We start from the raw sequence: 121,896 nt of genomic DNA, 5'->3' as shown, positions 1-121,896 counted from the left end.
CCCAAGGTCATCAAAGACAGAAAGAGCCAGAGACTAGGGACACAGGGCCTCCCAAGCCCAGCTGACACCGTCTCGGGGCCAGGGCCATCTCTGAGGGACTCCACTGGGATTTGAGACATCCCATAGGAAGCAGAAGTCCTCCCCCAGGTCCAGGGTGTTTGACCCCAGCCCCTGAGTGCCAGCCAGAGCACTTTGGCCAAGGCCAAGGGTCCACCACCAGCTGTACTATCATATCTTCATCATCCAGTGAATTTTTTGCATAGGGAGGCCGTGGCCAAATCGCCTCTTTGTGACAGGGCATACACACAGCCAAAAGGAAGAAGGTGGCATACACAGGGACGTCCTGGCTCTGAGGAACACGGGGGCAACTCGAGCGGAAAGCTAGCTCCGCCCTAGTTCCACAGGGGACCGTGGGACCCGGGACATGGCTGGAACTAAGTGCATGTGCCCTGGAACTGGGGAGCCCTCCTTCAAGACAGAATTTCCCCTTTCACTGACCCAAACTCTGCCTTCCTCGCCCTGGCTGAGCCCCTCGGGTGCCCAGCGAAGCCGCCATCTCCCCCTTTTCCTGCCCTCCCCTTCCCCAGACGCTCCCCTTCCACACTCCGTGCACTGTAAACATGAGAAAAACAAAAGCAAAGGAAAAAACAAAACCAAAAACAAAACAAGAACCACCCCCCTCCCGCCTCCCAACCCGGGTGAAAAAAAAAAAAAAAATCATCCTTTTTCACCAGAAACAGGATTTGGCTTTTTTTTTTTTTTTTTTTTTTTCACCTTTGATTCCTTTTTCCTTTTTTCTCATAAAGACGGGAAGATTTGGGCTGTCGTTGGTTGGTTCAGTCAGGCACCAAAACAAGGAACTCAATGAGAAATATTTGGTGCGAATTCGTAATAGCGACATGTCCACCACAAGATGACTAGAGCACCACACACAACATTTTTCTTAAGCTAACATGCTCCGGCTGCCATCCACAGAAATAGCTAGAGACCCCTACATGGTTTCTACGTGGTCGAGAGGTATATACACAATCCTTCAAAGGACAGGATTGAGGGGCCTGTCTATCAGCTAGGACCTTCCAGTTCGCATCCAGATTCTCAGCAGCGTGGGCCCCCCCTTCCCACCCCTGCTCCGGGCACGGCCAGCTCCCTCCCGCGCAGCGAGGTGGATGGGGGCAGTCACCGCTCTGGATGGGGGGGGGGTCGCCCCCCCACCCCTCCTTTCCCTCAGACACTGATACCGCCAACTCCTCTTTCCACAAAATGTGCTTGCAGGCTTTTCCTCTACATCAAATGGCTCAGAAGGCAAAGTTTGGCTGCAAGGGCTATGGCCGTGGGGGGGACCTGGTGAAGGAAAATGGGGTGTCCACTGGCTAATTCCTCCCTCAGCTGTCGGCTCCCAGTTGTGTCTCAATGTCCACTCGGCAGATGGGACATTTCTTGCTCATGGCGAGCCACTGGTCCACACACAGTTGGTGGAAGAGGTGCATACAGGGGAGGCGCCTGGAAGAGAAGGGAGGGTCAGAGGACTGGTGGAAAGAGAGGGGCCCGGGGCGGGGCCAGAGGCGGAGCAACACCGGCTCTCACTGGACTGGGGACCACACCAACACCACGGGGGATGGGCCAAAGAGGGTGTGGGGAGCCCTGTTCCAGAGCGAGGCTGTGGCTGGGATGGGAAGTCATGACAAGGCCCTCCTCCACGAAGCCCTTTCAGACCAGCCAAAAACAAAGCCATGACTTTGTCTTAGACCCATCCAGGCCAAATATCACCCTGGTCTCTCACACTCTGTGTCCACCAGTCCACACCATAGACATCGCATATCTCCGGTGTTCCACACCCACCTGCCGGGAGCAACCACGCGGCACACTGTGGCACGCCCAGCACACACATGCACAAGTGAGCAAGCACCACACCCCTGACATACAGCAGGTGACTGATCGCAAATGCCTGTGCGGGAAGGGAGGGGGAACAGAAGAGTCTGGCCTCCTACCTCACATCTTCTCCATCTTCCAGCATAGACAGGCAAATTGTGCATTTCTCATCTGTGTCTGACTCCTCCCCCTCTTCCTTCTTGCCCTTGCCATCCTGGGGTCTTCGCTGTGAGAAGAGGAGGGGCGTTAGTTACCTGGAGCAGACGCACCTGGTGCCTACTGTCTTTCATCCACAGCCTTCCCTCCCTTACATGTAAGTCAGTGTCTCTCTAAGTTCTTAAGGAAACCCCAGGCTGGTGTGCTGTCGCTAGACCCTTCTCCTGGCCTCCTCTCCAACTCTTCCTCCTTGCCTCAGGATACAGGGGTGGTATGCTGGCCGAGGGCACATAGGGTTTGGACAGCAAGTGGGTGCCTAATGAATCGATCCTTCGCAAAACAATGGTTTGTGCATGAACGGTTTGCTCTATTCCCCTCATACTCTCCATCCTCCTTACATCCTTTCCAACATAGATCCCTGCCTCCAGGCTTTTCCCTCACATTCAGGTCCAGCAAGCTCCACCCATCCATCCACCCATTTAAACCTCCATCCATCCATCTATCCACCTATCCATCCATCCTGTTTCCCTCCCTTCCTTCCTTCCTCCCTCCCTCCCTTCCTTCCTCCCTCCCTCCTTCCCTCCCTTCCTTCCTCTCTTCCACTCAACTAGTGTCTACTCATTTATTCATCTATTACTAGATGAAGGCAAAACTCCTCAACCTGGCATTAACTCCTATATTTTTATATTGTTGGATCTCTTCCTATCCAGAAAGTTCCTTTAGCATAGGCAACAGCTCCAAACGCAAGTCTGGACATCAAACATTCTGTTTATACTTACTGACTTTAGTTGTCCTGTTTTAAATTCTATGCTAATTACTTGAAAATAGTTAACTAGTTTACAGGAAGTTCCAAGCTCTTAGATGCTGTGGACCATGATCCACCCTTCTTTAGGTACTGTTCCACACTTGGCCAAGTAGAAGGCACATCACTGGTGCTTAAAAACATATTCTGGAGAGCAAGGAATCTAATCAGTGAATGAAACCAGCCATGTTTCTTGTCCTCATCTCCATGCTGTGCAGTGAAACAGTCTGAGAATATCCATGGGAAGAAAACTAGCCCTTCTGGCCCCTTTCCAAAGAGAAGCAGGGGTAAAGGCCATTCTTGCCAAGAGAAAAATCTGAAGTCACAAGATTAGAAACATGCACAGAATGACTGTAAGCTTCATGCCAGGCTTGGGGGCCAGGTTTCCCCACTCTGGTCCCTGGTCCAAAGCCCTGGAGATCCCCAGTGTGATATGGCGTCCAGAGTACCGTAGCCTCCCTGGAACACTGAAGAAACTCTAAGCTTCTGCCCTCAGCCTCCCTGTGCCCTGCACACGCTAACTGCAAACCATGCGATGGCCACTGCATAAGTGTGCCCTTATCTAGAATCCAGAAAATCAAAATTACGCCCTTAGTCACATATAACCACCATGGCTTTTGAGTCTGAACGGAGTCATGACAGTCGGTCTGCCTAACAGCCCAGCTGTGTTTCTGGTGGGGAGTGGCTTTCTTTTAGCTGTTCCTTTGAGAAAAGGGATATTCCATAAACGACACTAATAAGAGTCACTATTTGCCTATTTTCTATTGTTTCTCCCGACCATTATTCATGATTTCCTTTTTATAGCTAATGATTTAAACCTAATTGTCTTACCTTGTTTTACCATGTCTAATCTATATTTAATGATGGTCTCTTTTCGAATCTTTTCCTATTTTCTCTTTTGTGTTTGTAATCTTTTAGGTCTTCTGGGTTTTTTCTTCTCTTCTCTTCCATGTAACTTTTATTTTAACAGTAACTTTTCTCAGCATTTATTTCATATTTATTTTACTCCTTCTGTCTGTCCCTCTTTGTCCTCATGCACAATACCTTTTCACGTCAGTGTTATTGGTTTTAATTCTGTATGTTGCTTCCATATCTTTTTTAAAAAGTGTTTATTTTATTTTTGAGAGTGAGTGTGCAAGTGGGGGGGGCAGAGAGAGAGAGAGAGAGAGAGAGAGAGAGAGAATCTCAAGCAGGCTCTGCGCTGTCAGTGGACAGCCTGAGCAGGGCTCAAACTCAGCAACCATGAGATCATGACCTGAGCCTAAATCAGGAGTCAGACCCTTAAACAATGAGCCACCCAGGCACCCCCCTATTGCTTTCATATCTTTGCCTAATTCTTTTTTTTTTTTTTTTAATTTTTTTTTTCAACGTTTATTTATTTTTAGGACAGAGAGAGACAGAGCATGAACGGGCGAGGGGCAGAGAGAGAGGGAGACACAGAATCGGAAACAGGCTCCAGGCTCTGAGCCATCAGCCCAGAGTCCGACATGGGGCTCGAACTCACGGACCGCGAGATCGTGACCTGGTTGAAGTCGGACGCTCAACCGACTGCGCCACCCAGGCGCCCCTCTTTGCCTAATTCTTATTTTTTACATTTTTCTACATGAATAGATTTATTTTATATATTCTATTCTTATATCACCATTGTAAAATATTTTTCATTTTGTTTTGTATTACTTGACTCTCAGTTAAAATTTTTTTAAATGTGTTTATTGATTTCTTTTGAGAGAGACAGCCATCAGCACAGAGCCTGATGTGGGGCTCGAACCCACAAACCATGAGATCGTGACCTGAGCCAAGATAGAGTTGGATGCTTAACCAACTGAGCCACCCAGGCACCCCTCTCAGTTCACATTTTCAAAGTTTTTTTCACAATTTACTTGGGTGGGTCCTAAAGTTTATCATTTCACATTTTTAATTCTTCTGGTGTCTTTTTTATAATATTCTATTCCCCTAATTGTCCCTTTAGTCTCATCATTTTTACCTCAATTCTTTATATCATTGGCTTGGTCCACATTCCCTTCTCATTCTCAGTGTGTGTTCTGTTCCTGTCTCCTCACGGCCTGTTGCCACGAGGGCAGGTGAGGGTGTGGCCCTGGCAGGAGTGAGGACACCCTAATCGGTGATGCGGAAGCTGCTCCGGGCTCCTGAACACATCACTCATTCCTTCCATGTTCTCCTCCAGTAGCCTAAAGCTCTCCCTGCAGAGAATGATCGTTTTCCACTTGGAGCTGACACCTTTAGTTACTGAAACACTGTCATTTCCTCTACGAACACACTACCCATATAGGACACATCGAGGTTAATAAATGTTGATTGAAATCACTTACGGGTGAATCCAATGCCTCTATCTTGGTCTGCAGAGACCAAGATTCATAGTGTTTGACACTGACTGCATGGATACCTGGGCAAGCCTAGAACAAGTGAACCTTGTATCAAGGTGAGAGTGGTTCACCATTCCCGGTCACTCACCAGATACCAGGCACTGTACTAAGCTGTTCTATGCATTGTCCCATTGAATCCCTGGAGCATCCTTTATGGTCGCTACTAACACATCATTCCCGTTTTACATTATAAAGGTCAGAGAAGGGGCCAGAAAAGCCAAGTAAGTTGTCCAGAGTACCTAGCTATCAGCAGTGGTTATGAACTGAATGTCTGTGCCTCCCATCCCCAAATTCACATATTGACGCCCTACGCTCCAATGTGATGGTACCAGGAGATGGGGCCTCTGGGGACTAATTAGGTTTAGATGAGGCCATGAAGACAGAGCCCCTGGGATGGTATTAGTGCCCCTATAAAAAGAGGAAAAGACACCAGAGCTTCCTCTCTCTGCCATGTAAGGTTACAGCAGAAGGCGGCCGTCTGCAAGGCAGGAAGAGAGCCATCACCAAGAACTAAATCTGCCAGCACCTTGATCTTGGACTTCCCAGCCTCCAGAACTGCAAAAAATAAATGGCTGCCGTTTAAGCCCTCCAGCTGGTAGTATTTTGTTATAGCAGCCCAAAGACAGTGGTAACACTGAAATTAAAAGCTGGCCCTGTCCGACTTCAACGCCGGGTGATCACAACCACTGCACCCTAGCACCTCATGAGGAAGTGAGGATGGGCTCTGGCCTGACCACCATGAGCATTTTCCCACTCCAAGTTTCTCAGCACTTGCCAAGCTTTTAATTCTTAAATTTTAAAACTATTTAATACTTGTTTCCATAGAATTTATTTTGTAGGGCGGTTTTAGTTTACATTAAAACTGAGCAGAAAACACAGTGCATTCCCAAATCCCTCCCCCTCTCAACACCACACACACACACACACACACACACACACACACACACGCACACACACACATTTTCCCTATTATTAACATTTTGCATTAATGTGGTATCTCTGTTACAACTGAAGGACCAATAGTGATACACAGTTATTAACTGAAGAACATTCGTTTACGTTAGGGTTCATTCTTTGTGTTGTAGAATTCTATGGGTTTTGACAAATGCACAATGTCATGTGTCCACCATTACAGTACGTATGATACTTTCACTAAAAATACCCAGTCACCCACGTGCTCATTTATTTTCCCTCCCCAAAGCCGTTGGCAACAGGGATCTTTTAACTGTTTAGTTTCACCTTTTCCAGAATGCTATATAGTTGAATCATATAGTATGCCACCTTTTCGGGCTGGCTTCTTTCACTTAGTAATACGCATTTAAGGTGCCCACATGTCTTTCCATGGTTTAATAGCTCATTTTTAAAAATCATGGAATAATATTCCATTGTATGGATGTACCACAGTTTGTTTGTTTATTCATTCACTCATTGCAGGACATCTTGGTTGCTACCAAAAATTTTTTATTTATTTGAATGTTAAAATGTTTTAAAAATCAAATCCCTGGGTTCTAATCCTACTCCACATTCCTGAGCAATAACCCTGGAGAATCTACCTCTACAGGCTTAGGGTAGAGCCTGTAAACGTGTGGCTTTAAAAGCTCCCCAACTGATCCTGCTGGTCAGTGAGGATTGGAAACCCCTGCTCTGAAGGCTTACTTGCCTATTTGTCCACACAGGGGATTGGACTTGGAATTCTCTTCTAAGGCAAATCTCAGCCTTCACTTCAGGTGCTCCCTTGGCTCACCTCATTCAGATACAAACATTCACATACCTGTACCCCTACCTAATACACCTACTCACAAGTCCATGTGTACCACACACCCAGCCCTCCTCTTTTATGATGAGAGGCACCCCCATCTCCTCTCCTGGTCACACCTGACAGAGACAAGGGAGAAGACCCTGGGAAAGCATCACAGCTTCAGAGCATCTAACCACAGCACCTCAACTATGCAGGCTGACCTGCTTGCAGACGCACCTTCTTGTATTTGTGGGGGAAGGTGAACCTCTCGATGGTGTTCTGTACGGCTCCCCGAGTCACATTTCCCAACCTGTCCTCAAGCTGCAGCAGCTCCTGCAAAGAGAAAAATGTGGATTATGTGCACTCTGCATGTACAAGCTTATACACACACACACACACACACACACACACACACACACACACACACAGGATAAGGAGGAAGGGCACTGAAAGATGTTAACAGGAACCATTCACATAGCCATCAGGAAGAACTTGCCTGGTACTGAAAGACCCCACATCTCTACTCACTCTCTCTTTTTCTCTCTCTTACTCTCAACCTTGAAGCTCCCTGCAACCTCCCATGCCCTACCCACCAGCAGGGGAAAGAGGGAGGGGACAATGAACAAGAATGGTGTCTCCACCAACCCAGCTGGAGCCAGACAGAGAGGCAGGCATACCTCGTAGCTCTCCCGCACTGCAGAGGTGTGTCTGCTGGGGTTCAGTCCCTGGAGAGCAAGGAAGTGAAGCTGAGGGTAAGGGTAGTTTCGGATTTCATGGACCACCTGTTGGGGAGGAAACGCTCAGATGGGATTCCCTGCTGCATGAGCCCGGCATCCAACTCCTCACCACCCTCATAACCACCAATCTGCACACCCTCAAGATTCTTCAGGCAGAAGTTCTATCTTTCCTGCTCCTCTGTCCTCCTCTCCTCATCGAGAACAAAGCCTGTACTAGACCAGCCCCAGAAAAAAAATAACAAAATCAATGAAGTAAATATAAATTAGGGGCACCTGGGGGCACCTGGGTGGCTCAGTCGGCTAAGCGTCTGACTTCAGCTCAGGTCATGATGTTGCAGCGTGTGAGTTTGACTCCCGTGTCGGGTTCTGTGCTGGCAGCTCAGAGGTTGGAGCCTGCTTCGGATTCTGTGTCTCCCTCTCTCTGCCCCTCCCCTGCTCACACTCTGTCTCTCTCTTTCTCTCTCTCTCAAGAAATAAATAAACATCACAAAAAAATTAAATTAGGGGCACCTGGGTAGCTCAGTGGGTTAAGCATCTGATTCCTGATTTTGGCTCAGGTCATAATCTCGCAGTTTGTGGGTTCGAGCTGTGCATCAGGCTCTGCACGGACAGCAAGGAGCCTGCTTGGGATTCTCTCTATCCCTCTCTCCCTGCCCCTCCCCTGCTCACACACACGCATGTTCTCTCTCTCAAAAATAGATGGATAAACATCTAAAATATATATATAAATTAGTAAATATATATACCATATGCTAATATAATTAGAAAAATAACCGAGCTGATTGGGCATGTATTTCGTGGCAGGCACTGTCTAAGCACTTCACATGATTAAGTTAATGATCTCATCTGCTCTAGAATGTGGGTGCAATTACACATTTTCCTGATAGGACAAATAGGAAAATCCCCATTTTCCTGATGGTGCAAATGAGACACAAATAGATAAAGTAGGTGCCCAAGTTATGCAACCAAGTGGCAGAACCACAATTTCAAACCCAGGCAGTTGGGTGGCCATGGCCACTTCCTTCCTCTCCACTCTGCACTGCCTTAGACGGGGAAGAGCTGGGGCCAGGGTCCTTACTGAGAAATGCAGGTGAGAGCACAAAATTTAAACACAAAAGACTCAGTAATCAAGGTAAATAATATCTTCACGCAGTATCTTTTAAATTGAAATCAGTGTGGAAATCCACAGTGAACAAAATATCAAAAGCTTACATAAAGACAAGATCTGACCCTGTGCTGGCAGGGCTCTGCCTCCCTCACCTCGCTCCGGCATCAGCTTTGTGTCAGAGGGGCCAGATCTCCATCACAGCTCCTCGCTGCATGAACCCTGTTAGCTAACCCCCCTATACCTCAGTTTGCCAATCTGTGAAATAGGGACAATGCCCTTTTGGGTAAGGTTGTGGATAATTCACGCAAAGTGCTTAGAACAGGGCCTGCCATGCAGTAAGTGCTCGATAAACGTCAGCTTTTTTCCCCAGGAGATGGTGCTTCATGACACGAACCATCGTGCCTCAGAGCTGACGAGGGCTCCAGGCCTCTCATTTGACAAATACGGAGACTGAGGAACTGAGTGGCTAGTGACACAGGCAAGGGCTGGAAGGGTGGAACTGTGAAGCAGCTGGGTGGAGATAAGATTTTGCCATCTGTCTTTTGCTGCTTTGATGGAATATCCAACTTGGCTCCACTTAGCTCGCAATGCCAGGGACCGACCAGAAGGCCCCCAAACCCAACCTGCCCCCTTCTGCCACCCTGATGCCTGCGGTGACAAAGACCAGCCCCCTGCAGAAAGCAGAAATGAATCAGCAGGCAGGGCCCAAGGGCCACCTGTGGGGTCTCCTCTGTCCCTCACAACAGCCCTGTGAGAAGGACGAGGCAGGCTTCTTCCTCCCATCCCACAGATAAGCAAAATCAAAGCCCAGGGAGGCACTGACTCCAAGAAATTAATTAAGTGAGGCCACGGACCGCCAGGACTGTTCTGTCCTCGGCCTCTTCCCCACAGACCACAGCCTGCCACGCACTCCCTTGGCTCCTCGAGCGCCCCACTCAGTCCTGCCGCCGTACCGACTTTGGCCAGGCAGGTGGGAACAGGAGTGGGGAGGGGAGGGCAGCGTGACAGCAGGACCCACGGGAGCCTCTGGCCTTGGCCCACCCTCGGCACCCAGCCGTCGGCACCCGCCGGCAGCAAGGGGGGGGTCCGTTCCCGGCAGGGCCCTTCCACTCACCATCTGCGTGGAGGAGGAGTTTCTGGGAAAGTGGTGCATTCGAGGAGTCGCTAGGTAATGCTGATAGTGCTGAGGGATGGGCCGCACCTGGAACTGGGCAGGGCTCAAGCCGGCGTCCACGCTGAGATCCCTGCAGGGACGAGGCCACAGGGCGGTGTGACTCAGCCGTCTGAAGGGGGTCTGGAGGACGGACCTCAGACCTCAAGCCCAGGGACAAGAGTCAGAGTCACAAACCACCAAGGCTGCAAGGGGCTTGGCATCACCAGCCCCGTCGCCTCTCTTTAAAAACGGAGACTCAGAGGAGGCAAGGGGTCTGCCAGGCCTGAAGGGGCAGGGATGGTCTATGCCTCACAAAGCTTCTTCAAATTAGTGCACCAAGGCTCCCTCCCAAGATAAAGCCCGGCCCTGGCAGAAATGCTGAAAGAAGAATCCAAATAGAGCTGCTCAGGGAGGGATATGCAGCAAACGGAAGACAAGGGAGGCAGAGACAGAGGTGGGAGCAGAGGCCGTGTTTGGAGAAAACCACAGAAGAGGGACGGACCTCTAGAGCGGTGAGGTTGGAAAATCTATCCTGGACCCCTGCCCCCCACTCCTGCAAGTACAGGAAAACTCATTCCCCTTAAAAATTAACCAGTCAATGGGGTGCCTGGGTGGCTCAGTCAGTTAAGCGTCTGACTTCGGCTCAAGTCATGATCTCACGGCTTGTGAGTTCAAGCCCCGCATCGGGCTCTGTGCTGACAACTCAGAGCTTGGAGCCTGCTTGGGATTCCGTGTCTCCCTTTCTCTCTCTGACCCTCCCCAGCTTGTGCGCTCTCTCTCTCTCTCTCTCTCTCTCTCTCTCAGAAATAATAAGTGAACACACTTTTTAAAAAAATTAAAAACAAATTTAACCAGTCAATGTGACTGAAAAGGAACCAGGTCCTTGGGAAACGGCTAATTTCAGGTCTGGGGCAGAAAACGCACAAAATGTTTTGAAACGTCTTGTCATAACTGCGAGTAAGGAAGTTACCCCAGGTCAGAGGTGAAAAGGATTCAGGAACCATCCTGAAGAGGTTCCCCCTGGCCAGTCTGGACACCTGGCAAGTCAGTGAGCATAATTATGATGGATGGAAACCCATCGCATAGGTTATGTGATGCCAAGGAAAACAGGGCCCTTTGAAGCATGTCAGGGAACCCAGACTTCATTTTGAAAACTAGTAAAGAAAGGGAAAGAACACAACGTTTACCCTGCCTTTCCTCTATTAGCTGTACTTGAGGGTAACCAAATGGCTGAAGAAGGGAAATTTCTCGTCATAAAAGCTTCCTAGGTAATAAATGAGGAAGCAAGAATTGAACTGTCACCTTTTTGCAGCCCCTAAAGGAATAGAGGCTCCTGGCGAAGATCATTTGATGTTACCATCACAGAAGGAAAGGCAACCAGCTCTCTGCTGGAAGAACACACCCCCTGTGAAGGATTTTTGCCAAGAAATAGTAAGAGCTGAACCGGAATCTGCTCAAACCTTGATCTAAGCACCAGAGCACAGGGAACATAGAGAAACTGAGGGAGGTCTTAAGGGATACACCAGAGTACAAGTGCAACTCGCTGAATCCAGAAAAGGAGAAACTCCACAGAAGCAGCCAAATTCTTCAACAAATACGTCAAAAAAAACAAAAACAAACAAGCAAACAGACAACCAATATGAGGGGCATTAGGCATTAAAGGGATTTCTGCTTCTAGCCGTGATATACATATACATTACGATGTACATGTAGTGCTGTATTTCCTGAATATATTAGCCCAAATCCCTGGGATAACTTTTCATGAGTCTATCATTTGGGAAATGAGCTAAATTCTTGGATCCAGTTGGAAGCAAACTTAGAAACCCACTAATCCAGCCCCTGGGCTCCCCAGGTCCTTCTGAGGCCTGAAGAGGGCCGTGCCTGACCCACGGTCCTAGGCGAGGCAGTTTGGGCCACCTGGGTTCTAAACCTTGCCCGGGCCCATTCCATTGACCTGCCTCGGGGAAGGTGTTCCATGGCGCACCCTCATGTGGCCGAAGCTCTGGCTGTCAGTATTTACTTAGCAGCCTCAGGGGTGGGGGTGGGGGGGGCACCAAATTCAAAGCAGCAAAGAGATATTCAGGGAATTCTACCAAGAGCAATGTCCAAAGGAACTTAGAACAGAGTCGACCCAATTGCAAGAATGATAACTGGGGGAGCAACGGCACCTTGACCCTCAATGAGTGGGATAACCTGCCCAGGTTGGCCCTGGGTGGTCTCTGGGATACCCCTCTTATCATCTCACCAGAAAATTCCTTCCTAAACCCATGATCCCTGAAAAGGGGACACTCATTGGGTGCAAAAGAAGCCTGGATTGGGACTTACCCTAGGACACATCAGCCCCTCGAAAAGCAGTGTCTCCCACCTTTCTGCTGTTGCCCCAGACTGTGAGAACCTGGCTGAGGGTTGAACAGGGTCACAGAAATACCTTACAGCCCTAGAGCCACAGGGTTAACCCAGAACGGTGTTCTGGAGATTTCCTGTGGGCATTGTCTCAATGCACAGTTTATGTCAGCTCTGTCTAAACATCAAGCTAAACTTGGAGTGCCTGGGTGGTTCAGTTGGTTGAGCGTCCGACTCTTGATTTTGGCTCAAGTCATGATCCCAGGGTCGTGAGACTGAGCCCCATGTTGGGCTCACTGGGTGTGGAGCCTGTTTGGGATTCTCGCTCTCCCTCTGTCCTTCTCCCCTTCTCACACATGTTCTCTCTCTCTGTCTCTCAAAAAAATTTATATACACACACACACACACACACACACATATACATATACCTAATATAGCTAATATATATATCGCTAATATAACTAATATATACATATAGCTAAACTTTATTTTCCACTATCAATGGCCTTGAAGCATGCCATGGTCCGGTTGCTACACAGACCCTTACGTTCTTCCCTGGGGGAGCATCCGTGCTGGACCGTCTCACAGGGGAATCTGGAGGCTTGGCAGAGGCACAGCTGCCTGCAGGAGAAGGACAGTAGGAGGCTCTTGTTCGCTGCCCTGCCTCACAGGTCCCAGGTGCCCCTGGGGGGCTCCTCCTGGGCAGGGCTAGGGCTGGGGGTAGGTAGTCAGAACAGGGCATCAGAGTTGGAACTCTGAAACCGGGACTGAGTCAGAGAAGGAGCACCATGAGGACAGAGACATTGGAGCTCAAGTTCAGGGTCGCGTTATCAGGCATGGACCCAAAAGGGGGCATATTTGGGATTGATCCCCCAAGGCCTGCTGCTCCCACACACTCTGGGGCCAAGGTGCCCAGCTAAGAGAAGCTGCCTGGGTAGGGTTCATATATCCTAAAGTAAGGGTGACAGGCCAGGCAGAGAAAGCCCGGGGTGGACCCAGGTGTGCCTCGGGGCAGGTGCCTCCCCTCTTCCCCCGCTAAGGCCTCTCAGGGCCTCAGTCTTTATGTTTCTTAGGCAGACAGAGGTCAGGAGGGCAGTGTGATTGAGCTGCCGGAGGACAGAAGGTCTGGCTACAGCAAGCAGCCTGGCAGGGCTCACACCCACACTGCACCTGACACCTCTCCAGGCCACCACTCTCCACTCACCCGTGTCACCTACCCGGTCCCAACCTGCTGCACTGGCCCCGACATGTTTGTTCAAATCACTCGGTGTGTGCTGAATTGAATTCAATCGGATGGGCTTGAGTGCCGAGGGACAGAATTCAATCCAAACTGCAATTAAATCTTCCTGATTTGAATCTGCTAATTAGAAAAAGCCTGGGCTGAAGTTGGCCGCCATGCAGCCTGTCTTTTAAGGAAGTGTTCAATTTAACAGTGTCCCCAAGAACCAGCAGAGGGCTGAGAGACATCGGAATGTGCCAGAACAACAATTTCCTGCCCCTGGAAGCACCCTGCACATGTAACCAACCAGAACTTTCCAGTTTTTGCATCATTCATTCCTGGATGTCCAGTTCGCCCAATGACTGAAGAATGACACAGTGGATGTCTTTTTTTTTTTTTTTTTTTTTAAATAGTCCATCCCTGGGGCCCCCCGGGGGGCTCAGTCGGTTAAGCGTCCAACTCCGGCTCAGGTCGTGATCTCGCGGTTTGTGAATTCGAGCCCCGCGTCGGGCTCTGTGCTGACAGCTCGGAGCCTGGAGCCTGCTTCGGATTCTGTGCCTCCTCCTCTCTCTGCCCCTCCCCTGCTCATGCTCTGTTTCTCTGTCTCTCAATAATAAATAAACATTAAAAAAAAAAATTTTTAAAAAATAGTCCATCCCTTTCCATAGAAGTTTCTTGTTTGCTTTTGCATTCTTTCAAGAAACATTTTTGACCTCAAAGTTGCAAAACCAGCACAAAGAATTCCTGGATACCCTTCACCCAGATTCCCCATGTGTTGATGTTTTACTGTTTACTGCATTCTTATTTCTCTCTCTCTCTCTCTCTCTCTCTCCATGTATACATATACACATCTACACACACACTTCTCCAGGGTTTGTTTTTTTTTTCTGAACTATTTAAAAATAAATTACAAGCATGATGCCCTTTAAGCCTAAGTGCTTCAGTAAACTACACGTCTTTTTCGTGTGTTTGGGTGTTCGGATCTGACTCTAGATTAGGTCAGCCAACTCTTGAGCTAGAACCAGAGAGTCAGGTAGGGCAGAGGACCCAAAGCCAAGCAACGCTGCAAAGACATCTGTCTCAAGTGCAAGAGACAGTGGAAGGCCTCGTAGGGAGCTGGTGCCTAAAAGGCATCAGGCAAAGCTCTTAATCTCTCTCCCCAGCTTCTCTCCCCAGTCCTTACCTCCAACCCTGCTGGCTCTGCCTCTACGAGCCTGTGTTTGGTCTTGCTGACTGGCCCTGGCTCTTCTCTGTGGATCCCTCAAGGCCCACCCCCTCCAGGAAGCCTTCCCTGACTAGCTAGCTCTTGAGACTCTCCTTTCTGCCCGCCTCCCCAAAACCACTGGTTTCCAGCCCTCACTGACCTTGGGAAATGTTTTGTAACTCTGTCCCCTCCTCCCTTGCAGGACCGTGAGCACAGAGCCCCACGCCGGGTACATGATGATATCCAGCCACATAATGAGCTAATTGCTGAAACCAGGCCCACTGGGGGCCATTTGGCCTTGAGGGTGACTGGGGGCACAGGCAAAGGCAAGAGCTTGAGGACTAGGCCTCCTGCCCCATTCAAAGTGAAGGAAACAGGGTCTCCACGGACCAGCAAGACCTTCCTCCGACCCTCCTCCCTCCCTCGCTCAGGGGCCCCAAAGACTCACCAGTCAGTACCCTCAGCCAAATACCTGGGCTGAGGCGTCTGGAGTTGGTGGCCGAAGTCGAAGCTGGGGTGGAGGCGGTGGGGGTGGACAGACACACGCTCCTGACTCCGCCTGCACAGGAAGGGAAGGAGGGCCCGCGGTGTCACGGCTGCCCACGGCCAGCCCAGCTCCCAGGACCACCGAGCAGCCGTCGTCTGCCTGAGCCTGCAGCCTACAGAGCAGTGGGCTCTGCCTCCCTTCCCAAACTCCGAGGACATTCCCCAGCTTGGCAGCAGCCTGACCATTCCTGCTGCCCCGGCTCTGTCCACTTTTCTGAGGCCTCTCCCCGGGTGTGCCTGCAGCAGGCCACCCGTCCCACCCAAACTCTCTCGCCTCCTCTGCTCCTTCTCCTACTTCTTCCTTCTGAATTTGGTAGGCTGTCCCCAAGACACACAGATACGCCTCCTGCAGGCTTCCGCACACCTGTGCACCCCTCTCCTCCACCCTTCTCTACACTCTTCCCAGCTTTCGTAGTGCCGGTCAAAGCCACCGCCTGCAGGAAGGCCTCCTGAACACTCCAAGCATGGTGACCTCTTGTCCCTCCGACCTGCTACAACATTCATCTCTGCCTGCACCTGCACCCCTACAGTCATGGATGAGACTCCACTCAGAGCCTTAGAGACCATCAGATCCAGCAGTCTTCAAAGTGTGTTCCAAGCGCCCCCGGGGGATTCCTGAGGCTCCGTCATGGGGTTCGTGAGGTCAAAACTATTTTCATAATAATACTGGGACGTTATTTGTTTTTTTACTCTCATTCTCTCATAAGTGAATGGTGAGGTTTTCTAGAAACCAAATGTGATTCTGCAACATTGAATATGCAGAAGCAGACATGAGAACACAGCTGTCTTCTATTAAGCCAGGCATTAAAGAGATTTGCAAATATGTAAAAAAAAAAAAAAAAAAAAGCCCCTCTTCTCACTACATTTATATATAGCTCGTTCCCCAAAAAAGATATTATTAGTGTTAGCATGAGTTTGTTATTGTATTTTGAAGTGAATTAATAAATATTTTTAAATTTTCTTAGTTTTAACTTCCATCATGGTAAGTATTAATAGTCATAACCCACACAAACAGAAGCTTGTGTAATCCTTAATAATTTTGAAGTGTGTGAAGGGTCCTGGGACCCCTGGATGGCTCAGTGGGTCAAGCGACCAACTTGGGCTCGGGTCATGATTTCACACGGCTCATGAGTTTGAGCCCCGCGTCGGGCTCTGTGCTGACAGCTCAGAGCCTGGAGTCTGCTTCAGATTCTGTGTCTCCCTCTCTCTCTGACCCTCCCCTGCTCATGCCCTGTCTCTGTCTCCGTCTCTCTCAAAAATAAACATTCTTTTTTTTTTTTAAAGAGTGTAAAGGGTCCTAAGGCAAAAATATTTGGGAAGCACCAGTGTAAGCTCTTTCTCTTGAGAGAGGTGAAGTGACTTCCCCAGGGTCCCACAGCCCTTCAGACCTATCTGATTAGTATTATCTAATTTTACTCTCCATTTGTTTTGGAGCTAGTCACCTCAACCAGACCTCGGGCTCCAGGGCGGAAGCAGCCACGTCCTTTGGTGTCCCTTAGAGAACGGAGGTGTTAGAATCAGGTGACCATGGAGCTCAAGGAGACATAAGGGACCCCATCTCCCCCACTGTGAGCAGAAACCACCAGTCACTCAGTCCCCGTCCCTGCACCCAGGTGGTATGACAAGGACACACACTAGCTACTGAGGGAACCCGTGTGGGGTCCAGGTGGTGTTCCCTGCCTGACACCAACGCCTCTAACGAGCAAAAGCTGTCCCCCCCCCCCCCCCCCACGGCGGGTAAGCCCACTCAGGACTGCCTGCCCAGTCCGCGGGGGGGGGGGGGGGGGGGGGGGGAAGCCAGGCGTCCCGCTCTAGGCCCCGCCCCCGGCCACCCCCGCCCCCTCCTCCCCCCTCCGGCCCCCCCCGCCGCCCCCCCTTCCCCCCCTTCTCCCCCCCCTCCCCCCCCTTCTCCCCCCCCCCCCTCCGCTCCCGGCTGCAGCGCCCACCTCGGGTGCGAGACGAGCCTGCGGTGCTGGGCTTCCAGGAGCTGCTGCTGCAGGAGGTATTGCTGGTGCAGGGCCTGAGGTAGGAAGGAGGGACCTGTGACGTCCTGGAACTGCAGGGTGGGCAGCGGAGTCAGCGACTGGTGCAGGGTGCCGCTGTGCTGGTGGGCCGGGGCCATGTGGGCGCTGAGGCCCGGCTGCGACTGCACGGGGTGCGCCAGGGGGAAGTCGGGGGCCAGCTGCTGCGGCTGCGGGGGGCCCAGGTGGAAGTGGCGGCAGGAGGTAGCGTGAGGATGCTGAGACCTTTGAAAGGGGGCACCTGGAGAGGAAGGACAGAGAAGACGCGGTGAGGACCCGCCCTGCGCCCCTCCCCCACCGAGGGGCCGCGCCGGCAGCTGGTGAAATGCCGGATTTCGCCGGAACGCAGCAGTGTCGTTGCTCTTAGACACACGTGGCTGTCTGTAAGGCTCTGTGCCGTGTGTGTTGGAGGAGAGAGGAGCGTTTCGTTTACTGACCCGATTCGCAAGCGTCCTTTTAAAAATCAACACACTTGTTGGAGGAGGTGTCAGGCCCCTCGCGGCAGTTTGGCCTTCTTGAATTCGACGCCTGCCGTGCACCCTCACTGACCCTCCTGCCCGTGTTCATAGATGCCACCTAGAACACAGGGAGTCCAGCCTAAGGACCCAACCCCGGGGGGAGCCCTAATTTCCAGAGATGAAACAACCAGACATTGTTTTCCATGCAGTTTCGGGAAACAGATTAAGCCACAAAAAGTCATTTTTTTGTTCCATAAAAGTTAAATAACTTGTTACAGTGTTACAATGTATTTAAAAGCAACCATTTCCAAGAACGAGCTGGGCTCAGGGTACGCTTAATCTAGTCTCCACGACTTTTCTAAATAACATTGACCTTGATGACAGGAAAGCCTTACAGATTCTCCATGAGGAAAGAGCCAGCTCTCAGCTTGGAGGCCCTTTATGAAGACAAGGGAGAGAACTTGGCACTTCAGAAACGTTCACCGGGGCTTCCTGCTGAACGTGGCAGGTTCAGCACATGTCTGCTCCTTCCTTAACCCCACTGAAATGAGAGCAAAGTAGTAAAGAGAAGATAAACAGCTAAGGACAGAGAGAACAGTAGAAATGACACCAGCCGACAACAGATGTCAACAGATTTTGGAAGATGGAGAGCAAATGGAGGAATTTGCAGAGCTGAGAAACCGGAAATGAGTGCCCGCCCGAGGGGGCGGGCAACAGGAAGTGGACAGATTTTGCTACCCCTCTGGGTCAGGAATTGGAGGTGGTGGCTACTTTGGAAGGCTGGGGAGAAGGACACTGATGACAAGTCTGTATGAGGACCAGTTCTGCCTGGGGCTTCTCCCCTTACCCACGGAGGCACTGACTACCCCCTCCCTCATCCTGGCATTTTGTAGGGAAACTGGGCCAGAATGCAGCAGCGTGCTCAAACGGGGGGGGGCTTAAGTGAAAGTCTACGCACGAAACTTTGGAAGCCCCTGCCCCCTTCTGCCACTTGGCTCTGAAAGCACGGTCACCCAGCAGCGCACTGGAAACTGGTCCCAGAAAGACATCTGCAGATACTTCTGGTTGGGAGGGCCCAGTTAAATGGCTGGGTCCCCAACTAGCCGCTCTGTAATGAAACCTGTACATTTAAAAGTCCATACAGGCACACACAATCGCTCCCACTTTCTGGATAGCTTTTAGTGACCTAGTCTTCACCATGAACAGATAGCCCAAGGGTAATCAGTCTCTGAGGAAGATTACTGAGTGAAAAGAGAGACAATGTATCAAATTTTTAAAAGAACAAAACAAAAGGAACCCAGAGGAACAGAGGCCATGCAAAGGAAAAACCCTATAATTGACATCCTCCGAGAAATAAAATGTTGGATCTATGAAACAAGAAGTTCTTTTAAAAGGAGCTAAGAGAAAACCAGAGCTCTTGGACATTAAAAACAGAAGGGTCAGAAGACAAAGCTGGGGAAATTTCCCAGGAAGCAGAACGAGAAAACCGAGAGACAGGAAATAGGAGAAAACAGATGTAAACATAGACGGATGGGTCGGAAGGTTACATACGTGACTGGTGAGAGAGAAAAGACAGAGAAAACAAGGGGGAGGAGAATATGAAAAACATTGCAAAAGATAGTTTCCCAAACTGACGGTTTGAGTTTCTAGATAGAAAAGGACCTCTGAGTGCCCAGCAAAATGGATAGGAGAAGAACCCACACTGAGGCATCTGACTGTAAAATATCCAAATTGTAGGAGCCAAGATGATTCTAACACTTTCCAGAGAGAAAGCAAACGGGCCACACAAAGGGTCAGGAAGCAAAATAGCATGGGATTTTTCAAAAGCAACATTGGTAGCATAAAAACAGTAGAGCAATTGCCTTCAGGATACTGAGGGGGAAAAAGATTTCAATCTAGAGCTCTATGCCCAGCCCAACTGTTGATTGATCAAGCATGAGAATAGAATATAGACATTTTCGAACATGCTGGGTCTCAAAAACATCAGCCTTCTCCGCACATTTCTCAGAGAAGGACTGACACAAACCAAGAAAGAGGAGCAGACACTAGGGGGTGCGGCCTGAAAGAGATGGGGTTTCCCAAGCCATGCAGTGGCTCCAGCACTGCACAGGAAAGCAGCAGGAAGGGAGGCGCTCTGAGAGGGTGTCTTGGGGGTGGAGATGGAAACGATAGGACTACCAAGAGATGTAGCCACATAAAAACAGTATTTGAAGGGGGTGCCTGGGTGACTCAGTCGGTTAAACATTAGGCTCTTGACGCTGGCTCAGGTCATGATCTCCTGGTTTGTGAGTTCGAGCCCCACGACGGGCTCTGCGCTGACAGCTCAGAGGCTGCTTGGAATTCTCTCTCTCCCTCTCTCTCTCTTCTCCTACCCCACTCACACATGTACTCTTTCTCTCTCTCAAAATAAATAAATAATTTAAAAAATTTTATAATATTTGACAGAATTTTGCAGTTTGACAGAATTTGGTAAGAATTTGTGCAAATGTCATAAAAAGCAAGGCAACCACAAAAAATAATGCTAAACTACAAAAAGAGGCAGTTAGTACCTCCCAGGAAAGAAAAAGTTATGCAAGAAAGTGTAATTATTATGTACTACTTGGTTCAGCAGCAAAAAATATTTATATTATATATTATATTATATTATATTATATTATATTATATTATATGTATAATAAAGCAAACATTAATAAGCTATATTAGAACAGAAAAAGACATTTCTCTCTTAATAAGAAACTATAAGGGTGCCTGGGTGGCTCAGTCGGTTAGATCTCGGTTCAGGTCATGATCTCATGGTACGTGAGACAGAGCCCCGCGTCACCGGCTCTGTGCTGACAGCACAGAGCCTGCTGGGGATTCTCTCTCTCCCTGTCTCTCTGCCCCTCCCCTTCTCACGCGCTCTCTCTCTCTCTCTCTCTCTCTCTCTCTCTCAAAGATAAATAAACATTTTTAAATTAATTAATTAAATAAAAAGAAAATGTGTAATGTCAAAATTGAAAAATCAACAAATAGCATTATAAGAATTTATTTAGAAATTTACTTAGTAATTTATGTGTTTCAGGAAGTGAACAGCTAAAGACGAGTGGCATGAGTTGGGCTTTGGGCTGTAGGAGAGGGGAAGAGGCGGATACATTGCTACATGTATCTTACATACTGGTGCCTTTTGACTCTGTAAATGATGGGCATGCCCGTTGATAGACGTTTTTAATCTTTTAAAAATAACTCTTTGCAAATCCAAATGAAAACCAAAAGAGTTTCTGACTGCCCTCAAATGAGCCAGGAAAGAATTATCTAGAAGGTTTATTTCTACAAACATTCTGGATAAGTAGGACTTCTCTGCCTGTTGAATTCTGGCTTTGCTGAGTCCAGGGGCGGTGGCCTGAGCAAGTAGGTCCTGGATTCCCCCTTCTCCCTCACTCACGCCTGACCATCAAAAGAGAAGAAAAAGGCCAAGGTGACAGAGGACAGGGGCAAGAAGAAGGAAGGAGGGCTGTTAAGAGATCATGGAAAGAAGTGAAAGGCGGCATGACTGCAGGGAAAGGGAATTGCATAAAAAATACAGACTCCAATCCAGCCCTGTCCAAAAGAATTATGACGTGAGCCACGTGTGTAACTTAAAATTTTCTGGTAGCCACCCTTAAAAGAAGTAAAAAGACATGGGTGAAATTAATTTTAATAATATCTAGGGGCGCCTGTGTGGATCGGTCGGTTCAGCTTCCTGACTCTTGATTTTGGTTCAGGTAGTGATCTTGCGGTTGGCGAGATAGAGCCCCGCGTCGGGCTCTGTGCTGACAGCGTGGAGCCTGCTTGGGATTCTGTGTCTCTCTCTTTTGCTGCCCCTCCCCCCTCTCCAAATAGATAAATAAACATTAAAAATTAAAATAAATAAATAATATATGCTACATAAGCCAATATATCCAAAGTGTTATTATTTCAACAGGTACTCCAGGAAAAAAAAAATGAGATAGTACATTGCTTTTTTTTTTTTAATTTTTTTTAATGTTTATTATTGAGAGACTGAGAGACAGAGAGACAGAGCATGAGTGGGGGAGAGGCAGAGAGAGGGGGAGACACAGAATCAGAAGCAGGCTCCAGGCTCCGAGCTGTCAGCACAGAGCCCAAGGCGGGGCTCGAACCCATCAACTGCAAGATCATGACCCGAGCCAAAGTCGGACGCTCAACCGACTGAGCCACCCAAGAGCCCCTAGTACGTTGTTTTTTTATTGTGCACTAAGTTTTCAGAACCAAGTGTGCATTTTGCACTTATAAAGCATCTGAGTTCCGACTAGCCCCCTCCCAAGCTGCCCCTTGGGGTTAGTGCCTCCCCTATTGGACAGTGAGCTGTGAAGGAAGAAAGCCAACTCCATGCACGGAGCAATGCATTTGAGCCAAGTTTCCTAACTGGTCTGCCTTCAAATGGGGAGCTCCCCATTGCTTACAGGTGAGATGCACACCCCTTTGCCAGAAAGTAAGCCCCATCCTCCTGATCCCTGCTAACTCCACTAAGCTCCCCCCCAGCCGTCTGCACTGGTCAACTCAAAATTCAGACATGCCACACATATTCCCACTGAGGGGCCTTGGCTCACACCTCACCGGCCGCCTTCCCCATCTTTAAAGGTCACCTCTCAGCTCTTCCCAAAACGTCTCCCCTGCCCACCAGCCTCCCCTGAGTTCGTGGAGAACGCCCCGTCTCTATCACTCATTTGGCACCTGGCAGGGGCTACCTTGAGCTGTTTCTTCACACTCGCCACCCCCAGCTGGCTGAGCTTCGTGTCTTACTGTTTCTGGATCCCCACGCACGTCTCTGGGAGCTGCATTCAGTGGAGACCTACTGGCTGATTGTTGGATGGTCTGAGGCAGAAACAGTAGCTCAGGAAACTGGTGCACTGAGACTGGTTGGTGGCAAGCTGGTTTCAAATTGAGAGGGAGAGAGAACGGCAAGAAGGGCCTGGGTGAGCTCCCGGGTTTTAACGCGGCAGCTGGGCGGGGACAGGTCAGGCAGGGCTGGCCAGCGGCCTGCCGCCAGGGTGCCCACCCTGCCAGGGGAGCCTTCAGGTTTCCTTCTTCTTAGAAAGAGGACCAAGCGACTGTCCTAGCCTAGAGAGGCTTTGCTCCCTGCGGCCTGGACCCTCACACTGATGCACTGGGAAGTGAAGACAGGTGCCTTCCCTCCGGGAGGGGCGGCAAGAGAAAGGTGAACCAAAGTGTCTATTTGTCCCATATTTGAGGCAGTTTCTACCTGCAAAAACCCTTTGACTCCCGCTCTGGGACTTTGGGTCCCTCTCCCCATCGCCTCCATGCCCGGGGAGATCTTAGTCTCAACACCCCTGCTCAGGAGGGAATTGAAGCCAGGAGACAGCCATTCAGGGACCCCTGGCTCTCCTCAACCCTATGTCATGTGGGGTCTGTGAGAGTAGCACGTAATAGCGATTCTGTCTGGCCTCTAAGACCAGAGGAGTGAAGTTCTCAGGGTAGAATATCTGGGCCCATGACAAGCCAATGATCAATGACGTCTGAACAGCACTTACATCCCCAAATGGCCCCATCAATAGACAACCCACAATTTTTCCCATTAGAGCCACTCCCTTGGGTTACAACATAATCTCCAGATGTCCCTGATTACACTATCCATTTATCATACTTCCTCGGGGCTGATATGCCATCAATTGCAAGATGGCCATGAGCGAAATAACATTTTTAGGGAGTGAGGAGAACGAAGGAGCTCCCCGAAACAAAGCACCCCACTAAAGAAACACATCAAGTATAAGACACAAATTAGTTTGGGAAATGGAAGAGAAACATGTGCATCTCTGAATTCAGAAAATCAGTGTTCATAGCAACCCTCCACCCCACCCCCTCCGAGAGCTGGCAGGGAGCCATACCTTCAAGGGGGGGCCTGGCACATGCACAAGGTAGGGCAGGGCTGGGGAGGGAGGCCCCGGGCTGGCCCCGCACAGCTGGGGCAGGGGAGGCACATGGTGTGGGGGTCTCCTGATGCCCACCTGACCCACGGGACACAACAGGTACTCCACACAAGCCCGGGGATTAGTGACTGATTTGTGCCTTGTGGGCAGGGAGCCTGAACAGGCTGGCAGCTGGAGAGTGGGTGGACCAGGGGACAGAAGAAACCATACAACCCCACAGCGGAGGGAAAGGTAAGGAGAAGCAGAGGACTGTGGGGCTAAGGATGGTGGGTGAGGTGAGTGGAGACAACGGTGACAGAGGTCCCGAGTCTCTGAAAGGCTCATGGACACTCATCTGGTAAATAACAGAGCAGACACTTGAACCGAGGTCTTTCCTGAAAGCAAATCCTCAATGGGAAGGAGGGCCCAGAGCCCAGGGAACTAGGAGGCTTGATAAATAAAGCAGAGGTGGCAGCGAGGGGACCTACCAAGGAGGAAGGTGGTACAGAAATGGGGCCAGGACACCCAGAGGACACACTGGGCCTGTCTGCGGTTTCTGGCCTGGGGACAGAATCAAGGGGGTTGGGGGAGCCTCAGGGCTGGGCCTAGGTGGGAGCACAGAGGAACCAGGCCCACATGTCAGAATGCCAGGGATGGTGACTGAGACAGCAGAGCCCTGAGGCCTGACAGAGGCTTCTTCAGCGCAGGCAGCCCCCTGAGATGTTGGAAGATTCTAGCTGTATTCGAACCTGATCAACATGGTCACCCGGAGGCAAAGGGGCTTTAATCCCCAAGACTCCAGGGCCCAGGGGCACCGCCTTCAAGCCTTCAGACAAAGAGGCAAGGGGGAAGAACAGACGTGCAGTAGGACAACTGACATCTCCTCAGTCTGGGCTGCTGCCCTCAGCCTGGTGATAGTCCCCTTGTGCTCGTGGGTGCACAGAGTCTACCAGCTGGCCGTGTCTCGCCTGCTCCCCCAGGGGATCCGGGACCCTGGGAGAGGAGGGTGGGAACCAAACCCTCCAGGTCCCCAGGGAAGCCAGCCTGGCGTGTCCCATCCTCCCCAGGCCTGTTCCCAGGGTGTCAGGTTCCTGCTGTCCCTCAGCTCACTGACCCAGCGTCACCCTCCCTCAAAGCTGGGGGCAGAACCGGCAGGGGGAGGGGCGCTAGGCAGGCCCACGGCAGAGTCAGGAGGGAAGGGGCACCACGGAGACTCCCTGCCCTGGGGCCGAGGATGGCTGGGGAGAAAGGGGACAGGAGCAGCTGGAAACCATGTCCCTGCTGAGCCTTTCCCTAGAAGCTAGGGCTGGAGGCAGCATTTACTCCTTTCTGAGAAGCTGGCTCTCAAGCAGCAGAGAAAACCAGTCCTTTGAAAAGCAGATTGCTGGGGTGTCTGGGTGGCTTTGTCCTCGATCAAGCAGCCGATTTCAGCTCAGGTGGTGGTCTCGTGGTCCATGGGTTCGAGCCCCGCATCGGGCTCTGTGCTGACAGCTCAGAGCCTGGAGCCTGCTGCGGATTCTGTGTCTCCCTCTCTCGCTGACCCTCCCTCTCTCACTGCCCCTCCCTCACTCACACTCTGTTTCTGTCTCTCAAAAAATGAATAAACGTTAAAAAAAAATCAAGTAAAGAAAAGAGAAGAAAAGAAAAGCAGATTGCCGCCCACAAGAGGCCAGTGAGGAAGGCCTCTGCTACCAAAGAGGCTTTCAAAGCCAGGCAGAGTGATCCAGTGGAAGCCTCTGTCCTAGAGGCCAGGGCACCTCCCCTTAGCAGTCGGACCTGGCCAGGACGTTGGGCTTCTCCAGGCCTTAGTTTCCTAGACTTGTGACCCACGGTGATGACACCTGATCCTACACACCTGCTAAAAGGTCTGGGCTGCCTGGGGCCATGAACATTTTTCTGCCAGGCCTCTCATTTCGCTCACTGGGAAGCCAAGGAGAAAGCCCTGGAAGATGTTTGTGAACTGACATCTGTGCTCCCCCAGGGGCCCACAGCTGGAAGCCCAGACCCGGCTCTGCTGCCCTGGCCCCTGTTGCGATCTGTGTGATGTCCAGCATCTCAAGTGGGCTAAAAGCAGTGAGGAGCAGAGCAGACCAGCACTGACCTTTGAAACCCACCTTCGGAATGGCTACCACATTATCCTAAAGCCTACCCCTGCGCATTCTATTCCCTGCCCAAATTCCCCTCCTGCCCCCACCCCTCACTGCCCTGTGTGACCTTCCCTCTCACCTCTCCCAGGCCCCCAGGGGCCTCGCCTGCCTCCAGCCCTTGGCCGCCATTCTCTGCTCCCGCACTACTGCCCTGTCTAACCAGACTGTCATGTGTCCTGTGAAGCCCGAACTCTAGGGCGGATGCCAGCCCCCCTCGGAGCACTCCAGCGCCTTCCCAGGCACATGAGGTGCCCTCTCCGCTGCACTTGCGGCCTTCGCCTCATACACTGGCATTTCATTTGTGGGCAGATTTTATCTCCAAAAATAAGCTGTGAAGTGAGTGGTTTCGAAGCAAATGCGATGCAGTAGATGTGTTTTGTTCTCAAGAGGGGCTTAGCAGGGCGCCTGGGTGGCTCAATTGGTTGAGTGGCCGAATCTTGATTTTGGCTCAGGTCATGGGATCAGCATGGAGCCTTCTTAAGATTCTCTCTCTCTCTGTCTCTCTCTCTCTCTCTCTCTCCCTCAGTCCCTCCCCTGTTTGTGCGCCTGCTCTCTCTCTCTCTCTCTCAAAATAAAATAAATAAACATTAAAAAATAAAGGGGGGAGGGGATTGGAATCTTCCAAGAGGGACGGAGAGGGAAATGAGAGAATGGAGGAGAGAGGGTAAGAAAAATCTAGGAGGAGGAGAGGGAAGACAGAGGGAAGAAAAAAGGAAAAGAAAGACCTTCATTACCTCAGAAAGTTAAAGATTACATTATTAGCTAGTAAGGAAATAGGGTTCTTCATTGAATATTCAAGCTAAATGATCCTCAGTGAGAGGACAGATGAAAACCCCAAAGGGGAAAATGCGGGGTGGCCTGTCCAAGGGCTCTCGGGTAGTGACGGCCGAGCTGGGGGCTAAGGCTCTGGGCCTTGAGAGTGTGCTCTCCCTCAGCTCTGCTATTTCAGTCCCCCTGCCAGCCCTCAGGCCCCCACGTGTCCCTCCATGACCACACACGGTACCCCCAGAGAGGAACCCACCTGTCCCGGTGGGCCGCTGGATGAGAATGACGCACACGACCCTGCTGGAACCACCTCCGCTGTCTCACCCTCATCTGTCTCCCCAGATGCCCCAGGAGAAAGCCTGTTCCTGCCTACGGAGGTAACCATGAAATGACAAGGGACCAGCTACCACTGTCCCTGGAGAGTGGTGTCCCGCTGAGGAAAAGCCATGCTGATTGAGGTTGCTTAGGCACAGTCCAATCCACTTTGGCCAGGGGCCCCAGGACCCCCCTGCCTCCCGCCCCGGCCTAAGAAAATGCCAAGGGCTTATTCAATGTTGCCAGCCCATCGGATGCTTCTGTAACAGGGCAAATCTGCGGAGCCCTGACAAATCCTCTGCAGAAGGCTTTCAGCCCTATACTTCACGGGGTTTAGCTAATAAAAAGGATGGTGGAAACCCCTGGGTCTGAGCACCAACACCGGAAGCCTTATAAGAACATGCACGTAGGTAAACCAGGACGAGAGCAGGATGGTCAGGGGACTTGGGTTGTGTGGTACAAGGACTAGCTGAAGAATCTGAGTGTGAACCAGGAAGCGGAGACTCTGGGGCAGATAATAGCTGCAGGCAAAGAGATTAAGCTCTTTCTGGTAGATTTGGGTCAACATAAGGAGGATGTCTTTTAGAATGTCACTATGTCCCCCAAAGCTCCTCATCATGGGGGATGCCCACGCAGAGGCCTACTACCTGCCCAGCAGAGGTGTGTGGATTCTGGAGATGGCCTGGAGCACCTCCAGGACCCCTTCTAGGCCCACCAGGACATGATGCACACTCCCTGCAACACCTCCCAGTGCTTGATCGTAGTGATGCCGAACCGTTGTGGGAAGGCACAGAAAGGCTGGCCTGGGTGATAGGGAAGGGTGTATGGAGCACAGCAGCGAGGAGAGACCAAGCCTGGGTACTCGGGGCCCGAGCTTGGAGGCCGGAGCCCGGGGAACAGGGAGCCCACGTGAGCCACAAGTCAGACTCCCTGTACTACTCCACGTGGCCCTCCAGGGACTTCCTCTTCCCTCTGCTGATATCAGAAGAATCCCATCTCCTGCGGCTGCTGAGCCTCCTGATGGCCCACACTGACTTCTCACCTCTGAGATCCGTGGGACAAGAAATGCATCCTTTGCGATCCATTCAGATGCAGAACACTTGGGGGTGGGGGGGGAGGGACACGGGAAAAAGAAGGGAGGACTAAGTTGTGGGGAATCTTGAATCCCAAGACCAGGAGTCTGGGATATACTTCCTGAGCTGAGTACTTGATGACAGACCGGATAAAATCAGAGATAAAGAACGGGGAACGTGAGCCATCTGCCCAGAGCCCAGCTTCTTGGCTGCTCTTCCCGCCTCCTTACCTCCTCCAGGTAAATCGGCTTAACCCCTTTTGCTCCAGTCCGATCAACCCCCAGAGGCCTGTCCCCTGGCTCAGCCTCTTGGGCTGCCAGAGGTCTCCTTTCCTCCCACTCCGTGGTTTGGTTCCCTTACCAACAGAGCCAGGAAAGGAAGTGATATGCCCAGAGGGGTCCTTTGGAGCCCAGAGCAGCTTTCTGAATGGTTCCCCAGGGCCAATCTTTGATCTCTAATGAAAAGCTCAGCTTCTTCCAAGGAACCGAATTCTGGCTCTGAAACCACTGATGGGAGGGAAATTTCCATCCTAAGGAAGCCTACTTGCCCTTGGACAGAAAGCAATTAAACTGCTTGCTTCCAACAAGCAGCAAAGGGCAAGCGTTTAGCTCTAGTTGCCCACTGGGCCAGGAGTAGGAGCCTGGAGCCTAGGAGGGAGTGGCCAGCTAGCAGCAGGCTGCTACTGCAGAAGAAAATGCCTACGGGGATAAGGTAATCTTCCAGGCGTCCTCTAGCCCCGAAGATACCTCTTCTCCATCCAGTGCCAAAGATGGCTATAAAAATATTCCCAGTGGGCACCCGGGTGGCTCAGTCGGTTAAGTGTCCGACTTCAGCTCAGGTCATGATTTCGTGGTTCGTGGGTTCGAGCCCCGGGTCGGGTTCTGGGCTGACAGCTCAGAGCCTGGAGCCTCTTTCAGATCCTGCCTCTCTCTCTCTCTCTCTCTCTCTCTCTCTCTCTCTCTCTCTCTCCCCCCATCCCTGCTCGCGCTCTCTCTCTGTCTCACAAACATGAATAAATGTGAAAAAACCAGACAAACATTCCCAGTGCACTCATAAAAAGGGCTTTTGGTGGAAGGCGTCTATGGTCAGGAGACCTCACTACCTGAGGGCGGAACCTGGGTCTATCTCATTTACCTACGTTCCTGGTGCCTGGCACAGATCCTAATACCCAGGAAGAACTTGCTGAATGAAAGAATGAATGAGTGAGTGAATGAAAACGAACAGTTGAATATGTAGGAAGGGGCATCTTGCTAAAAGCCTTGGTAGTGTGCAAACCAGCTGCCCCCAGCGCGTCAGCACCCGCGGGCTTGCATGGCAGCAAAGGGGCTGACGGAGTTCAAGTGTAGGGCAGGAGGACTAACCCGGTGAGCACCACAGAAAGACTAAGGATTCTTTCCGTGAATCCCAGGGCCCGGATGCAAGTACCAGGACTGGGGTGGCCCAGCATATGAGGCGGTCACCATGAATCACAAGCAAATACCTCAGAAGAAGAAGCCGTTTCAGACCCAGAACAGGAGCCCTCCACCTGCCGCTCCTGGCCGCGGGAGGAGGGGTCCACACTGTTGGTGGCGTTGGTTAGCTTCCGTAAACCACGCGCAGCGAATCCCAGGTCATGAGTTCAGATACTCTCCTCATGGCCTTAATGCTCCAGTACATTTTTAAAAAACAGGGGCGCCTGAGTGGCTCAGTCGGTTAAGCATCCGACTTCAGCTCAGGTCACGATCTCACGGTCCGTGAGTTCGAGCCCCGCGTTGGGCTCTGGGCTGATGCCTCAGAGCCTGGAGCCTGCTTCCAATTCTGTGTCTCCCTCTCTCTCTGCCCCTCCCCCGTTCATGCTCTGTCTCTCTCTGTCTCAAAAATAAATAAACATTAAAAAAAATTTTTTTTTAAATAAATAAATAAAAACCAGAAACCAAACCCCAACAACTTTCGAGAAGTGCCAGGACGCTTCCTGGACCTGGTCACATCAGCACCGCCTAGTGCCCATCAGGCAGACCAAGTTCAGCCAGCTGCTTCCATGGACGTTTCCTACCCAGGTGTGCAGCACATACGTGCCTCTGGCACAGAGGCCCGGCCCTATGAACACCCGGGCCAGGGCCGCGGGGAGCACCGTGCCTCTGCCTCCCGTTTCCCACGGGGACGACTCCGTCTGCTCTGACCACTCGTTCTCCTGTGCGCTCCTCCTGAGAAGAGTGTAGAAGAGCTTAGACGGAGGCCTTTCTCCGAAGCGGCTGCGTTTGGGCGGGATCACGCTGCGAAGAGCTAATGGTGGGGTTTCAGGGGGAAGCCTGCGGGTCCGCCCGCTGGGGGAGTCCTTGGCCTCCCCGTGCCCCTGAAAGCAAACCACATGCGTGGGTGGGCATCCGTTTGCTTTCAGAGGGAGCCAGGGGCACTGAAATTAGATCCCCGTCCATTTACTGCTCATGAGGACCTCAGGCCGGCTCCCTGGGCTGTGAGGTGTGAGAGGGACAGGGACAGAGACAGAGACAGAGACAGGAGGGAGGGAGGGGAGACCTTGGTTGAAATGCTTGGGGGAGCACAAAGGGGGGTAAGAGAGAGGGAAGGCTGGGAGAACAGAAAGGAGATGAGAAGACAGAAGGGGCAGAAGGAAGAGGGAGAGGACTTGGGAAGAGCAGAGCTATGGGGGTCTCACAACCCGCAGATCCCAGCTGCTTGGGTGACCAAGGCCCATCGCAAGTCACCTCCAGTGACTCTGTCAGTCCCTTGGCTGCCACTGGCTTGGCCTGTGACAGCACCTGCCTCCCCAGGCACGCCGGGGCCAGCCGGGCCACCGGGCACCCAGCTCACCACGTGGTATCCTGCATACTCATTTCAGGCCAGTGTCCCTCCGACCGGTCACCCCAGCTGGCCTAAGAGCCCAGCGGCCCCCGGACTCCACCCGCCCGGAGGAGGGCCCCACACAAGCCCTCAGGAGACCGGCTGAGCCATCTCACGTCCCAGCTCTGGGCTGCAGCCTTCTGTCTGCAAAATGAGCGAATAGTGCCTCTGGCCACCTGGCAGGGTGGACACCATGAGACATCACCACGGAAGGTGCCTCACGGAGGACAAACACCGCTCACCCCTCTCGGGGAGGGGCCGGGGCCGGCCGCAGGGAACACCCACTCCTCCCAGGTCCCCTCTCTCCCCACCAAGCCCCAAGCATGGTCTACGATGAGATGTCAGGCAGGGGAGCGCGGCGGGGTGAACGCGGGGACAAGGAAGAGATTCATAGCCCAGCAACGGCACCGGCGCGGCGCCGGAGCCAAAAATTCCCAGGAGAGAGGCACTGCCTTGGGTTAAGCATTGCTCTCGCACACTCCTGCTTTTAAGATGCAAATGTCCCCAAGAGAGCGACACTTTAAGTCCTTAAGGCGGAAGGCCATGCAGGGCTTTCTGTCGTCCACAGAGAATGGAAAGCCGGGAGGTACAGAATGAGCTGCAGGGCTCAGGGAGAAAGACTACCTTCATGGCCTTTGCAGCTCTCTGCCTGGCCGCCCTGAGGATGAGAACAGCCAGACAGTACTTCTTCGCTGGGTCTGAAACTACCTGGCCACAGACTTGTATCTGATTCCAAACCCGACTTACTCATTCACCAAATATTTACTGCGTGCCTATTACGGGCCGAGGCACAGTTCTAGATGCTAGGGATGCACCCATAAGCAAAACAGTCAACAACCCTTGCCCTCATGGGACTGTGGTCTCGTTCTGTATGACAGCAGTGTGGTCACCACATGTGACTGTCAGCATGTGAAACGTGGCTAGTCTGAATTGGTATAAGCTGCCAGTGTGAAATGTGCACCAGACCTCCAAGACTTAGTAAAAACCAAAAGCTAACTTTCAAATGAAGTATACATTGAGATGAGTGATGTTGGATATATTGGATTAAATAATATATATTGTTAAAACAAATCTCACCTCTTTCATTTTACTTTTTTAATGTGGCTGCTAGAAAAAAATTAAGTGATATATGTGTCCTACATTATATTTCTATTGGGCAATGTTGGTCTAGACCCTAAGGGGCTATATAAGAAAATATATCATTCATTGATGATGTTGCCAAGAGCTATAGAGAAAACTGAAGCAGGGAAGGAGGAGGGGTGGGGAGAATGTGTCAATTTTAGATAGGATGGCCAGGAGGGCCTTCAGTGAGAGGGTGAGGTTTTTGTAAAGAGCTGAAGGAGGCCAAGGATTGGGGGGTGAAGATATCCAGGAGAAGAGCTTTCCACACAGACAGGGCAAAGGCCCTGTGGTGAGAGAAGCCTGGCATGGTGAGGACCATCTGGAGGCCAGTGTGGGTGGGGCAGAGTGAGGTAGGGGACAGTGGTAGGAGTTTAGGTGAGATGGATATTGGGAGTTCAGGGAAAACATTGTGCAGGCCCCCATTGGCTATTATAGGATGTTGGCTTTCACCCCAAGTGAGATTAGGAGCCAAAGGGGTGTCTGAGCAGAAAGTAATATGAGTTGGCTTGCTCCGGCTGCCATGTTGAGAATAGGCTATACGGACAATAGGAAAGAAGCAGGTACCAAGAAAGAGGTGACGGTTTCTTGGACACTGGAGGGCATGGGGCAGAGGGAGGAAGGGAAAATATATGTCAAGGGTGGAGGTAACCAGATTTGCTAATAGATTGGATGTGGAATGTGAGATAGAGCGCAAGGCCGACTCCAGAGCCTCTGTGAGCAACAAAGGTTGTGTGGTTGACTGTTCAAAACAGTGGCCCCAATTCCTCCGCTCTGGATAGACACGATTTTTGCAAGGCGATTTGTACCCGCCCCGTCAAGAGGCAGAATCCATTTCTCCACCCCTGGAATCTGGGGTTGGCCGTGTGACCGACTTTGGCCACTAGAATGTAGTGAAAGTGACATCATGCCAGTTCTTAGCCTGGGTTTTAAGAGACCTTGCCTGTTCACACTTTTCTTGGACTCCTGCTTCTCCCTTATAAACAGGCGCAGGCTGTCCCACTGGAGAGTGAGAGACCTGCAAAGCTGGGGAAAACTCTCCTAGTGGAGGTCCTCCTACCCCAGTCGGTCCCAGCTCCCTGTGGATGTATGACTGAGCCCAGATAAGACCAAAGGTCCTGGCTGAGCTCAACCCAAATTATCAACTCACTGACTTGTGAGCTGTATAAATGGTTGTTGTTTTATTTTTTTATTTTTTATTTTATTTGAGAGAGAGAGAGAGAGAGAACATGAGTGGGGGAGAGGGGCAGAGGAAGGGAGAGAGAAAATCTTAGGCAGGTTCCATGCTCAGCATGGAGCCCAATGTGGGGCTCAATCCCACAACCCTGGGATCATGACCTGAACCGAAATCGAGAGTCAGCCACTCAACTGACTGAGCCACCCAGGTGCCCAATGGTTGCTGTTTTAAAGCCAAGCTTTAGAGTGGTTGTTATATAGGAAAAGCTAGCTGGTATAATTGATATTGCCGTTTATTGATGCGGGGACCCAGTTTTGAGTTATGCTCTGTTTTGAATATGAGTCTGGATGTTTAGAGAGCAAAAGCCTCCCCTTCCCTCATCTCTTCCAGAGCATCTCAGAGGGGGCTAGATGGAATCTAGGTGCACACTGAACACTTACTGGATGGGTGGATACATGGATGGATGCATGCATGCGTGCATGCATGGATGACTTATTAATTGGTCCCTAAGCACCAGCCAGGTCCCTGAATCACCCTTCCCCTGACAAAGCCAAAAGGGCTTTCAATGCCTCTTCTCTCTACCCCGAGGGTCTGCAGTTGAACCTTGATTTCATAGCGCTTTCACCGGCAATAGCAGTGGAGAACTGAAACCTGCAGAGCCGTGAGCTTCCTTGAGAATGTGAAGCACTGATTTTTAGCCTGCTTTTTGACCTCCCACACCCAGCCTTTTCCCAGATGTGCTGGCAAAGAGACAAATCAATTGTTTTGTGTTTTTCCTGCTCTCCACCCCCATGACATGCTAATTAGCAGGGAAAATGCCAACAGCAAAGTCAAAAGGCTGAGGACAGTTCCCAACCCTGGGTAGACAGCTGGTGCAGCACTGGGCGTCCTGACTCTTCCACCCAAGGTTGGTGCCCATTTCCAGGGCCTTAGGCACTGTTTTCTGCCTCCCTGCTTGTCTTTCCTCCACCCCAGGTGCTCTGAATCCCTCAGGAACTCCGCTTCGGTACCTCTGTGATGCTGACAGTAATCTCAGTGCACCACGTCACCTCCCACAAAGCCTTTCCCAAATTCAGCCCCACAACCATCCAGCACAGTGCATTGTAGACATTACTTCCATTTTAGAGATGAAGAAACTGAGGCTCAAAGGGTTAGAAAGACTTACCAACATCCTTTGGCCCAGGGCTGGAAACGTGGAGCCTAGTTTTCTCATTCCAAGCCTGTCTTTCTTTCATTGTCTGCACCATCAAAATATGGGGCCAAGAACACTGAGGCGGGGGGCTCCATAAGCAATTCACTGGTAAGGTTACCATCTCAGGTCTCACGTGGGCATTTAGCTGATGTCAGTTAAACTCTGGCCAGTCTTCCAGGCCCAGGGAAGGGGACACTCTGAAGAGACGCAGGCTCTCCCAGGCCCTGAAACTGTCCCTGCCCCCATCTCCTGGGCTCTAGCTGTCACCTGAAGCTCAGGGTGTCCATGAGCCAGGAATAAAGACCCATCTTACCAGGTTCTTCCGAGGTGCTTAAACCAAGTCCTGATGCCACACATACTCTCATGCAGCCCTGGTGCAGGCTCCCCATCTCTAGTGCTCCCCATCTGCAATTCTGTGCACGTTCCCCATCTTCGGTACTCCCCATATGCATACGGGGTGCTCCCCATCTGCAATTCTGTGCACGTTCCCCATCTGTAGTGCTCCCCATCTGCAATTCTGTGCACGTTCCCCATCTGCAATGCTCCCCATATGCATATGGGGTGCTCCCCATCTGCAATTCTGTGCACGTTCCCCATCTGTAGTGCTCCCCACCTGCAATTCTGTGCATGTTCCCCACCTGCAGTGCTCCCCATCTGCAGTGCTCCCCATCTGCAATGCTATGACGGCACAGAGTAAAGATGTTTACCGGGTACAAAGTGAGCCCCGAAGAACCTAATATGGCCTCTCACATGACCCTTCCCAGTTACCATTGCACCCTTCCCTCTCCACTAAGGCAAGAGAAGCCAAGAGGAGCAAGGGATTCCACATGCTGCATTGGCCCTTCTGGAGTCTGAGGGGTGTCGGGGGGAGGGGCAGCGTGCGCGCGCATGTGTGTGTGCACGTGCACGCGTGCGTGCACACATGCAGCTGTGCCCTTGCATCCATCCAGGCCTGCTCCGTGGCCTGCTGGAATTAGGCCTACTTGTTGGCAGTGGCTTCGCATAGTCCTGCTTTGTCAGGTCAATCACGCCGCTGGACAGGAGAAGGGGGAGTAGACTGTCCCTCTAGGAAGCAGTAGGGTACATCTGCCCTGGGACTCAGGAGAGTCGCACTGAAGTCCAGTCTCACTCGCTCACTCTCAGTGTGGCCTTAGGCAAGCAGCCTGGCCCCTCTGAATTCCAGCTTCCCAACCTACAAAACGGCACAAGGATATTGCCGTCTGTTCATCCGGGATGGTCACGGGTTCAGAGGAGACGTGCTGGGGTCAAGGGCTTTGAAAAATATACAACGGCTCACAGAAGGGAGGCCTGGGTAGGAAGGGCGTTACGACAGACGTTTACAGGAGCCTGAGGGTCCCGCAGTTAACTTCAAGTCAAGTCTGCCACTAGGTTATAGTGTACATGCAGCAGATGATTTCTGGAAGATGACACGAGCTCTCACGGCAGTGGTTCCCATGAGGAGAGAGCACGGGTGGCTGATGGCAGGGGAGGGGAGGGGATGTGGTTTTCTTGGTCTATATACACCCTCTCTACCATGTGGCTTTGTGCCCTACACTGTGTGGTTTTTAAAATACACAAAGTAGCTTTTAAAAATAATAAATGTTAAGCACGGCAAAATGGGCAAGTCGGTTGGTCTTCAGCACTGTTCTGCCCCCCTTTTTATTCACTTTCTCACCCCAGGCTCCCAGGGTGCCCCACACTGTCTCCCCCATCTCCCCCAGTTTCAGCTTTCCCCCAATTTAAAGATAAGCAAACTGGGGCGCCTGGGTGGCGCAGTCGGTTGAGCGTCCGACTTCGGCCAGGTCACGATCTCGCGGTCCGTGAGTTCGAGCCCCGCGTTGGGCTCTGGGCTGATGGCTCAGAGCCTGGAGCCTGTTTCTGATTCTGTGTCTCCCTCTCTCTCTGCCCCTCCCCCGTTCATGCTCTGTCTCTCTCTGTCCCAAAAATGAAAAAAAAAAAAAAAAAAAGAAAAAAAATAAATAAATAAAGATAAGCAAACTGAGGCACTAAGAAAGTCAACAACGGCCCATCACATTACCCCAGAGTGAACACAAGGTGTATTGGGGTTCAGTTCCATAACCAGGGGGGCCCCCCGACCCCACGTAGCACCTACAACTCAGAACTGCTCTAGAAAGTCAATGGAAGCCCCTACAGTGGTGTGAGTTCAGACCCCATGGGACAGGCTGCAACAGACATACTTTGGGGTGGAGAGGGTCCTCCCAGGGCCCCTTGGATGTCACCACATGGTCTGCTTCTAGAGAAGGCTGGGCTTGAGTGAGGCTGCTTTATCGAAGGTGCTGCTTTGGGTGTGAACTTGAGAATCAGTGCCCTTGGAAAGGGTCAAGGCAACCCACCTTGTTCTAATTCCACTCTAGACAGAAGAGGTCCTGGCAGGATTCCCGGCTTGCAGTGTTTGAACCAATTTTGAAAACTGAGTTCAAGACCTGACACCCAAAGCCACAAGCCTTTACAGAGTGCCACAGAGCACAGCCACACTTCCCACCCACCGCCCCCCCCTCCCCGCCCTCAGCAAAGGCAGGAAGGTGTCTGGAACACCTCCACCTTCTCAGAGAGCTGTGCTGTTTGAAGCTGAAGCCTCACTAATTCCTGAACATCGGGAATTCTGGCAAGGTTGAGAGGGGTGGGTTGAGGATCCTTGTCAGGGAGAGACGAAGGATCTTCCAGTGACCTTGGCCAGGGGGGCTCCCCTTTGGGCCTCTGTGTCCTCACCTGTAACAGGGCACAGTGATACTTGGCCCACAGGTGTGATATCTAGAGCATGGAAGGCATTCACCCCATGATGGCTGGTAACGGCAACTCCATATCCGCCACAGCTCCTGCCTAAGGTGGCCTTGTCCTTCTCCGAGAGTGAGGGGTCGTCAGGACCACCAGCAAGGCCCTTCCTGTCTTCCCTGCATCCCCTGCAAGGGGAGCATTTCACTGCCAGCCCATGGCCGAAGCTGCTGGGGGCTGGGGGGCGGGGGGGAAGTGCGCAAGTGGAAAGAACCAGACAAACGAGGGTGCCTCCGCGGTGGTGCCACTCAGAGAGGCTGGCCTCCCTGGAGCCCTCTCCCCACCCAGGGCTGCACGCAGTATGCGGCTCAGCTCCCAGAGGGACGCTGGACAGGTGGGTGCCTGCTCTCTGCTCTGACTCCCGCTGTCTTCAAAGCCCGACAGGCAGCTGTGAGCCGCTACCAAGAGTCAAAGACAGTGGCAGATGGCAGACAGGCAGGGACATGTTTGCCTGCTGGCCTAGGGGTGAGCCTCCGGGGCTGCCAGGCAACCAAGAGACCAGGGCTGCTGGGCTGCCTCTGGCCAGCTGGGCAGCCGGCCCAATAACCGAGATGCGTCCCTTCTACCCCACGGCCCGTGGAGTCCACACTTCCCCAATCCGGGACATGTGGTGGTCATGGCCGGATTCACAGGCGGCTGCCCAGTCGATGTGATTTTGAAGGACAAGGGTGGGGAGACTTAAACTTTGGTTAAACTTGGGGTGGGGGAAGTTGTTCTTTGATTCCCAAGGCTCTGAGATGAGCCATTCTCTCCCGCTGAGCTTGAGATCTGCACTCGGGGAAGAGAGGGCGTTTAAAAATAGCACGGCTGACTTGAATACCTCTGCTCCCTGCCTGCTGCAAGTCAGATCCAATTACTCTGCTGACAAGAGGCTTTTAGCCCAGGGAGCTTGGCATCTTTGATGCCACTCCAGGGGGCCAGATGCCATGGTTCCCTCCGGTCCCTCCTCCTCCCAGTGGGCCTCCAAGAGTCCAGGAGAAAGGGACCAAGGGGATGTGAAGATCACAAACGCACGTGGCTCAGCCCCAGGCCATAACTTAGGCACGTCCGGCTACTTGGCTGTATCTGGTTTCCCCGAACGACACCCCTTGTAATTAAAGTGTATGTCACATGCGATATTCTTATTAGTTTCAGGTGCACAACGTACACATTATGAAATGATGGCCACGTTAAGGGTACTTGCCATCTGTCACCGCACAAAGTCATTGAAATATCGTTACCTGCATTCCCTGTGCTGTACTTTTCATCCCTGTGACTTACTGACTTTTTAACGGTAAGTTTGTACCTCTTCAACCCCTTCGTGTATTTCACCCAACGCCTCAGGCCCCTCCGCCCCTCTGCCACCACCAGTTGTTCTCTGTGTTTATAAGTCAGCTTCTTTTTCGTTTTGCTGTTTGGCTTTTCAGATTCCACCTCTAAGTGAAATAATATGGTATTTGTCTTTCTCTGTCCAACTTATTTCACTTAGCATAATACCCTCAAGGTCTGGGGTGCCTGAGTGGCTCAGTTGGTTAAGCTGCACACTCTTGATTGCAGCTCAGGTCATGACCTCGGTTTGTGAGATGGAGCCCCACATAGGGCTCCATGCTGACAGTGCACGGAGCCTGGTTGTGATTCTCTCTCTGTTCCACCCTCATTCACGCTTACTCTCTCTCGAAATAAATAAATAAACTTAAAAAAAAAAAATCTAAAAAAAAAAAATCCCAAGGTCTATCCGTGTTGTCACAAACCGTCAAGATTTCATTCTTTTTTTAAAAATTTTTTTGTTTACATTTATTTATTTTTGGGAGACAGAGAGAGACAGCGCATGAGTGGGGGAGGGGCAGAGAGAGAAGGAGACACAGGATCTGAAGCAGGCTCCAGGCTCCGAGTCGTCAGCACAGAGCCCGACACGGGGCTCCAACCCACAAACCGCGAGATCATGACCCGAGCCGAAGTCGAACGCTCAACCGACTGAGCCACCCAGGCGCCCCAGGATTTCATTCTTGAACACACCCCGTCTTGTTCACACTGGGTGAACAGCCCAAATATAGGACCCATGCCTGAGTTTCCACCAGTATAGGCTCAGCCCTTCAGAATGTGAAGACCTTTTCAAGACTCCCCCACTAAGATCCAAGTGAGCCTCTCTGGGGTGGGTGGCTTATCACAGTTGAGGACACATATAGAGTGTCAACTCCATGAGGCAGGACCTCCATTGTCCGGCTCACTGCTGGCACTCAGTAGGTACTTAACAAATGTATATTGAAATGGTCAGTAGTAAACTCCCTCCAACTGCAAGTGTGAGAAACGATCTACTGATCCAGAAGCAGGGGTCCTATTAATGATAGTCATATGGCATTACGTCACCAACAAAGGCCAAGTGCAGAGGCCCCTAGGAAATCTTGTCTCTTTTCCTTCTCCAGCCAACGCCGCTATAGTTTCATCTTTTGGCAAACTGGCCCCACCTGAAGCAGCTTGCCAGTGACCCTGTTAACCAGCAAACGCTAGACCTGAAACTGTCGCCTGCAAGCCTCACTCCACCTGCCCGTGGAGCCGTCCTCTCCTATGTACTCTGCTTCTCTCCCTTGAAATCACTGGATGCCCAGGAAATGGAAACTAAGAGAGCTGTCACTGAGAGAGAAGGGGGGATCTGTAGGGCACGACTTGCCCATCTTGTCTATGACACTTGTCACCTTCTATCCTGTGTCTGTCACAAGAGGTCTTGTCTGAGCAGTTTCCCCTGGGGGGGAGGCAGGGATTTGGTCATCTGCTACCCATGCACAGCCAGCATCTGGCTTACAGTGGTACCCAGGAGATGTCTGATTAAAGAATACGTGTGTATGTGTGTGTGTGTGTGTGTGTGTGTGTGTGTGTGTGTGAGAGAGAGAGAGAGAGAGAGAGAGAGAGAGAGAGAGAGAGAGAGAAGGGCCCTGTAAACATTACACAAGCACATGTTGCAGGATCCAGGGACTCCTTGCTGACCACTTTCATCAGCCTGGACAACTGAGGAAATGATGCATAAAAGTAGGCTCACCGTGTGCTATGCCCATGACAAGAGCGGAAGGGACAAGAGGCATTTCCTTTCCTTGGTCATTTTACACTTCCTTTGTGACGGATTTCCATTTGTGTGTCAGAGAGGCCCTCCCCCTTAGCTAAGCCCTTGGAGGGTTATTGGTGACAGCTTTGAGTGTTTCTGGGCATGGCTCCAGGTCACCACCAAGATCTAGGCCCTACCAGCATCTTCCTGGGGTGAAATTACCATAAGCATCAGAGCCTCGTTATGCTAAGGACTAGGATCCTTCACCGAAGGCCTGGACAGTGAGTTTGCCCCTCAGTCTCACAGCCTGAGGGACTCTGACCTTCCCAGTGACACACACAGCTGGCTATTCTCCTTTTTCTCCTCCTCCACCCTGACCGTGGGAGGCAAGGCATGTGTTCACAGATGTTGGAATGATGTCAGTTGCCGGCATATCACTGGTAAGACACTGAGCACCAGAGACTCTCTCATTCTCGCTATCTCTCTCTCTCTCCTTTCTGAAATTGGGGTGGGAAGCATCCCAGGAACAGAGCCTGATAAGAAGCCCAGCCCAGCTAAACATTCGGTACCTTAAGAAATGGGAGCAGCAGCACAGCAAGACTCTAATGTCACGTAGCCTTAGAGGTGGCAGGTGGCAGGTAGATTGGAGGGCTCGTCAAGGAATCCCACCCACCGCCCCACCACGTGAGTAAGGTAGCAGGGCCCACGACTTGGCAGTAGGATTATAACCGGTGCAGCCACTGTGGAGAGACATCTGGAAATGGACATGAAAATCACAAACGCACAACCCCTGGCAATGGCCGCTCCGCTCAGCACCCTACAGCTCAGCGCGTACAAGTCCAGAGAGATACATGCACAAAATGTGCAAGGTAGCTTGTGAGACTGTGAACAACCGGGTGTCCGTGGATAGGGAACGTGTATTCAGAGAACACTGCTGTCATGAGGAAGAATGACCATGATCTCCAGGACGCCTTGAAGTGAAGAAAGCAAGGAGTCTGAAAGGCCTCCGGATCCTTCGTCTCATAAATGGGGAGGTTAAGACCAGGAGAGGACAATGAGTGGCAGAAAGCTACCACCCTGCCACCACCCCGCGGACCCTTAGCCTCCCCACCCAGTACTTAACAACACAGAGGCAGACAATTCTTTCCCTATCGAAATCAAACCTCAGTGTCACTGCTTTAGTGCCTTTCCTCCTGCACTGTCCTTGGCTACAGTAAGGAAGTGTGTGTCACCCCCCTTCACTTGCACATAGACGTGCCCCAAACTTCAAAGCCTCCTTCCATCCCCTTCCTTCACTGCTCAGAAGATCACACCAGTCAAACAGGACTTGCTTGTTCTAGATTATGGTGGCTTCCACACTGTCTTGTTGTGGTCAGGGTATCTCAGATCATGGTACCTCTTTTTTCCCCCCTTAACTGGAAAACAAATTTGCGGACCATCCTTTCTTTAGGGGCAGTAAGGATATCGATGTTCTTTTTTCTCGATCTTGAAGGTTTGTAGTGATAATGATGGCCGGCGTGTATATTGCACCCAGTGTGTGCCAGGCACGGTTAGATGCTTCTAACATAATAACTCGTGTCATCCTCAGGATTCCACGGTGTCGCTGCCGCTATTATTCCCACTTGCCCAGTGAGAAAACCAAGGCACAGTGGGGGCAAGTAACTAGCCCAAGGGCAAACATGAGGGAGGACATGGCCCTGCGAGCAGATAGGCAGTGTCTAGGGAACTGCGACTTGAAACAGAAACCACCAATTGCAAAGAGGTCCGTGTGATGATTCATAAAACAGAAAAACGGCACAGCGCAGACTAGCTAAGCTCAAATGCTTTGACACCAGCTCATCCACACCCATCTGTTCCAAGAGAAGCCCACAGACAAACTGATCTGACGGCAAATCCGAGCAGGCTTGCGTGTTCTAAAGATGTGACTTCTGACTGTTCAGCAACCCACTAGTTTACCGACTCTGATCAAGACTGTGCTGGGATTCTTTCCAGCCCCCAAACTCTGGGTGCACCCCTTCTTTTTTTTTTTGATATAATTTACTGTCAGATTGGTTTCCATACCACACGCAGTGCTCATTCCAACGAGTAGGGTGCGCCCCTTCTTTAGCGCCCTGTTTGGAGGTGCCCCGCAGTTGCCCAGGATGTGTGCCCTCACTTGCTGCCGCAGGCTAATACCCCTGACTGGGTTGGGCTACAGGTGTTCCCGCTGGTCTTGGCCAGTGGGTTTTGACGCAATAGACGTGGAATTTGAATCTCGGAAATCAGGTCCTCCGTGCTGAGTGTTTCACCTCTAGAGACCCTCTCCTGCCTCCAGGCTGTCATTATAGATGCCATGGGCCAAGCTGATGCCAGTTGGATCAGCCCGAGACCAGCTCTGGCTGTGCAGAGAGGAGGTAGGACTTGGCAGATTTCCTTCCTGGCCTCTTTACTATTCCTTGAAGTAGACCTGAGATTCCTCCCGCTCACCTTTCCCTGAATCAGCAGCCTCCATCACAGCACCTCGTTCGGCTACCTTCATGGTTCTCTGCTCAGCCCAGGACAGGTGCCACCCATCACGCCTGACTCCAGCTCACCGCTCCCACTCACTGAGCCACTTCCGGGCCTCCATACATATTGGAGCTTTCCTGTCTCCAAATATCCCCCCAGGGTATCCCCCCCCAAACTGAAATGCAGCCCCCTTCTCCGACGTCCATCTTCCAAGACTTCAGTGTTCAGCCACCATCCCACCTCCCCCAGGAAGCCTTCTCTGACTCCCTCACCGGATCTTTGCCCCCCCGGATTGCTGAAGGCGCGATCAATCTCTGTGTTTCTCAAAAGGCAAGGTTCCCCGAAGCAGCATCACATTTGTGATGACATAATGCCTGTGATATCACCCAACTTTTTACCTGAGTGGATCTTGTCACCTTACCTAGAATATATGCTCCTTCCAAGCAGGAGTTCCCTGACATGCCTCAAGACATCGAGCCCAGGCCCAGCAAGTGCTTCCCTGCCCTTAATTTTTAAAATCCAGCTATGAATAGCAGCTGTGATTCATTTTTTTCCCCATGCAAGCCGCTGCTGGAGCCATGGGTCTGGAAACAGCCTCTGCATTAGAGGAGATTAACCTTCAACTTCAAAACAAAAACAAACAACAACAACAACATCAACAAAATCAACAAACTAACCAAGACCTCATCTGCCTAAGGAGAAAATCTACAAGGAAATACACAGACAGGTTAACATGGTCTTGTTGGGTGATGGAGTCAGGAATGATATTTTCCAAATTTCTTGTTACATGATTTTATAACAGGAGAAGAAGTAAAGGCACAGGCTGATAATAAAGATAGCATGCACCAAAGAGAGAAAGCCCACGGGAGCAAGCCAGACAGAGCTAATTCCCAGGCCAGGCCAGCCCGAGCGGCCACACTCGGGTGGGGTGTCAGGAGACTGGCTCAGAGGGGACACCTGCTTCCTCCAAAGGCCTGGGGGGTCTGAAGCAGAGGCCCAGGCCAGAGGTGGTGTCCGGCCTTGTGGGGTGAAGGCCACACACGCCCTGGGAAGGGAGGCGGTAGCCCCCGTTCACTGAGCCCAGTATTTCAAATAGATCTCAAACGCTGGGGAATTCAAGGCAGATCAAAGGATGCCCAACTCTATGTGGTAGGATGCAATTTATATATAGTCCTCATTTCCCCCAAGAGCTGGGAGAGGCAGGGGCAAAAGTCAGGTTTGAGAAGGTTTTAGATAACTCTTAAATAAGAGCTCCATAAATAGCCATTTTTAAAGGGAAACTAGGCTGTTCAGGGACAGAAGGAGGGTGATATCAGCAAAGACGAGCACGTTTGGCCTCCCGGTCCGCCTCAGGGTTCTGGGCTGGATGGGTGGGTGCCGGGGGCTGCATGCCGCGTGCCCTCACTGCCCACTCCCAGGCACCAGCCAGGCCCCGCCCCAAGGACGGCAGCTCCTCGGGACAGGACCAAAAGAGGCCCCCCCCCCACCCAACATCTGGCCTCACTGCTGTTGGTAGGCCCTGTGCCCAGGCTTCAGCTCAGGCCCACCTCTGATCCCACTGTGATCAAATGTGTCAGCCTGGGCACTGAGCACCACCCCCTGACCCAGATCCTGGTGTTCTAGCTCCTAACCTGCCACCACCTGGCAGGGTGACCCTGGGCAGGGCAGGCCTCTGTAAATGAGCCACATGAGAGGCTCTCTATGAATTCTTCGAGTTCTAATGCTTCGTCCCACTGCAAAGACACCCTGGTTTCCCGGAGGCCTGGGACTGAGGACCGAAGGGCTACACATCCTGGAGAGGCTCTGCTCCAGCTGGCCGGCCCCAGCCAGCACCCATGAGGTCAGTGGCGACTAGAGGTGGGGAGCCAGCCCAGGTGGGGGCCACCTGACAGTGGAGCCACTCCCCTGCCCAGGACGCCCAGTCCCCAGATGGTGGCCGCTCTCTGAGGAGGCTGTAAAGGGCTGGCTGTGCAGAAGGAGCAGTTTCTGAGCAGGAAGGAGATGAGAAAGGGGACACATGTGTGTGAGGCTGTGTGTTTAAATGAGTGTATGAGTGTGCACAGGTGTGTGAGCAGGAGTGAGTGTGTGTGGATGAGGGGGGCGTGTGAGTGGGTTGCATGAGTGTGTGGGTGGGTGAGGGTGTACACAATGTGTGTGTGTGTGTGTACTAGTGTGTGTGTGTATATGAGGGGAGTGTGTGCATGCACAAGCACGTGAGGGTAGTGAGGGTATGTGTATGTCAGTGTGCAAATATGTACAGGTGCGTGAGTGTGTATGGAGGGAGTGTGCATGTGTGTGGAAGGGGCCTGTGAATGTGTTTGTGGATGTGTGTTGAAGGGATACGTAATGTGTGTGTAAATGTGTTCCAGTGTGTGAGTGTGTCCGATAGGAGTGTGTAAAGATGTACACGTGGGTGTGGGTACGTACGTGAGTGTGTGGTTATGTACAAGTGTGAGTGTGTGGATAAGTGTGTGAAGGTGCACACGCGTGTGGGTGTAGGTGTGACTGTGTACACGTGTGTGAGTGTGGACACGTGAGGGGACCGCGTGGTGTGTGTGGATGAGTGTGTGAGGGCATGAGCATGTGCACAAATCGCAACGGAATCTTACTGGGTGGGAGAAAGGGAGATTCGTTTCGGGGAAGGTCTTACATACAAATAACTCTAGAAAACAGCTCTCCTCCCGGAAGTAACCCCGAATCTCTGCAGCCAGCCCCAGACACTAAGACGTCAGCCAGCGTGTCCCATGACACGTCTGAAGCCACCCATCCAAATCAAATTTATTTCCCCTCCCACCTGTTCCTCCACCTGTCTTACCCCTTGGGGTACACAGAACCCATCTGGACCCATGGCCAGGGCAGGGGCCTGGGAACCTTCCCAGGGTCACCCCTTGTTCCCTCTCTCTCTCTCTCTCTCTAGCACGCTTTCAGTCCAATCCTCCACCCACTTCTCTTGTTTCTGCCACCTCCCACCGACACCCCAGCCCCCTGTCTCAGCTGTGCCTGCGGCCCTCACGGTCCCTCCCTGGGCCACCACCGTACCCCTCACCCACCCCACCACCTGCCTGGTGGGCCCCACCCTGCGCTCTCTGGGTGCCAGCCCGCCGGCTCGCAGAACTCCGCGGCTCCCACCACCTGCCTGCCTGCCTCCCTGGCCGTAGGCACCTCCCTTGGCCACTGCTATTCCTGGGGAGCCCCCCCGAGCTGAAAAACCTGGCCTCTCAGCTGCCCCCACGGCTAAAAATTCTCTGGGATACTGAACAATCACTCGACCTCCCTGTGTCCCAGAGAGAGACAACCCAGGCTGCCACACTGCCCACGATAGATGTGTTTGAAATAGTCAACTCGTTTCATGAATCAGATCCTATGTAAAAAAAGAATTACATGATGAACTTCATCTCTCTGAACATTTGAGTTTGGCCATATTATACTCGCTGTAAGTTAAGTGCATCCTGGAGCACAGTGGAAAGAGCACAGACTTTGAGGCTGAATGGAGCTGGATGTGGAGTCTGCAGATATCACACAGACATTCCAGCCGTGTGACGTAACTTCTCTGAACTTCTCAGTTTCCCCAACTCAGAAACGGGGCTGAAAATCTCCCCTTCATCGAGTTGGAGGAAGGTGGAATCATATAATGAATGCTGAATGCATTGCATATCTGACACAAAACAAGTGCTTACTATTAGCTTCCTTCTGTCGCCCTTTCTCCTGTCCTTGACCTACATCCACCAAATTACTTAGAATTCATTAGAGTTAGAAGTTAAGAAGAGCAAGGCAGCCAGTCGTTCAGCACATTCACTGGACACATGTCTCTCAGCTCTGTTAAATTGTAGTGCGGCATGGGGAAAGGACTTGCAGACGAGACCACAGACCTGCTGAGCAATTTTGGAGGAATCACGCATAGCAGCAGAGGGCCAGACATTTCCTACCATGAATTGTGTTTAAATTTTCCCACAAGGAAAAAAGATGAAGTCTAGAAACTTTAAATTGGAATCGCAAACACCTTGACAAATTTTTAATGGGTTTCGAAATGGTTTGTGACCCCTTAAAAAGGGAAGGGGGAGCAAGAGGAGACTGACAATCACTAGGGGCCAGTAGAGTTCCCTAAAGAACGAGCCTTTCTGATGGGGTTACCTCGGTTGGGAGATGTCATGGATCTGATTTTCACCAGGCATCTGGCACATGGCACAAGGAGGCGTTCTAAAAATATTCCCTGCAATGAATGAATCAGAAAATGGAAGAAGACTGTTATAAAATGTTTGTAGATGAAATGAGAAATGTAGTCTGGGTAATAGATACTACACTCAGGTAAGCTGGCCCAGTGAGTGTCGGTTAATGTCAGTCTACAGGAAGTGGGGAAGGGAAGGCTGTCATCAGGGGCACACCAAAGATGTCAGTGCTTAGCCTTGGCCAGGTCCCCGTTTTCACCAACTACGTGACTGTAGATCTACCAGTCAGGCTTATCACGTCTGAATATACTCTAACCTGGGAGGGATAGACTTTTTTGCTGGGCTACACACTCTGGATTCCAATGACCCAGAAGCATGGACAAATCAACAAGGTGAAAGAACACGGGCAGAGATGAAGGGGCCAAGACTGTTCAAAAACGCCTGAAGGCTGGAGGGGAGGACTGCCTGATGGCACCCAAGTTAATGTGAGGTCAACAGAGGCCATGAACGTGACTCGAAAAGGCTAGCACGATCTTAACATCAGTAATTAAATTCATGACAGGGAGACCAGAGGAGGTGCTGTGCAGCACCCTAAAACCCCAGGAAGGTTCAGAACATCAGGGAACGCTGAGATTTGTCTTCAAACACCAGAAGGGCTGTTCCTTGGCAGAGGGAACACACGAATTCTATACAACACAAGAGGCTAGAGCTCGGGGTGAGCAAATAAAAATACAGGATGCCCAGTTAAATTAGAATTTCAGGTAAGCAACAAATGGTTTTTAGTATAAATATGTCATGTGCAGTATTTGTAGAAGTATGTCACATGCAATACTTGGGACATACTTATACCAAAAAAAAAAAAAAAAAAAAAAAGCCCTATTCATCGTCTATCTGTGATTCGAATTTAACTGAGCATCCTGTGTTTTATCTGGCCACCAAATGAAACTGGGGTTGGAGAGTAGAATGTAGAGGGAATATAAGTTTGCAAAAGCCCATGGCATGGAGGGTGTTCTCAAGGAGCAGCTGATCTAATAAATGAATTAGTCGAGAAGAACCAACCAGCAGGGAACAGATGCTTTCACAGGTATATACACGTGGCAAAACTCATCAGACTTTACACTTTAAATACATGCAGTTTATGGAGCATCACCTATACCTCGATAAGTCTTTCTGTAATAGAGGAGGAGACCTCCTGCAGAGAAAGCTAAGTCCAAAGCCACCCGCTGGGAATCGAGGAAGGGTTTTGTGAATCTGCATCAGATCTGCGGTTTCCAATTCTTCTCTGGGTAAATAGATCTCGCTGAGAGTCCTCCCTCCCCCCAACCCGCCCCACAAAGAGCAGAAGAAGGCAGGCGGCCCCTCCCACAGTGCAAAACCCCCACTGTGGCGGGAGATGCGTGCTGTCAGCTAGACTCCGGGACCTGGATGTGCGTCCCGCCCCCCATCCCCCCCACCCCCGCCTATTTGAGGAGCAGGAGGAGACACTTCCAAAACCTCCTCAACTCAAAGGCCCATGGCACCGGGAAGCCCCCTGGAGGGGCTTGAGCCTCGAGGGCCGATGCCGGTGGTTTGCAAGGGCAGCTCAGAAGGTGGTGGACGTCTCTTAAGGCTGGTTTAGTGGGAAGATGGCTGGAGAGAGGGAGAGCCAGCTGCCTTCGTGTGTTCCTCTGCTCCATCCTCTGACCCTGGCATGGCCCAGGAGGAACAAGGCCCTGAGTAGCTGGGTGACCATGGGCAAGTCACTTGGCCTGTCCAAAAGAGGATAAGGGTTTTACTAAGTTCCTTTCATGCCTTCATGCTCTTGGATCCATTACAGAATGTAAATACATGGCATCTTCATTCTTAATTGAATGACACGGAGAGGTCAGAAAAATTCCGTAATAAGGAAACGGTGTCCTTGCGTGACGGCGGTGGCTGCAGAAATGGAGGTGGGGTGCAATGCTGCGTGCCGCCCTGACTTCGGCTGGGATGTGGGCCGCTGACCTGCTGAGTTTGGTGTGGCCTGTCCAGCCGGCCAGCTGCTGGGAGACCCTGGGCCACGCCGGGGCCAGCATGGCAGGTAAAGTGGCTCCCCAGGTAACGGACCCACTGGCCCAGGACCTCTCCCTCAGACAGAGCCCGGAGGAGCACTGGGTGAGCCTTTGTCCTCACCTCTGCGCAGGGCTGAGTAGGGAGGGCCCTGGGGACCCGGGCCTGGGCTTCCCGTGCCCTCACCTGCCGCGTCACATGGCCCTGAGGCTCTCGTCCTGCATGCAAAGTCCCTCCATCCTTGCGGGAGGGCCAGGCCTCCCAGCATTTCCAGTACAAGACTTAGCTTTGATGGTGGCAATCTCTGCCTCTGGCAGCTTTGGCCTCGCTGTATCCCATCCCCATCCCCATTCCATCCCACCTGCCCATCTAGAACCTGCTCTCCCCAGTAGACCCAGAAGGGCTGAGTTGTAAATGCCTCCATGAGCCCTGATCCCGAGCCCTCACCAGCACATTTCATTCTAGCAGAAGACCAAGGAGGGAAAAATGCAAACAGAGAAAACAGGATTTGGCCCTCAGGAGCACGGTGACAGGGCTGCTGAAAGCTGGCACAATTCAGGCTGTGTTCAGACCTAGGAAGACGACAGAGCATCCCCGACAGACTGTCTGACTCGGCCCACCACACTAAGAGGCACATTGACGCGTCAGGGAATGTTCTGAACAGCTGGGGACTTGTGAGAACAGGGAGGCGTTCTGACTGCAGAGAAACGACAGTGCATAGGCAAGGTTCTTCCCCCATTTCTGCGGGTCACACAATCTTACAAACTGCCCATTAACAGACTGAGGGTCCCCGTTCGATCTGAGCCTGTCGGAGAGGGGACCAAGGCCATAACAGCACTCTTTTAACAGGCCAGGAAGAAGCCATTGGAGTCCCTAATGAAGCCACATCTATGCACCGGGAACCTGCTGGGTGCCCAGCCCCTCTCCCAGGGAACACAGAGAAGTGAGCAGTCAGGACCCTGCCCTCGATGTACTGGCCAAGCCCAAGTACAAAGAAGGCACCCAGAGACTGCCCATGTGGTCCAAGCAAGAGGCTCAGAAGAGAGGAGCCAACGAGAGGGGTGATCAAGGAGGGTCAGAAAGGCCCAGCCCATTTTTAGAAGTCTGAGCTAGAGAGGGACACCAGGACATCCAAGCCCCAGGAAATGAAACCGGGGGAAGGCTAGGAGGTGGGGTGAGGGTCCAGACGTGAGCATGGGATGCTCTCTCTGAGAGTCAGAATGTCCAACACCGAGGGCCTGAAGATCAGAACAGCCAGGGTCTGGTCCCATATCTGCATTCCACTAACCCGGTGGCTCAGTTTACTCATCTGTAAAGTGGGTTGCTTGCCCCTATCACCTTTCAGGGTGGTGTACACAAAAGTGCTTTGGAAAAGCCAATCACAATGTAGAATACAAGGGCTCAGCATCAGGGAATTGGAGAGAAAACCAGAGAAACAGTCCAAGATGAGACAGAAGAACAAGAGTAGATCCTGGACAAGAAAGGAGGTGAGTTGATGAGTGCCTGTTGAATCTGGAACAATCTAAGCGTGTGCCCTCGTCTGCTGTTAATGGGGGCGTCACCCTAGTCCACTATGATTAGTTATTGCATGAGCCATTTCCGGTCTCTGCATCTCAGTTTCCTCACCTGTAAAATGAGATGCCTTCTGTTTTATAACAGTCCATGATTCTGGAGCTCTCCAGGAGTCCTCCAACGGCGAGAATGGGAAGAGCCAATATTTGCCTCTAGGACTGGCTAGGACTGGTCTGAAGCAGCATGGGACACTGTCATTGCCAGCTGACCCTTCCTTTCATTGCCTCCCCTTCTCTGCCTGTCAAAGCCTGTCCATCCTGTGTCCCAGTGCCCCCCGGACTCTGTTCTCTGCCACTAGTCAGCAACCACAGCACATTAGGTAACCAGATAAAACAGGCTTTTCCTGGGGAGTCACATGTCTTTGCCCAGTTCAAGTGCACACATTCCCAGGAGGCCTCGCTGCCTGGCCCCGTCTAGCGAGGAGTATTTGATGGAAAAGGGCATCCCAGTTCTACCATCCATTTCCGCATGCCCCTGGGCAAATGCTTCTTTTCAGGAGTTCCTTTGTCCCCATCCAGGAAATGGGCGCAGCTATCCCTGCTCAGCCAATATAATAGGGCAAAAGGCAGTTGTGGGGAAAACCCTGTAGTTGAAGGTATTTCACAATCATAATACATGGAGGCGTAGTAAGCACCCACCCCACCCAAGAGCATCAAGCAGAGGAGCGGGGTCACTGCATCTGGGGTATTTGGCCTCTCCTGCCATGGGCACCGGAGACCGCGACGGCAGGTATCAGGCTACTGGTCTCCACGGAGACCCAGTGCTGGACTGTGTGCTCTGGGTCACACAGATCACACAACGATCCGTGTACAACGATCACAGTGGACCCCCACCATTCCAGACCCGCCAGCCCACTGTGCCACCACAGCTCACGCTCTTCTCCAAGATTTCCCCACCCGCCCTCGCTGTCCCCCAGCCCCGGTGTCCCGGCCGCACGATCTGACTGTCCATCCCTGCTGGCTAGCAGTCTCACCTGTGCCAGGTTCTTGTCCCCACTCACAAGGGGACCTTGGAGATGAAGGGCTGCATTTCTTCTCCGGGCCATCCACAGCTGCTGGCAAAGGCTCAGGCCACCACATGCACACTCAACATATAACACCTGGTCTCCTGGTATTTGTTCTTCCTTCTACCTGTCCCCTCTCTCCCACCCTGCCACCTCCCCGTGACCTCACACACACTCACACACACACACACACACCCCTGCCACTTCTCCATAACCACACACACACACACACACACACACACACACACACACACCTGCCTCCTCCCTGTAACCACACACACCTGCCTCCTCCCTGTGACCACACACACACACACACACACATTCCACACCGCCTGACCTAAGTGACTGATATGGTAATCTCCACTCTCAGTCACCACCGAGAAACCACACACACCGGCCTGATTTACTTCCCAATCTGGAAGGAATCCCACTTTACCTCCTGCCCTAGGCCCTACTCCTGAGATGTGGGTGGAGATGAGAGGGAGGACTGATATCTCATTAAGACCCCTTCCTTCCTCCTCCAAGCTGGAGAGCAGGAAGAGGGGACGCCTCAGGCACAGGCCCGCTTGGCCAAACGAAGCCAGGACTCCGGGCCTGCCCCTGGGGAGGCTAACCTCGTTGACTCCTGGCAGAAGGCAGCTTCCTGTTTCTAAGAATCTGGGGCTTTGAAAGTCTGTCCCATCCCGGCTGCCCTTACACAGACAGCATTGTGGTAAATCTCGTGCACAGTCTCAGATTTCCCTTCCAAAGCTCTGAGGCTTTCAAAGGAAAAGGGAAGCCAGCAGGCTGCCGAGACACCCGCTGGATTTGGCTAAACTGAACCACTTGGAAAAATCAGCAGAAAATCCACCCAACCCACATGGAGCCGAGAACTTGGGAAGAGTTTCCAGAGACCCGGGCCTCTGCATGCCCTTCCTTGGGTGGCCCAGGCTGTCGCGACATGGGTGTGGTTTGTAAGGCCAGCACTTCCGAGGCTGGATGGATGCCTTCTCAGTCACGTCCCCCATGAGTCACGTCCAGCCCTCGGTCTGTGGTGGAGACCTGGGCAGATCTGACTCTCAGAGTAAGTGGGGCTAAGCTCAATAGACAGCAGGGACAGAACAAAGACCACTGAAATCAGGTTATGTGATTTCAGTGAGGTGAATTCGTTGAATTAATCTCACGCTCAACAACTGAGAACCTACTGTGTGTCAGGCACATGCTAGATGCTCAGAACTCAGAGGTGAACAGAGGCCGTATCCTCAAGGAGCTCGCCATCCGGAGGGGTGACAGGAGATCTGCTCTGCCTCCAGGCAGCCACAATTTCTCTGCAGAAGCCTGAACCTGCTGACATTTCCCTTTCCTCTCTCACTAGCAGGGCCTGGGCTTCCTGTGGCCTTCCAGAAAGCCAGATGAACTCTCTGAGAGAAAGAACACAAAAAAGGCCTCAGCTGTCCCCTCTCTTACACTGTGACTCTGCAGTCACTCCATTAGAGGCAGAGTCTATGTCCGCACCCTAGAATCTGGGTTGGCTCTGTGACTTGTGGCCGATAGAATGAGGCAGAAGTGACTGTTCTAGTTGTAAGCCTAGGCCTCATAGGGCCCTGCACATTTCCTTTTCCGTTTCCCTCTCTCGGATTCCTGCCCCACCATGTGAGCAAGTTAAAACTAACCTCCCGCACAATGAGACCAAACGGAACAGAGCCAGGACAGCCTCGGTGGCCAGGCAGGAGCACAGACATGGGACAGAGCCCAGCCAAGGGCAGCAAACCACATGCGCACACGTGGGCCTCCCTGAGACTTCATGAGGCTGGGTGCACTGCGGGGGAATCGCGAGCTCCAGCAAATGATTCCGCGCGGCTACTGGTGTTGGGCGACTTAGTACGCAGCGTGATTGCGGCACTCGAGATCGACACAAGGTCCAAAGCTAGCCAGCCCCACTGCAGAAGGAAAATAGGTTTACCACTTGGCTACTTCTTCCCATCCCTGCCTGGCCCCAGAAAGCCTCTGAAGGAAGAGAATTCAGGGCTGGGACCCTTGCAGTGAACCTGTTAGCTCACTTTTCTCACACCCAAAACTTGAGCATTTTCCCAGGTGACCCCTGGCTCCTTGGAGCTTCAGAGAGTGAACAAGATCTCATCTCACCCCCTGCAGCAGGAATCATGGCTAGAATCATGGTTAAAGTCATTGACTTTGGGGCGCCTGGGTGGCTCAGTCAGTTAATCGCCTGACTCTTGATTTCGGCTCAGGTCATGATCTCACGGTTCATCAGTTAGAGCTCTGCATCGGGCTTTGCGCTGACAGTGCGGAGCCTGCTTGGGATTCTCTCTCTCCTTCTCTCTCTGCCCCTCCCCTGCTCAGTCTCTCTCTCTCTCTCTCTCTCTCTCTCTCTCTCTCTCTGTCTCTCAAAAACTAAACTGAAAAAAATTAGAAAGCAATAAAATAGACTTTGGTGTCAGCAGACTCAGGTTTGGGTCCTGGCTTTGCCATTGACCAGCTGCAGAAATGTTGCTTAACTCAGCCTCAGTGAATTCATCTGTAAAGTGGAGGTAATCATCCAAGTTGGTCCCTCAAGGGGCTACGTGTGATGATATGTAAAGCCACAAGTTCTCAAGTGGAGGCGATCTAGCCCCTCAGGGGACACTTGGCAATATCTGGAGACATTTTTAGTTGTCACAAAGTTGGGGGGACAGGTTCTGCTTACTGGCATCCAGTAGGAGAGGCCAAGGATGTTGGAAAACATCTTAATGATGCCCCCGGGGTAGCCCCCACTATAAGGAATTATGCAGCCCCAAATGTCAACAGTGAGACCCCAAGGTGTCCAGCCCCAGTCCCTGCACACACCAAACAGCAGTGGAGATGGTCACACAGCCCCTGGGGAAGCGGGGTCCAAGGTCCCCTGTATTCCTGGGACGTTCCTGGCAAAGCAGCAGGAGCAAATTGGGTGCAGATGATATTTATCCCACCTCCATCTTTGAGTTCATCTACCCCGTGTGTCTGTAACATGGGATCCCAGCCAGTCTGGATGGAGTTTAGGTTTCAGCTTGAGTTCCAACAGGGGGAGGACATTTCTGAGTTTCTGGCCGTCTGTGACCAAAAGGTAGCTGTCTTCACAAACTAAGTGAGAGGTTGTGCATGGGATTTATAGCACTCTTGAGCAAAGTCCCACATGAAAGTTAATGTTAACTGAATGTTGCGGGTTCCCAGAGATACCTTGTACGCTCTGCTAGAGCATCTGTTTTTAAAGAACTAGTCTGTAATGAAATACACTGGAATCTTCCTTTGCTGATTAAGAAGGCCTTTGGCTCCTGCAGGAATAATCGTGGGACCACTTATTAGGATCCACAGTTGTCCTTGCACAGGGTCAGGGACGTGAAGGGAAAACTCTGCCTCCGGGGACTCCTGCTTTTTGGATTTGGGTGGGCTACGGAGGGTCCATTAAACCCCAAATAGAAGTAAGTAGGAAAACGCCCCCAGGATAGTTAGTTGTGGATACACGTCGAGCCACCTGAGAGACTGCATTCTATCTGATCAATCTGAAGCCTTCCCCACTGTAACCATGTGAGGAGATGAGCTGGGAGCCGAATGGGGAAGTGGATGGGGGGGTGGGGTGCAGGGAAGGATGGGGACTCAGGACCCACAGAAGTGAAAGTCCGGAAGAGTCATTAGGGTGTCAGCCAGCAGACAGAGGGAAGGGGAGAGCCCTTCCCAGCAGAGACCAATCCAATGTCAGGGACACCGGGCAGGCCAGAAGGAAAGAGCCCTCTCGGTGTGGGGCAGTGAGCTGGTGTGGGGGGCTGGGACACACGAAGGATTCCAGGTCAGGGCCCGGAAAGATGACCTCCTGTGGTGAAATCAGGACATGCACTTGATCACCTGAGGTTCATATTCTCACCCCATTTAGAGTCTGTCTTTCTGCAGGAGCCCCTTCATCATGTCAACATCCCCAGTCATTTGCACCTAAGTGAGAAGAAGGTTCTGGAGGAAGGAAATGAGTGCGAGTCTGGTTTGCAGCAGGGTGTGCCCTCCCCATGCCCTGGGGATGCTTCTAGGCAGCAGAAAGCTACCGCGAAAGGCGGGGCACCTAAGGCCACTCTCCCCGCCTCCCATAATGCCTGGAGCCAGCGCCTGGAGACGCCTACAACCCCACCAGGCGGCAGGCACCGTATCTTTTCTAAGCCTTGCACCAACCAAGATTCAGAGGTTTAACTAACAGCACAGCTAGCGTGTGGCAGAGACAGGCTTTGAACCCAGGTCTGTCAGACTCCAGAGCCCTTCCAGTTTCCAAACTGCAAGTCTACCCTGTTTTCTACTTACTGGGCCATCGCCCTATAGACCTCTGCAGACTAGCTGACACTCCCAGGAATGGGAAATGGTTTCACTGGGTGGGAGGTTTTAGAACCTGCAGGTCACATCAGGGTTGGACAATCACTTGGAGTGGGGTGACAGCAGGTCTGAGACCTCACACTTGGGTGAATTCAACAGCACACGGGCCAGCTCCAGTCCTACCCGGTGGGTAGAGGAGGGGCCCGTGGCGGGCAGGGCATGAGGCCACCACGGAAGGAGGAAGCCTCCCAGCTCTGAGGACTGTGTTTCTAAAACCCTGGGGAGAAGGGAGAACAGGGCGCCCTGGGGGCTGCCCTCTGGAAGGCTCTGGTTAGGCATCCTACCTCCTAGAGAGAGCTGTCGGCAAGGAGGAAGGTTACCTGGTCAGGTGCTGCCTGGCCAATGGCCCGGGGCCCCGGGGCAGCCCTGTCACCGGCGGAAGGCCCGCCACAGCCCAGAACTGTCCGAGAAGATTCATACCATGAAGCGCTCCTCAAATTTAACTGGATGTTGTCAGAATGAAACCAGTGGGCGTATCCTCTTGACAAATACGAGAATTCATAACACGGTGCCCTTTTGTGCTTCTGCTTTTAAATTCAGAGGCACAATTTAAGCAAACCTGACCCATGAAAAATCTGAATCTGTGAGGCCGACAGAGAGGACGTAGCTCCCCACGTTGGAAAGGGCTCATCCTGCGCCCTTGCTGTGGCGCGGGGGGGGGGGGGGGGGGGGGGGGGGGGAGGGGTGAGTTTGGGGGCCCCTGGGTCTCTGTGCCAGTGATGTGAAGAAGCTGCTTCGGGGATTCCATTTTCCCTCGAGCTCTCAGGGAGCTCGAACATGGTGGTTCTCAGTTCCTGGGGCTGGACCCAGATGGAAACAGGACCAGGAGTCACCACCTAAAGGCCAGGGCCATGCATCTCGCTGCACTTCAGTTCCATGGAGGCTCCCTGCTCTCCTGCTCACGGCGTGATGATGCTGGGGGCTGTTCCTCACATAGGCCCCGTCCCAAGCTGGGTGCCCGGCAGGGGCATAACAGAGTATTGAATCGAGGGCCCTGGCGCTCAGAAGGGAGAGAACGAAGTGGCCAGGGACAGTGTCTCCATTAGCCCCGAGGCTGCCCCAGCACCTGCCCCCCTTGACCTCATCCCGTGGCTCCTCCCCTGTGAACTGACCCAGCCCCCCACACACAGGCTCCCTCGGGCAGCTTCTGCCAAGTCTGTGTTCATGGGCCCAGCAGGACAGGGCTACGGCCACAGACAGCTTCACACGTGCCAAGGGTGGCTTTCAGGACCCAGCAAACAATACCATACTGAGTGTTGTCCCCTCCCACCAAGTATGGTCAACAAGGGACAGCAGGAGGGCACTGAGGGCCTTATTGTGGGGTGGACACGTAGGGCCATTCCCGGCAGCAAGTAGTCCCTGGCTGAACCCAGTCAGATGCCCCACTGAGCAGTCAGGAAGGAGAGAGGTGAGCGCGGGCCCGTGTGAGCCCAGCCTCTTTAGGGAAGAGGCAGGCTGAAGGCGAAGGCCAGTGAGGTGAGGGGCTGAGAGGGCAATGGCGTGGAGGCAGGAACAAAAGGAGGGGTGTGTGTATGTGTGGGTGTGGGTGTGGTGTACGTGGGTGGGGGGCAGGTGTGTGTTGGGGGCCAGGCTGGCGGAGGGAAGCGAGCAGCGGACACTGTTGGAGATGGACGCGGCCGGGCCGGCAGCCGGTGGCCCCAGTCGGTGCTGTGCAAACTTATTTTAAACTCCAAGAGACCAAACGGGGCCGCTTAGGTCGCAGGGCAGGTGGGAGAGTCGGGCTGCGCCAGCCACCTCTGCCCCCGCGGGGCCTGCCCAGGAGGCTCCCGGGAGCCCCGTGTCTCCCCGGGGCACAGGCGGGGACGCACGGAGTAGGTTCAATACACATCGCACGTGAAGACACCGGGGCTGGAGTAACGGCAGCAACGTGAGCGCCGTCGTTTCTGAGAGCGTGAGCGCGCGGTGAGCCTCGTCTCTACCTCTCACGACCCGCGGGCACGGCCGTGTCATTCCCCAACAGAGACACAGCCCGCAGCGCGGAGCAGGGACCAGACTTGCTCCAGGATCCATGGCGCTACGAAGGCGCGAAGTCTAGAACCCCAGTCTCCCGCCTCCAGACTAAAGAATGTAACTCATGTGAAACACACCCCACGAGGAAGTGCTAGTGAGCGGCGAGCTGGAAATGACCAAGGAGCGTCGGTCCCCCCACTGAGGGAGCCACGACCGGCCCCGTGTTTTGTCCTCGGCCCTGTGAGGCAGCAGCTCTCGTCCGCAGCCCCCCAGCCGGCAAAAGCAGATTCAAAGCCAGCCCGTCACGCTTGGAGACCGTTATGAAACGTGAAGTGCGCACATTGTGCTCACTGCTTTCAAGAATTCCAGCGTCGGCTCTCATGAATGGCAAGTCAGTCAAAATCCCCCTGCAAGCAATAATCTGCCATTCACCATGGGCTCCCTAAACGATTCATAGCCATCATCTGGTTTGATCCCCACACCGCTGTGAGACATCATATGCCCATTCCACAGATGAGGCAAACGAGCTACCAAGACCGAGGGCTCCCGGCTCAGCAGTGATGCAACAGGAACCTGAGCCCAGGCTAGCCTGGAATTCTGAGTCCCGTTCTCCCGCCTTTCCTTCGTCTCTCCTTAAGTGCTTAAGTCCACACCAGAAGTGCTCGTGAATGGGGGCGGATGGATTCATCGTCCTATAGTGAAAAAAATAGAAGAAACTGGCCTATTTCCATCCCTCAGAGAAGGGTTAGTGTTCCGTTTCACAGGAAGCCAGAAGTCCACAAGCTTTAAAATCAAGCTCCACTGAAAATAGAATCTGTATGCCAGAGCCTTGTGAAACCAGCCCCACCACCTGAGGACACAGACGCAGTGACCCGGCTCCAACCTCTGTCACTTGCCGTCAGACCAGTGATGGCGAACGCAATTGGTTTCCTAAGAGACCCCCACCCTGGCTGAATCTCCCCCTATGCCCCATTCCTGTGCCAAGTCCACCCTAAGGGGCGTGGGGGGGGGCAGGAAGAAGAAAGAATCATAGGGTCTGGCGATGTTCGGGAAGGCTAGGGGGCTTAATCCCAGGGGAGAAAGACAGGGGAGAGTTACACTATCCCTCCCTCCACCAGCTGTGGGCGTCTAACTGGGTGGCTCCTGTCCACCCCACCTCCCTTTCTGTGCCTCCAGAATGAAGGGCTTGAACCAGATGACTCTGACATGCTCTGCTTCCTATACATAGTATGTGTCTGTCCCAGGGGAAATGTATCTAGAGCATTTAGAATTTACAGTGATGTTTCATTTATCAGCCTTGTTGAGAAAGATTCACATAAGTGAATTTTCCCCATGATACAAACTTACCCATTGAATCCCCATCATTTAGTATGGAAATCTTTCCTAAATGCTCACTTAGTTTCCTAGTTCCTTCTAGTGGCTAAATATAACGTATCCTCCCCTATTTCCTAGTGGTCAGAATTACCCAGTGGTGAGTTGTGATAAGGATGAGGGTGTACACAGTTGTCCCCGTGATAGGTTCTGCCGTCCCCAAGCCTGTCCTTCCCCTTCCAACTGGTTGCTTTCAATCTATTGTTGACTGGGCACCAAGACTGGTAGAACTCTTTGTAAACTAAGAGTCAATAAACTATGAGAGAAATCTAAGACCCTATGCCCCAGAGTTAAGCACGTGAGCTCCATGAATGCTATTTCAGTGTTTTGTGTCTTTTTTTTTTCTTTTTTTATCTCTGTGTCCTTAGATCTGTTTTTGACCACCCCTAAGTGGGGTGTTAAATTTTCACACCCACCTCCTCCACACAAACATGTCTCTGGGTTCTCCAGGTTTACCCCTCACTCTGGGGAAATGACATTTTCTTTGATTCATCCTAAAACCACCTTCCAAAAGAGCCGCTTTTTCATGACTCGGATCTGGTGAGCAGGCTGTTGCCCACCCCACCACCCACGCCCACCTGAGGAGCCGACACCCCCAGAGCAAAACGAAGCCATGAAGTCAATGACCCCCGCAGACCCCAACTGAGGGCAACGCCAATTAGTGCCAACCCGCGTCCTCCTGTGTCCTTGTTCATGGCTGAGGCAGACCCTGAATCCAGAGTGCAGGCATCTTGCCCCCCCCCCCCATGTCTTTCTGCTCATCTCGCAGGTCCCAAAGTGTGTTTCAGGAACACATTGTGCAGCAGGACTCAGCGGCTTGTATGTCGCTGAAAGGGTCCTAAGACCAAATGCGTCCAGGAAACAGGGGTAAAAGAAAAGTTCCCGGATATTCAAGCCTGTAACGTAACAGGTGAGTGGTGAATCTTCCAGGTAGAGGGGACATTGCATACAGGATATGTCAAACTTACCCAGCCAGGACCCAAGCGTCCCTTGACAAGGCCACCTTATCATGCAGCTACCCTCCTTCACCTCCCCGCAATAATTCCAAATAACCATCGAGCAAGCCTCTCTCAGCCTCCTGGTCCTCATGGGGCAAATGGGGGAGTTCATCTAGATTGGGAATGGCAAGGAGGCATGCGTGGGACGCTAAGTGGTGCATACGTGGCAGGTGCCAACAAGAATCTGGGAACATCCCGGGCTGCCGTGCGGTCGGAAGAATTCTAAAGCTGTCTCCAGGCTCAGGAGGAATACCCACCTGGCCACCGAGGATGCCTGCCCCCACCCCAGGAGCTGGGCTGGCAGCTGGCGTGCCCCCTATTGGCTGTCCCTGTAACTAGAACCTAAGGACACCTAAGAGTCTGTTTTGGGGGGACCTGAACTTGGGATTTCAGAAGCCCTCAATGGCAGAGACTGGAAGCCTCTCCAGTCACGGAGGCCGCCTGGGGTTTCTGTCTGTTCCCATCTGGTGGGTCCTTGCACCCCTCACTCAACCTGCTTGCTCAGCTCCAGACCTCCTCCCGTTCTGATGTCCTTCCTTCCCACCTTCGGGGGACCCGCACTCGGGTGGAGTTGGAAGCACACAGTTTCCACGTTTTACACAACCTCAAGAGGACCTAGCACAAGTCTCTCCGCTAGAAGCCCTGAATACTGCAAGTCCTATACAAATGCCCCGTCCGCAGAGGTAAGCGCTATTTTCATGCCAGACTCACTCCCAAAGCCTCCACTGTCTTGAGCAGAGCTGCTTCCCCAACTTCAGGGTAGCCCCCGGGGCACTGGAATCATGGCATTGAGGTCAGAGGGAGCAACTTGGTTTAATGCAGGAGCTTATTTTAATTTCCCACACCCACTGTGGAACTCTCCAGAGGTGGGTTCTGTCTTTTTCACATGTGCCCTGGCTGGACACTGAAGTTGAAAACCACAGTCATCAAGAAACTTGTCTGCTGAGCTGGCCAGACCAGAGCCCTGCGCTAAAAAGGCACATCAGGGGGCGCCTCGGTGGCTCAGTCGGTTGAGCGTCCGACTTTGGCTCAGGTCATGATCTCGTGGTTGTGAGTTTGAGCCCCCGTGTCGACAGAGCCTGGAGCCTGCTTCAGACACCGTGTCTCCCTCTCTCTGCCTCTCCCCACCTCACACTCTGTCTTTCTCTCAAAAATAAATAAACATAAAAAAAATTTTTTTTAAGGCACATCAGGACCTCACTGCAGCGAGACCACCAGAAATCACTGTTTCTCTGACCTGACCCACTCTTCCTTGGGGATTTTGCGAGAAATGAATTAGATGAGATGTGTTTGCAAAATGCCTGGTCAACACCAGCACCCAACAGTACCCATAAACATCAGTGTCCTTGCTCCCCTCGGCTAGTGCTTAGCTGCTCTGTTGTTTCTCAAGCCCTGCTCACCATGCCAAAGGTTCTAGAAATTGGAAGGTGGAGGGCTCCCAAAAACTGGTCTGCTGGAGGTAGAAGGCAGGAGGAAGTGGTAGGAAGGGAAAACGAAATCTTCCTCTGAGAGCTTCATGCCCAGGCTTTCACTCTACACCCTGGATCTTTCTATCTACAGAAAAGACAATCTCCACTTAACTGACGGCAGCTGGGGACAAGGAACAGGTTTGTTTTTGTCCACCGCTACCTACATGCTTGGCTCTTAGTAATTATCTATTGGATGGATGGATGGAAGGATGGATGGAAGGATAGATGGAGGGATGGATGGATGCATCTGGGGTCAAGTCATAAGATGCCACAGAAAGAGAGTTGGATTCTTGTTCTGGCCCCAACACTTGCTGGCCTTGGAAGAAAATTGATATTAACCCCGCTGAGCCACTGCTTCTTGTCAAATAATGATGGTTATATCTGTCCTGACCTCATCATAGCAGGATAACTACATATATGGTGGCTATTTGGTAAAACACCAGATCATACAAATGCCAGAGGTGATGATGATGACAGTGACAGTGTGGTTGATTCAAGAGGTATCAGAGTCCACAGGCCCTGGTATGTGGATAGGGGGACTCATTCAGCTTTTGCCTCTCCAGCGTGGGCACCGAGGCAGCCAGAAGAAGGAGGACAACCTGTGGGAGTCCATTTCCTTCTCACCCATGAGAACATTCCCCCCCGAACTGATGGGCCAAGGCATTTGCTGCCAAGGCCCATGAGGCTGTGGGTGGAGCCCAATACCTCCTTTTGGCAAACCAACCAAGAGGAAGGCCCAGATGGCCTGGAAGCTTCCTCTGTAGACACGGGGTCTATGTCACCAGAGCCCCAGAGCTGGCAGACACCATCATGATGTCATCTAGCCCTCTCCTCTCAGTTTATGGGGATGCTATGACAGTCTTCTTGGCACGTATTCATAAAAACAACTCCTCCAGCCCCAGGCCCTTCTCTGGGCTCAGCTGAGCCCAGCTGAAACATCTGTCATTTACAGGGGACGGGGGGAGAAATCACTTTTCCAGGTCAAAGGCAAACACTGATTTATTCATTAATTACCTCCAGGGGGTCCTGCCAAAACCATAAGAGAGGAGCAAGAGGCTGGGTTGGGGGAGTGGCAGAGAACCTCTGGAAGGAGGTAGTGGGCTCCCAGTTCACACTCCAGAGGGTCAAAGGTGACATGTTCAGATGAAGGGCTGTGGGGCTTGTATTTAGGTTTTCTCTCTGTGCCTTTCCTTGTTCCTCCTTTCACCCGTCGGCAGAGAGGAGAAAATCTGGGAATTTAGAAGCTCCAGGCATGGTTCTCTGTCCAGTAGGGTCCTCAGAGCCAACACGGAAAGCTCCCAGTCTTGGGCTCAACATCCTTGTACATCACCTTGCTCTTTAGAACCCCTTTCTGTGTTCGTGAGCATGCACACAAGTTCCTAGTTCCCAGAGCACCTCCAGACAAGATGATCTGTCATCAGTCACTTATGCCCAGCTGTGAAGATGCACCCCCCACTCCCATCTCCCAAAAGAATGTACAACATCTTGGCCTGGCCCTCTGTAAGTCTCATTTCTGTGCAATTTGATTTTGGGCCCAGGAAGAAGCCCTGTAACTCAGGAGGTAAAATGGGCTTCTCCTGGCCCCTGACATCACATCACCTGGGCAACCATAGTCTCCAACTCAAGAGACAAGAGCTGCACCAGTATGGGGAGTAGGATCTCAGAGGACATATGCCAGTGGTGGTTGGACTATCTCCCATGGAGACTTCAAAAGGTTTGCCAACCAAGAGGTTGAAGGGGGCTCTGGAGACTACTCTGGAAATCTCCGAGGGGGAGGGAATGGGGCCGTTACATGTAGATGTGCTGTCTGTGCCAAGCACAAAGATGTCCCGCAAAGGGGGAGTAGGACCGAAGCAGCAGTGGGTGCACCCTGGCTCTGACCACATGTGCCCGCGGGGAGGGGAGCCATTTTCTAATTCCCGCAAAGGTGCAGAACGGGCTAGCCTTGGCCCCAGGCGGAAAGACGTGAAAGGTAGAGACGGACCCCTTTTCTATCAGAAAGCCGTGCGCCTTCAGAGCTCCTGAGTGAGTGGGCTCGCTTTCATGGGAGGTGCTGCATGTGGGCCTGTGTGGTGGGGGAGGAATAGGCGAATATATGTCCATGGGAAAAACTCAAGGAAAGAGCAATGCATTTGGGAGAGTAGAAAATAAGGGCAGAGTTCTTTGAGGAAAGAAGAGGCTTTCAAGGCCCAGTTCTTGGCAGATCCCTAAAGGAGAGGGTCCCTGTGGTAAGGGAGTGGAACCCCACACATGCACACCAGCCTGCAGGAAGCTCCCCAGGAAGACTGGGTGCCCACAGGGAGTCCCCATGAGCTCTTGGGTGTCTCCAGAGCCTCTTGGATTCATGTCCATCATAAAGTGTCCAGTCCAGGTTGTTCTAATAACCAAAATGGAATGTTCTAGATGAAGGGAGGGGTCAACCAAGTAGGTGGAATGGGACCAGCAGAGGGGGACAGTGACCTTAGATGGTTAAAAAAAAAAAAATCCTCTGTGCTGTCTCTGTCTTGGGCTCTCTCTGGCTGGAATCCCTTAGTTTTACCTCCTGCTTTTCTGCCTGCTATTAAGGAAAATACCCAAAACTTTGAAATAAGGCAAAAAAGAGACTACATCCTTTCAAAGTCATACTAGAACACTAACGGCCCTGCCTGAGAGTCATCTGGCTTTCTGGAACAAGGTAACTTTACCTGACTTACTGGTTACTACTGAGAGAACCCAGTCTCCGTAAAGTTAGATCATCCAAGGTAAGGTGCAAATGATTTTTGGTCAATGGAGAATACCAGTTTTGTATCTAATTTAGCAATCTTATTCCGGCATTCTTTTTTTTGCCTCCCCATTAATGTGTGTGTGTGTGTGTGTGTGTGTGTATCCTGCTGATTCCCTCATTAACAACTTAAATATATCTCCGACTTGTGCTCACCATATATTTGTAGGAGAATTACACTGTTCACCATTTTAAAAATCTGACTTTGACGCTGTCTCGCCCTGGCCCTCTGTCTTCAGCCCCAACACCAACCGCTTCCCACAGCTCCGGGGTGCTGACCGTGGCCCGCTCTAGCACAGCCACCCGCCGGAGTCTGTCTCACGCAGCTGGCTCCTGTGCCAGCCTGTGCGGGGCCCTGGGCTCGATCTCGGCCTAGCAGGGGAGAGGACACAGGGCACGACGGCGGGCCACGATCAGGCCGTGCTGGTCAGGCAGCCTGGAGTGTGCGTGAGGTTCCAGCCCCGGGGGGGCCATGAGGGGCAGACAGCTCAGCTCTGCCCAGTTCTGCTGCCTCTTCACCGGGAGGGAAGCCTCGGGCCGGCCCTGGCACTCTGTGAGCCCCTCTCCCTGCACACAGAGGAAACACGGCTCCGGGGGCTGTGGCAGCCTAGGCCATAGACGAGCACGGTTAGAAGAACTGGAAACTCAGGATACAAAAGTGTTAGCATAACCTGCAGGATTCTAGGCATGAGCAGGGTTTCACCTTCAGTGGGTAGGTAATACAAACGACGGGACGATAAGAGACTGACCCTAGATGAATGCATTACTATTAAAACATTAACTGACACACAAGGGAAGGGATTCCTCTTTGTAAAAATAAAAACTCACATCTCTGAATGCCACAGGCTTGCAGAAACCCAGATGCCATGGGGGCCGGGCCGGGGGCTCTGTGCTTTGCAGTACGTCTGAGGCCGAGAGCCAGGGAGAAGCACATCTCTCCGTAAAGACCTTCTCTCTAGGGGTCCCTGACATTCCATCACTAACGTTTTGTTCCTAAGAGTCTTAAAAGATGTGCTTTTTCCCTTCAGGAGGGCTCTGCAGAAATAGGAGGATGTTGAGAGGGGCCAAACGTTGATGCAGCTGAGAGCCTTGGGAGCCCCGACGAGAGATAGGATGCACCCGGTGACTGCGGGGACAGAAGGCCCTGACAGGAGGGAGGGGGCGGAAAAGCAGAGCACTGCCCTGGCGCGGGCCACTGCTTCCTGTGGCTGGGTCTGCCGCTGTGGCCCGAGCTGGGGGAGCCTAGTTCATCGGAGACCAGAGCCAGAGTGGCAAATCTGGACGGACCCTGGCTTTGGCTGCAGACAACAGAGAATGTGCTAGGCCTTATCTCCGAGCCAGGCTGGAAGTAACAACAATCCCTCCTTCTTTAGGACGACTCTGCTTCCCTTCTCTCATTCCATGGGGGATGGCAGAGTGAGGGCATTGTCCCCATTTTACAGATGGGGAGACTGAGACCTAGTAAAGTGTCGAGTCCGGGCTTTGCCACACTCCCACACATGGCCAGAGGAGCCCGAGGATCGAGGATGTTCTCTACGAAGGATTTGTTTCTGAGAGAGAAAGAAACCCAAGCCAGGCTACGGTTGCGTTCTGGGGAAGTCTCCCTCTATCTCTTTCCTTCCTTCTCCACCATGGGGCTGGCTCTGGGGCTGCCCTAAGACTCGGGGGAGCAGGGCTGGGAAGAGTGTGATGATGTGAACCTGACCCAGGAGGGCCCCCCTCGCCTTCCGGTCTCTCTTTCCCCCAGCTAGTGAGGGGCCACACCACAGGGGCCGCCAGCCCAGGGTGCGCAGGCTGCGTTCAGAACTCCAGGACCCCGGAGAGTGTGGGTCGGGGGACCTCAGAAGCCACCGGCTCCCAGCCCCCACCCGCCTGAGCTTCTCCAGGACCCAGTGGTGAGCCCAGCATCTCCCTAAGGCCGCCGGTTCAGAAGTTTGGGGATCTGAGGAAAGACAAGCCGTGAGCCAGAGTTCGTGTAGGTGGCCCGTGGAAGCCGCACCCAAGAGCTGCTGTTACTATTACCCCTGCCGTTGCTCTTGACATTGTGCTTGTCGTCATCATTATTACTACACCTTCCTCTCAGTGAAGCAAGTTCCTCGGGCCTCCTTCAGGCCAGCGGATGCCTCTGCACTCCAGGGTCCACCTCCCGGCCCCCAGCCCCGGCAGGGCCAGACTGGCCACTTGATACTGCAGCCCCCCCTACCAAAGCCACACGCACAGGCGGTGGCTCAGCTCCCTTCGTGGCCATACTTCCTGTCAGCCGCCTCTCCCTTCTTCCTTTCCTTGGGGGTCACTGAGTCAGAGACTGGCAGAGACCCTCAGCCCCACTCTCCTGCTTGATGGAGGAAAGCAAGGCCTGGAGGCGGGGGGTGGAGAGGGAGACAACCTGTCAAGGCTCTTGCCCTCTGCCCCCTGCCAGGAGGGTGGGGGTGGGGCGAGCTGTTTTTAAAAAGCTGTACAGCACAGCTCCTTGATAGAATTTGAGGACCAGGGCAGGAGGCGTTTCAGGGAAGGGGTGTCTCTTTGGACCCTCATCTTTTGTTCTCTCACATTCCAGTTCCATTTGAGATGAGGTCAGCAAGCAGGTCACCCGTTCCTAGTGGCAGGAACTTCCCAGGGGACCAAGGACCCCGGGGGGCAGGACAGGCCCTTCTGCAGTTAGCTCAGTGACAGGTACTGCCAGGGCAACCTCTCTTAAAGCGACCCTGGAATAGACCCTCTGGATCCAGTGCCTCGGCCCCTGTGTGTGTCCTGAAATCACACCCTTTAGGTTTGGAAAGCTGATTGGTTCCCCAGGGCGGCTGGCCTCTCCAGACAGGCCACACCCTTGCAGTTAGCAAGGAGGGGAATGGGCAGGAAGAAAAATCCAGAAGGTGACCCAAAGGAGGAATCTTGCCCGGGGGGGGGGGGGGGGGGGGGGCTGGTGGAGCTAGCAGTGGTCAGGAGAAAGAGCTGAGGACCAGGGCAGCTGTCCCAGGCCAAAGCACTGTGTGACCTCAGGCAGTTCACTCAACCTCTCTGGGCTTATTCTGGCATCTGTAAACTGGATAGAGGTGGGAGGGGTAGTGAGTAGGGAGGGACCTCTAAGAATCTGGAGGGATAAGGCATAAGCCCTGAAAGGAAACCAGCACTTTGCCCTATGACATCGGTTTGTTCTCTTAAATTTCAAACTAAATGTAAAGGAGAAGATGTTGTGTTTGTCAAGGTGGAGACCAGTGGGGACAACAAGCTTAAAATCTTCTGTACTAGAAGCCCCCCCAAAAGACAGGGAAGTTGAGTGGTTGAGTGACTCACCGGGACGGTAGCATTTCTACCTCCTCTTATCATGGGGTTGAACGGGGGACGGGCGCAGGCCCGGGAACTTCCAGCAGGGACGTGAGGTCCCAAAGCCATCCCTTTCTTTTCTGCATCCTGGGGACCACACGCCAGCTGCTGTCCTTTGGTGCCGCCCTATCCTCCCCACCCCAGGCCTAACTAGGAGCACGTGAGCCCCTCTCAGGGCGCTGGCGTCCCTCCCCTTGACAGATGGTTACTTTCAGCCGCTTACTCATCTGAGCCATGCTGGGGAAGGAGGAGGCTTGACATCAGACAGTGAAGACCCCTCAGGGCTTCCCCTCAAGCTCCCTGAAGCCTTTCCATCCTTCGTGGTGAGTTATAGAAAGAGGGGTGCAAAAGGCTCCCACTTCTCACCCTGTACCTCCCCCACACTATGCTCAGAGGGATGAGTGTTCTAGAGGACATGCCCTGGGTACCTGGCCTCTAGCCCTGCCACTGACCCTGACTGCTCTGTGCCTTCAGAAGCCACACAACAGCCTCAGTTTTCTCCTCCGTGGCAGGGGCAAAGGGAAGACCAGAGCTCGGCCACCCCAGGGAATGTGTGGGGCCCTTAGCTTGCTTCTGAACCGAACCCTCAAGCTCGCTCCCCCAGCACAAGTTGATAAATGGCTGGGGTCCCTTGGAGCATTGATGAAGTCCACATGAGGATCTGGCAGAGTAGTCTGCTCAAGATGCAAAGCCCAGGGCCATCTTCCACGGGCCTCACCTCAACTGTGACTCGTCAGCTGCCCAGACCTGCCGTCCTCTTCCCAAACGCCTCTCTGTTCCTGCACCACCTCCCTCATGTAGCCCACCATCACTTACTAGCAGTCCTACTCCCCAGATCTTTCTCTGAGATGCCTGATCATGCCAAGTCCCACCTTTTTGTACTCTTCTCCTAGACACGATGGCCTGAGGATCACACTCTAAATATAGCGTGCATGTATCGGCACATGCCTCTCCCTGGGCTCAGAGTGCTCTCAAACTTGGCTCATCAAACTCCTACTCATCCCACAATGCCCCAAACACCAGCCCCTCCCTGAAGCCTTTGTCTACCTCCCGTGCCTCTGCCATCAAGCAAATTTAATGACATCCTCCCTTGACTTCCCATATATTTGGTTCTTAGAGCCTCCATACTTGCTTTTCTCTCTACCTGACACCTTCTCCCCACCTCCCACTTCATCCTCCCCTCCTTCACTGGACAAAATGGCGCTGTCCTTCTGGTCACCTTTTCCTCATCCGGGCGCCGCCTGCCCCGGAACGAAGTGAAGTACCCCCCGAAGGCTCTTGCAGCCCCTGCATGCAGAGCCATTCTGGAGCGATGTTGATATTGCCCTTTCTTTTTTTTCAAGTAGACATTTCCAGAGCAGTTTTAGGTTCGCTATTGCCTTTTCTGTGTCTGCCTCCCTCCCCTCACCATAGCTCCCATAGCTAGAATAAGCCGGTGTGTTTAGCATGTAGCAGGTTCCAACGAATACCTGTTGAAGAGTCGGGAGGGAGGGGAAGAGAAAAGAAAGGAGGGAGGAAGGGGCAGAAAGAGGGAGGAACGACATCATGTCTCAAATACGCAACCTCGGCCTTATGAAACATTATTCTTTTCGTTAAAGGCCATTTACTAAAGATATAACAAAAGGTGATACAATTTACACCTTCCTAAGTCCTTTCCTATACGTATGTTCACAGCTGAAGACACCCCACTGTGCTGCGTGCTAACTTGGAGCTCAGGTGGGGTCCCCATATCTAAACCTCTCTCCCAGTGCTCCCAGTGTGGCTGCCTCCTCCCAGGGGCCAGGGCGCGTCCTGGGGCAGGGGCTGGGTGTTGCGTCTTTGAGCCTCTGCCATCCCCTGCACATAAAACATTCTCACCCGGTGTTTGCTGAATTAACTTCAAATGAACTGAATTGAGGCCCCGAACGAAATTCTTTTCGAAGTCCCTGGCCCATGACTTTGCAACATCCCACAAAGGCTGGCCTAATACTCCGGTGCACCGGTGGGGTCTGGGGTCCCATCCAGGAGGCTTCAAAAGACCCCTGACAAAATGATCGCCCCACAGAGCTGCACCTTCTGTTTCCTCTACGCCTCTGCCCTCCCCTGACGGGAGCAAAAGGGAATGCTGGACGGGCCAGGGCCACACTGTGTCCTCTGCCGTGTCCTGACCATATTGTCCTCGTCATGCTCCTTCACCACCCTACACCTCAGTTTCCTTGTCTTCAAAGCGGGCATACTGACCCTTACCTCGCAGAGATTCCTGGCACAGAGAAGGCAGCCAATCAGTGTCAGGTCCCTCCCTGTCACGCCCTGATGTTAGTCAGGACAGGTGACAGCTTTGCTGCCTAAAAGCCAGGGCTGCAGACAGGAAGCTCGGAGCACACAGCAGGTACAGAGAGGTGTCCGTTGGCCCCAGGCCACAGGCGAGGGTGCCACTCGGAGTGGCCAGCGCCTGGTGGCCCTGACTGTGCCGGCCCGGGCCAAGCACTTGACAGGCTCTATCTCACCTTACCCCTGGACAGCCCTGGCAGACGTCGTCATCCCATTTTACAGAGAAGGAAAGGGAAGCAAAAGTAGGTGAAGTGACTTGCCTAGACTCACAGTCTCACGGAGGGCAGGGTCTCTGGTGCACTTTCCCTGGCACGGGAGGGGTGATCAATCCACAGCAGTGTGACGGAGGCAGGGATTTACGGGACACCCAAAGTGGATCCAGGTGGTGTGCTGCTCCCGTCCCCAACTGTCACCCCCCCCCCCTTGCCCGCCTGCCTGCCGTGGGGTCTGAAAGTCCCTGTGCACCTGGCTGAGGAAGGAAATTCTGCCACATGGTAAAACACGGACGAACCTGGAAGACCTCGTTGTGGGTGAAATGAGCCGGTCACAAAAGGACAAATACTGTATTTTTCCACTTACGTGAGGTTCCGAGAGTAGTCAAACCCATAGAGACAGAAAGTAAAATGGAGCTTGCCAGAGGCTGAAGGGAGGTGGAATGGGGTGTCAGTGTCTTTCGGGAACAGTGTCAATTGGGGAAGATGGAAATGCTCTGGAGACGGATGGTAGTGATGTTTGCACAACAACATGAATGTACTTCATGCCACTGTGCACTTCAAATGGTTAAAATTTTATGTTATGTTTATTTGGCCATCATAAAAAATAACCAATTAAAAAAAAACAATTTTTTTTTTTTTTTTTTTTTTAGTAAGCTCTATGCCCAATGTGGGGCTTGAACTCAGGACCTCGAGATCAAGAGTTGCACACCCTACAGACTGACCCAGTCCGGCATCCCTAACACAGAAAGTTTAAAAGAAAACACAAGCTACCTGGCCGGTGCACAAGTGCCTGGGCCCCAGTTGGTCTGTTTGTGGGAAGGGCTCCAGCCACGACACTTGGCAGGGAGGGGACCAGGATGACGAGAACGCCCCAGCCTGGCCTCGCTCACACCCAGAGAAAAAAGGAACATCAGGGGTAATTAGAAGCACAAGGGGCCTGAGTTTGCCACGGGAACCGCGGCACGGGCACCACACACCCTCTTTGTGGGAGCAAATGCCCATCTGCTGGGGGAAAGCGGGTCAAGGCACGGAGCCACCTGGAGCCCAGCTTCCCTGCGCTCACGATGCAGATAATGACTCTTTCCTCCCGCTTGGATCCTGGGAAGCATCCTGTCCTGGGAAGAACCACACAGGGCCTTTCAAATAAATGTGTCTGCTCTAGCGGATACGGGCAGGCTGTCCCGGGGCCCATGGAGCTTCTACTGGGGAGCAGCAGCAGCAGGGGTTTATTAAGCCCCCTGTGTCCCTGGCACTGGGCTCTCTCTTGTCCTGAATCACTTTGAATTGGGTCATCAATGGCAAGAGGCACCACCACATTGACACGTTCTCTGGGATGCGTCCAATTAGGCCAGTCATCCCAGCCGAGACACTATGGACTGCCGGGGAGTCAGGCGGCCTGGATAGAGTCCACCCCTCCCTGGGCTACCCAACCCAGACCCTCAGCACCACTGGGCCTCACTTTCTTGTCTTTCTGGACAGGCCAGCCGCTTTCACAGGTGATTGGCAGGAAGAAAGACAAACGCAACCCTAGAAAGCCTGCACGCAGCTCTGTGGAAATGTGCACCGTTATTATCCGTAGCCTTTGACTGGCATCCCCATTCCCCCAGGCTGAGCATTAGCCAGGCTACCCCATGAGCCACGGCATCAAGTTCATGGCCCTGGAGGTCCTGGAAGAGAATGTACCCTCGCAGGAGGCTTGGCCTGAGTAACGAGAAGATGGGAGAGCCCACTGTGCACTTGCTACCTTCGGAGCTGTAAGCCCACCCATTTCACAACCTCCACACACGCCCACACGCATGCACACACACGCATGCATGCACAAATGTGCTTCTGGTTCCAAAGCAGGGTTGGCGGTGCCCCCGAAAGGCTGCGGGGCGAGAAGAGAGAGTGCGGGCTGCAGAGGTGAGGAATCTTATTTTCCCTGTGCCCCCAGGAGGCCTCCTGGACGCCACGCAGCCCTTACATAACAGCACTGCAGTGTGGTTAGAATAAAGGAAACACGGATTTTGTCCTTCGCAAATGTACAGGATGGGACACGTGGATAAAGCAGCCTGGCCAGAGGCAACAGACCCTTTCGTTCCTGGGGCCAGAGCAAGAGCGGGCGTAGCTGGGGAGCCCAGCCTCTCCTCCACCGTTCCCTGACAGGAGAACCCCTGATCCCTCAGGCCAGCCAGCCCCTAAGACCCGCTCCTGACTGTTGCCACGGAAACATGGCCCTCGCTTCCAGGACTGAAGCAAGCTGGAATGTGCCGTGAGCTGGGAGTGAGCATAGGTGCCCCACACAGAGACGGTGGAAGGGACAATGATGCCCTGACACCGCAGAGCACTGTTCGCAGACTGCCCTGTGCACTCTTTTACTGAGTCCTCACAGGACCTCTGGGAGGGACGTTGGCAGGTTTATGGCTCCCAGCACCCACGCAGAAAGCAACCAAGTGCACTGCCTAAGGATGCACGACAAGGGCGGCGCTACAACGGAGCCCCTTCGTTCTTCAACCAGCCTCTCTCTCTAGAAAACTCTGCTTCCGCCCTGATCAGCAGCACCCTCCAAAGGACTCCATGCAGGACCTGGATTCTCTAGTGCCCGTGAACTTGGCATCGCTAAGACACAGCAGACACTGCAACAACCTTCAAGGACCTGCAGCCAACCCACAGCCCAGCGACACTGCCTTCATGGAGCACTCCTATGTAGACATCAGTCCCTTTGTCCCACCCTACAGGAAATCTGCCTCATCCCCGGGATGCCTCCTGACATGGTCTGGCCAGGACACTGTACCCAGTTTCCCAGAAATGACGTGGTCAAGTCCAGCTCCCTCAATAAATCGCTATTGGTTGAACGGGTATGAGTCAACAAACATGAGGACGTTGAGGTTCAAGGAGGTTAAGTGACCTGCCCAGAGTCCCACAGCTAGTGAAGGGCAGAGCGGGTTTGCCCCCAAGCACCATGCAGACTCTCGGGGCAGGCTGACCCGCATCTTTATTCACAGCCAGACCTTGGTGCACGGTAAGCGCTCCACGACCCTCCGCACAACAGAAAAGACCCAGCTCCGTAGCGTTGTCCCGAAGAGAACAGAACTACAGAGCTAATCACCACAGGGGAAGGCCCAGCTGCCTCCTCCTAGACAGCTGGTGAGGCCGGAGACAAAGCCCATGACATCTTGACCAAGATGACTTGGGTCCCCTTGGCCCACAAGGAAGCCAGGGGCATTCACGGGCTTCCTCCTGTTCCTCTATCCCATGACTAGGCCTGTTCTGGAGTTCTGGCTTCCCATGCAATGTCCCTGGGGGGTTAGGGTGGTGATGTAAGCAGGAGGTTGGGGGCAGGAAAGGCAGAAGATGGGGGAAGAGCAAATGATTTAACCAACATATTTTATTCTCTGTTCAGGACCCCACACCCCAACCCAATCTCTAGGGTGAACATCAGCCAGACCCAACCTCCATCTCTAGGGGTGAACCCGCTTAGTGAACTTCCAACAAGCTTCACCTAGGAAGGGTTTCTTCCTACGAGCACCAGGGCTTATGAAGACCCAGGGAAGCCAACAAGGCCCGACACACCAGAGTTACCATGGAGGATCTCATTTAGTAGCTCTGGGGAGGGGCCCAGGACACTGCATGTTTAACAAGCTCCCAGGTGAGGGTGCTGCCCAGGGTGCTGCCCCACTTGGGAGACTCACTGACCTCAAGTAGCGGTTCTCAACCTTAGCTCAGCCATCAAAACTGTGTAGGAAGGTGGTTACATGTATAGATACCTGCTCCCAACCCGGAGAAGCTGCCATGAATACAAAGTAGAACCCAGCAGTCGGAACTGTTGAAAGCATTGAAGAGATTCTGACATTCAAGAACTCAGGGGAGCTGGGGTCTGGTCTCCACTAAAGCACGAGTCACAGGCTGCCGGTGGGGGAAAAGCCAAGGCCAGTTTGGTGGCATATGTTGCCAGAGTTTATTCAAACACAACTCACTCCGTTCTGGGAGTTTTAGACAATGTGGGTTTTAAGGCCCAGGTTGAGGCCAGATTTCATCATGAAGACACTGCCTAACTAGGAAGATACCAGGCAACAGGTCCAACAGACCGGTCTGTCGTTCAAGAACCAATTCAACCCTGCTTCAAAGAGGGTCAGCACAAGGGTTTGGCACAAATGCATGGAACAGAGAGCCACTTTTCTTCCAAGCAAAATCCCACTCACTTTCCAGGTCATTGCTATGGACAAATTGTTCCCTATCACGTATGCTGAACGTTAATACATCTTCTAGTATGAGTTTAGACCCTGAAAATCCCTGAGCTGTTGAATTTTAGAGCACATGGAGACCTCAGAGGTCATCTGGTCTATCCAACATCTGGAGAGGGTTGAACCAGTTGAATGCAAAGCTGAATCCCAAAAGGCCCTTGGAAAACCCCCAAAACTCTGCATCTGTAAGAAGAGATCCCACATCTCCCAGCAGATGGGCAGCCTGGGAGGAGTCTTTCACCCGCCTGATCCCAGTGTCTTCCTGTCGTGTTTGCTTTACAAGGCCCACAGTGTTGTTTTGCTTGGCGATTTATTTCCTTTTTCTTAGAAATTAAGTATATGATGAATTTCCTTTTGGTGTGAATCCCAGAAGCCCAACAGGAGGACCGGGCCCTAAGCCAGTTTCAGAAAATCCATTCTTTCCAGCGGGACACAGAAGGCTTTTTGCTAGACTTGCATTTCACTCTCCAGGACTATTTTGTTTGCTCTCATTTCCCTGGCCTCTAGCATTGCACCTGACATATAGTGGATGGTCCACATGTGTGTGTTGAGTGAATGAATGAATGAATGAATGAATTCAACCTAATTCCAGGACTATGAAGTGTAGAGAAAAATCTCAAGGCACAGCTATATTTCCCTACATAATCTCAAGGCACAGTCTAGAATTTTTTCAGAAATCCTGCTATTCCTCTGTCCTGACTCCTGCATTTACTGACCACTGTGTTTTCGAGAAGTTCTCCTGGAATCCCTGCCAAGGGATTGCCCCGCCTTGGCAGCCAAGGCATTGCTGGGCACTCTCATTTACTAAGAGCATAGAGGAAGCTGGGAACAAGTCTCCATGACCCCTCATCAAGTTCTCAGGGGCCCATCATAAAATGACTCACAGCATCTCGAGGGGACATTTGAGAAGAACAGATTTGGGGCTGGGCTGGGCTTGGGGAGGAGAGGAGACAACACTGTCAGTTGTTCCCAGCTCATCCCCCACTAATCTTCCAGAGGACTAAAGATCCCAAATTGTATGGCTCACAAGGTATGACATTTCCTTTGCAAATGACTGTAACTTCCCTTGAGGCAACCTTGCTGTATACCTTCCCTGTAATCATTCCTATTCCTCGCTCACACCCTGCACTTTCTGGAAATTCTAGCCAAAAGCTAGAGCTCCCCATTACTGAAGGAGGATGTGGAAGCCCAGAAGTGAAGTGAGACGTCCAAGGTCACAAGATAAGAAGGTACCTGGCCAGATTTCAATGTCAGGACCTTGCATATCAAGAGCCAGCATCTTTGTGAAGAAATAACTATATGTGTTTACTTAACGTAGAAAAATCTCCTCTAGAAATTTCTGGAGACAGACACCGACACTCCAAGAACAGAACCCCTGAACCCTTGACCTTACGTGGCCCTGAGTCAGGGGTATGGAGTGGGTAATGCAGACAGGGGACTTGCATTTCTTTTTTTTTTTTTTTCTTTTTGATTTTTTAATGTTTACTCAATTTTTTGAGAGAGAGAGAGAGTGGGGGAGAGGCAGAGAGAGAGGGAGACACAGAATCCGAAGCAAGTTCTGGGCTCTGAGCTGTCAGCCCAGAGCCTGACTCAGGGCTTGAACCCATGAACTGCAAAATCATGACCTGAGACAAAGTTGGACACTTAACCGACTGAGCCACCCAGATGCCCCAGGGACTTGAGTTTCTGAAGAGCCCACCTGGGAGCCTCAAGGCCAGGGTCCGGGCCACCTATCATCTAGGCCCCTGTTGTCCAAGCCCCTCCCCTCCCACCCAAGTCTGGTTACAAAGAGCAACTCCCCTTCCTGTCCTCTAACAAGAAGGCAGGAAGCTTCCTGGAGAGGACGTGGCAGGAGAAGCAAGGGAAGGTGATAAAGTAGGACTATCTGGGAGAACCAGACTCAGAATGTTGGAAGCAAGGGGAGTCCCAGAGACCCCCAACTCACTCGCCCTTCTCTTGCCACAGAGAGAGAAACAGATACCTGGGAGCCCAGGAGGGCCCAGCTCTCCCGAATCTGGGCCAGGGTTCTTTTCCACCACCTAAGCCACCCTGAAGTTCCAGGAAACGTGGCCAACCCGTCAGCTGCTTCCCGGGGCCTCCAGCCCGAAGCCCAGACAGGAGGAGTTCGGAGGAATCCACTGAACCTGGTTCTCCTGGTTTCTAGTCCAGGGCCGTGTGGTCCTCAGCAAAGGCCACCCCCAACCAGCACTCAAGGACAGGTGTCAGAGGGAGCCTCAGGGCAACCTTGTAAAACCACCGAAGGAGATTCCACGCTGCCTCCTCTGTTCTGGGCACTTCGGAAGAAAACAAAATTCAGCTGCGAACCAGTCCTAAAATCTAGGCATGGAGCAGCAGCCGGAGGAGGGCTTCTTGCAGTGAGGGTTGGAAGGTGACCTGAAATCACACACCCAGGTGCCCACCTCACCTTTGTGTGAGGCAGGCATCACCAAGGGTCCTCGAGCGCTCCAGAGTGAGGCACTCCGCGGTCACTTTAGAGTGTGTGCTCTGTGTCCTTGGAGCTTGCACCCTGATGCTTTGTTAGAACACACCAAGACACCTTCGGGGTAACTCCTGAGGACTTTTGACCCAAGCAAACGTCTGGTTGGGGAGGAAGTGCCTGGATAGGGGGTGGGGAGTGCAAAAAGATCCCAGAAGATCTTTTTCTGTGGGAAAGGGGTTCCAGGGAGCAGAGACTGGACCGCAGGCCCTCTGAGAGGTGAGTCCGGAGGTCACGCACTCACTGGTGGCCCTCACTGTTCTGTGTGAACTTTTCAATTCTACCCAGAAAGTCCAAGGAAACCCAAGACCAAGGGGCAGGTTCCCCGTCCCCAGAGAGCATGCAGCCAGGCTGGGGAGACACGGCCAGCTCACTATGGCAACGAGAGCCCTCCACTTGCCCATAACCCCCCTGTCACCACTACCACGGGCTGGGCTGTGGCTTGACCACCTGCTCTCCCCCACGTGCCCTCCCCTGGGCCCACCACAGGGCCGCACTCAGAGTATGTATCAACTGGCACATGGCGGGGTAGAGTGGGGCGTAGGGGTGAATCGGGGACCCAGACACCAAGGGGTGGATCCTGACTTATGTGTGCCTCAGGCTGAGAAGCCGAGCCAGCCTCCACTCCCAGGCCGGCGTAGCTCCCGTGAGCTTTGCAAACCGGGGCTGATGGGCTGGGGGCACTGCGGCGTGTTCCTTTCCGTCTTCTTCACACCTGGAAGAGAGCGGTCTGTTCTGCCAGGTGGAAGACGGCCTCTGCCTCCTCTGCAGCTGAAGGAGGTGGAAGAATTCGGCACGCTCATCTCCAGAGCCATATTCGGAGCCCAAAGACCGAGGGATTTTCTCGGCTGACAGCACCGCAAAGCCACATTTATTCAGACCCCGCTGACTGAGGATGTGTTGCAATTCCCATTCACTTGCTCAACTAATATTTATCGAGCATTTCCTATGTGTCAGTCCTGGGCCAGGCGCTGGGGATACAGTGGTGATCAAACGGGGCAAAACCCATGCCCTCATGAGCTTCCGCGTGGGCAGAAGAGGGGCCAGCCTGGGCTTCACTCTACACGCTTTCTGCAGACGTGGAAAGATCTCTGTGAACTCCACACACGAGCCCTGGGCACTGGCTGGCTCTTTGCCAGTATCTCATCCTCTGATTTTCCCCTCTGAGACAGCCTCCACCTGTGCAAAATGGAGGGCTGGGTGAACACATCTCTGAAGACCTTTCAGCACTAGGGTGCTGTGCTTCTGTCATTTAAAGAAAGGGGTCCAAAGGGGACCATCAGAAAGAAAACCTTGTCAAGCACTTTGAACACACCTACTTCAAACACAGCTGAACTCGGTATGGTTATCAGAGATTCCTCTTGTTGGTTCACCAAAGCATGTTCCCAAACTTTTGTTGGCCGAGGTGGAGTTGCCCGGAGTCTGTAAGTAACAGAGCTTTGAGGCTCTCACTAGTTCAGATGAGTGGGGTGTAGCTGTGTCACCATCTGTTTGGGTGGCTTCTATGATGCTCTTCAGAGTTTTCAAGAATAGAACATGAGTCACAAGGAGGATACCCACGATGGGATTGTAGGCATTGCTAAGGAGTGGGCCTAAGTCCTGGGGCCAGTGGGACCTCTCCACACACACACACACACACACACACACACACACACACACATCCCTCCTGTAAGGCAGGCATCTTGTCAGAAGTCTGTTATTCCTTTTAGAAGTGCTCTCAGGGACTCTCCCAGCTGGCTCTCAGACAGTAAACCCAGGTCTAAGGAATCTTGGGTGGAAACCAACTTTCTTGATAAACCTTGAAGGGAAACATGGTGTCTTCAAGGATCCATCCCATGGGCCTACTGGGGCCCACTTTATGGCCTGGTGGAGAAAAGACTGGCCTCAGAAGGGAAGCCACTGCCTCCAGCCCCTTGTCACCTGGGACCTGTTCCCAAGCCCAGAGCCTGGGGCCACCCCACTACACCACCCATCTTTGAGTGGAGATGGGGCAGGAGGTGGTGACTTTGGCAGGCCAGCCACAGCCGAATTTGAGCTCCATTTTGCTTGTACTCTGTAAATGCTTTGAAATCCTTCAGGGACATAAGTGAGCTATTATCTTCAGTGCTGCCCTATTTCTTAATGCCTTTAAGTGGGGAAATGGGGCATGAAGCAGATAAGAGACTCAGGGAAATTTGAGCTGAAAGGCGTCTTGGAGATCTGGCTCCTGGCTTGCTAGTACAGTAGACTAAGGTCCAAGGAGCATCCGAGGGTCATTCTCCCAGGAGCCAGCAGAGGAGGGGCTGGAGGCCCCCAGGGTTGGCTAGCTCACGAGTGGGTAGGGGGCAGGACTTCACACCTGGGCCTCCACGCCCTGTGCTGAGTGGGGCAGGTCCCTTCCTGGACAGTCGGCCAGCTGCCCCTCTCCTTCCATAACCATATATACTTAGTAACAACACTGAAACATAACATTAACAGGGATCAAGAAGGCCAACCAGAATGAGCATGACAGTCCTTGACAGAGTCCACAGGAATCTCTGGAGGGCCACTGGGGGGCTGGACACAGTGAAGGGAGACCTGCTCTCACTGTGTGCCCCCTCTGCCTTTTGGATATTCTGTCATGTGCCTATGATGCCCAACCAAATATCAATAAACATACATGTGTATATCTATTATGTGCGTGTGTATATATATATGTATATGTATATATACATATATATACACACACACACACAAATATATGCATGCATATATAATTATTTCCATATCATAATCCATAAATACTATTTTTTCTGTTTTTTACAAGAGCGAGTTTACAGGGATTGGGCTAAAATTTCGCTTTAGAACTCTGTTGTACAGCTGAAACTAAAGTAACATTGTTGTCAACTACACTTCAATTAAATATAGATATATCAAAAAATAATAACAATCACAAAATTTCACCTCAGAGAGCAAGGATGAGTGTTCAGTTCACCTTTTTGTTTTCCCAGCTGGAGCCGGAGGGAAGCCCCGCTCAAGGTCAAGAAGCTAGTACCCAATCCAACTCGACTGCAGGCAATATGGCGAGCATCGGGAACGGGTGCCTACACCCCAGCTTTGCCGGCCAGCAGCGTGGGTCTCTGGCAAGTCACTGTGCCCTGCCCAGCCCATCTCCCATCAGCTGCTCATTGGGGGACTGGCTGGAGTCCAACTTTTTCTATTTGCAGAGACTTCCTTCAAATGCAATGTCGTGAAAGCCCCCCTGTGAAAGCCAGTGGGAGTCTCCCGCTGTGATGGTGAGCCCTGCCCATGGGTTCCTCCCTCTTCCGCAGGGCTGCAGTCCTCATGGTTCCCCAAGCGCAACTTGGACACCCCCAGGCTGGACGGCATTCACCTCCCTCCCAGCATAGTGCCCTGGGACCAGCCTGACCCCTCAGTGCCTGACCTCTGGCAGAACCCCAGACAGAATTCCACAACCCACCTCACGTGCCTGTGACAGGCAGTCCTGGGGGCAGGGAAGGGTTCTCCCATAGCACCCCACCTCCTGGCCCCCAGGGAAGTTCCGATAACTCCCTACTTCTGGGGTCCTTTGTCTGGTGCTTTGGCCTCAAAAGAGAGCAGGGCAAGGCTGGAAAGCAGGGACTTGCCATGGAAATGTCTTCGAGAACAGGGCACAAGAAGCCTGGGTCTCCGGGTCTGTTTGTGAACGAGGTGAGGGAAATTCCAACTGCATTCTCCTTGGGAGCCCTGGGTTCCCAGGTTAGCCCAAGGAAGCAGCAGGACTGCATTCTAGTTGAGCATGACTACCAGTTTTAGTCCACTCTCTGTAGAATTCGCCCTCTGTTCCTCCATGGCTGGCCACAAATACATCATCCCTCCTCCCAATCTGCACGTCAGAGGGAAGACCTCCAACACTCTCAACACCCTTGTCAGAGAGTGAGGGTTCCACGGGGGAGAGGAGGATGGCCTTTGAATGGACCACATCAGTGGGTTGAGGATCGCCCTGTTTGGGGGAGTGACATGGAAGGCACTCAGTGAAGCCAGTGCATGGACCCATGATGCATCTCCTCATTTCCTGGATCCAGGGTGTCCTCATCAACTGAAATACTAGCATAGTGACTGGAGCAGGTCGTGAGTTATCTCTAAATATCCATCTTGCTCTTTCCACATTAATAGAAGCCCCCTCCCCCATTTTTAGCTGGCCTATGGCAATCTGATAAAGGCTGTTTCCCAACTTGCCCTGAAGCTAAATGCGATTCTGCGTCTACAATCTGCCCAATAGGATTTTACGTGCAAATGGTACATGTAATTTCTAGGAAATGCCTCAATTTGAGAAGGCATCCTCACCTCTTCCTCCTCTGTGTTTGCTGGAATGAAAACCCCAGGGCTGGAGCTTTAGTAGCCATTTTGGGCCATGAGTGACTTTGGAAACGGAAGTCACGAATGACAGAGCAATTAGTAGAAAGAGTCTGATTCTCTGACACCATGGGGAGCATCATACCTGCCTTGGATTGCTACCTCCAGACTTCCAACCAGGTGAGAGAAACAACCTGGATTTTGAACCCAAGCAAATACTAACTAATACAATGGCCTTTCACGTGGGGTCCACCTGGGCCCTGGACTCAGTTCTTATACCCCCTTTGCTCTCTACACTCCCACCATACCAGGCTGCTCTCTATTTCTACGATAAGCCATGAACTGCAGTCTCCCAGATGCTATTCCCTTTGCTGAGAACTCTTCTCCCGCTCTTTGCCTGACTGACCCCTCCTCATTAGTCCACTCCCCTCTTATGGTATCATTTGCTTGGGAGGGCTTTACCTGACCCCTGCACCAGCTGAAATCCTGGTTACACCTCCTCCTCCTCCTTATACCGTTCCTCATTTCTGTAAACCCTTTACGCAAGATACGGTTTTCCCAGCAGACAGCCCACAACCTCTGTGGGCAGGGCACAGCCTGCCTTGTCTACCCCGAACCCCCTGGGCCTGGCATAGGGCTTGGAGTGCAGAGCAGGAGCCCAGGGTGTCGGGCCGAATCGAAGCGCACAATTCTAGCTCCTGGACAGCTGTGCACATCTCCTCACGTAAGCCCCGTGAAGGGGCTACTACCACCTACTACTTTACAGGGAGGGCAACTGAGTCCCAGGACGGGGAGGCACCTCACCCAAGCTTCACGTCAGCCCAGCAGCAGTGGCAGGACGTGAGCCTCCTGACACAGCGGTTGCATGAAGGGCTGGGGGATCTCGGTCTCTGCAGGGACAAGGTCTGAGGACCTCGCTGTCAGGAGCCTCTCATGTCTCTGTGGTCGTTGTTTAAGTCAAAAGAATATTTCTTCTTTTTTTTTAATGTTTAATTTTGAGAGAGAGAGAGAGAGAGAGAGAGAGAGAGAGAGAGAGAGGCAGAAAGAGAGGGAGACACAGAATCTGAAGCGGGCTCCGGGCTCCGAGCAGTCAGCACAGAGCCTGACGCGGGGCTTGAACTCATGAACTGTGAGATCATGACCCGAGACAAAGCTGGACATTTAACCAACTGAGCCACCCAGGCGCCCCCAAAAGAATATTTCTTATGTGCCTCCTCCGAGCAAACCCTTCTCTGGGCAGTGGGGATACAGTGTCATACCCCACCTGCAGGTTTCTCCCGAGAGTGGGAGAAGGGAAAAGATGGGAAAAGGAGCTAGTTGTGTGGGCATATGGTAAGGAAGGGATGGTTTGGAGCCTATCATCAAGGGCTAGAGGCTCTGGGCTCTGGGGACACGTGCTGGCTCATCTCAGGAGCCCAAGTGACAGTGACTTCTCCCCTGTCTGCAGCCACCGTATCTGAAGGCCAGAGCTAGCAGCTGGAAAAGGGCACAGAGGACACCCCAGAGCCCCCCCGGAGCCTCCTTCAGGGGAGGAGCGAGCAGTGACGTGTGGGATACTCTGCAGGCTTCATAACTGCCATGGCCTCACTGTACTGGATCACACTTCTAGAAGGCAGCTCTGCAGAGGTCCTTGAAGCCCCTTTCCTGTGGCTGTGTGTGCTCTGTGCCTTCCTGACTCTGCCATCTTTCATTCATTCGCTTGCTCATGCTCCGCCCTCCTCCCCATGTTCCTGGACCCTCCCAGACCATCCAGACCTTCCCCTTCCTGAGGCCTGCCCTGGACTGCCCACCCCAGCCTGCAGGGACCCAGGCCCCCTTCCTTGACCCATCTGGGTCACTCTGGGGCCTGCATGTTTTAGCCTCATTGTGGGTCAAATTGGGGTCCTGCCAAAAAGACATATCGACGTCATAACCCCCTGTTCCTATGGGTGTGATCTTATTTGGAAATAGGGTCTTTGCAGAAATGATCGAGTTAAGATGAAGTCACAGTGAAATAGAGTGGGCCCTAATCCAGAAACTGGGTGTGCTTAGAAGAAGACCGTGTGTGGGCACAGAGACACAGAAGGAGAAGCCCACATGATGACAGAGGCACAGATTGGGGGGATGTGTCTACAAGCCAAGGACCGCGGCCACCATCAGAAGATAGAAGAAGGAAGAAGGATCCTTCCCTAGAGCCTTCAGAGGGAGCATGGTCCTGTCGATATCTTACTTTCAGACCCCTAGCCTCCAGAACTGTGACAAAGTAAATCTCATTTTACGCCACTCATTTATTTGTTATGGCAGCCTTAGGACAATCCTAAGGCAGCCAGTACAATCCTTATCAAAACCTCTGTCCTGTCTCCCTAACTGGAAGGTGACTCTGAAACATCAGGAGGCATCTTGCTCCCCTCTGTACCCTAGACTTAGAGTAAGAAGTGAGTGGAAACTGGGGCACCTGGGTGGCTCAGGCAGTTAAGCGTCCAACTTTGGCTCAGGTCATGATCTCACAGTTTGTGGGTTCAAGCCCCACGTCTGGCTCCGTGCTGACAGCAGGAAGCCTGCTCTGGATTCTGTCTCCATCTCTCTCTGTCCCTCCCCAACTCGTGCTCTGTCTCTGTCTCTCAATAATAAATAAACATCCAAAAAATTAAAAGAAGAAGAAGGAGAAGGAGGAGGAGGAGGAGGAGGAGGAGGAGGAGGAGGAGGAGGAGAAGGAGAAGAAGGGAGTGGAAACTGAGGGTTCCACGAAAACCACCTGGCATCCTGGACAGGAAACCAGGGAACCCTCACCCATGCACCACCACCTCCTCCAGCTCAGCCTCCCAAAGTGAGGTCATCCCTGCTGTTCTCCCTCCTGACACCCTGTTCTGTTCCTCCTGACCCTTGTCAGGTCTCATGATAACGTGAACATTTGTGGGCCATTTGTTTCTCCCAGTCACCTCAACTAGACTATGCACTCCAGGAGGGCAGGGACCCAAGGGTTCTGTTCAACACAGGATGTGCCACGTCAGGTGCAGCATTTGCTACTTAATCAAGAATGAGTATTAACAGGGGCGCCTGGGTGGCATAGTCGGGTAAGTGTCTGATTTGGTTCAGGTCATGATCTCATGGTTCATGTGTTCGAGAACCCCGCTTGGGCTCTGTGCTGACAGCTCACGGCTCTGAGCCTGATTTGGATTCTCAGTCTCCCTCTCTGTGCCCCTCCCCCACTCACATTTGTCTCTCAAAAATAAAAATAAACGTTAAAAATTGTTTTAAAAAGGGGAGGCTCAGTTGGTTAAGCCTCTGACTCTGGCTTGGGTCACGATCTCACAGTTCATGAGTTTGAGCTCTGCGTCGGGCTCTGTGCTGACAGCTTGGAGCCTGGAGCCTGCTTTGGATTCTGTGTCTCCCTCTCTCTCTGCCCCTCCCCTGCTCACACTCTGTCTCTCTCTGTCTCAAAAATAAATAAACATTAAAAAATGTTTTTAAAAAAGAATGAGTAATAGCAATTGTCAGCTCTGGGGAGAGGTCTGTGGGGCAGGAAAGAAACCTGCTGTTCAGCAATGAGTCTTCCATACTGCTTACATTTTTTTGCACATTTTTCACTTACATTTTTTGGCTTACATTTTCCACTTACATTTCACTCACATTTTTTGCACTTTCTTCTTTTTTTAAAGTTTCTTTCTTTTAATTAATTTATTTATCTTGAGAAAGACAGAGACAGTGCAAGTGGGGTAAGGGCAGAGAGAGAGAGAGAGAGAAAATCCCAAGCAAGTTCCAAGCTGCCAGCACAGAGCCCAATGCAGGACTCAAACCCATGAAACAGATCATGAGCCCAACTGAGCCACCCAGGTGTCCCTTGAACTTTTTTCTTTATTGACAAAACAACTCATTTGCATTTGAAATTCACATATACATGGGGCACCTGGGTGGCTCAGTTGGTTAAGCGTCTGACTTTGGCTTAGGTCATGATTTCACGGTTTGTGGGTTCGAGCCTCACCTCTGGCTCTGTGCTGACGGCTCTGTGCTGACAACTCAGAGCCTGGAGCCTGCTTTGGATTCTGTGTCTCCCTCTCTCTCTCTGTCCCTCCCCTGCTTGTGCTCTCTCACTCTCAAACATAAATAAACATTTAAAATAAATAAAATTTAAAAAATATAATTCACATATACATAAAAATACAGATTCCCCCCTCAGAAAGGTAGCTCTGCTGCGGGGCCTGGGAATATGGATTTTGGCAAGCTCCCCAGGTAACCCTAATGACATGTATGAGAACTGGACAAAGCCAGTTGTCCCCACCTGAAGTCAGCGCCACAGCTCAAAGGCACAGAATTCTGTCTTCCCAACCAGGGCTCCATCTGGCTCTGGAGGAAGCCTCCCCGTCTTTAGGGTCTCAGTTTCCCCTGAGTATAAAACCTATGCTCACCAGATTTGACCATGATCTCAACTGGAGGCAGTGAGCTAGGGGACAAGAGGTGGCACCATGAAAGGAACATCGAGAGGGGCCATCGAGAAGGGCCTGGGGAGGCAGGGCCCTGGAAGGGGTGTTTGAGACTCCGGGCACCACTCAGTTTTCAACGGCCTATGTCTGGGCTTGATTCATGGGGGTCCTTAGTGGGACTTTGGTGGGAATACGCCTTCCATGTGCACATGCATACAGGCACACACACTCGCGTGCACACATGCACGCACACACCTGCCTTGTGCTCAGAGATGGTCCTGAGAAGACAGATGGACCCACTGTGCTCCTGCCTCCTCCCAGACTCCCCCTTCCATGGCCCTGCACTAGCCCTGAAGCTCCCGGAAAGAAATCCGGCAAAGAGGAGGATGGAGAGGAGACTCTCTGAACCTATTTGGTCATTAATTAGAAGGTGGCTCCAAGCAAGTCACTTTGCCTCTCTGGGCCTCAGTTTCCTCACATGTAAGAGGGGACAGGGAGCCATGCACTGAGAGATTCTGAATGCCGTGTTGGGTGCTACACCAACCAGTCGGCACTCCTGCCCTGAGTGGGGAGGATGGCAGAGCCAGCTGTCTGTCTGGCTCCGGAGCTCAGAGAACCCACGGGATGCAGGGGTACGTCAGAGACATTCAAGAGCGGTGTAGCAGAGTGGTGACCACTCAGACTCTGGGGTCCCCTGCCTGCATCTGAAGCCCGGCTCAGCCTCTACAAGCTGTGTGCACTCTGGCCACCTCTCTGTGCCTCAGCTTCCCCATCTGTAAACCAGGGATAATGACGGTCTTTAACTACCCCCCCTCGCAGAGTTAGTATGAAGACTGAGCGAGGCAGTGCTCAGAGCGCCTGGGATGGAGGATGCTCCAGCCCACTGGGGAGGCAGGAAGCAGCCATACTCAGCCGCACTCACAAGGGAGGTGAGATCGAACCCCTCAGAGCCACTGGGCTCCTCTCGCACGACCCTCAAGTCAGGCCTCTGGAAGCACCGCACTAACCGCAGAGCTTTTCCCGAGCAAGCGTGGACAGAAAGTACCCCGGCCCCAGCATCACTGTCCCTGTGCCCCGAGCTACTCCACCGCCTAGCTCCTGCCACCTTCCATCTGCTTTCTCTGCCACCTAGCCCCTGTCACCTTCCACCTGCTTTTACCTGCTTACTTAGTTGCTGTCTGCCAGCCCCCACTAGAGTGTAAGCTCCGTGAAGTCAAGGGGGAAGGTTCTGACTCACCGCTGCATCCTCAGTGCCTAGAACACACCCGGAACGGGGCTGGCCGCCCAATCAACATTTGGGAACGAGTGAATGATTGAATGGAAGGAAGGAAGGAAGGAACGTAGGAAGGAAGGAAGGAAGGAAGGAAGGAAGGAAGGAAGGAAGGAAGGAAGGAAGGAACGAAGGAACGAAGGAACGAAGGAAGGAAGGAACGAGAAGAAAAGACAAGGCAATATCTTTTCCAGTTTCCACAAGTTCCTGGCACAGAGTAGGGACTTCATAAGTATTTCACGAATAAATCAAGGGGGCAATGAGGGAGGAATGGTGGCAGTTTGGACCTGTCCTGAGTCAACCTCATACTGGCCTTGGGCTGAGTGCCATGGGAACTCTGCCAACGAGTGGCCCCATGGCCTTGAACCAGCAGCCCCGTCATATGGCCGTGCCTCCTCCTGCCACAGAGCCTCTTCATCATCCTCGTCTTCATCATCTTCAACATCACCATCCTTATCATCACCATCATCCATGCCCATCAGATCCCCCACATGCTGGGGCCATACTGGGTCTCTCGGTGCCGGGGCCCTGCAAGCATAGTGGGGCCGTGCAAGGCTTTGGCTCACGTGTGCACAGCTGGGTTTAGGGAAGGTCCTGAGGGGGCAGCTGAGTTCGCAAGGGGTGGAGAGAAGGGAGCTGCCAGAAAGCCAGGCAGGCACTGAATTCAGGGATGGCAGAGGCTCGGAAAGGGACATCACAGGGCACTGGGAGACAGTGACTGGGGGAGGAATGGGAAAAGGAGGGGTCAGCACCCCAGAAGGGTCATCTGACCATCTAGGAGATTGGCGGTTCTCTGACAGGCACAGGAAGGGGGCTTAGACAGCTGGCTTGGGGAAAGAGGGAAAGTCAAGGAAGTTTGCATTTTTCCTAGCTCTGGGGCACGTCTGTCCTTTGCAAAGCTATTTAGACAGCAAGTATGCCCTGCGGGTCATCACCAGCCCCTGAAGAGTAAGGCAGAAAGAGGATGCTCCTCCCTTTGGACCAGCAAAGAGCCCAAGGCCCCCCCAAAATGGTAACAAAGCTGGTCCCCATCAGAGGGGTCCCAGGAATTTTGTCTCCTGATTCGCCCACTTCTGGCCCTCCCCGATGTGTTCATCGTCCTGAGTCCTTGGGTTCTCGTGAAATGTTAAAAACAAGATGAAGGAGGATAGTCCCTATTGCAAAAGAAACCTAGATATTATGAATCACAAACTTGGCACTGATGTTTTTGTCTCTGAGGGTTTTACAGACTTATTTGTGGCCCCCAAAGCTTTGTGCATGGGGAGCATAAAAAAGCTGCCGAGTTTTATCAGTTCTAAGAGGCCATCGATTGCACAGTGAACTATCCTTTATCAACCACTAAAAGATTTTTTAAGGGCAATTAAACTAGAACGCACGGGCACTTCACAGGTGCCCTCCAGTTTCGGAGATGTGAACTGCAGAAATGTGTGCAGCTCGGAAGCTTGCTGATGGCTGAACAGTGGAATGTTCTGTGAAAACCCGTAAGTGTCAGGCAGAGACCCTGCAAGCATTCTGACCAACTACGGACACTCTTGTAAAAACTTCTCTCGTTTCTCCAGCTTACCAATAGCACAGTTAGATCTTGGTGCCCACGCATCCTTACCATGCTTCTTCCCTTCCTGGGCCCTGTGCCCGAGGAACCTCATCTTTACAGCCTAAATGGACAGAAGCCCTCGAATCTGAATGGCCCCTCACGGTTTACAAACCTGTGTCGATGAATCTCCACCCCGACCCCAACAGGCAAGTCCGACGGTGCCCGCTTTTGCCCTTTGGCACACACAGGTGAGCCTCGGAGCTGGCGGCCAGGCCCCGGCCCCCAGCCCCTGACGCTGCAATGCCCCCTCCCCATCACAGCTGCTTCCCCAAGAGATTGTCCCCTGCCCCCCTCCCTGCAGTGCCTCTGCTAATGTGCTTGCCCCTCCCTGGGCCTTCCCCAGACAGGTGACTGCACCATGGGAAGAAACGGACTAATTCCTAACTGCGGGCAGAAGGCAGAGGAGAGGAAAGAGGAGTGGGGGAGGGGGCACAGAGGCTTGTGGCTCCGGCCCTCCCAGGTCAGGAGCAAGAATGGAGACTGAGAGGTGGGTCTGGGTCTTCACCCTGGCTGAGGGTCCTTGGCCAAGCCCTTTCCTCTCTCTGGGCTCTGTTTCCTGTAAAATGAGGGGTGGGGGTAATGAGCTGGATATCTCTGAGTCCCCTCCTGCCCTGCTATTCCAGGCCTCCAGTAAGAACCCAGAGAGCTGAGTCTTGGTGGACAGGAAGACAGAATCTTCTGTCACAGCCAGGCCACCACCAGGAGCCCGGGGAACCACATGCCCCCAGCCTTCAACATGGGAAGTCTGTGTCTAGTTACTGTTCCTGGAGGCACATCTCATTTCCCCCAGCAGAGGATCTGAGGCAGAAACGGGGGACAGTGGGCATGACACTGGTCTAAGGTGCCAGAACCCCAGTCTTCTCCTCACCAGCAGCTCCTTGGCCCCATCACTTCTGCTCTGATTCTCAGAGACCCGCCCCGCCCCCCTCCTTGTCTCCACAGAGTGTCTACCGGGGGAGGGGGAGGGATCCAGGGATTGGCATCCAGGGTCCCCCACCAGTGGCAGTGAGGTCGGCATAGGGAGCAAACTAGTGTTCATTGAACACCCACTGCTTACCAGGCACCTGTACTGAAATCTCACTGGATCCCATTTCACTCACACAACTTCTCGGGAGGTTAGAGCCTCACTCTCACCCGCCAGCCTGACCCAGGCCAGCCTGCCTCTGTGGCAGCTTCCACTCCCTGCGCCAGCCACTGCATGGTGCTCCCTGTGGACTCTCACTGAATCCCCCCAGCCACCCAGGGGCCGGCCATGATTATATCCCCATTTCTCAGATGAGTAAACAGAAGCCCCGAGAGGTTAAGCGCCTTGCCCAAGGACGCACAGCATTTATTGAGGGTCTGCTGTACACACGCCCCGGGGCGGGCACTCCACGACCATCATCTCAGTCTCCACTCCAACATCTTACTGTATTCTCGGGGACAAGATGCCAAATGAGAGCTAGTCACCAGGACAACAAGGAGAATCTGCAACTAGATGAATGAGCACATCCCATCAATACAGCGCAGGGTTTGATACCAGCTTGGAGGGTGGCTTCCCCCTTCCCACCTTGGGGCTTTGTCCTTGCCTAGTGGGGAAGCCATGGAGGGCATGCTAGCCCACCCACCATAACACTAAATGGAAAAGTGCACACACAGGACGTCAGTGTAAGGCCCGGTGTACGGGTCGGAGAACCAAAGGAGGCAGAGCTGACTTCTCTGCCAATATCCATTCTCTCCTTCTGTGGTAACAGAACTCCCGGATTTAACTAGCACGTGGCTTCCAGAATGAAGACCACATTTCCCAGCCTCCTTTGCAGCCACACGAGGTCACGTGGGCCAGTTCTGGCCAATGGGATATGAGTGGGTGACGGCAGCTTGTGTCATGCCCCTTCTACCCTTTCTTTCCTTCCTCCATCCCACTGCTTGGAAAGTGGACACGGGGGTGAAACCACTCTGGGCCACGCAGAAAGGGGCCACGCCCTAGGGAGGGGTGCAGCAGCAAGAGAGGAGGTATCTGATGCTTGACATCGAGTACCCACCTACCAGGCCTGGCCAGGAACACTAACTCCAAGCTGTGCCAGAGAGCTGGTAGCCCCTTTGAGCCACCTTTACTTTGTGTCTCCGTCACCAGAGCCAAACTTACACCCTACCAAATAAACCAGTTCAAATAAGCTAAGGCAGAAGAGTCTCCATAGCAGGTGTTGGCAGTTTGAGGGTTCTGGTCCACCTGAATTAAGCTCAATACAAGGGTGCTGTGTGCTCAGAACATCTGGTGCAAAATCAGGCTGCATTAACAGAAGCGTGGATTCTCGATTAGGGGAAGGCATCTGCTGGAGTCCATACTGGCTGCCTTCCCATTTTATGGGCTTTAACCAGCTGGGGCTCATCAAGGCAAGCGTCCTGGATGGGACCAGAGGCACCCAAGGAGAAGGAAACGGGGGTGTTTGGCCTGAAGAACCGTCAGAAGTCTCCAGCAGAGCCCCGCAAAAGCTGCCAAGAGCCAGTGGCAGGGCAGGAAAGGCCAAGGCCTGGGAGGCAGGGGACACGAAGCAGCCATCCGGGGGACAGGCCCAGGAAATGCAAGGGGAAACGCCAGGAGCAAGCTCACCACCCACGGGCCACTGCCGTCCAACAGGACACGATGGAGTTCCGTGTGTGAGTCAGGCCCTCCTCCTCCACAACCCATCTCCCCCACTGACCTGTAATAGTGTCTGCCAGGCCACCCGTGGAGAAAGATCCATTGCATTCTGTTCCAGAGGCCCCCAGGAAAACAGACGCAGCTCTTGGAGGAAGGCTGCGTAGGTCCATGAGCCATGAGGGCTCCTCGAATAGCTCGAGTTCCTACAGACCCCTACCCCAACACACGCAGCTGTCTTACTCCCTGCTGAGCGACGCGGTGTCAGTGTGCGTGCGCTGATTCAGGGCTGGGCCCTGCCTCCAGGCTGGGGATACTGCCTCCGGTCCTGGAAAGGACATCAACGTCCAAGTTGCCTTTAAACCCAGGCCTCAGTTTCTAGGCCATGACATTCAAAACCACTGCTTGCAACACCTCAGTTTTCTGATTGTTCAGTTGGCTTTAGTAAAAGCTAACCCAAGAGCAACATGGGATGATCGGCAGGGGGTGCCTATAAAGCCCCCAGTGGGACAACATTCCGGGACTAATGCTTCTCTCCCACCAGGCCGGAGGCTCCCACAGCCAGCTGAGGGTCCACAGTGCTGGGAGCCTCCAAAGATGCAAGGAGACAGCCTCTGCAAACTTGACCATTTTGCTCAAGACACAACCTCATTCTTGGCCAGCCCTTCTCCTGTCCTTTTCTTCTTCAGAAATTCAGGGAAGGGAAGCCACTATGTGGAACAGGGGGACTAGTGTGGCCTGTCCACAGGCAACAATGCACCAGGCAGGCCTCCTTGGAGAACACTCCAGACCCCTTGCCAGACTGGGGCAAGTCCCAAACCCTGCCCCTAGGCTAGGGCAATCTGCATTCTAATAAGCTTCCAGATGATTCTTACTTGGTGTAGACTTGAGTTTGAAGCTCCTTGGCTGGGCGATCCCCAGTATCTCTCTCCCACACAGGTGGTTGGGCTTCCCCACCCAGCTTGCTGGGCCTGCGGACCTGCACACCCGCCAGGACATCCCTTTCCCTCCCTCACTCCGCCGGCTCGGGGAGCTCCCCGGCCTCCAGTCTCAGCGCTGCTGTTCCCTTCCATGATTTATGACTGTGACTCCCACACACACTCCGGAGCAGGAAAACCCAGCGCACTGTTCACAAATTAAATCCAGCCCTCCTCTCCTCCCAGGTAATGGGCCCATCTGATGATAGAAGAGCTTATAAATGGCTATCATCAAATTAATCTCCATGTCAGAGAAATAATAGCAGCTGTAAATAAGACTGAGTGTGCCTGGCTTACCAGCTTGTTAGGACACTTTATAAAACAAGGCAGCAACATTAATACTGCATGGTCTCTTTAATTCCCCCAACCACCTGGGTGCAGAAGCTGAGCACTGAATGAGGAGTCTCCTGGGCAGCAGGAGGAAACCCCAGCAGAGCAGGGCTACTGACTGCTTCCTGGCCCCACTGCTTCTTCTCCCGTCTCTGCTCAAACTGTTCCCACAACCATCACTGGGGCTCTCTGGGTTGGGGGGCCACCAGCCATGCTCACTGCTCCCCACGCCCTTCGTGTGACTTCCCCGCCTCCACGTCCTCCCCTCTCTCACCTCCTGCTGACATGGTCCTCATCCTTCACCCCAGCTCGAGACCCACCTCTTCCATGAAGCCCTCCAGGCCACTTGACATCCAAAAGGGGCTGTCGATGTTTGTTTTATCCATCACCAGGCGGCTATAGTGGATACCATAGCAAATCAGCTGTGCCTCCCGCATTAGCCCACATAGCCACTGCCCCTCCTGGGCCTCAGCAAGGCCCCGTGGAGAAAGCAGAGTCCTGAGGATGGGAACAACGGGATGCCACAGGCCCCGGCTCTGAGGCAGGTGTGGGCCCCTTACCTTGGCCAGCCTGACCAGGGGATATGGAGACGCTCAGGCCTCGTGGCTTTAGCCTGGCTGAAGGTCTCCATCTGTTTGTTGGAATTTTAACTGTGTGACTTCAGTGATGGTGGGATGGGGGCCTCATCGGGCACAGGTGGCATGTCAGTGACAAGAAGGAGAAGGAGGTCCCCATCTGGAGACATTTAAGCTTGTATGTTGCGAGGTGAGGAGGTGTCACCGGTATACCTGTGTGCACGCGTGTGCGTGGCTGCACGTGCATAGGTGTGCATTTATTTGCATCTGTGAATGCGTGTACCACACATTCCGATCCCGTACAGGTGTTAACGACTGTGAATGAGTGTATGTGCTGACATTCTGACTGCATGTGGATCGTGTACGAACGTGTATTACACGGGGACAATGTGGGGTTGAGTGCGTGCGTGCGTGCTGGGGTTGAGCACCTGGGTGCATTATTAGGTGAATATCAAGAGCTGCGTGGACCGTGTGCAGTGTGTCAAATATAGCTATGGGCACAGGGGCATGGGGGCTCCCAGCTGGGTAGGGAGAAAGCCCACCCCGTGGCATCTGGACAAGGTCATAAATATAAAAGGTGGGAGGAAAGTCTTAAGCAGAGCAGGGCTTTGTACAAGGCCCGTCCCTCCAGGGGCCAAGAGCTCCCTCCAGGGTCTCCTCCGCTCCCTGGCTAGAGCTCCCCCAGGCTGGCCAGCAAGGGTGTCGCTGGGAGGGGGTGACCCGCTCACCACTGACCTCCTGATCTTAGAGTCTTCTCTTCAGCAGGTAAAGATGGCCCTCCTGGGAGGAAGACTGGGCTGGAGGGGTGAGGGGGGGAACTTCGAGACAGGCAGTCACCAACCGATGGGCCACCTTTCATGGCCTTTCTTAGCCTCTACTTCCCCTCACATAAGGAGCTGCTTTGGGCCAGCCTTGAGGTAGATGACCCAGCTCCCAGGCTGCCATTTCCCAAACGGTCTCCGTGCGCCAAGTTCAAGGGATGTTTTAGGACTCACCATACACACACACAGTTCTGTGGTCAGAGAGTATGGGGAAGTGCTACTGAAGCAGAACCAAAGGGCATTCAGTACTGTGCAAGCTACCAGAACCTTCAGTGTGCTCACATGCATGGGGACCTCCATGACAGGGGTGTCGCGTGCAGCATTTTCCCAAATGGTGGAACGTGTAACTTTTCTGCAGAAACAACATTTAACAGCTCAAGGGGTCCTAGTGTTTGGGTGAAAAATGCTGCCCCGGGGCCCTAGTTCAAGGGTCAGTCAGCTCAAGGCCCATGTCCTCCAAGACTCCTGGACACCACGTCCCCCTCATCTTGCCCTCGTCTGGCCTCCTCCCCCTCCTCCCAGCAGTCAGCCATGATAACCCTTGGAAGGTGGGGGGAGGGTATCCCGTCCCCTCATTGCTTCCTGGGCTGGGGGGGAGGGGGTCTGTCAAGATGTCAACCTTGTTTCCTAGGCCTTCGAGGGCAGTGCCCTGGTCCCGCCCTCAGCCCGAGGCTCAGAACATGCCATCTCTGGGTAGGGGGTGTGCATTTCGTTCTTGACACAAGCCAGTCAACCAGCAGTCACGCTGATGGACGGGCAACACTGCTGTGCTGACAACTAGGAGTGACAAAGCCCCGGCTGCCCCGCAGGACATCAGCCTCACCTCCAGGCCCCACGGGCAGCATTCTGCTTCTCAGCCCGCCCGGTGCCCCTGCAGCCCCTCTGCCTGCGAGACGTTGCCCCGGCCCAATCCCCTGGTCAAGCCCACGCACGCTCCAAGACTCAGCTCCGCACCAGCTCCCCCAGGCACTGCCTTCCCCGGGACGTCCCCGCGCAGGCTGACAGAGCACCCGGTACGTACCTGGGCCCTCACTTCTGACTGCTCACGCACCTGTTTCCCACCACACGGAGTCTGTTAAGGGTAAGTCGCTTAGGAAAGCGGCTGGCACGGACAAGTGCCCCGTGAGCATATGCTATAGTGCTCCTGTTGTCGTTGTTACCCTTGTGTCTCCGGTGCCCGGGACGACGCCTGGGCCAGGGCACGTGCTCAGTGCACACCTGTCAGATGAGCTGCACAAAACCACCATCGGATCTGAGCCTCATGATAAGGGGGGCCAGTGGGGGTGGGGGCATGGGTTTACCAGGATTGTTCCCATTTTACCGATGAGGGCACTTTGGCTCCAAGAAGTCTTGGCTCCTCGCCTTTGTTCCCCTTACCAAATTCAAAGTGCCTCCTAGAAGCAGGCAGGGGATTCTGTGTGTGGCACGTCCCTAGCGGACAGCCACATGGAACAAAAATAGCCCCATACTCTGTGCCGGGCATCACGGGGGGCCCATTTAAACCCCACACAGCCTGGCACGTCAGGATGAGGACCCCATGCTGCAGAGAACAGAGAACCCCCAATGCCCCGAGAGGGGTACCTGCTCCAGAGGGAGGTCACGAAAGCCCCAGCTCCCCTAGGGCAGCCTCGCCCTCCGCAGGCTCTCCCGAGGGACGGCACGCTGACCCACTGGAGCGCTCAGGCAGGGGGTGGGAGAGGAGGCAGAGAGTTATAGGGAAGATGGCTGGGGGTGGGGCAGGGAGAGAGCAGGGAGAGCAGGGCTGGAATGGGTGGGATGACAATGAAATGAGAGGGCCCAATGCTCCAGAAAAGAAAAAGAAAACTCAGACAAGGATGACAGCCACAGGACTCTGAACATTCACCTCTTGGATCGGGTGTGGGCCTAGTGGGAGGGGGCGTGGGAGGCAGGCTGACCTCACAGCTCCCCCAGGCAGCAAAGGGCAGATCTCTCTCCCTCCTGGGGAACAGCTCCAGCTCTGCCTCTTCCGGGAGGCCCTCCTGACTTCTCCAGGCCTCAGCGACCTCTCCCCATCCCGTGTGCCAACCCTGACCAGTTGCCTCCAGGCTCCATTTGTAGCCAGCATCACCATCGGCTTCGCCCTCTGTGTCGCCCAGTCTGGGTTTTCCACCCACTTCCGGGGTGCTCGGGGGTCTCCCCAGCACCCTAGGTTCTCATGAAGTGCGTATGCAATGACACGGGAACGTGTCCAGCCCTTTCTGGTCTGCCCCTAGACTGTCCCAGGGTTCCAGGCCCAAACAAACAGGATGCGTGTTCAGAGGAGGCAGCGGGAGCTGGGAATGACCATCTTTTGCTAAGCACCTCCAAGGTGCCTTGTACCTGATACGTAATTCCTTCATCCTCGCTGCCCCCTGACGCTGGTACCGATAACAATTACCTCCATTTTTTGCTATGAAGAGAGAAGGCTCAGAGGGGCCCAAAGTCACCTAGCTAGTAGGCGCCAAAGCCAAGAATTGAACCCGAGATTTCCCGATGCCAAAACCTGTGCACTTCCTGCTACCACTTAGTCTCCCCCAGTGGTCCTCAAGGAGACCCAGCAGGCACAGCCGTGCCCTGCCCAGGAGCAGGCCTCAAGGTCAAGGGGGCCCTTAGTTTCTGTTTGGGGCCATCCACAAGTTTTAAAAATAGGAAGTGGTGATGGTGGCACAGCACTGTGAATATACTCCATGCCCATGAACTGCGCACCTTAAAGTGGTGAAAACAGCAAATTTTATGCTATCCGGCAGCTCCCCCTTATCCACAGGAAATATGATCCAAGACCCACAGTGGATGCCTGACACCAGAGACAGCACCAAACCCCCGTATATACTATGTTTTTTTTCCTATACACACCTACCTGCAATAAATGTAATTTATAAATAAAGCACAGGAAGAGATTATCAGTAACTAATAATAAATTGCAACAATTGTACCAATATGCTGTACGGTACGCCGTACAAATAAAAGTTAGGTGGACGTGGTCTTCCTCTCAGAACATCTCACTGTCCTGTACTCAGCCTGCCCATGATGACGCGTGGTGACAAAATGCGTCCATGATTGTGGGGGGGACGACCAGGCACTGTGACGTAGGTTAGGCTGCTACTGACCTTCTGATGATGCGTCAGAAAGAGGATCATCTGTTTCTGGACTATAGCTGGCGGTGGGTAACTGACACCGTGGAAATCAAAACTGCAGAGGTAAGGGGGAGCCACTGTATGTATTTTACTACAGTAAAAATGAGAGTCCTGGGGGAAGCCCTGCTGGACACCCCCCACAGGAAAGCCTCCCTCCCTTGCTTCTTCCTGGGATTCGTCTCCACCTCCCGGCCTCCCCCACTCAGACCCTCGCTCCCAGTCCTCGCCCTGGCTCTCCAGACTTCGGAGGCGATACGGCAGATGAGGCACCATATTGAAATACCATCCTTCTCTCTCTCTGCCTAAACCCCACACTGTCTTCAGCCTCACCCAGTTGTGCCCCTCACAGAGCTTCACTCGACCACCCCTGTGAGGGCTCCTGGAGCTCAGGCCGCTTCCAACTGGCCTTGAATCAAGACCAGGAAGAACACTGGCCCCTCAGAATCAGGACACCCGGGTCCCGATCCTGACTGGGGCGCTCGGGAGCTGGCTTTGCAACTCCAGCCACTGGACAGGCTTGGGTTTCCGGTTCTGTGACGAGAACTTGCTTCACCCAGCACCCCTCATACTCTTCCCCGGGAGCACCCCAATGTCAATGTAAAACAACGAGCTCCCCAGCCATGGGGGTGCAGTCTGACCTGCCCACATGAAATGTGTCATGCAAGTCTTCTATTTTCACTCAAAAGTTCACGCAACCTTTGCAATTGATGACTTAAGAGCTCCTTGTCTAGTTTAATATAAAAACCTCTTTTTCCCCAGATTTGGTAGTAAAACTGGAAACCATGCTGTGTTTCCATGGCATGGGGCATGGAAGGGCCGTTTTTGGCCCGGAGTCACGGGTTCTGCTCTCTGTCCCTTGCACACCTCTCCCAACTCCCCGCTAGTCTGGATGCTCCTAGAGGGCAGGTCTGGACCACCCGGCCATGGTGAGCACAAGAGGGACTCCGAAAAGACTTAGTGAGTATTGCGGGAGACGGTGGGTGCCACCTGCTGAAGAGCAGGGGGGACTGTGACAACATGTCTCTAACTTCCTCCTTCCCATCCTTCATGTCGTGCTCCTTCTTCCCTCCACCTGTCTCCTGGGGGGAGCTCAGACTGGTCAAGGACCCTTCAGGATGAAGTGGGGATAGAATGCGAAAATGCAGCCCAGGTTCCTGTCTGGGGTCCTTCTCCACCTTCTCCGTCACTCTCCCAATTCACCTGCCCAGGTGAGGGCTGGTTGGCTGTTGTTCCCTTCACCACCTGCGACCTCTCTTCCCCTCCCCCCTCCCCACGGCTGCCTCTTACTGCCCTTGCCCTCTGGCTCCGCTCCAGCCCTGCCTCCCGGGCACCCCTGCCTGCGGCAGCCTCAGTATCTATCCCCTCAGCAGAAAGGAGTCCAGGAGGCACTGCCTCCCAAGCCCAGCTTCCACCCAGACCAGCCGCTGAGCTCCCGGCTCAGGCCGGACTTGCACCTGTGCCACAGTCTACCCAACCTGGTGTCCAAGAGCAGCTCCAGCAAGTTCCAACTAAATCAAGGCCGAGGCTCTGTCCAGCTACCTCTTTTGTCTCCCTCACCTGGACACACAGGCTCCCAAGCCAGGGGTGACCGGTAGTGGGGGACAGCCCTGTGGACCCAAGCCTTCCCCTCATCATGTCTCACCTTCCCCAGGGTTGGATTTCTCAACTCTGGTCACCAGGACCATGTCTGCTAGGTGGAGGTGGAGGCCTGAACAGGCCAGCCGCTCTTTCCCGGCCAGTCCATTCCAGCTCGCCTGCAGGGAATGCCCGCCCCCCCCAGTCGGGGAGCTCCACCCTCCGGCTTAAGGAACTCTACCAGGATCTCCAGTCCTGGGGGGAGGCATTCATCCATTCCTGCCCACAGAGTTTGGGGACGGGAGCAACTGCTCCAGGAGGCGGGTGCCTGGGGAACACGGGGAGGGGGTGGCACGGAGGCCCCGGCAGCTAGGGGAGCAGAGCCGCGGCGACACTGGCTGTGGGGGAGGGGCAGACTCGAGCGCGCCTCCGCCCCCTTCCCTCCCACTCTCAGCCCCAGACTGCGAGCAGCAGCTGTTCCAGAGCTTCCTGCCCTTCCTTGAGACAGGTGTTGGCCCAGTGCTCACTTCCTCCCAGCCTCTCCTCCACCCCCTCTCCACGTGGCAGGCTGGTGCTGAGTCAGCAGCCGCCACTTCCTGTCCCCGCCGCACCGCGGCTACCTGGGGGAGCGCTGAGCCCCGACGGGCCAGGCCACCCACTGGGTGACTTCCCGAGCGCTGTCTCCCCTGCCTGCGCTGGCTCGCCTCGGGGGGAGGGGGGGGGAGGTTTCAAGGAAAGGATGCCTTAGGAAAGCACGGGAACTTCCCGTTCTGAGGCCGAACCAGGGCAGCTGCGCCGGCAAGCCGCCCCACCCTGAGCTCGGCCCGCGTCGGGTCGGCGTTCAGGGCCTCTGCGGGCCCCTGGCTGCCGTCCCGCGGCGCGGAGAGCTGGCCAGCGGAAGTGGCCTAGGAAGGTGGCACTAAGGGAAGGCAAAGAGTGATGCAAGTGATTCTCATCTGGGGGAAATCCCAGTTTTTGAAGGCAGGAAGGGGCCATTCGGCCAATCATCTCCAGTAGCAGACAGCAAAGAGGGCACCGAGCAGTCGGACGTGACCCCACGGGTCACACCCTCGCTAATTGGCGGAGCAGGACCCCGCGTCCGGGCTGTCCCCACTGCACTGTCTCTCCTGTCTGAGGACCACCACTAGGGAATGCCAGTCAGTGCCACTACCCTGGCCTTTGGCTGACTTCTCGTTTTGTTTCATTTGCGTCACTTTCTGTGGCAAGTCCTTCCCCGTGAGACAGACACGATGGACCTATCATCCCCATTTGACTGACCGGCCAGCTGAGGCCCAGTGGGGGAAGCTGACCTGCTCATGATCACAGGAGTTTGTGGCAGAAAAAAAGACCAGCACCCAGATCTCAGAAGTTTATGCAAACCTTCCTGCTTCCAAGCCCTCTCTTACCCGCCCTCCTCTCCACCTATTTGGACCTGTTGATGGAAGAGGCCGATGGTGAGCAGAGAGGCTTTGGAGCTGTCAGACCCATCCGCTGACCTCTCCTCCCATGTGGCTCACAGCAGCCCTCAACCCAGTGCCCTGTGAGTGCGTTGGACTCCACCAGCCCAAGGGCAGAGCCACCATTCGAGGGGAATATTGCGCAGCCATTAAAAGTGATGCTCATGGGGACAACATAGGAGAGCATGAAAAGGCTTGTGACATGTGACGTAAAAAAATGGAGAATGCAGGAGTGTATGTTACTGTGTTTACAGCTCTCCGCAATATATACATGTATGTGTGCACGAACACGTGGAAGGAATTTCACTAACATGATCGGAGGGGGTGGACATCCAAAAGATTTCTTTTCCCTTTGGTCTATTTTCTAAACCTTCCAAAATGTCATTCCACTACTTCCATGATAGAACACAGATAGAAGCTGTTGAAACACCAAGCTCTTCCTCCTCACGTGGGTAAAGTCAACCTTTCCGCAAACGTGTGGAGGCAAGAATCCTGGCACTTGCCTGCCTTGGAGTCTCTCTTCTCAAAAACGGTGAAGTTTGATGAAAACCATTCAAACTGAGACATCAGGGCACAGCGGGGCACAGCTCCCCAGGGGTCTGTGTCGTAAGGGAGGCTATGGAGAGAATGGCCTACTGACTAAAGATGCGTGCATATAACCGAAGAAGGGGATTTCAAGACTGCAGAGAGGGTTTTGAGGAGTTGCCATGAAAACATGAGGAATTTTTATTGAAGTGAATTTCCTAACCGCGCTGGGTACAGAAGCCTTAAACCACAGGACACTGTCACGGTCCCCTTTCCTCTGTCACTCTTGGCATCTCAAACTCACTGAACTCAGCTCTCCCTGAAACTGACTACTGCTCCCATCTCCCAGTTTGTCTTCATGGCCGTACACACCCCCAGGTACTTCACCCAGGCTCAGTTCTGCTCACTTCCTCTTATGGTAAGGCCCCTTGTGGGAACTGCCCTTCCCATCCCCCAGACCTTTGGTTTAGGCTTCCATCACCCCTGGAAGCCTGCCACGGCCTCCTCCCCAGCCTCGGCCCCTTGGCTCACCCCTCTGTCATCAGCTGCCAGAATGAGTTGTCGAAATACCACTCTCCCCAAAGAGCTCCCAATGGCTAAAGGAGCAAGTTCAAACTCTGCTGAAGCTTCCCGAGGCCTTCAAAAACTGGCTTCAAAATATCTTCCAGACTTTCCTCCCACATTCTCCAGACCACGTGCTGCTTAACCCCTGGAGCTGTGCACTAGGGAGAAGCAGTGACAATGACCCCAGGGCCTCCTATGGCCATGCAAGGCGACAGACCTGCACACACACCCTTATACACATGCACACACGCATACACGTGCATACACACACACCCTTCCTCATAGGCACATCCTGGTCTTGCCAAATCAGCGGAGCCTCTTGGCCTTAGCCAAAGTCTCACTTCTACCCTACCCCAACCTGCAGCCCTTCTTCCTCTTCCTCCCTCCTGTATTTATACGACCCTTTGAGGCACATCTTAACTCCACTTCCTCAGCAAGGTCAGCTCTGAGACTTTATTTGATCCCTCACGAATAAATGCCTCCAGTTATGGGGGATGGAGGGGCAACCATCTAGCGGACCCTAGGCACCTGCTGCGTGCCAGGTGCCTTTGAATAGTCTAGACACACCCTATCAGGTATGATGGTGGTCACTGTTTAGAGGATGCTCAGAGCAGCGGTCTAAGTTCACCCTTCCAGGTCAAGACTGAGCTAGGACTCAACCCCGGGACTGCTCCAGGCTCTTCCCACTTCGCCCAGTCAGGATGTTCTGCCATCACAGAACATCTGAGACAGCATCTCGTTTCCTAAGCATTCATCTCCCAGCCTCAGCATAAACCTCAGGAGGGCAGACACCCAGGTCCTACATTGCTTTAGTATCCCCCTTAGCTTGGTCCCAAGTAGGTATTCAATAAACGCTCAATAACTAAATGAACAAACAGGTGAGTGGATGAATGAATGACTGAGTACATGAAGGCACAGGCATTGCAAGCGGCTGTGCTTCAGGGTTATGAACATTTGCTTTTAGTTCTCAAAGCATCCAGAAAATCTGATTCTCTCCAAAGCAAGCTCTCCCCATTACTCTCCCCCCAACTCTCTTGGAAATATATTGGCTCATCCGTGGCCAAGCCGTACTGGAAACTAATAAAAACTCATTCACATTCATACAGTGTTAAGCCAGGAATTTTTAAAGAGCTATTTAGATCCATAGGAAAACAAAGGCACAAATGTCTGGCACATTTGTGCAAACAGTAGTCAGGTAGGATTGAGAGATCCAGAGTCATACTCTGAATTGGAGTCAAGGGTGTGTGTCTCCTGGCCAGGAAAGGGGTTTCACACTGCACTTGGGTCCAGCTCAGAGCTGCTGCTTCCCTCACTCAGGAAACCAGGAAACGAGTAAGTTTTCCAATGGGACACTTTAGGCTGCTTATTTAAAGATGGGAGAGATGTGGGGGGAAAGGATGGGACAGGAGGAGAGCAAACTGTAAAGTGAAGAAAAGAGGACCCAGGTCTCTGTCACCTGCATCTTAGAGCATCGAGACTCTTGATGGTTTTCCCCTAGTCTTGAGTGATGAATTGTATTTGCTGGTTTATAGGTAACTATTATTTAAGAAAACTCATCAATTAAGTGGTCCTTATCTGATGCTAGTTTCAAAAGAGTTCTTTTGTTTGAAAAGAAGACTGGTAAACAAGATCTGTGTTTCATCTCATTACAAAGTCTGTGCTGTAGGATCTAAGTAACAGATGGCTTTTCCAAAATCCTGGAGTCAAAAGTTATTAAAACGGATATGTGTCAGATGGTTGAGAGAGTAGATGTAAAGTACAATGGCTTTGTAATGATTGGATCATCCAGTCAGGGGAAAAGGCTTCTTCATCTGAATGTGTTTCTTCTGACAATCTGGGTGAAAATAGAGTATGCATTTGATCAATTGCTAAAGCATGACTTCCCACTAACCCCACTAGCTTTCTATATTATTACTAGGTTATGAGACCATCCTTGCAATGTATTGTTCAATGAATTTTGACACACATAATCTAGAGAAATAGAATCTTAGGGTTGGTTAACATCAATCTAATAAAAGCCACTGCTCTCTAGGACAAAAATGAGGGTCATCACCTGATTTGGGGTACTTTTACCATTGTTGAGGATGGGTTGGGGAATGGTTGATTTTGCTTTCTCAAGCTAGGAACAAAATTAAAAGTTTCATGTAAGCCAAAATAAAAGAAGAAAAGGAAGGAGGAGGAGAAGCAAAAAAAGAAAAAAAAAATCCTTGAAGGCCTGCATACTCTTCTTGTACCAACTACAGCATGAGCCTCTGCTGGGAACTTCCATGTGTGTCCATGTGTCACAGTAAATCAGCTCAGCTTTCCCACCCAGGCTGGGGAGAGCATGAGAACAAAGGCCCAGAGCAGAAAGGGCAGTAATGGGAGGAGAGGAGAGTCCTACCAAGCCACAAAGAAGGCAAGGAAGCACTGTGGTCAGGCAGGGTGCACCTCCATGGGGAAGGAATGCCAGCAGAGGGGCAGAGGGACCCCAGGAGACAGCCCAGAGAAGGAAGGAGGAGGTACAGCCCAAGGAAGAGCGGCTCCAAAATGATGACCCTTTGTAGAAACCGTGAATTTCTTTAATGAACTGATTTCCTGGGTGTCTAAAATGCTTCATTTAGCAAGACTTCTTCTGGGCTGAAATTGAATAGGTGTAATTGACAAATGCTTGAATTTGGGTTCCACTCTGGGGGAAAAATACCTCTCCACTGGCTTCTCAAATGTAATTATGGAAAAAAGATACACGTTAAGGGCTTTTCTTCCAATTCAATTTGGGGGAAGTTTCCCTCCTGATCCGCACCCCACCTCCTACACACATGCGCACGCCCACACACACACACACACACACACACACACACACACACACACAGAGCGACAATGGCAAGAGATCGGGCTTTCTTTCTCAAGAGAGGCAGTAGGGCCACAGATGAGGCAGCTGTCAGGGAACCAGGCTATAATCAGCTTTAACTGGCTTACAGCCTACAGAGGACACAGACCCTCTTATTTCTACGGTAACAGGTCAGGCTGCTGACCCTGGGATAAATGTGGGGGTGGTCTGGGTTGGTTTCTGTTGCCAACATCTTCCTTATGCAGGATCTCAATGCAAAACTTACACTGCAGGTCCCAAGAATTTAAAGATGCACATAGAAGAGGGTACTTTAAAATTCTAGACCATGGTTTCAACTGCATGTCACATGTTACCCCCAGCATGATTTATAAGGACAGTAAATCAATGAGACAGTAAAAGGAAAAGTTCAAACACAACCAAAAATGGGTTTTTCAGGCGAGTCTGAAATGCTACAAGATTGCTAGTTAAGAACAGTATCCCTTTTCTCAACCTAAGTGTTACACCCCTCCCTCTTCCCCAGCATCACAAACTGAGTGCCATGTAACTTAGAAACTATGATGAAATGTGCAGGCTATTAGGTACACAGGTGGCCAAAGACAGGGTCCCTACGCAGTTGAGCGTTTTGGTGTGGTAGGGCAGCTGACCCTTCCCATGGCCCCAGGTGTCTACTGTAAAAAGATACGGACTAGATCTGTACCACAAAAATAAATAAATAAATAAATAAGAAAGAAAAAAAGAAAGGAAAGGAAAAAAACAAGGCATTCACTCGAATCTTACAATGGGAGGTGGGAGTGGTGGGTGGGTGAGGGTGGGGATAGAAAAGCAAGGGAAAAAATCTAAACAGCAGGATACGACAATAAATGGGAAAACAGCAAGAGAAAAAGCACACTAGGTTAATATAGGAAAACTAGTTCTTTATTGAGAGATTGTATATTAGTATTAGTGGATTCTGTGTGTAACAATGTCATCATGCACACGATACAAAAAAAAAAAAGGCTGGGCCCACCATGCTTCGGAAGGGCAACAGAACAAAAGCAGCGTACAATGAGCAGATGGCCGGGGCTACACGACCACAGTACGTTTCAGCAGGGTGACATCTCTAACCGAGCGCTGTACATTGTCAACTGGGGGATGTAAAAAAATACAGATCATGCTTTAGTTTTAGTACAAGAAAAGGTGAAAAAGATACACAACCAAAAGGATATTTGATACAGAAAAAATTACCCACAAAATAAGAACAAGAAGTAATTCAGCACAGCAGAACACGCTATCCCTGTTTAATGGAAAACCATTTTGCTGGGGATTCTTTTTTCTTCTTCATTTTGTTTTGTGGTTTTTTTTTTTTTTTGTTTTGTTTTTGTTTTTTTCTCTTTCTTTTCAGATTGCCAAATGGCAATCTGGGGCAGCCACTTGGGACTTTATTTTGGAAGGGCCCTCGAAGTAGGGGCCTTATTCTTTCATTATTGCCGCTGTTTTGTTTCAGTTTTCAAGCAGGTCTGGCTGGTGAGGCAGCAGAAGGGAGCCGGCTGTTAAAGGGGCAGCTCTGAGGGCCAGGGCGGATGTCCAAAGATGCTCTTGACATTGTACAATTGAACAATTAAGACACCACGGCCCCGGCTCCCCCTTAAGCCAGGGACCTTGCTGCACCAAATTTTCAGAGGCTATGGAGTGGAAGCAACTGCCATTTCATCAAAGATTTTCAGAGATGTATAGATACACTCATTATTTTTGGCCTCCGACTAAATGTAATCTCTTCACTTATTCCTGGGTGTTGCCAAGAAGCTAGCTGATGGCCACCCAGATAAGCGGGAAATGGGGTGCTACAGCCTCCAAGCCAAGGCAAAAGGAATCCACTTAACAGGGATTTACAGTGCAATGTACTCAGCTAAACAAGATGAAGATACAAAAATGGTTATTTCTCTACATCTATTCTGAAATGGCCTACATCCTACACTACTACAATGGAAACTAAAAAGAACAGACTTAAGCTGGCAAGCTATCTAATAGTTTTACAAGAAGATTGTGGTGTAGGACCTTGTTGGGTTAAGCATTAGTATCCTCTATCAAAAGGTCATGAATTCTTATCTCATGGTGCTAAATTTTACCCACAGCCCCACTCACCCTCAGCCCTTGAATTTCCTGTGGGCGTGTTTGCCATGAAAGTAAACTTTGACTGATGGGCAGAATTTGTTTTGTTGGGGTTTTTTTTTTGGGGGGGGGGTGTATTAAAAATAAAATTTAAAGGCAGCTGAGCAATTTGAATTTCAAACGTAAAATCGGCATCCTGCAATGGTATTTAGAGATCCGTGGTATTAATGAGGATGATAATGATTTAATCAGGATAATTATACTTTCAGGCTCAACATCCTTCTTAATCATTTTTGAATTTCTGCCTAGTGTAATGTTCCACACCCGCTTTAAGAGGAAATGCCAAGTAATAAGACATAATTGTGTGTTGGGGGAGGGGGTTGGCATTTCAAGGGAGAGCTCGCCCAGCCCCACCCCACTCCTATTCCTCACACACCCACCCCACACCCCCTCCACCGGCCTGAGATAGGGATACTGCCGCTTAAATAGCAATGCCTTCCTCAGATGGAGACAGGAGATGGTTAAGAGGGGTGTCACAATACAGCTAAATGCGGAGGCAGAAGGGTCACAGCGCACACAGCAGCGAGTTGACCATTCACTGAGCTACACAATGAAGAAAAAAAAAGATTTGATAAATGCAGAATGTCATCATTCTATCATCACACAAAAAAACTGCGGTTCAAACAGGCCTAAGGGGGCCAACCTTGCCTTTTAGGTTCTGGGGAGAGGCGTGGGGCTGGGGACAGCTGGGCTGGAAGAAAGAGGGCTGGGCTTTCATTTTCTTGCCCAATCGGGCCCCTGGGGCGCACTAAAGCGCTGGCCCCGCGACCCCACCCCCTGCTCTGACTCGGTGGAGCGGCCCTGGTCGCAAAGGGAAGACATCATTCTGTGCGTGAGGAAGGGGGGAGGAGGGAGGGCCTTAGCCAGCAGGGATTTAAGCAGACTTGGAGTGGGAGAGGGTAGCAGAAACATTTCCAAGAAGAGAAATGTGAGTCCAGAGGCAGAATACAAAAAGAAAAAAAAAAAAAAAAATGAATCTAAATGCATCCCGGATTTGCTTTGGGAGGTGGGAATTTTTGATTAAAAGAAAATGGAAGAAATGTAGGGGGGGGGGGAGAAGAGGGGGAAACCAAGCTATTGTTGGAGCAGAATGTAAGGGAAAGGGGATGTGGGGAAGGGGACCGTGCAAACACACCCCATATATCACAGTTAAAAACAAAGCCGGCGCCGGCCTGCTGCTTTGTCAACGCCCGCCCGGGGCAAAGGCCTGGCGTGGAGGCAGCTTTCCACCTCATCCTCACACACAGCGCGACACCCAAGGGCCGGGCACCCCGCTCCGGCCGGGACCAGGGGTGCACGGCAGGGCACGTCTGACTCCTAAGCGCGCACACACTTACACACACGCTCACATACACACACACACCCAAGCACACTGAACCCATAAATGCAACTGTCATACAAAGACAATGGTGGGGGTTGGGGGGGATAGCACAAGGAAGATGCAAAAAAGGGTTACAGGGGAGAAAAGGATGGGACGGGACGGGAAATCATGCAAGTGCCCACCAGAGGGTGGGGGCTGGGGCACGGGATAGGGCAGATGCCAGATCCCAGCTAACCAGCCTTCGGTATCAATGACCAAAGAGATAAAGAAATACAAACACAACACAAAAACATATATGCCTCAACACACACACACACACACACACACACACACACACACACACACACACACCAGAAAACCAAGTATGCTTGCACACACACACACACACACGCACACAGTCATGTACCTCTCGCCTTCTTTCGATCATACAGGGCTAGGTATTAGGGAAGGGGCTGTGATTTGGGGGAACCGCGTCCGCCGCAAAGAATAAAAAATGGGGCTGGGGAGGGAGGGACCCAAATTCGCCAAACCCTAACTTCACTACAAAAGCTCCCACGAGGGCGGCCACCCCCACACTGGGGGTCCCCCAAAAGGGAGAGGGGAGAAGCCACCGCTCGCCCTGCGTCCCCGCGGGTGTGCCCTGAGCCCCCGGCCGCCCGCGGCGCCCGCCCCCGCCCCGCTGCCTGCGGCGATCCACGCTCCGAAGCGGACCCCGAAAGGAAAAAGCGATACCTCTGTTTCGCACAGAGCCAAACACTGGAAGCACGAGATAGCCGACGTGGACCAGGACCATCCTGGCTCCTCGCGCGGCGGCGGCGGCGGCGGCGGCGGCTGCGCGCGGGCCCTTTGTGGCGCGGCTCCGGGGCGCGGGCGCGGGCGGCGGCGGGGCTGCGGGAGCCGCCGGGGCGGGAGGCGGAGCGCGGGGCGCGGGCGGCGGTGGGGCGGCGGCTGGCGGGGAGACAGATGGCCCATGGAAAGGCTCCCTTCCCGGCCCCTCTCGACATTCAAAGGCGCTGGGGCCGCAGCTGCCGCCACACAAAGGCGCGCGCAGCCAATGGGAGCGGAGCGCAGCGCGGCGCGGCCTCGCCGGAACCGCGGGGGACAGCGGGGACCGCGGGCGCGCGGGTGGCGGGGGGAGGGAGGGGTGACGGCTGCGAGGGCGCGGGCGGCCAATCGCGGAGGCCCGCGGCCGGGCGCGGGGAGGGGTGGGGGGGAGGTCAGCCCCGCGGGGCGCGTGGAGCCTGGCGCGGGTCCCTGGCCGCCCGCAGGCCCGAGCGCGCGCGTGAAGCGCCCTGCACACAGACACGGGCGGCGTGCACACGGAACGTGCACACACCGAGGGGGACGTGCACCCAGACATGTGGAAGTGCGTTCGTGCGTGCGGAGAGAAAGGCACGAGCGCACCAAGTGCACACGACCCGGAGGTCCTTGCACACCGCGCACAGGTCACTCGGGGACGTGCGCATGGGGGCTGGCGCACGTGCAGAGCCTGACTGCGGGCACAAGTGAAGGTGGAAAGCGAGCAAGCAGCAGCACACAGGACCCAGGCACCGACACACAGACATGCACACACCGAAAGCCCTGTTAAGGCAGGACACGTGCCAAGAGCACATTCCCAAAGACACACAGAGGGGACACACAATGCAGACATGTACACTCCCAGGCTCCCTGCCCGTGGCAACGCTTTGTTGCTTTGGCAGAGCACAAAGCTCACAATAATTATTTGCTGAATTGAAATCCACTCATAACACTGAAGTATGTGCACGCCGAAAACCCAGAGCCACCTGGCCACCATTCACCCTGCTCTGACACAGGCACAAGCAGCCATGTGCACAGACACGCCCACTTCCTCAGCCGGCGGGGAGGTGGGGGGGGATGGCACACATGACATCAAGGCTAGGAGGCTCCTCAGATTTACACGTGGAGGCACAGCTGGGGTGTCACGTGTGGCCTGTGGCCGGCCTGCCAGGTACAAGCAAAACAGAAGTGAAGAGCCTTCACCCCACAGCCCTGATGTCAGGTGCACTGCGAAGACTGTGTCCATGCACGCTCAGCCCGCGGACTGTGAAAGTTCCCGCACAACCCTCAGACCAAGCTCTTAGCCCACACCAAGGCCAGAGTGTGCCCAGAGCCCATCCACAGGCACCAAGGTGGAAGACGTTTCCTACATTGGGACTTGTCTTCAAATCCCAATGGCTTCTTTATTTAACGAGTCTGGTAAAAAAAAAAAAATTTACATGGTAAAATCATAGTGTAGGGAGCTGAAAGGAATCTAATACAACCCAACCTTCCCCCATTTTAGAGAAAAGGCAAAAGAAGATCATTCATTGAACACATGATAAGCTTGTGTCGGGCATAGGGAGGCCATGCAGGATCCCTTGACATTCCAACCCTTGCGGGCAGAGGGGCCTCAGGCAAGTAAAGGCAGTCACCCAAAAGCCTGCTAGGGGCTGAGATGGAACTTAGCATAGGGTGCTGGGTAAGGGGACACCTAGGGGGGGCACCTAGCCCAGTGGGTGAGAAGTGGGGTGGGGGCAATTGGCTTGACTACAGGAAACTGACTTCTGAGACAAAGAATGAAGAGTGGCAGGGGTGAGGCGAGGCAAAAAAGGAGACAGTAAAGGGAAAACCATGGCGTGGCTTTGCCAAGACAACTACCATGTTCCCGGTGGCAGCAGTAGGGCGGGATCCCAGGGCACACCGTTCTCTCCTTCCCAAGCACATATATCCCTCTGACTTCTTCCCCACCAAACACCTGTGGCTGCCCCACAGGGGTGAACTGGGGGAGGACATCTCCCGCCAGGCCCAAGCCCCGCTCTGGAGGGTCATTTCAACAAGCTTCTGCCACCAGCTCTTTCCTGTTTTCATAATCTGTCAAATAAACACAATGCCACCACTAATAAAAACTCTTGAAAAAATGAGAAGACCTGGGACACCTGGGTGGCTCAGTTATGCAACTGACTTTGGCTCAGGTCATGATCTCACCGTTGGTGGGTTCAAGCCCCGAGGCAGGTTCTGTGCTGACAGCTCAGAGCCTGGAGCCTGTTTGGGATTCTGTGTCTCCCTCACTCTCTGCCCCTCCCCCACTCATGCTCTGTCTCTGTCTCTGTCTCTCTCTCTCTCAAAAATAAATAAAACATTTTTAAAAACATTTTTTTAAATGAGAAGACCTTAACAAACACTTAACTACTAGAATTTTTCTCCTGTTCCATTTCAGGCTTTGCCAATATGCATATAGACCAGATTTGTCATCATAATCTACATATTTTTTATTCTGCGTTTTAATCTTAACATTTTATCAGAGACATTTCCCCATCCTTTGACATAATTATCTTCATAATTTTCATTTTAAATGTTTTCATAGTATCCAACAAGTGAAGGTACTGTGAAATTACCCAATCATACTCTATTCTTGGGCATGTAATTCACTCCCACTTTTCCCTTATTGGAGATCACACGATAAACTTCATGCCTATAGCTTGTTGCTTTTGTTAAACTGTAAGCTTAGAGCAAACTTCTAGGGTTGGCATTCTTGAGTTGACAAATATGGAAAAACTTTATGGCTCTTGCCATACATGGCTTATGAAAAGATTAAACTCACAGTCAGTACTCCCAGCAGTATATAGCGTCCCAATTTCTCCACAACCTTCCTCACTTGAGTAGCTTTTCTTTTTTTTTTTTTAGTCCTACTTTATACGAGAGCAGCTCACAAAGGCTGATGACTACCCGACCTGCCCTCGACAGCGGGGTGGTTGGGCTACAAACTCTGAAACCAGATTGCCTGGCTTCACATGCTGGCTCTTGGACAAGTTCCTTAACTTCTCTAGGCCTTGGTTTCAGTATCTGTAAAATGGGTGTGATTATAGTTCCTCATGGGGTTAATGTGAAGATCAAGAGAACTCTGCACTCGTGCAGTACATACAATAGTGCTGGCAATTCAGCTCTTCGTTCTTGCCCCTTTACTTCTCTGTCTCCCCTTGCCCACTACCCTTTGCCCTCCTGTCACTATTTATTTTTGCCTAAAGCATTTAGCATAAATTATACTGTAACACGGAACATTCGTCAGACAAAAGCAAACATCCAGGAATAGACCAAGAATGATACCATGACATGGAATATCCATCAGACAAAGCAGAAATCATGAGTCCAATTACAAGCTGCACCCTTCTTACTCAAACATCAGAGAAACATGACAGATGCCCACATTCACCAATATGCCCACATGCACACAGACGTGAGCCTCCTGCTAAGAAGGAAGTATTTCGCATTACGAGAAGGGGTTTCATTTTGAATGAAACCTTGGGTGTTTACCATTCCGCAGCCTCAATGCAACCATCTGTCCAATGGGAATAATAATAACCCCTGTCAGACTACCTTAAAGGTTTACTGTGAGGATCAAATGAGCAGAGAGCCGTGGAGCCACGGCTAAATTCTAGAAGCATAGAACATGGAAAATTCTAGAAGCATAAAATAGTGGTATCTCCAAGAATGAAATTTGATTATTGTTTTGCCCATCTCCTTGTCTCATGGATAAGGAAACTGAGGCTCAGAAATGGGGTTATGAATGAGGGCACCACCATTCCTGGATGAGTCAGAACGAGGATCCTTGTTTCCTGGCACATAGCCTAGTATTGCTGCCACTTCCCACTGGTTCTCCATCACGCCAGGATGGCTGTCTTCCACTCTTCCTCGCATTAGTTAATGTCCACAGGATACAATAAAGCAGATTCCTGAGAAGAGGAATATTTGCGGAAACATTTCATTCATCGGGGTTTATCTTTATGTGTGCTTCCTGCCCCCTGCCAAGGTCAATACCTAGAGCATGTTTGCAGGCTTAGCATGTAACATTCAGGAAGAAATATTTAAAAACTGAAAGGTGAAGAAATATTTTAAGAATGAAATCTGTAATTCCTGATCCAAACTAGAGAAACATCACCCTATAAGGTAGAAATAGCACTGTCACCTTGAACCTTGGCTCATGCTTTGATTCCTCACTCTCTTTTGTCTCCACCTTGGCTACCTGCAGAAGGGGTTCTACAGAGCTTCTTGATTCTGGGGCCCAGACGCATCTGTTTTGAGAATTACTCCTTTGGAGCCCAACATTAGATCTGGGTTATGACCTCCACTGCCCTTTAGTCAACAAACGGAAACAAACCTAGCACATCAGCCACGTAGACATCCACAGTTTTCCAAAACAGACGACAGAATTCCTGTTCATCTCCAGGTTGGGTTGGCGTCAGGTAGACACAGCTCTCAAAATCTGTGCGAAACAGCTGGACTTCAGTAGACGCCCCCTCCATGACTGGCGTCACAACAGCCTCTGTGCTGAACGTGGCGGGGTTCTAGATGCAGCCTGCCACAGGAAGAGGCACGGCCCGGGGCGCTGACGGTCACTGGGGAGTCAGGGCATAACCGCAAGAAAATAAAGAGGGATCCAAGAGAAGCTGCCCCAAACCAGGGATGATGGTGAGTCAGGCGGAAGTCAAGATGGGCTTGAGCACTCAAGAAATCCTTCAGGACAGAGCAGGGTAGGAGAGGACCCTCAAGGGTGGGGTCATTTGCAACAAGCTAAGTAAAAGGAGGGAGGTAAAACATGAACCAAGACCCAGAAGCAAACAGAGGAGAAGAGAGAGAAGGAGCTGGAGGGGTGGAAGAGAGAGAAGGAAGGGGAAGAAAGGGAGGAGGAGAGTGGAGAGAGGGAAGAAGACGGGGGAGGAGAGGGAGGAGAAGGAAAGGCAGCAGCAGCAGCAGCTTGGGAAAAGTGAGGCTACAGGAGAGAGCTCTGTGCTCTGCACTGCCCTGGGACACGGGGTGGATGGAGCAGGCAGGAGGGGACTGCTGACCCATGTATGCCACGCACACGCACTGACCAGGGCTCCAGGTGCCAGGAGTTGGCCGAAGTCCTCAACCAGAGATGGACCAAAAGGAAACGAAGCAGGACCCGGGGTCCATGATCCCCTTCTCCATTGTAATAGGGAAATTATCTGAGCCCCTGCCTGTCCAGGCTGGCAGTGAGGTGGGGTCCTGTGGCTACATCCTGGGGAAAGGCATGGAAGCAGGAATTTTATGGGATGGCCTTCTTAGAAAATAGAGCTGTTTTGGAGGATGTCAGGAAATCGTTTAAAACAAACAAACAAACAAACAAACAAACAAACAAACTGGTAAATAGAATCAAGCATGTATCCTGCCTTTCCTCTATGAACTCTATTTCAGGTTAATGAAATATTTGATGAGGGGAAGTTTCTCTTTATAGAGTATTGGCTAATAAATGAAGAAGAAATGAGATGATGAGAATATCATCGTAATGAAATAATAGTTCTAGGCAATGGCCATTAATAGCTGTTAGTGTCTCCAAAAGAGAGACAGTGCGAGGTGACATGTGTCCTAATAGAACAGCCGGCCACCTCTGAAGTGGTCTTTCCAGAAAAATGGAACCTGAACCTAATGAAACTTCTTGATCTTAATTCCCAATTGATTGGAAGCACAGGAAATAGAAACATATTAAAAGATACCATGGGATACAACGAGCAGAGTCTAAATTGTGGAAATGCTACAGGACAAACCAGCCGTGTTTCTCACAAATGAATGGATTATAAAGGGGAGAAAAAGAGACAGAGGGGCAACCTATAGAGACAGAAGGGATATATCAATCAAATGCAACATTTAGACTTTTGTGAAACACGATTAGAACAAAAAAAATAATTGGGGAAACGCAGACAATGGATATTAGGATATTAATTTTTTCAGATGAGATCATGGTATTGTGGTTATGTTTACACAAAGTGTCCTTGTATTTCCAAATGCTTTGCAGATGATATTAACTGATGTCTGGGGGCTCAGTCGGTAAAACATGCCAGTCTTGATCTTGGGGTTATAAGTTTAAGCTCCACGTTGGGTGTAGAGATTACTTTTAATTAATTGATTAATTAATTTATTTATGGAAGGAAGGAAGGAAGGAAGGAAGGAAGGAAGGAAGGAAGGAAGAGAGAAGAAAGGAAGAGTGGAAGGTTCTTACCTCTTGGTGGGGGAGGAGTATAGGTGAAACCAGAATGGCACTGAGTTGATAATTGTTGAAACTGAATGATAGATATGTGGGGATTCATTCTATTATTCTCTCTACCTTTCTTTATGTGATGGTTAATTTTGTGTGTCAACCTGACTGATCTAAGGGATGCCCAGAGAGCTGGGGAGACAGGATTTCTGGGTGTGCCTGTGAGGGTGACTCTGGAAGAGATAAGCATTTGAATTGGTGAACTGAGTAAAGGACTTTCTGTTACCAGTGTGGCTGGGCCTCACCCAAGGCACTGAGGGCCTCCACAGAACAACAGGGTGGAGAAAGGGTGGGATTTGCTGTCTTTAACTGGAACGTCCAACTTCTCTTGCTCTCAGACATAAACGCTCCTCATTCCCGGGCCTTCAGACTTCCACTGGGACCTGTACCATTGGCTCCCCTGGTTGTCGGGCCTTGGGTTTGGACTGGAACTTTCACCACCGGATTTCCTTGCTCTGCAGCTTGCAGACAGCAGATCGTGGGACATCTCAGTCTCAATAACCATGGAAGCCAAACTCTTATAATAAATCTCCTTCTATGTATCTATATATATCCTATTGGTTCCGTGTCTCTGGAGAACCCTGACTAATACGGCTTATATTTAAAATTTTTCAAAAGTAAAAATAAAAACTAAAACACACAGAAAATAGCCAGCACACATCCTCGTACTCTGCAAGCACATGAAAAGATGTTTCCTCAGGTTGGGCAAGTTAGGAAACAGTGCCTGTTTCTCATATTGGTCACAGGCCTAGGCTGGGAGCTAAGGCTGATTGTTAGTTCCTGCTCACTGCCTTGGACTGTCCCTGCTCTGCTGTGTGACACGCTCAGCAAAGCGGACGGCTGGCTCACCGTTCAGTTCACCACGACGGCTTACCTGCTTCACAGCCTTCATATGAGAGAGAAATAAACTCCAATCTTATTTTCACCACTGTTTCTTTGGGTGTCTGTGTTCATATCCAAACCCAATCGCAACTGAAGGTAGAAGGGACTCATACTCTGAAAGACACACAGAAAATACTGCAGGGGTTCAGATACGGAAGAGCGTATGTAGTCAGGTAGATCAGTTAGCAATTGCTGCAAAGATATTACATAATAAATAGCTGTAAAATCACAGTGACACACAACAATAAGCATTTATTCTCACAGATCCCAGGGCTGGCCAGCTCCAGCTCTGCCCTGAGGCATCTGGAGTGGCTCCGCTTCTCACAACCAGCTGTGGGTTGTGGGATGGTCCTGCTCCACCTGCCTCTCATCCTCCGTCAGCTAGCCCGGACATGTTCTTCTCTGGCAGGAGCCAGTGGAACCAGGCAAAGCCTCATAAGGAAGGCCAGTGGTGGCCAAATTCAGAGCCCCAAAGAAGCCAAGGCAGATGGTGAATTAGGGAGACAGCCAGTGTTTTCATTTGATAGGAATAGAGTGTGTGTGTGTGTGTGTGTGTGTGTGTGTGTGTGTGTGTGTGCCTGGTGAAGAAAATAAGAATATATTTGGTAATCTATGGGCAACCCTGGAGGTTTCTGAGCAGAGGGGTGAACTGATCACGAAAAGAAATCTATTTATGCACAAAATGAATGGGGATGGGGGTAGGTTCTAGGGACCGGGAAATCGTGGAGATAAAGGGGTGAGGTTGAAAGTCAGACGTAGGAACTGCCCATCAATCCTGAGCGCAGGAGTATAAAGGAAGAACAGAAGACACCCCTGGCATTTTTAACCAGGGAAAGAATGTTTTATGAGCACTCCTCCCCTTATGAGGATGTAAGACTCCAACGGTGGTTCCCAAGTCCCATCGCTCCCAAATCCAAAGTGGTTACATATACTTGTCTCTGAAAAGTTATGCTTTACTTTCATTCCCTTTGTAATTATCTGATTCTCTTACTATCTTTTCCACATTGTCTCTGATTTTATTCTTATTAGACGTGAGGCAGTTTTTTACTTTCACAAATCAACTCAAATGTAAGGATCACCATAGAAAACATGCCTCAGATCGAGGAAGACTACAGGGGTGGGCAGAGTGCTGGCAGGCAGTCCCTGTTATACATTCCCCCCTTTTTCCTTGATGATATGTGTGACTTTTAATCAGACAGCTGGCCACCCAGAATAATGACTACATTTCCCAGGTTCCTTTGCAGCCGGGTGTGACTGTGTAACTAAGTTCTGACTGCTGGGCTGAAAGCAGAAGTTCATGTATTCCTCCCAGAAAGTGTTCTTAAAGGCAAAAAGATGTGTCTTTCTTCTCCTCTTTATCAACTGTGCTAACTGGAAGATGGATGTAAGGGCTGGAGCTAGAGCAGCCGTCTAGGACCATAAAATGGAAAGTGAATCTCATGCAGCTGGTGGAGAAGCAAGTTTGAAAGAGTGTGGACACTGGATGATTTCATAAAACCAATCTGTAAGCCCCAGATGCCCTCTCGTGACTTCTTCCTTTTTTTTTTTTTCTCTCCTAGGAATCCCTGACTTCTTTAAAATAGAAAAGAATTACATGTCTATTTCATTGAAGCCATTGTTACTTGGTAACCTTCTCTCACTATCTCCCACTTGTAGGCAGGTGGAAAATCACCACAGGAACACTGACCCCTGTGTATGTGTCTGTGTGAGTACTGGATAGAGGCGACATGCGAGGCTTTGTTCAAACTTATGGACACGTATAAGTTCTAAGTTCCTAAACAGAGGCACTACTTTCATGCACATCAAGAGGCAATGAGGAAGAGAAAAGCAGGGAGAATGTGGCCAAATGTAATCAGCAAATGTTAAGGGCCGCTGGAACAAATTGGGTGTGACAAGATGAATGGCTTAGCCTGTCTTGGCGGGCAATGGGGGCATTATGACTTTATCTTATTCCTTAGTTCCCTCATTCTTTTTTCTTGGTTGGTGGGGCTGAGTGAGGGGTGGAAATCCATGTTGGGGGCAGAAGGCAGTCCCTAGATCCACTATCCTTGGGGGCTGGTTCTCGTACCTCAGTGTGCAAAAGACTCTAATGGAGAACTTGCTTCAGAGGTCCCAGCCCCTGAGAGTCTGACCAGGAGGGCCCAGAGCAGGACCTGGGAGTCTGCATTTTAGTGAGCCCTGCCTCCTCCCTGGTGAATCTCATGCAGATGGTGAAGGGCTATCTGGAAGCAACCCAGCTGTGAGGTCTAGATTGTCAGCCCCAAGGACAGCTTCTGCTGTGTCTGCTTTGCGCAGCACATTGCAGCTCGGGCGGCCATTCAATGGCTACCTATCGGCATTGGGGAGCCACAGTGCCGTCTCGAGCAAGAGAGTGACTTTAAAAACACTTCCACTTCTGGCCCTGCTGCTCTGGGCCTGCTGAGGGAGAACAAAAGAATTTCTAATCCAACAGGAGCAGAGGATTTTCTTTTTTTAAAAAATCAGACTCTCAGGCCAACATTTGGATCCTCAACCCACTTTCTGACTGGGCGGCCAGTGTCTAACCGGCCCCCGGCGAGCTCTGTGTTAGTATTGGGCGGTCCGTCCCTTTGGAGATGGGGCCTGGGAGGGCGCTGAGGGAAGAGACGGGGTGTGGAGATGAGACGGTTTGGGGCCCGAGGCCTCACATTTGCAGAGCCTCCCGAGGCCGTCCTCATGCCTTCCCCACAGTGCCCCTCACCCTTCCCTGCAGTGGGCATGGGGAGGAAACTGAGGCTCCGAGAAGTTAGGTCCCTTTATCCAAGTCCAGGGCACCAAATTTACACTTGGGCTTGCCCCCTAGGCCTGGTCGCTCCAGCTACAGGACACTGCATGTTGGTGGCATGGGCATCCTGTCACTCTAGGTCCCAACGCCCAGAACCCAGGGTGGCCCCTCACCACGTTGGAGGCGTTGGCCTCACGTTACAGTGGAACTTGAGGGGCCTAGGCTTCTTGGCCCATCTCCTCCACATTTGTCCCCAAATCAGCCACAACACCGTCAAACACCACTACCCCTCACTCAGTGGCTTAAAAATGAGGCCTTAGGAAAAAGCAGTGAGTGCTCAAGTAAATTTATCCAAGTGCCCCTCTCTGACCTGTCGGCCCTTGACGCTGAATCTTCCCACAGCTCAGGAAGTACACGCTCAGCCCTTCTTAGTGTGTTCACCACATCTGCCAGACTGACCTGCAGAGGCTCTGTCTCTCTCTTTCCCCTCTCCTGGGTCTCCTGTCCCTGCTTTGCTGGCTATGTGTGCCCTGGGTCAAGCTCCAAAGATAGGAGTTTCAGGTTTGGGCCTGGCAGGGGGGTGGATTTGAGAGGCCTCCAGAGGCTGGTCCTCAAGACAGGGAGGGGCTTAGGGCAGAGGCCCAGCCTCTACCCCCTAAAGGGCCCAGAGGGAGGTAAGAAGAAGTCCGAGGCCAGCTAGACCTGGGGATGTCCCCTGCGAGGCAGCTGGGGTCCAGGCTTGACACCCCACAATGCGTTCAGGTTACATCATTAGGGCTGAATTGATGTTGATGACAAATAATAACTGCTCCAAAGCAAAGCCAGATGGGGAGTGTTCAAATTGAATGAAGAAGGAAATGAGCTGCCATCCACAGGGAGAAGGGCTTCGTGGGGGGCCTTGGATCAGGGACTCTCAGACACGGAAGGGAAAGTTTACAAAATCCAGTCCATCCCCCAACTCAGGGAGGGAATTTTCGCTGTACCATCACCCGTGAGTGGTCACTCAGCAGGAATGCTTCCCGCGACAAGGGGCTCCTTCCTCATGTGTCTGTCCTTCTGGGTCCCATCCACCCATCTGTATATCGAGGGGCTCACCTGGATGTTCTTCAAAGCCCCTGCCTGTGCTGACACTCCTCCCTGACCCTTGGACTCTTAAACCCTTTTGGGCTTCTGACTTGGCCTTACGTGAGGTTACAGTGGTAACGGCTGATGGGAGTCTGAAGCGTACAGCCAGGGGTCCGTGGCTCGTTCATCCTAGATGCTTCTATCCAAGGCTGAGAGAGTGAGTCCCAGGTCCCTGCACAGCCCAGGGGGTCGGGGGACCGTGAGACACCTGGAAACCCGCTGAGGTGAGAGTACAGGGCACCACAGCACTTCTCGGCCGGCCAGGACGAGCCAGCCCAGGACATATGGGGCAGCAGAGGTGGGGGCTTTGCGGGTGTGACTGCTTAGCCAGCAGAACGCTGGGTGTGTTTGATTTTTATTTCAAAGCTTCTCATTCCGCCACATAACCCCTCTCCCTGTGATCTACTCCCTATACTGGCTAGTGCATCTTATAGCATTACTTGCCTGTCCCCGAAGCATTTAAATTTGCCATTCCTGGGTCACCCCTCTGCCAGGACGCCCTCCCAGATGAACACCTCTGACCCCTGCTCACCCTGGCCATACCCTCTCCTCGGCCCCAGCACGGGCCTGAACCAGCCCTGCGTTATTTTGCCTGTGTTCTCGAATCCCCTCATCTGCCCTGCTTCCTCCAGGCACCGACGATGTCTGAGTCATTTTTGTTTCTCCACGTTGCTTAATGGGAGGTGCAAAAGTCTCAACGTGGGCAAAATCTGAGCCTCACTTTTTGGTTTGGTTTTGTTTTATTATGGTAAAATACACGTAACATAAAATTCACCACTTCGACCGTTTTTAGTGTAAATTTATATCAAGTGCATTTGCGTTAGCACTAAGTGCCTTCAGATATAATGCTGTACAATCATCACCACTATTTCCAGAACTTTTCCATCACCCCAAACAGAAACTCTGTACCCATTAGGCACCCCATTCCCCCTCCCCCTGGCCCCTGGGTGCCTCTAACCTGCTTTCTGTCACTATGCATTTGCCTCTTCTAGATACCTCATGTAAGTGGAATCATGCAACATTTGTCCTGTTGTGACTGGCTTATTTCACCATTGTCAAGGCTTCTCCGTGTCATAGCCTGTGTCAGAACTTCATTCCTTTTTAGGGCGGACTATTTTTCCAGTGTATGGATAGACCACATTTTGTTTTTCCAGTCATCTGTGAATGGACTCTTGGGACGTTTCCACCTTTTGGCTATTGTGGCTATTGCTACGATGAATACTGGTGTACCAGCATCTTCTGAGTCCCTGTTTTCAGTGCTTTGGGGTGTAAGCCTAGGAGTGGAATTGCTAGGTCATATGGTCATTCTACGCTTACCCTTGTGAGCTTTTTTCCTGAGCCTTGCTTTGAAATCCACGAACTGTGCCCACTGGGACGCTTCTATCTCCAGCTCTCTGCGCATGTCCTAAACCAAGATCAACCGGGAGGCACCTGTGCATGACAAACGCAACCGTTGTCTCGTTGGCCTCGGCCTCTCCCCATCTGTCTGCCGGCGCCTAGGCTGTAAGTACCCCAAGGGCAGGGGCAGGGTCTTCCCTACTCTCACGCCCCCCGGAAATCACGTGCTCTGGGCTCAGGGTGAGCCAGTCAAGACATGAAGCCATGTTTGCTTGACTGACAGGGTGACCAGTTGTTCACCCACCACTGACCAGCCGTCTGTTGACTGACTAAACAACATAGCACTCTCCCTACTCTCTCTGCCAAATTACAACCTTCGGCTGGAAAACAGACACTCATTTCCTGTCCCACCTATGAAGTGATTAAGTGTGGGCTCAGGGATCCGAGGCTGACTAGTTATGTTACCACGGACAAATTTTGAAGCTCTCTGAGCCTCAGTTCCCTCATCCGTATAATGGGGGTACTACCACTATCTACCATGGGTGTTGGCACGCAGATGAACATACAATGCTGCACACAGGGTGGGCCACAGCAAAGCCCTGTACGTGCCCTGATATACACTGAGGCATCCTGTTTTTTCTCTTTCTGGCTGATGCTCCTACATAGTCCTGGTTCTGTTTTGGATTTCAAATCCAGTACCTAAATCAGGGCCTGGCACAGGGTAGGCACTCAATAAACATTGAATGAATAAATTGCTGGCTTACCTTTAACCCCAATAAGTCATAGCTTTTGTTACAGTGGAATGCTTGTGTCTTCCCCAAATTCTCACCTCCATGTGATGGTATTTAGGATGTGGAGCCTTTGGGAGGCGACTGGATGAGACGGGGTCATGAGGGTGGAGCCCCCGAATGGGACTAGTGCCCTTGGAAGAGTCATAGAAAGTTTGCTTCCCCTCTGCTCTCTGTCCTGGGAGGACATGGTGAGAATGTGGCATTCTGCAACCCGGAAGAAGGTCCCCACCAGAACTTGACCATGTTGGCACCCTGATCTCAGACTTCCAGGCTCCAGGACTGAGAGAAATAAATTTCTGTTGTTCTTAAGCCACTCAGTCTGTGGTACTTTGTTATAGAAAAGTACTAAACTAAGACCACTTTTTTCCCAGGCACCAGAAGAATCCGACACCAGAGACGGTCCGTGAGTGTTATTAGTCAGGCTGCTTTTAACTATAATGAAAAGAAAACCTTATTTACAGAAGCATAAACCACAGGTTCATTTATTATTGACTTGGCAAGTCCTACAGTGGGAGTAAGTGTGCTTTCAGAATGGGTTCAGGGACGCCCGGGTGATTCAGTCGGTTGGGCGTCCGACTTCGGCTCAGGTCATGATCTCACAGTTTGTGAGTTTGAGCCCCGCGTCGGGCTCTGTGCTGACAGCTCAGAGCCTGGAGCCTGCTTCGGATTCTGTGTCTC

At 52.2% G+C, this 121,896-nt stretch overlaps 1 protein-coding gene and 1 long non-coding RNA gene across 3 annotated transcripts; one reads left to right on the top strand and one right to left on the bottom strand.

Annotated features, from left to right (window-relative positions):
* Nucleotides 1-874: 874 nt before the first annotated feature.
* Nucleotides 875-108,118, bottom strand: ARK2C (arkadia (RNF111) C-terminal like ring finger ubiquitin ligase 2C). 2 transcript variants are annotated; one of them, XM_086682888.1, is made up of 8 exons: nucleotides 108,021-108,118; nucleotides 17,206-17,521; nucleotides 15,162-15,272; nucleotides 9,909-10,038; nucleotides 7,627-7,731; nucleotides 7,187-7,282; nucleotides 1,989-2,095; nucleotides 875-1,500 (listed from the first exon to the last, which is right to left on the bottom strand). In XM_086682888.1, the coding sequence occupies exons 1-8, from the start codon at nucleotides 108,079-108,081 to the stop codon at nucleotides 1,383-1,385; spliced, it is 1,044 nt and encodes a 347-aa protein (XP_086539014.1). In that variant the 5' UTR covers nucleotides 108,082-108,118; the 3' UTR covers nucleotides 875-1,382. The 2 variants fall into 2 exon arrangements, with proteins under 2 accessions (XP_086539014.1, XP_086539015.1); XM_086682889.1 differs by lacking the exon at nucleotides 108,021-108,118 and adding an exon at nucleotides 96,842-98,101.
* Nucleotides 44,106-46,562, top strand: LOC147575601 (uncharacterized). Its single transcript, XR_015242547.1, has 2 exons — nucleotides 44,106-44,403; nucleotides 46,394-46,562. It is a non-coding gene; the product is annotated as an uncharacterized LOC147575601 (long non-coding RNA).
* Nucleotides 108,119-121,896: the final 13,778 nt, after the last annotated feature.

This window comes from Puma concolor, chromosome D3, assembly GCF_028749965.1.
Source record: "Puma concolor isolate L17-30 chromosome D3, mPumCon1.1.hap2, whole genome shotgun sequence".
In the NCBI taxonomy this organism is placed as follows: domain Eukaryota; kingdom Metazoa; phylum Chordata; class Mammalia; order Carnivora; family Felidae; genus Puma; species Puma concolor.
The sequence above is the reverse complement of the archived record's forward strand: the minus strand, read 5'-3'. Positions and strand labels throughout refer to the sequence as shown.

Excerpts from the sequence above, each read along its gene's own strand:
- ARK2C (XM_086682888.1), bottom strand. The coding sequence starts at position 108,081 with ATGGTCCTGGTCCACGTCGGCTATCTCGTGCTTCCAGTGTTTGGCTCT. Across the intron at positions 7,732-9,908 it reads ACTCCTCCTCCACGCAGATG|GTGGTCCATGAAATCCGAAA; the intron begins GTGAGTGGAAGG and ends CCTCCCCAACAG. Across the intron at positions 2,096-7,186 it reads TCCCCCACAAATACAAGAAG|CGAAGACCCCAGGATGGCAA; the intron begins GTGCGTCTGCAA and ends CTCTTCTCACAG.